We start from the raw sequence: 144,179 nt of genomic DNA, 5'->3' as shown, positions 1-144,179 counted from the left end.
AAACTGTTTATTGTTCTGTTATGGTGGTGGATGAAATGTTTAACTGCATTTGAAATGTTTACAATATTTGGATTACGGATGTAACTTAAATGTTCCAGAATTCTTGTTTTAAATTTTCCATTAGTGCATCCTATGTATTTAAGGTCACATGATGTGCATTCAATTATGTAAATAACTGAATCTGTATTACAGTTAATGTAATTGTTAATAGTGAAAGTATTGGTATTGTTTGAATTTGAAAAAACTTTTTTTGGTGTCGCATGTGAACAAACTTTGCAGGGGTTATTGCCACACTTAAAAAAACCTTTTGTTCCAACCATGAAATTTTGGTTTTATTAGAGCTGAATAGAGAAGGGGAGAGTGAAGTGCCTAGAGAGGGGGCTCTGCGTGTGACAATTCTGCAACCTTCCTTGAAGATGTCTTCCAGAATCCTATCTTCCATGAGCATAGGTAAGTGTTTATTGATAATTATTTTTATTTTATTGAATTGGCTACTTTGTTGCAGGACTAAAGTAGGTTTGTTAGATGTTGATGTTGAACTTTTGTTTTTTTGAGATAACAGAGTATCTCTGTTTTTCTTGCCAATTATTCTGTTTGCTCTATCTAAAGACCAGCGTGGATATCCCCTATTTTGTAGTCTATTATAGATGTGTTGTTCTTCCGTTTTGTAGTGTGTATCTGAACTACAATTTCGTTTTGCTCTACATAACTCTCCAACTGGGATTGAAATGATAGTTTGTTTGGAGTGATTGCTATCCGCATATAGTATTGCCCGCCGTTGGTTTTCTATAAGTTTTTGTTTGTATGTATGTTCCTTCGTTACCAGTCAATTCAAGATCCAAAAATATAATGCTAGTTTTGTCACAAGTGTATGTGAATCTAAGGTTAAATAGATTGGAATTGAGGAAATCTACAAAATCCGGGATGGCAGATATATCTCCCTCCCAGATGAACAGGAGGTCATCAATATATCTGCCATACCATTTTATGTTACTCCCGAAGGGGTTAGACGTGGAAAAGATTGATGATTCTTCCCACCACGCCATCACCAGGTTGGCCAAAGACGGGGAAAATGTAGCCCCCATTGAAACACCTTTTAGTTGTAGGTAAAAATTGGTGTCAAACTGGAAATAATTATGGGTCATTAAGAATGTGAGAACTTCCAGAATATAAGTCTGTAGTGAATCACTATAATTACTGTGATTAGTCAAGTGATGTTTCATAGCGATGTGAGCTATATTATGAGGTATGCTTGTATACAGGGATGTGACATCACATGTCAGCCATGTCTATTTATTTGACCATATCTTGCTCTGAAGGGTACATAGAACATCTCTGGTGTCTTTTAGGAACCCTGGAGTGTTTTGTGCAATCGGTTGTAAAAGGGAATCTAACCATTCTGAAGTTTTTTCTAGAAAGGACCCTATTCCAGACACTATGGGTCGCATTGGGGGGGGGGGAATAATGTTTTTATGAGTCTTGGGAAGAGCATGCAATATTGGTGTTATTGGGTGTTCTACAAACATATATTCCGCTTGTTTTTAGGTAAGGGGGCCACTCTCCAATCCCATATGTATTAAGTTTTTTATTTCTTTTTGGAAAATTGCTATTGGATTATGTTTCAATAATTTATATGTAAATTGATCAGATAGTAAATTTTCAATTTGTATTCTGTAGTCTTCCCTATTCATTATTGCAATGCTGCCTCCTTTGTCTGATTTTTTGATGATTAAATCTTTATTATCTTTAAGAGACTTAGCTGCTTTTTTGAGTTTGGTTGGAAAATTGGTTTTCATCTTTTCTTTAATCAAATACTCTGATAATTGTTGTAGATCCTTTTCAATAGCTTTTTGAAAGCGGTCCATTGTTTCGGTTCTTGATGAGATTGGATAAAATTTGGGATTGGTGGTCTTGAAATTGATTGATGTATGAACGTCTTTATCAGGTATTTCAGTGCTACCGACGCCCCTGCTGTGACTGTTATTCTAACAACTGATTTCGGGAATCAAAGTACTGCATATAAAACCACCAGTAATCAGCTGTTCTTGCCAGAGAACCAACACTTCCTGCAGCAGTCTATGCAGCTGAAATGTGCTATTACACAGCACCTATTCAAATTAATGGGCAACCCTGTAATACAGTAGCGTACATGGTCAAGATGGGTCCTTAAGCATGATAGCCGCTATTTGCAGAAACTTCCCCATCTGGCTAATAGAGAGGGATCTCAAGCTTGGTACCAAACTCTATGACATCTATAAGCCATAATAGTGCATATTGACATTTGTTGTCCTACTGGGATACTCCTTCAGTTGTACATACTAAAGTAGTTTTTATAGCTCATTATTATGAAATTATATTACTATTCATCTGTTTATCTGTTACTAAAAATCTATTTTATGAGATAGTATAACTGGATTGTGATCTCGCATATGTCTCATCAAAACTTAAATAGCTGTAATTGAAAACCAAGGATAAATGAATATATCAATAGAAAGATGATATGCTTTACAAAACAGAAGAAATAAATTAAAGAATACAAAAGTGATTGTGCCTTCTCTGTAGCCTTGTCCAAGTCAGGGCTTTCACCATGGAACTCTGCAAGGAAGTATTAGACAGAAGACTTTAAAGGAACAGTGTCATCACAAATTATTTTTTTATATGTTAAAGATGTTAGTGCTTTATTAAAAACGTTTATATTCATTTGTGTGTTTGTGCTTTACTTTTTCTTATTTTTACACTTTTTCTTCCCTATGGGGGCTGCCATTTTTTGTTCCATTTCTGTGTGTGTCGATTAACGACACATACAGACATGGAATACGGCAGCCACAGTCCCATAGGGACTGCGAACGGCTCCCGTCCCATTGACTGCAGTGTACGGCGTCTGTGTGGGAACTGCACATGCGCCGCTCCCACACAGTCCTATTCGAAATTGGCGCCGTCCGGCGCCATTTTCCTGTGGACCGGAAGTCGCGGCCGGACAGTAATATTACTACTTCCGGTCGCGGCTTCCGGATTTATGCACTTGCACCAGCGACAGCAAAAGGAGCGGACGGGCCGGAGGGAGCCGCGGCGGCAGGAGCAGGTAAGCGATTTCAATGTATGTTCGTGTTTTTGTGTGTTTACTACTGTATGTAAACCTACTACACTGTGGGTTAGCTCAAAAAATGGCGACACACAGTGTAGGAGGTTCAAACCCCTCGTTTATCCCGGCACTAGCCAGGATAAAGGAGGGGGGGATGCCGAGAGCTCACTAGAGCGAGGGCTTTTAACCCAATGTTGCAATGCTGCAATTTTGGGAACAGCTCCATCTAGTGACCAAAAATGGGTAGTATTATAAATTAGAAATAATTTATAATATTTCCTGGCTCGTGCAAAAAATAAAAATAAAATTTGAACAATGTTTAATCACCCACACACTAAATGTATTGGGTGATTTAGTGCTAATTTTTTTAAAAAAAACATGTTTTTCTGGCAACACATTCCCTTTAAGGAAACACGAAACACAGCACGTCAGTCTCCGTGAGTTATAGAAGGTGAAAATGAGACAGGCACTATAAGCTAAAGGTTGAGGATCATGGATAGCAGTCTGAATGGAGAGACAACCAAAGGGTCAAGATCAAGGATGTCGGATTGACAAGAAGCCAAAGGCCAGAAGTAACTGGAATGGATGGCCCATTACATACAAAAACATCCAATTGTTCTGGCAGTGTGAGACAGGATGGGCTACTCTAGGTAGGTACACAAATGTGTATAATCCACTGCAGGTGGGGGGGGGGGGGGCAGAGGTATTCTTTCCATCCAAGTCAATGTCTCCACCAATTATGAAGTAGTTTAATTTCTCACCGATGAAAGAGCTCACAGCAATAGACAGAGATTACCGAGATGCTTGCTTTACCACCTTTTCTTTTCTTTTTCTTTTTTCTTCTCCTTTTGCCTTTGTCCTCCTCTCAGCCTGATATTTCCTAGTCCCTCACTCAGGCCCTACCTCTTTGCAGGTTAGTTAGTTGCTATGTTTGTTTGTCCTAATGAATGTTTTTGCTCTTCCCTTTAACCCCTTCCCTCTTTAGCCACTTTTGACATTCCTGGCAGAGCCTCATTTTTCAAATCTGACATGTTTCCCTTTATGTGGTAATAACTTCGAAATGCTTTCACCTATCCAAGTGATTCTGAGATTGTTTTCTCGTGACACATTGGACTTTATGTTACTGGCAAAATTTGCTCAATACATTCAGTATTTAAATGTGGAAAAATCCCAAAATTTAGTGAAAAATTGCAAAAATTAGCATTTTTCTAAATTTAAATGTATCTGCTTGTAAGACAGGCAGTTATACCACAAATAATAGTTGCTAATTAACATCCCCACATGTCTACTTTAGATTGGCATCATTTTTTTGAACATCCTTTTATTTTTCGGACATTACGAGGCTTAGAACTTTAGCAGCAATTTCTCACATTTTCAAGAAAATTTCAAAAGGCTATTTTTACAGGGGCCAGTTGAGTTGTGAAGTGGCTTTTAGGACCTTATATATTAGAAACCTCCTAAAAGTCACCCCATTTTAAAAACGCCACCCCTCAAAGTATTCAAAACAGCATTTAGAACGTTTTTTAACCCTTTACACATTTCACAGGAATTAAACCAAACTAGAGGTGAAATTTAGAAAATTTCATTTTTTGTTGTTGCAGAAATTCATTTTTAATCCATTTTTTTTATAACACAAAGTTTTATAAGAGAAATGCAACTCAATATTTATTGCCCAGGTTCTGCAGTTTTAGGAAATATCCCACATGTGGCTCTAGTGTGCTTATGGACTGAAACACAGGCCTCAGAAGTAAAGGAGCACCTAGTGGATTTTGGACACTCCTTTCCATTAGAATATATTTTAGGCACCATGTCAGCTTTGAATCGCTCTTGTGGTACCAAAACAGTGGAACCCCCCAAAAGTGACCCCATTTGGGAAACTACACCCCTCGAGGAATTTATTTAGGAGTATAGTAAGCATTTTGACCGGACAGTTTTTTTGCAGAAATTTTTGGAATTAGGCCATCAAAATGAAAATCTACATTCTTTCAAATAAAATGTAGGTTTAGCTAATTTTTTTTTAATTTCCAAAAGGACTAAAGGAGAAAAAGCACCACAACATTTGTAGAGCAATTTCTCCCGAGTAAAACAATACCCCATATGTGGTCATAAATGGCTGTTTGAACACACGGCAGGGCTTAGAAGGAAAAGAGCGCCATTTGGCTTTTGGAGCTAAAATTTAGCAGGAATGGTTTTTGGAGGCCATGTCACATTTGCAAAGCCCTTGAGGGACCAAAACAGTGGAAACCCCACACAACTGGCCCCATTTTGGAAACTGCACCCGTTGAGGAAATTATCTAGGGGTGTAGTGAGCATTTTGACGCTGCAGGTTTTTTGCAGAAATTATTGGAAGTAGGCCATGGAAATGAAAATCTACATTCTTTCAAAGAAAATGTAGGTTTAGCTAATTTTTTCTCATTTCCACAAAGACTATAGGATAAAAAGCACAGCAATATTGTAAAGCAATTTCTCCCGAGTAAAATAGTACCCCACATGTGGTAATAAATAGCTGTTTGGACACACGGCAGGGCAGAGAAAGGAAATAGCGCCATTTGGCTTTTGGAGCTCAAATTTAGCAGGAATGGTTTGCGGAAGCCATGTCACATTTGCAGAGCCCCTGAGGGACCAAAACAGTGAAAACGCCCAAAAAGTGACCCCATTTTGGAAACTACACCCCTTGAAGAATTAATCTACGGGTGTAGTGATCATTTTGACCCCACAGGTGTTTCATAGAATTTATTAGAATTTGGCAGTGAAAATAAAAACAATCCTTTTTCTTCAATAAGATGTAGCTTTAGCGCAACATTTTTCACTTTCTCAACAAATAAAGGAAAAAAAGAACCCGAACATTTGTAAAGCAACTTCTCCCGAGTATGGCAATACCCCATATGTGGTCATAAAGTGCTGTTTGGGCACATGGCAGGGCTCAGATGAGAATAAGCGGCATTTGGCTTTTGGAGCACAGATTTTGCTGGATAGGTTTCTTGACTCCATGTCGCTTTTGCAAAGCCCCTAAGGTACCAGTATAGTGGAAACTACCCAAAAGGGACTCCATTTGTGATACTACACCCCTTGAGGAATTAATCTAGGGGTGTAGTGAGAGTTTTGACCCCACAGGTGTTTCATAGATTTTATTTTAATTGGGCAGTGAAAATAAAAAAAATTTTTTTCCAATAAGACGTAAATTTAGCGAAAATTTTTTACTTTTCTCAAAAAATAAAGCAGAAAAAGAACCACAACATTTGTTAAGCAATTTCTCCCGAGTACGGCAATACCCCATATGTGGTTATAAACTCATTTTTGGGCACACGGCAGGGCTCAGAAAGGAAGGAGAGCCATTTGGCTTTCGGAGTACAGATTTTGCTGGATTGGTTTCTGGTCGCTATGTAGCATTTGCAAAACCCCTGTGGGACCAAAACAGTGGAGACGCCTCAAAAGTGACCCCCATTTTGACCATCCGCTGCATCTGAGGGGTTAATGGCAGGGATCGGAGCTATCTCCGTAACATACAGCTGATATCCACCGCTGATCACGCCGGCTCATCTCCTTAGTCGGCGCCATCTTGCCGGCGGCTATGGAAGCCTTTCAGGCCCCGCCTCCGGGTGGGAGCTGGAAGTTTTCCGTGCTAGGCACACCAGGAGGCCAGTATTAGGCCTCCTGTTGCCATTGCAGCCACCGACACCCCGGCGATTTCATTGCTGGGGTGTCGATGAGCTGCAAACACCTTAAATGCAGCGATTGCTTTTGACGGCTGCATTTAAGGGGTTAATGGTGGGGATCGAAGCTAACTTCGGTTCTTGCTGTTACAGCAGGATGTCACCTGTCAGATACAGCTGACATCCGGGGATGATGGCACCGACTCAGCTTCTGAGCCGGTGCCATGCATTTGGCGTAAGTATACAACATTTTGCGGGAAGCACTGGCTTTCCATGTCGTATACTTATGACAAATGTCGGGAAGGGGTTACCGTTGCCTTTGGTTGTGCCTTACTATACATAGGGGGGAATTTATCAACTTTTTAATGCTAGGTTTCTGGCGAAAAAAAGTCACATACAGTTCAAAGTAAAAAAAAATTGGCCTGTTTCCGCCGCTCTTGACTCTTTAAAAAAAAAGTACACTGAGCTTAGTGGAAGGGGCGTGGCCACTCACGGCCTAACGCATTTACTATAATTTACATCTCCACTGGCGTAAATTATAATAAATTTGTTGGACCGCTGTGGCCTCACCTCTTTGCATAAAAGTGGTGAGGGCGGCGTAAAAAGTCCAAAAGTCACAATTTACACAGCAAATTATACATTTTGGGCCCTTTTGTGGATTCATGCAACATAATGTGGGGGAATTTATCAACCTTTCTGCACCAGAAGACTGGCATTGAAAGGTTGATAAATTCCCCCGCATTATGTTGCATGAATCTATTGGTGCAGTTTGATCTATGTTTATTAAAGGGAATGTGTTGCTAGCAAAAAATGAATTATTTTTTTTAGTTAAACAATTAGTGTGTAGGTGATTAAACATTGTTCTCATTTTTTTTATTTTTTTTCACGAGTGAGGAAATATTATAAATTAGATTCTAATTTATAATATTTCCCAGCACTGGTCACTAGATGGAGCAATTCCCAAAATTGCAGCATTGCATGTGGTAAAGCAACCACATTGCTTTATGCTGCAAAATTGGGAAAAAATCCCTCGCTCTAGTGAGTTCTCAGAATCCCCCCCCTCCTTTATCCTGGCTAGTGCCGGGAGAAACGAGGGGATTGAACGGTCAAACCTCCTACACTGTGTGTCGCCATTTTTTGAGCTAACACACAGTGTAGAAGGTTTACATACAGTAGTAAACACACTGAAACACGAACATACATAGAAATCACTATCTATTTGGAATAATGGCCACTGGAATAATTAAAATAGGTATTAATATCGACTTTTTTTATGAAAATGTTTGGGTTATGAATTTATTATTGGTATGGGACACCATTAGATATAAAAACATTATTACCAGGCGACAGAGGCTACAGTTCATTCTGCAGCAGCATCGGCGTTTGCAGGTAAGTCGATGTAGCCTCTGTCGCCTGGTGCCGATGTGTCCTCGCTCGTCCGACACGATGCAGGACCTGGGGCAGGAAGTGATGTCACAGCGTGATCTCTCGAGAACACGCTGTGTGTCTGTGCACTGCCAGAAGCTGGGTGTTAACGAAGAGAAGTGGATGATGCTGATTCGTCAGCATCATACACTTCTATTCACAACGCCCAGCTAGTAAAAGAAGTAAAAACGCCCAGATGTACATACACAATACACGCTCACTTGTACATAACTTTAAACACACCAAGTTGCACTTAAGAAAGCCTCATTTGCATAAATATAAAAATGGTCATAACTTGGCCAAAAATGCTCGTTTTTGAAAAAAACAAAACGTTACTCTTATCTACATTGCAGCGCCGATCTCCTGCAATAGGAGATAGGGGTTGCAAAATCTGGTGACAGAGCCTCTTTAAACTGCCAATCACAGGATGCCAAAAAATATATGAATATCTGAAGTTCAGCTGAATGTAGCTTATTGAGTCCAAAAGTCATGGTCATACGCAAAGGTGTCCATGGACAATAGAAGTGAATGGGTCTGTAATTGCGGACCATAATTACGGTCCGCAATTACAGACTATTTTTATGGTCGTGTGCATGGGGCCTAAGCCATCTAGAACGTTATTAAAGTGGTGGTCCAGGATTAGAAAAACGTGGCAGCTTTTTTCCAAGAACAGCGCCAGACCTGTCCATGGGTTGTGTCAAGTATTGCAGCCCAGCACCATTGAAGTAAATGGAGCTTTGCTGCAATACCACACACAACTTGTAAACGGTAGAGGCACTGTTTTTGGAAGAAAGTTACCCATGTTTTCTAATCCTGAAAAACCCCTTTACTATTTTGCAAAGTGTAGGTCCAATACTGCCCCTGAAGTACCCTACTAGTTTATGTACTAGAATATGTTTCATTAATGACTTCCCTCTGTATTCTTTATTTAACCACATAACCTCTTTTCACTTTTTTGTTCGACATAGCTGTAGAAGGCTTTGTTTTTTGAGGGACAAGTTTAACTTGTACTTGGTGCAATTTTGGGGTACATATACATTAATGTTTAATTTCTAGTAATTTTTTGGGGGGGAAAATATGCAGGAAAAAAAATTATGCTGCAGTTGTTTTGTTTTTGTTTACGGCATTCACCAATCATCATAAATAATGCTATACATTTAATGTACAAGTTCTTACAGTCGTGACAATATCAGATATGTTTTTATCATGTTTTGGGACTTATAGTTAATTAAACGAATTCATTGTGAAACATTTTAACTTGTCGAGTTTTTATTTTACAGATTTTTTTACATTATTCTTTTTATCACTTTTTTTTTTTTTATTCCATAGGGTGATATTTAATTTATATTTTTTTAATGATACTGTACCGGCATATATCTATATGTCAGTACATTAGCCTGTTTACTATTAGCTAAGTATGCCTTAGCAACAGGGAATATGGTCACACAGCCCGGGGTCCGTCAATGGATGCTGGGCTGTTAGTGTCACGATCTGTGGGTATGTGGACCCACTAGGCTGTACCGCCGTAGCGGGGTAGCAGCTGCCCAAACAACAGTGTACCAAGTCAATATAAAGTCCGAGCACAAGGGTACCTGTAATAGTCCAGACAGCAGCAACGGCTTAGGCACAGATGGGACCTTGGCGGCAGGTGATGCAAAACGTGGCAGAGGACACCAGATGTGGTGTAAGTCAGCAGGTGTAGTAGACGGCACAACACGACTCCAACACTAGAGAAGGCACAGGAACAAACACAGTACGGGATACAGGATACAGGTAGCAGGTCACAGGAGCACAGGGAACAGCATACGACTAAGGGACCATTTGCAAGACTAACAGAGGAATACAAACAACGCTGAGGCAAGGAGTAAAAGGACAGAGCCCTTCTTATAGTCCAGGGTGATCGTGGGCTAATTAGTGATGTTTTACATGTGCGGACACTGGCCCTTTAAGGCAAGGCGTGAGCGTGCGCTCGCACCTTACGGGACACAGCAGAGTGGAGCGGAAGTGGGCGCTGGCGTCTCCTAGGGAGGAGATGTGGACAAGCACTCACGAGTCCATGGCTGCAGCCGTCAAGGGGTGAGTAGTCCCGACGGTGGATGTTACATCAAAGTCTGAGGACAAGGGTACCTGTAATAATCCAGACAGTAGCAAGGCTAGGCTCAGATGGTTCCTCGATGGCAGGTGATGCAAAACGTGGCAGGAGGTACCAGGCGTAGCAGATAACACCAGACATGGTGTATGACCTCAGGAGTAGCAGACGGCACAACACGACTCCAACACTAGAGAAGGCACAGGAACAAATACAGCACGGGATACAGGATACAGGTAGCAGGGCACGGGAACCCTGGGAACAGGATATGCCTAAGGGACCATTTGCAAGACTAACATAGGAATACAAACAACGCTCAGGCAAGGAGTGAAGGGGCAGGGCCATGGCCCTTTAAGACAGGGAACGAGCCCGCGCTTGCAACCTAGTGGTGCAGGGCAGGATGGCCGCATGTGCTGGCATCTCCGGGGAGGGAGACGTCGGCAGGATGAGTGTGGTCTGCGGTCCGCGACCACAGCCGTTACAATTAGCCTGTATAGTGATCGGAGAGCACACTAGGTATGGTCGTCAATTGCATCACAGTGATCGATGTTTCATCCAAGGAGAGCACTGCAGCCTTTGATTAGCTGAAGCGCTAGTCACATGAGATGAAACTTCATCCCAGGAGGCCGGCCCTCTGATGTCATCTAGGCTGGCCTCATGGGATGACGTTTCATCCCATCCGACCGCCGATACAGCCTGTGATTGGCTGCAACTGTCACATGGGATGAAACGTCATCCCTGGAGGCCGGCCTGAAGGAAGAAACACAGTATAAGATTTTTTTTTCCTGAGTTGCGCTTTCTGCGGCGGAATCGCTGCAATTCCGCCGTAGTAAACGCAACAACTGCTACTTGTTGCAGGTTTTACCTCCCATTGAATTAATTGGGGAAAACCCACAACAAATAAGCAGCATTTCCACAAATACAATTGACATGCTGCGGAATAAAACTCTGCACCGCATGTCAATTTCTGAGTGTTTTTTCCGCTCACTATTTACGCAGCGTGTGGATGAGATTTGTTCTATCATATCCACTTTGCTTCTACTATATTATGCTGCTGGGAAACCTTAGGTTCTGGCATTCATGTGGATGTAACTATGACATGGACCACCTACCTAAACATTGTTGCAGACCAAATTCACCTCTTCATTGCAATGGTATTCCCGGCAGTGGCCTCTTTCAGCAGGATAATGAGCCCTGACACAATGCAAACATTGTTCAGGAATGGTTAGCGGAACATAACAAAGAGTTCAAGGTGTTGACTTGGCCTCCAAATCCCCCAGATCACAATCCGATCGAGCATCTTTGAAATGTGCTGGAAAAACAAGTCTGACCCATAAAGGCCCCATTTGGTATCTGGACTTAAAGGCTCTGCTGGTCGTCTTGGTGACAGTTACCACAGGACACCTTAAGAGGTCTTGTGGAGTCCATGCCTGAATGGGTCTGAGTTGTTTTGGCAGCACAAGGGGGATCTACACAATATTAGGAAGGTGGTTTTAATGTTATGGCTGAACAGTGTATATGGGAAGTTAGTTATTTTGCCTTTATGGATGTTTTCATATTTGCATTGATAATACACACTTATAAATAAGAAGACAATATCAGATATGAACATTCAAGTTGTAAATAAGAAATATTTTTGAGACATCAAAAAATCTTGAATGTTCAATTTTTGACTAGAATTTTCACCGGATCTCTGCATAAAGACTTTGCTACATGACACAAAATTGCAAATTATATAAATTTCAATATCTCAGAGGACAAAAAACTAATTTTTGTTCATCAAATTTAAAAACTTTGCTGTCATGAACTCTACACGTAATTCATGACCTTCTTTAGGTAGTTCTCCTTACAACACCTTAAACAATTTCCAGCTAGTCATTTTTGCAATTTTGTCAGCATAAATAAAATTTGGGAAAACTTACGTTCTAGACAGAAACTATGAATCCAATTAAGTTTGTAGATTTAAAAATCTTGGCAAAAATGAAGTCTTCTCATGCTAGTAGGCAATGTTGTGTAAGTCACGAATAGGCAACGAAGGCCATTGTTCCATGCACTTTAGGTATTAATTTAGCTAGATGATCCATTTATACTACATAAAGCTTTAAGTGCAGAGTGGTGTCTAGAACTTCCAGTAGGCACTCTTAGATATAGACTGATTTGTTCTTATAATATTCATATTTATCTAGAAAATATTATACAAAACCAATATAATAAAAAGCTTTTCCTTTCCGCAAAAGCTCCTCTTTGACAAACCAATTTCCTTACTCACTTAGAGACCTTTAAACTAAATGAAATCCTAATGATGTGGATGCCATGCATAATTAATTGCACTTCTACAATCTTCCACACAAAATCTATCCTCATTAGATTAAAGAGTTTTCCCCCCATGATGCAGCAGTTTATAATAAACATACCCTTCTTCTCTTGTACATGCTTTCTGTAAATTTCTCTTTCCCAAGCATTGCAAATTTTGTCAGGCAAGAATCAAAACAATGTAACCAAAATGTAAGAAAGTGAAAATAAATGAATATTTTAATAAAAGATGATTTTTGACCAGCAGAGTGGTACTTAATGGAGAGCCACAGTTGGTTTGGGGATTTTCCCTCACAATCAGCTATATTATGGCATTAGAGATAGATGAATGTAAGTTATAAAGTGTCCCAATAAAGTAATTGAAAAAAAATTAATGGATTGGTTGTTTTTAGGAAAAACGTAAACAGCAATCCCCTTCATTATAGGATTTGCTATCTTAATAATTGGGACAAATCCAGCAATAGAGCAGGGAAGTCACAGGTAAAACCTGCAGCAGCTTTCCTGTAAATAAGTCAGCAATCTCAGGCTGTTTTATTACATCTGTGCAAGCTACTTCATAGACAGTATTGAGACATCTATAAATAAATTGAAATTCTCTGCCCATGCCTTGTTCTATTATTGGGATCATTGCTGCTTACAAATTGAGTAATTCTCATATCAAAAGTAAATGGGGTATTCGCTGTTTATGCATTTTCATAAAGGTAAAGGAATACTTCCAGCCATTTAGAAGAACTGAAGAAGGGGAAACATTTATCTGGATATGAACATTTTGGTAACTCTAAATCATCATTTAAATATGTAATTCAAAGCTTACATACATAGACATACTTGTATACTAGTGTATGTATCTACTATAAATATGATACAAACATTGAATAAATATAGATTTCATAATTCTAGTGACCAACCTACATTATGAAGTGAGCATAATTTAAACCTGGCTGGGTGAGAGCCATAACTTTAAGAAACTGGAGTCTGTACCTCAGGAGGTGGTGCACCAGAGGTCAGGAGACATAAAGGAAGGCCTGTGCAGAACTGAGAAAAAGGGTAATCTGCCAAGAGGGAATGAGTCTCTGAGCAGAGAGAAGTCTGCCAAGCAAGGTCTGGCATTTGTGTCACACTGCAGATATGAACTACCAGTGATCTGTGGGCTGATCTGTAGTTTATCCGAAGTAGGGGTAGGCCTATAGTTGTAGCATCTGGCTGCCACTGAAATGGAGGTGGCTGAAGAGTACCGTTAGCCTAGAACGGTTAGCTCTGAGGAATCAGCTAGGGCTGCTTGAATAGTTAGCCTTGTATCGCAACCATCGGCCGGTCGAGAATTACTTGCACAAACATAGGGGAGGCTGTAGTTAGGTCTTGTTGGGAATTTATAAGGATCCCTGTCTAAGTGGGCTGCTAAGATAGCTGCATCAAGGTCTGGTTGCCCTGCAGGCCTGAGATGTGGCCTGGCAGTGCAGTCCTGAACTAGACTGGACTAAGTGCAGTAAACAGTTGGAGGGGTGGCATAGAGGGAGCCCTTGAGAGTTAAGGCCAAAGAGAGAAGGCTGCCCTACTGCCGGAGTGAGTGAGTGCATGAGGAGGGGACCTAATAAGTGGTCTGATTGTCCTGTTGTAAGACTGCCTACTTGACATAATTAGGAAGGAATGTTTGATAGACCGGACCTTTGAGATGCAGGGAACTGTAACAGAGAGACATGACCCTTGAAATGCAGGGAACTGTTACCAACCCTTGAGAGCGGAGCTTAAAAAAAAGAGGGATTGTCGCAAATTACACTGTGGATGTAGTCTAGGTGTGGCCTCTGTCAGGGCCGCCATCAGGAATTTCAGGGCCCCATACAGCTACATTTTCTGGGCCCCCCTACCGTGGCACCGCCTGTTAACGGTACTCCGTCCAGCATTATATCATGCTACCCAGGGCCGCCATCAGGGGGGTGTTAGGGGTACTGATGTGAGGGGCCCGGCCAAACCTAATTGAAAGGGGGGCCCGGCAACTGCCGCGACTTGCCTTTGGTAGAAAAAAAAACAGGCCCCTGCAATGGGGCCCGTTTTTTTCACCAAGAGAATGTCATGAGCTGCGGGGCCCCCCCTCTCGTCATGGGGGCCGTCAAACACCGCCTGTGCGACCGATCGCGCGCACCCGCAAACTCCCACGCGTGCGCACTCGCAAACTCCAGAACGTGTGCACTCGCGAGCGTCCGCGAGCGCGCACCGGCGACCGCACGCACCCGCGACCGCCCGCCCGCGCACCGGCGACCGACTGGAACCACGCACCGAATTTTGAGGCAGATTTTGACCTGCCCACACTATCTTGCCGCGTTTTTTGCCCACGGCGATTGAGGACAGCAGACAAAAAACGCAGCGAAAAATGCATTTTCTGCCTCCAAATGATTTCCATGGGAGGTCAGAGGCGGAACTGCGGAAAGAAAGGACGTGCTGCTTTTTCTTTTTTCCGCGACTGGCTCCTATTGATTTCAGATTAAATCAATGGGAGGCGGTTTTGGAAGTTGTTTGGTGCTGATTCTGACGCAGTGTCCGAGTCAATATCAAGGCCCAAAAACTCTGTGAACTGGGCCTTATTGTTAGGGCTTATTCAGACGAACGTGTAATACGTCCGTGCAACGCGCGTGATTTTCACGCGCCTCGCACGGACCTGTTACTCTATGGGGCCGTGCAGACTGTTAGTGATTTTCATGCAGCGTGTGTCCGCTGCGAAAAACTCACGACATGTCCGATATTTGTGCGTTGTTGGCGCATCACGCACCCATTGAAGTCAATGGGTGCGTGAAAATCATGCCCAGCACTTCCGCAGCAGTATAAACTATGAATGAAAACAGAAAAGCACCACGTGCTACAAACAGAGTGTCATAATGATGGCGGCTGCGCGAAAATCACGCAGCCACGCATCATACGCTGCCGCCACACAGAGTTGTTATGGACCTTTTGCATGCGCCACGTTTTTTGCGCGCGCAAAAAGCACACGCTTGTGTAAATCCGGCCTTAGGGTAGGAACACACTAGGCATGAACACTGCGGATTTTATGCAACACATTTTATTGCGGAAAATCCGCAGCGTATTACAGTCGCAGCAGAGTGGATGAGATTTGAACAAATCTCATCCACACGCTGCAAAAAAAATTGACCAGCAGTGTGGCTTTCTAAGCCGCAGCATGTCAATGTATTCTGTGGAATCGCTGCTCATCTGTTGCGGAAATGCTGCGGTTCTGCCGCAAAAATCACAAATGAGAAAAAAAAAGGTACTTTTTTAAATTGATAAAAAAGTTTAGACTTACCCCGGCCGTAGTCCTGGTGACGCGATCCTCTATTCTTAGCGCAGCCCGGCCGCCTGTCATGATGTTTCATCCCATGTGACTGCTGCAGCGGTCACATGGCCTACAGCGTCATCCCAGGAGGCGGGGCTACATTCAGAAGAGAGAGATGCGTCACCAGGACTACGGCCGGGGCAAGTCTAAACTTTTTTTTCCCTGCAGGATTCCCGCAGCGGACATGCCTCACGAAACCTGCGCCACTATTTCCCTGCGGCTACCGGGGCGGATAAGCTGTGTAGTTTTACTCAGCGTATCCGCCTAGTGTGTTCCTACCCTTATAATGTCGCTCCTGGAGCTGCTGCCTGTCTCTAAATAGGCAGTTGGTCCAGTAGAATTTGGAATTATTTTTTTTTGTGAACCAGCTTAAAAAAATACAAAAAACTTTTGTGTTAGGGCCTGTTCACATCACCGTTCGCTTCCGTTCCGGGGTTCCGTCTGAGGTTTCCGTCGGGTGAACCCCGCAATGGAAAGTGAAAGTGACAGCACAGCTTCCGTTTCCATCACCATTAGCGCAGTCGACTACGCTATTGATTCCGTCCGAAAACCAGCCGGAATGGTGACGAACGGAAGCCATTAGCGATGTTTCCGTCACCATTGAGATCAATGGTGACTGAAACGGAAGCTGTGCTGTCACTTTCCGTTGCAGGGTTCACCCGACGGAAACCTCAGACGGAACCCCGGAACGGAAGCGAACGGTGATGTGAACAGGCCCTAACACAAAAGTTTTGTATTTTTTTAAGCTGGTTCACAAAAAAAAATAATTCCAAATTCTACTGGACCAATTGCCTATTTAGAGACAGGCAGCAGCTCCAGGAGCGGCATCATAAGGGACACACTAGGCGGATATGCTGAGTAAAACGACACAGTAAAGAAAATGTAGGAGGGAACCTCCAGCTCACCTTAGGGCAAAAAATTTTCAATGCCTATTGCGCCAGGATCCTCGTGTCGGCACACGTCGGTAGAAACACAGCAAGGCGATGGGTGTGATCCAGCGCAGGAGAAGAATCATTCAAAATTCGGAATATATTAAAATGGAAACTGGTTCCGATTTTATTAGATATAAAGTAAAAAACAGGGTGAGCTTACTCCCACGGAGGAAAGGTGGATATATGGAGAGAAGATAGGTGTGTGAAGCCTGCGCGTTTCAGACGATCTCCTCGTCCTTAGTCATGGCTGAGAATAAATGATCTGACAGTTGGGGTTAGGGCTTATATCCGGTTTAATGCAGGTGTGTTAAATTGCGGTTCAAGAGACTTTGGATGGAACGCAAACATGTGACTGGTCCTACATCGAATCGCTTCATCCGTCTAACCCGGGCCCATGAAAATCACAGCGCGGAGACCCGCGATGTACTCTTGGTAAGTATGTATAAAACCTTACGGTATATTTATTAATGGCGATTGGCTGCATCAATGGTATTCCTAATGTCGGAATAAATGCAAACTTGTTTAGTGAAAACAAAATTGTTGGTATGTTTAATTTAAACCGGATATAACCTCTGGATGAAAAACGCCCCACTAGTCAGAAAAACGGTTTGGTGAAGAAAAATTGTGTGAATGCACTCTAAGTGCAGAATGTCTAAAAAAGATAAAAAGTGACTGACATTGACGTATATATCTACATGCAGTGAACTAATGTTTGTACACCAAGAAATGTAGTGTATAGAGACGACTTGACAATTGGAGATATTAGTGTGCTGCATGCGGTACTATGAAAATATGGAGTCAAAAGCACAATGGCTGTGACATCCTTGTACCAACAAACACTGACTAAATAGTATGGTAGGACGAATTTCATGGCATTTTTTATTATCCTTTGCCTATGGACATCAAATATAAAGTTTTTATAAAAATGTTGAATATGATTAAAAATATTTTTGTGGATATTGAGAGAAAAGTCTTTTACATATGAAAATGTAATTATAGTTGTATATTTGTCTATTTGAAGGTTTGATGTTCGAGGGTAAATTCTACTCTACTGTTAGCTTTATATTTCTTTAAATTAATGAAATATCCATGTTGCCGTTCTTGTATAAAACTGACGTGGAATAGGATATCCCTTCCAGTCATTAATTTTATCCGTATATAAAAAAAAAAAAAAGAGAAAAGCAAGAGACAACCTTTCATATGTTTCCCAAAGTATTTCAAGATTTTGATATGGTTTCAACAATTCGATAATTAAGGACTTCTGATTTCTAATATTATATTCAAACTTTAAGTGTATTGAGATTAGACCGAAAAAACATGTTAAAATGCTATATAGAATTTATCTAATAGTAAAACATGAGTTCTTTCCTCAAATTGAGTCCATGAGGATGTCTTGTTTTTAAACGAAAAATCCAAAAAGCTTCCCTGCCCAATGTTTTATGTTTCAAATTTCCTCCCCGTTTCGGTGGATGTACCTTTTCAATAGCATAGCATTTCAGTGAGTCAGTAGACCTATCATGATATTGGATGAAATGTTTGGCTGCATTGGATGTGTTCACGATATTAGGATTCCTAATATAACTTAGGTGTTCCAAGAATCTCTGTTTGAACTTATGATTGGTGCAGCCTATGTATTTCAAATTACATGAGATACATTCCAACACATAGATCACTGACTCACTGTTGCAATTAATGTAGTTCTTTATAGAAAAGCTGTGAGTATCTGTTGAATCAGAAAACGTTTTTTTGGGGGAAACATAGGAACAGGTTTTACAGGGATGTGTGCCACATTTGAAAAATCCCCTTTGTTCCAACCACGAACTTTTGTGTGTGTCTGGTCGTAACATTGATGGAGCTACAACATTACCTATAGTGGGAGCTTTGCGGGCAACTATTCTGCAACCTTCTTTTAGGATATTGTCCAAGATTTGGTCCTCCTTGAGGATAGGTAGATGTTTAAGGATGATTTTCTTTATCATTGAAAATTGATTGCTATATTGGAGGATAATAACTGGTTTATTTGTATCCGATGTTATATATCTCTTCGTATTAGTGAGCATGTCCTCTCTGCTTTTTTTAGATGTAATCGTGGAAGCTCTTTCGAGTGTCCAATTAGGGTATCCTCTCTTACGTAACCTTTGGGAGATTATATTTTGTTCTGCTGCAAAATTAGCCTCCGTATTGCAATTGCGTCTAGCCCTATACAATTCACCCACAGGAATAGAAGTAACTGTTTGTTTAGGGTGGTTGCTCTTCGCATGGAGAATAGTGTTACCCTCGAACATCAAACCTTCAAATAGACAAATATACAACTATAATTACATTTTCATATGTAAAAGACTTTTCTCTCAATATCCACTAAAATATTTTGAATCATATTCAACATTTTTATAAAAACTTTATATTTGATGTCCATAGGCAAAGGATAATAAAAAATGCCATGAAATTCGTCCCACCATACTATTTAGTCAGTGTTTGTTGGTACAAGGATGTCACAGCCATTGTGCTTTTGACTCCATATTTTCATAGTACCGCATGCAGCACACTAATATCTCCAATTGTCAAGTCGTCTCTATACACTACATTTCTTGGTGTACAAACATTAGTTCACTGCATGTAGATATATACGTCAATGTCAGTCACTTTTTATCTTTTTTAGACATTCTGCACTTAGAGTGCATTCACACAATTTTTCTTCACCAAACCGTTTTTCTGACTAGTGGGGCGTTTTTCATCCAAAGGTTATATCTGGTTTAAATTAAACATACCAACAATTTCGTTTTCACTAAACAAGTTTGCATTTATTCCGACATTAGGAATACCATTGACGCAGCCAATCGCCATTAATAAATATACCGTAAGGTTTTATACATACTTACCAAGAGTACATCGCGGGTCTCCGCGCTGTGATTTTCATGGGCCCGGGTTAGACGGATGAAGCGATTCGATGTAGGACCAGTCACATGTTTGCGTTCCATCCAAAGTCTCTTGAACCGCAATTTAACACACCTGCATTAAACCGGATATAAGCCCTAACCCCAACTGTCAGATCATTTATTCTCAGCCATGACTAAGGACGAGGAGATCGTCTGAAACGCGTAGGCTTCACACACCTATCTTCTCTCCATATATCCACCTTTCCTCCGTGGGAGTAAGCTCTCCCTGTTTTTTACTTTATATCTAATAAAATTGGAACCAGTTTCCATTTTAATATATTCCGAATTTTGAATGATTCTTCTCCTGCGCTGGATCACACCCATCGCCTTGCTGTAAAACTACACAGCTTATCCGCCCCGGTAGCTGCAGGGAATTCTGCCAGCAAAACCGCACCAAATAGTGGCGCAGGTTTCGTGAGGCATGTCCGCTGCGGGAATCCTGCAGGGAAAAAAAAGTTTCGACTTGCCCCGGCCGTAGTTTAGGTGACGCATCTCTCTCTTCTGAACGTAGCCCCGCTTCCTGGGATGACGCTGTAGACCATGTGACCGCTGCAGCAGTCACATGGGATGAAACGTCATGACAGGAGGTCGGGCTGCGCTAAGAATAGAGGATCGCGTCACCAGGACTACGGCCGGGGTAAGTCTAAACTTTTTTATCAATTTAAAAAAGTGCCTTTTTTTTTTCTCATTTGTGATTTTTGCGGCAGAACCGCAGCATTTCCGCAACAGATGAGCAGCGATTCCACAGAATAAATTGACATGCTGCGGCTTAAAAAGCCAAAAGCCACACTGCAGGTCAATTTTTTTTGCAGCGTGTGAATGAGATTTGTTCAAATCTCATCCACTCTGCTGCGACTGTAATACGCTGCGGATTTACCACAATAAAATGTGTTGAATAAAAGCTGCAGTGTTCATGCCTAGTGTGTTCCTACCCTAAGGCCGGATTTACACAAGCGTGTGCTTTTTGCGCGCGCAAAAAACGTGGCATTTTGCGCATGCAAAAGGTCCATAACAGCTCCGTGTGTCAGCAGCGTATGATGCGTGGCTGCGTGATTTTCGCGCAGCCGCCATCATTATGACACTCTGTTTGTATACAGAAAAGCACATGGTGCTTTTCTGTTTTCATTCATAGTTTATACTGCTGCGGAAGCGCTGGGCGTGATTTTCACGCACCCATTGACTTCAATGGGTGCGTGATGCGCGAACAATGCACAAATATTGGACATGTCGTGAGTTTTACGCAGCGGACACACGCTGCGTGAAAATCACTGACAGTCCGCAAGGCCCCATAGAGTAACATAGGTCCGTGCGAGGCGCGTGAAAATCACGCACATTGCACGGATGTATTACACGATCGTCTGAATAAGCCCTAACAATAAGGCCCAGTTCACAGAGTTTTTGGCCTTGATATTGACTCAGACACTGCGTCAAAATCAGCACCAAACAACTTCCAAAACCGCCTCCCATTGATTTAATCTGAAATCACTAGGAGCCAGTCGCGGAAAAAAGAAAAAGCAGCACGTCCTTTCTTGCCGCGGTTCCGCCTCTGACCTCCCATCGAAATCAATGGGAGGCAGAAAATGCATTTTTTGCTGCGTTTTTTGTCTGCTGTACTCAATTGCCGCGGGCAAAAAACGCAGCAAAAAAACGCGGCAAGATAGTGTGGGCAGGTCAAAATCTGCCTCAAAATTCTGTAAGGAATTTTGAGTCAGATTTTTTTCTGCCTGCAAAATACTCTGTGTGAACAGGGCCATACATAAACAGCACTTTCAGACACTTTACTCACTGTGTCTGAAGAGCTGCTGGCTCCCACTCCAGTCCTCTTCAGGCGATGTCTTCGGTCCAGACGTCCAGTCCTTCACCTCCAGCCAGGCTCCAGGTAAGTTGTGTCCATGTGTGTGTCCGCGACTGCGCGCGCTTCGCTCGCGGGTGCGCGCGCTGGCGATCGCGGGTGCGCGCTTCCGCGGGTGCGCGCTTCCGGGCTTTCGCGGGTGCGCGCGGTCTCGAGTGTGGGCTTTCGTGGGTGCGTGCTCGCGGACGCTCGCGAGTGCGCACGCGCGGGAGTTTCCTTGTGCGCGCGATCGGGGGCGAGCGGTTCGACGGCCCCCATGATGAGAGGGGGGCCCGCAGCTCACGACATTCTGTGGTGAAAAAAACTGGCCCCATTGCAGGGGCCCGTTTTTTTCTACCAATGGCAAGTCGCAGCAGTTGCTGGGCCCCCCTTTTAATTAGGTTTGGCCGGGCCCCTCACACCAGTACCCCTAATACGCCCCTGGCCTCTGTGAACCCACTTAAATGGTGTAACCCATAAGCAGAATGTGCCTCTTAAAGTGATAGTAACCTTTGTGTATCACCGTATTTACAATTGTGTTCAGTAAAGATGAACAGTTTGAATTTTACTTGATCTGCGGCTGTCATCTTTGAAAGAGAAACTACTCCAGGTTACAGGTTTAACTTGAAGAACCTGTGTCTTTTTTCAACCTAGTGTATGTAATGTAATATGTAAAGTCATACACCTGCACACACATATTTGTATAGTAGTGATGCAGTGTTCACTATAAGTATGACACAAATGTTAAATATATATGTATGTAGATCTCACAAAAGCTCTATATTACTTTTACTACAAATAGGTTAAAGACATTAATGTTATTAAGCGCAATCCATGTTCCATTTTAAGGCTTTTTTCCAAACTTTTCACAGACATTTGAGGTATATTTACTGGATGAAAAACTGATCAGATTTGGTAAGGATCCTAAATAACGTTTGTGGATATATGCAATGTGTGTACAGTGAATCTTAGACTCACCTGATGGAGTTGTGCAGGATGATGTGCACAACTCAACTTTGAAGCGTATCGGGTCACTATAAACACAGTATCAGCGTAGTTTGCAGGCTTCCGGAGTGGACTCTGGGTGCGTAGCTCCTAACTAGGAGAGCCTCCCATCGTCCGATAATCATTGGTAAAGTGAAGAAAAATAAACTCCTTTCTGGGGCACTCCTATGCTGGTATTCAGATACAGTTGCAGTCGACTTCCAAAGGATAGGTGTTTATTCAAACAAACATATAAAATAAAAAAACTGTGCTGGGTCAACAGCCCCACAGATTCCCAGCCAGTCTCCCACGTTGGTACTTACGAGACCTTAAGGGCCTGTTCACATCAGCGTTGGCTTTCCATTGAGGGGTTCCATCTGAGGTTTCCTTTGTGGAACCCCGCAACGGAAAGTCAAACGGAAACCACAGCTTCCATTTGCATCACCATTGAGATCAGTGGTTTCCGTTTGACTTTCCGTTGCGGGGTTCCACGACGGAAACCTTCGACGTAATCCCTGAACAGAAAGCGAACTGGCCCTAAGTTGTGTAACGTTAGCAATCTGACGAGAGCAGGCACATTCAGCTCAGGTCAATGACGTGGGAGACTGGCTGGGAATCCGTGGTGCTGTTCACCATGCACAGTGTTTTGATTTTATATGTTTGTTTGAATAAACACCTATCCTTTGGAAGTCGACTGCAAATTTATCTGAATACCAGCATAGGAGCGCCCCAGAAAGGAATTTATTATTCTTCACTTTACCAATGATCCTAAGAACAGGGATGCCCAGATTTTATATCTCCAACTGATTTTAATGGAGAGTGACTGTGCATACACAGTCATTTCTATGTTGGGAACAGACACCAGACACATTCCCTGTCTTTGCCACTATGCACTGGGGTGCAGTGTCTAGGGCGTCCAACAGGAATAGGGGCTGCACAGGAGCGTTTTTTTATTTCTAAAATATTTTTCTCTGTGACCTAACTGATTAACGGCCAGGTCACTCACAGGAGAGGGTGGTAGCACACACAGGATGGTCTCCAGTTGCCCGTAAGCCCCTCCTATGACCAGAGCCGTAAGGCCCTTAAACAATCTTGTACTTAATTATATCCGTGTCCTTAGGACACAGATACAATTGAAAGTGCTGGTAAGGCAAGGGAACCATCAATTCAGAAGGGACTAGGCCTGCATCACTGGAGGAGAGGATGGCACGGGAAGGGGACAGGTGAGGGTTTTTTTTGAAGCAGGGGACACAGTCACGTTATCTACAGGGGACACTGTTGCAATATCTACACAGGACAATGTGGCGCTATCTACATGGGCTGTGTGTGGCACTCTGTACATGGGCACTGTGTGGCACTATGTACATCGGCACAGTGGCATTATCTGCAGGGGCACAATGGCATTATCTACAGGGGCACAAGGGCATTATCTACATGAGCACTGTGGCACTATCTACAGGGGGCACTGTGGCTCTGTACATGGGCACTTGCACTATCTACAGGGGGCACAGTGGCTCTTTGTACATGGACGCTGTGGCACTATGGCATTATCTACAAGGGACACAGTGGCACTATCTACATGGGGCAGTTTGACTATCTACAGGGGACACTGAGTGTGGCACTATCTATGCTGTTTTTTATGCTACAATAAGTGGTCAGCAGATATCCACTAGCCTAGTCCTTTATATTGGAGCTTGTAATATAAAGGGCTCGGCTGGTCGATACATGCAGATCAGTACTCGTAGCATAAAAACCAGAGGGCATTTGCCACTGGGGGCGTGTGTTGTGTGCTAATTAGTGTGCGGACCTCTGTCTGACACCACTCAGTAGTCAGATGGGACTGCAGGGGTCATTCTTCCGTCCCCAGGGACGGGAGTTACGAAAAACAGACAAACGTGGCTTTTCTACGATATTTATTTAACTCCATTGAGGTAAATGGGAGATACCAACATAGAATAGCAGAGCGAGCTACCTGTAAGTTTGGGAGTTATAGGGGGGCATCAGCACTAAGATTAGGGCAGCATCAACTCTAAATACATATCTATTAACAAGATATGCCATAAAATTCTGAATTGGGAGAGGGACTGTCATACTGCTGAGACCTCCAACTATTTGTCAAAACTGAGGAGTCAGGTCCTGGGTGTATATATGAACTGTGCTTGGTTCTGGTGCTGTATCCATGTACTGATCTTGGTTATGGTGCCGTATTTATGTATTGAGCTTTGGGCTTGTCGTGGAAATCCATCGCTCAAAATATATTAGACTGAAATTTATACGAGTACAAACAGACTCTCAAGGCCAGACTCAATTAGTCAGTATCCTAATTAGGATATTTCACCGATATATATCGAGAGAGGAGAAGAAAAACACACAGACACTCTGATATGTTCAAAATGCTCCTCTGAAGGATTTATTATGAGACTCAAACTGTTAAACTGAAATTCAGAAGGGGTGTAGGCTTGAGGTAAACCAATCAGAGACAATGTAACAATATTTGTTATTCAGTAAAAAGCATACAATAAAATACATCCCAGATACATCATTATAATTCTTCACACATTACGTTTTTGCAGGTGTCTTATCTTTTTTGGACACAATAATCTCGTGGAGATGGGGGAGACCTTCCCTCACGCATACTTGCCACCCTCCCATCTCCCTCCCTGTCCATCTTCGCATGGGAACCAAGGTCAAAGATAAAACATACGAAATCAACATTACTTGTATTAAAGGAACAATGACTTTTCTATTCACTACAAAAGAACCAAGATGGGAACTCCAGACCAGATGGCTGCTGCACGAAACTAAATCATTTAAACATTATCATCACTTTCACATATTACATATCTTAGTAATTCGGCATCCTGCTTGATAATTCACAATGTAATTTCATACAGAGAATATAAGCAAATAAATCATCCTTCACAAACCCCCCTTTTTCTCATATTAAATTACAGAAATTATATATTATGATTATGAAACTCAAACAATATATCAATAGGGCCACAACTAATATGATGCCATCACCAATGTCCGGTTAGGGTATGGGGTCCCACCAGTGTATTGGCAAGTCATGTACATCATCGTCCTCTTCTTCTCCTGTCTTCTGATTAAAACACTTGATACTGCTGATGGATTCACTCAGGTCTTTGGTCCTTACTTTGAACTTTGCTGATGTCATCAGGACTTGGTTTGGTCCTTCTCATCTTTCAGACCCCGTCTCTTTTAGTTTACGTCACCGGGCTGTACACAACACCTCATGCTGTGAGCCTGGTGTGAGATCCCACGTAGGCGGATTAGTGGAGTGTTATTGTGACACCACAAACCCTCCGCTCAGCTGTCTTCTTCCTCCGGTGAGTTACTTGTCTGGGCGGCTGCTTGGAATTGGGACACTGCCGTCAGTTCATGACAAACGCGTTGTACTGGCTCCGGCTGCGCCTGCCGCACCTCAGTAATGGAGTTCATCGTATTAAAAATCTTTTAGTTCATGTTTACTGGCACTTGCTAGGGAACCCCAACCCTTGTCAATTGTTAAAATAACTACTAATCTGGTGATAACATCTACGTACTATAAAAGTTGTTCTAAGTACATACAATAACAATATCAGGCCCTTAAACTAAATCAAACAAACACCTTTTATATAAGAAAAACTTCTCTGTTCCAATGGACAGGGCACCTAGAAGATGTGTAATTATTGGGTACATTTCATTTGCACTTGGTGTCACGCTTTCCAGCAGGATTTGTACCTTGATCTGAGCTGATTGCCTGGAACATTTCCAGTTTACCAAAATATACACAGATTCCACATGTTTATCTGACAAATGTCGCAAACCAATTTTTCTTACTCTAATTTGTATTGCATCGGAAGGCCTCTCAAGGTCTCTTCTCTTCTTTGGAGGCGGTTATGATAAGGTTGGCACCGGTCTGCCAGGACTGTTCTGTAGGCAAATCAAACAGCTCTAACAGAATTTAGCAGCAACAGCTGTAAAGCCTGGGACATACCAATTAGATCTTACCAAATCGATCCTTGCAGTCTTGGGGCATATGTGAGGTCATACACCATCAATGCAAAAGCCATCAAGAGTGCCTTGGGTGTTACCGGTTCACCTTCCCTTATCCGTCCACATTCTGTTAGAATCTGGTTCTCACGCCTTCCGCTCCCAGTTGGACTCTTCCTGTGGAGAACAAACTTTTTCATTGTATAAACATTAATTGATCTTAATCAAATAATTAATTTGAAGAAAAACATTAACAAATAACATCTTTACATCAAACGTTCACATTGAGCAATAACTAGAAGTGATACATGCAAACTCATTTTTCTTCTTTATATATATATATATATATATATATACACACACACACACACAAACACTGCACAGAATTTTCCTTTCACAATAACAACGACAAAAAACAAATAACTAAAAATGTTTTCAAATGGGAATATTCCACTTCTGTACCTTTTATCTGACGCATGACTCTAATAGTCCAATGCTAAGGCTGGTCCAGAACTTTACATAAAACTTAACTTCAGTATTTAATATTCCCACAACACTTCTTAAATACAATTATTAAACAAACTAACTTTGGAATAACATCTGGAGAACTGCTGATATCTTATTGTACAAACATCAGGTCAATACTTGGGATAACACTGTTCCCCTGTCACTTACACACAACGTCTGCAGTGGGGAAAATACAGGGCGGGCTTCAGGCCCTACTGAGAACAGGTCTACACACACGAGCACATTGTCATACACTTCTACCATGGGTAGTTGTATGTTCTGCAGTCGCTGTGACGGGTAATCTGGCCGGGCTGCACTTTTCACAGGTACCTTTGCTGTTTTACCTATGTCATGCCGTGCGCACATCATGCCGGCTGCTACAAACCTAGTGGTGGAATTATTGTATCCAGGGACAAGCCAATTTACTGATACCTGGCTGCACATACCCTTGTTATCAGGTCTGTTTTCTCTTGCTCTCTCAATTGGCTTACCCGATGATCCAATAAAGTTCCTACTACCAATGGGTCCATAATTGTGGGCGATGCCAAAAGCGTACCTAGAGTCAGTGTAAATGTCGGCCGTCTTACCTTCTGCCAGGTTATAAGCCTCAGCGAGCACCTCCATCTCTGCTCCTTGAGATAAACAAGAAGGTGAGAGTGGTTTCTGGGTAATTTACCTTGTGCCTCGTATCCTGTTCTACACATGCTGTATATGATAAAGTATGTCTACATTACAAATTTACATTGGAAACCCATGTCACATATAGATAGAACATTTCAAAAGGGTGGAGTTTTATTGTTCCACATTCATCTGATGATCCAGAACACTTGTAAATCCCACCCACCAGGTCCTGTAAATACCTGATTAATACAAAAACAAACAAAATATGTTACTGAAATCTGGCATAAAATAAACAATATTCAAACATTTTTTTTGTTTTGCCTTCTCCCCATCTAAATCTGTAAAGACTCATCTGTGAGTGACGTCACCACTGCCTCCTGTGTAAATTGGCTGGAGGGGGATGGTCTCTTACACAATACCTCATATTGGGTGGAGACTACAGCACAGCTTACCCAGTGTCATATTCACAGTTCTGGAAAAATCTGGAACCATCTACACAGAAAAACCTCAAAATGTAGGTTACTGTCATACACATTTAATCTGGGTTACTCCTTGAAGCTCATACACATTTTGTAGATCTCCTAGAACCAAATTCATTAATTCAAAAGAAAATAAAACACAAAACAAAACTACCTGATCAGTCCCTTCAACATTCCCTCCTATTTGGACTCTGCGAAAGTAATGTAGCAGGGTTCAAAACTACATATCAACATAATAAAATTAGGCACTCTATCGGGGTGGCACTAATTTAACCCCCTGTAATACACAACAGCCTGGAACAAAAAAGATTACTTTCTCCTGACAAAAATACATTTTATCTTTAAAATGGCCTGCAACCATTTACCTGTAAAACATCTCACATTTTCAAAAATAACATTTAGGCAGCACCAAAGCACGTGCCTCATGTGTGAAAACCAAAAAAAAACAAGACAAATGTAATTAGTTATTCAATAACACAGAAAATAATATATCTGGTAATATTAATTACTGCAAACCAGTAAGCTGTACATAAAAATAAGGAACAGTGGGGGCACATACATTTTCAAAACCCAGTGTCTCACAATATCTGTATTTTAATTCATTTGAATCAACATCAAAACATTCCAACATTAAATCTTATCACATTATAACACATTAATCTGCAGTATAGCTTTTATCTTTTTACAAACAGATCCAGCCGGCTGTAATATTTTTCTCGCTTGGTGTAGTTACAGACGACTGCGCGTGCGCGAATATAAGACACGTTACATTAAAAAAAATGAAAAAAAAAGTGGAACTGATTTTAACCCCATACACAAAACACTAACATTTTTAGACATTACTGCTGTTAAAAATAGGAAACATACAATATAGTTCTGCTTTTATTGTGGCCATTAGTTTCAAACTTCAGACATGTTACATTACACACATCACACAGATGTCTCATCACATCACACATGTTACATTGCACACATCACACAGATGGCTCATCCCATTACATATGTATCACACATCACACAGATGTCACATCACACCTGTTCACATTACACTCCCCCCGTTCTGACCCACGTTAGTCACTGCAATGTACCCGGCTGCTCAGTTTTCTTCACTCTTCCAATGAAAATTTACACCTGTATTTAAATTGTTCTTTCTCACATCATCTTACTTGTAACCACCTGTAATCACCTGCTTTGTCCTTTTAACTTATGCCTTGTCCTGGCCACTCCACTCCCTTTCTCAACTTTCCACAAACCATTGTCTTTATCACATGCAAACATCCATCTTACCGCTGCCAGCCTCTTCAACAATTTTTTTACAGTGTGTTATTTTGCCTTCACATACTTTACAATTAAAGCCCCAGCTCCTTTTGCTCATTCTAATGTTGGCCGGGACCAGTGCCCCAAAGCATCTTTGTCCAACTTCCTCCTGACCCCATGGTCGGAGAGCAGTAGGGTGATTTCCGGTAAATCCCCCACCTCCAGGCAAACAGGCCACGCCACGTTTGCCGACAGATATCTCAGACCAGTCTATCTCCTAGACTGTCTTACCAATATGATATCAAAAGTCGTTCCTCTAGACATTCTAGCAGTAGGATCATCTGATCCCTCACTGGATTGAACATCAAGAACAGACAAAATGCTGCCAATCAACAATTACAAGAGCAAATTCTTCAACACAATCGACATTCATGAACCTCCATTGATTCAAGCAGGAGTTGGTAACACTTCACTTATGCAGAACACTTGCTGCCGGGGGGGGTGTCTTTCGGTTCATACAGCCCGTGGTGTAGCATATATGCCAAACTCTTTCCTCTAGCACTTTGCAATGGTTTCACATGCAAATTATATTTGGTAACATATATATATTATCCTCCCCGCTCAGTCGTTCACTTTGTGGGTTGTAGTTTAGGGGGCTGTTATGTATGTTGGTGATAATTTCTTTACGGGCTATGGGTCTGATCCAATACCAATGTTCTTCACTGTAATTACTACTACGAGACAGGTGGCACCTGGGATAAGTGTCAGGGTCATTCAATGAATACAGGATGTTATATTACAACGGTGTTCAATCCAGCGGTCTGATGTTATACTACTACAGACTTAATTACTTGGATGTTATTTTACATCAAAGTGTATATGCCGGATTATCATGTGCTAGAAATCAGTCTGTACTGATTCCCAGCTTATGCCAGTCTGGCAATGCATACAACTGGTTTATGGACCCTTACACACAATATCACTGTCTGGCAATGAGCCAGGAAAATATAAATGATTTTCTAATACAGTATTCAAAGTTTTCCCTGTTGCACTGGGTAATGGTATTGAGTGCAAATTCAATATAGTCACAATTGCTTCTCCTTGCACTGGATTGTACATTATCAGGAGTAACCATTGAAGCCCCTGTGGTACTACATGATATTACTCACAACTATCCAACTGTCCTCTCACCTACAGTCAGTACCTCCCAACTATAATCCCAGACAAACGGGTAACAGAACAACTATTAATCCTCAACAATTTTACACAACTAAATAACAAATGACACTACAACAAAGCAGCAAGCAGAAGTTTTGTTTTTTCCTCACAGTCCAGACTACAATCTTTGCATTTCAAATACTTCACATGTGAGTTACGACTTCTCTCCGCCATGCGCTACGTCACTGCATTCCAAAGGCGGAGGTTTTACACTTCTCCCAATTTTCCCTGGTTAACAATGTAATTGCTGGCAAAAATTCTCTCATGTCTTTCATATCAACAGTTTAAGATCACGTACACACCTGCAATCCTTCATCACACAAAAAGCTTCAACATACCTTTTTGGATCCATCTTTCAACCCGTTCTGACTAAGGAGCCTCGTCCAGAAAGAAGTGACGTCTGACAGCTAGATTCCAAGGCTTACGCAATACATGTGTGAATGGTGTAAGAATAAGCTCCTTACCTACCGCGGTTTTTTGTAATTCACAGATGCAAAGCCAGACCTCTCCAGTGACAGCTTATCAGACGTGCAATCTTCCCGGGTTTCGGCACCATTACTGTCGTGGAAATCCATTGCTCAAAATATATTAGACTGAAATTTATACGAGTACAAACAGACTATCAAGGCCAGACTCCATTAGTCAGTATCCTAATTAGGATATTTCACCGATATATATCGAGAGAGGAGAAGAAAAACACACAGACACTCTGATATGTTCAAAATGCTCCTCTGAAGGATTCATTATCAGACTCAAACTGTTAAACTGAAATTTAGAAGGGGTGTAGGCTTGAGGTAAACCAATCAGGGACAATGTAACAATATTTGTTATTCAGTAAAAAGCATACAATAAAATACATCCCAGATACATCATTATAATTCTTCACACATTACGTTTTTGCAGGTGTCTTATCTCTTTTGGACACAATATTCTCGTGGAGATGGGGGAGACCTTCCCTCACGCATACTTGCCACCCTCCCATCTCCCTCCCTGTCCATCTTCGCATGGGAACCAAGGTAAAAGATAAAACATACGAAATCAACATTACTTGTATTAAAGGAACAATGACTTTTCTATTCACTACAAAAGAACCAAGATGGGAACTCCAGACAAGATGGCTGCTGCACGAAACTAAATCATTTAAACATTATCATCACTTTCACATATCTTAGTAATTCGGCATCCTGCTTGATAATTCACAATAAATAAATCATCCTTCACAGGCTGGTGGAGTATTTATGTTATGAACTTTGTTCTGGTGCTGTAGTTATGTACTGAGCTTTGTTGTGGTGCTGTATATATATAGAGCTTTGTTCTGGTACTGTATATATGTACTGAGCTTTGTTCTGGTCCTGCATATATGTACTGAGCTTTGTTCTGGTGCTGTATCTATGTACTGAGCTTTGTTCTGGTGCTTTATCTATGTACTGAATTTGGTTCTGATGTTTGTATATATGTATTGAGCTTGGTTCTGGCGTTGTATATATGTAGTGAGCTTGCTTCTGGTGTTGTGTATATATATAGTGATAGTGAGCTTGCTTCTGGTGCTGTATTTATGTACTGATCTTGGTTCCAGTGCTGTTTATATGAACTGAGCTTGGTTCTGGTGTTTGCATATATGTATCAAACTTGGTTATGGTGCTGTATATATACATTATGTACTGAGCTTTGTTCTGGTGCTGTATTTATGTACTGAGCTTTGTGCTGTGGAGTACTTATGTTATGAACTTGGTTCTGGTGCTGTATTTATATACTGAGCTTTGTTGTGGTGCTGTATATATGTACTGAGCTTTGTTCTGGTGCTGTATACACTACCGTTCAAAAGTTTGGGGTCACCCAGACAATTTTGTGTTTTCCATGAAAACTCACACTTATATTTATCAAATGAGTTGCAAAATGAAAAGAAAATATAGTCGAATCCAAAAATCAGGCAGCACTCCAAGGTATAAGCAAAGTAGAAAAAGGTGCTTTATTGGTCCATATACACACACACGACGTTTCAGCTCAACACAGGAGCCTTTTTCAAGTGAGAAAATATAGTCAAGACATTGACAAGGTTAGAAATAATGATTTTTATTTGAAATAATCATTTTCTCCTTCAAACTTTGCTTTCGTCAAAGAATGCTCCATTTGCAGAAATTACAGCATTGCAGACCTTTGGCATTCTAGCTGTTAATTTTCTGAGGTAATCGGGAGAAATTTTACCCCATGCTTCCAGAAGCCCCTCCCACAAGTTGGATTGGCTTAATGGGCACTTCTTGCGTACCATACGGTCAAGCTGCTCCCACAACAGCTCTATTGGGTTGAGATCTGGTGACTGCGCTGGCCACTCCATTACAGATAGAATACCAGCTGCCTGCTTCTTCCCTAAATAGTTCTTGCATAATTTGGAGGTGTGCTTTGGGTCATTGTCCTGTTGTAGGATGAAATTGGCTCCAATCAAGCGCTGTCCACAGGGTATGGCATGGCGTTGCAAAATGGAGTGGTAGCCTTCCTTATTCAAAATCCCTTTTGCCTTGTACAAATCTCCCAATTTACCAGCACCAAAGCAACCCCAGACCATCACATTACCTCCACCATGCTTGACAGATGGCGTCAGGCACTCTTCCAGCATCTTTTCAGTTGTTCTGCATCTCACAAATGTTCTACTGTGCGATTCAAACACCTCAAACTTCGATTCATCTGTCCATAACACTTTTTTCCAATCTTCCTCTGTCCAATGTCTGTGTGCTTTTGCCCATATTAATCTTTTCCTTTTATTAGCCAGTATCAGATATGGCTTTTTCTTTGCCACTCTGCACTGAAGGCCAGCATCCCGGAGTCGCCTCTTCACTGTAGACGTTGACACTGGCGTTTTGCGGGTACTATTTAATGAAGCTGCCAGTTGAGGAACTGTGAGGCGTCTATTTCTCAAACTAGAGACTATAATGTACTTGTCTTGTTGCTCAGTTGTGCAGCGGGGCCTCCTACTTCTCTTTCTACTCTGGTTAGAGCCTGTTTGTGCTGTCCTCTGAAGGGAGTAGTACACACCGTTGTAGGAAATCTCAGTTTCTTGGCAATTTCTCACATGGAATAGCCTTCATTTCTAAGAACAAGAATAGACTGTCGAGTTTCGCATGAAAGCTCTCTTTTTCTATCCATTTTGAGAGTTTAATCGAACTCACAAATCTAATGCTCCAGATTCTCAACTAGCTCAAAGGAAGGTCAGTTTTATAGCTCCTCTAAACAGCAAAACTGTTTACAGCGGTGCTAACATAATTGCACAAGGGTTTTCAAGTGTTTTCTAATCATCCATTAGCCTTCTAACACAGTTAGCAAACACAATGTACCATTAGAACACTGGAGTGATGGTTGCTGGAAATGGGCCTCTATACACCTATGTAGATATTGCATTAAAAACCAGACGTTTGCAGCTAGAATAGTCACTTAGCACATTAACAATGTATAGAGTGTATTTCTGATTAATTTAATGTTATCTTTATTGAAAAAAACGGTGCTTTTCTTTCAAAAATAAAGAAATTTCTAAGTGACCCTAAACTTTTGAATGGTAGTGTATATGTAGTGAGCTTGCTTCTGGTGCTGTATTTACAGTTAGGTCCAGAATTATTTGGGCAGTGACACAAGTTTTGGCATTTTAGCTGTTTACCAAAACATATTGAATATGCAGTTATATAATCAATATGGGCTTAAAGTGCAGACTCATCTTTAATTTGAGGGTATTCACATCCAAATTTTAGGAAGGGTTTAGGAATTATAGCTCTTTAATATGTAGCTGCCTCTTTTTCAAGGGACCAAAAGTAATTGGACAATTATCTCAAAAGCTATTTAATGGGCTGCATGGGCTATTCCCTCGTGAATCCATCATCAATTAAGCAGGTAAAAGGTCTGGAGTTGATTCCAGGTGTGGCATTTGCATTTGGAAGCTGTTGCTTTGAATCCACAACATGAGGTCAAAGGAGCTCTCAATGCAAGTGAAACAGACCATCATTAGGCTGAAAAAAATTAAAATCCATCAGAGAGATAGCACAAATATTAGGAGTAGCCAAATCAACAGTTTGGTACATTCTTCAAAAAAAAGAGCGCACTGGTGATCTTGTGAACTCCAAAAGGCCTGGACGTCCATGGAAGACAACAGTGGTGGATGATCACAGAATCCTTTCCATGGTGAAGAAAAACCCCTTCACAACATCTACCCAAGTGAAGAACACTCTCCTGGAAGTAGGTGTATCAGTATCTACCATAAATAGAAGACTTCATGAGAGCAAATACAGAACCAGAACGATTAATCAGCCTCAAAAATAGAAAGGCCAGATTAGACTTTGCCAAACAACATGTAAATAAGCCAGCTTTGTTCTGGAACAACATTCTTTGGACAGATGAAATTAAGATCAACCTGTACCAGAATGATGGGAGGAAGAAAGTATGCAGAAGACTTGGAACAGCTCATGATCCAAAGCACACCACATGCTCTGTAAAACATGGTGGAGGCAATGTGATGGCATGGGCATGCATGGCTGCCAAAGGCACGGGGGTCACTAGTTTTTGTTGATGATGTGACTGTGGACAGTGATGTCAGGAGCAGAGCTGGAGTCTCAGGAAGAGTGCTACTAGTGCTCTGCCCGGGACTCCGGCTCTGGGGTTGCCCCTGACATCACTTTACATATATAAGTACAGTGATGTCAGGGACAACCCCAAAGCCGGAGTCCCAGGCAAAGCTCTGGAGTTGCCCCTGACATCACATTCCGGTCCAGGAGGATCGGTCAATGTCTATAGACAGTGACGTCAGGGGCTCCTCCAGCAGAGGAATCCTGGCCTAAGCATCGGCAAAGCTCTGGCTGTAGATTCCAGTCCTAGAGGGAACCCCAATGGAGCTATCTAGAGGGAGGTGTGTGTGGCACTATCTATAGGGTGTGTGTGTGTGTGTGTGTGTGTGTGTGTGTGTGTGGCATTATTTACAGAGGGAACTGTGGCATTATGTACAGAGTGCACTGTGGCATTATTTACAGAGGGCCCTGTGGCATTATTTACAGAGGGCACTGTGGCATTATCTAGGGGGGTGTGGCAGTATCTACACAGGACACTGTGGCACCATCTACAGAGGGCACTATGACATTATCTACAGGGGGTGTGTGTGGCACTATCTACAGAGGGCACTGTGGCATTACCTACTGGGGGTGTGTGGCACTATCTATAGAGGGCAATGTGGCACTATCTACAGAGATCACTGTGGCACTATCTACCGAGGGCACTGTGGCACTATCTACAGAGGGCATTGTGGCATTTTGTACAGAGGGCACTGTGGCATTATCTACAGGGGGATGTGGCAGTATCTACAGAGGGCACTGTGGCAGTATCTAGAGGGCATTGTGGCAATATCTACAGAGGGCACTCTGGCATTATCTACAGAGGGAACTATGGCACTATCAAAAAAGGGGCTGCCCAATCTTGACATTCTTGGGTCTGCCAAACGCTGCCAACTGAGCAGCCGGACTGAATTTAGCAACATTTAAACTGGAAAACTGGATTGTAAAAATAAGCACGTGGAGTAAACGCGCAACTTTCTGTTAAGTTTAAACCTAGCACTATTATTATAGTAATGTAATATTTTCATAGTAATGTAATGTAGTATTATTATTATTATAGTAATGTAGTATTGTTATAGTAATTTAGTATTAATATAGTAAAGTGGTATTATTATAGTAATGTAGTGTTGTTATAGTAATGTCGTTTTATAGTAACTTAGTATTATTATAGTACTGCAGTATTATTATAGTCTGGGCTGGCGTCAGCACCCGGCAAACCTGGGCAAGTGCTGGGGCCCAGTGCTCTTGGGGTGGCCCACTACCCTTGGGGGGGCCAACTCGGCCGCTGGGTGCTGACGCTGCCGTTGTCCCAGCATCACTGTCCATATATGGACAGTGATGCCTGGAGGAAAGAAGGCGTCCCAGGCAGAGCGCTAGAAGCGGCTCTGCTCCAGAACTCAGTCTCTGGGGAAGCCCCTTACATCACTGTCCATATATGGACAGTGTTGTCAGGAGCAGAGAAGAGAAGTGTCTCAAGAAGAGTGCTAGTAGCGCCATGCCCGGGACTTTGGCTCTGGGGTTGTCCCTGACATCACTAGCCGTATATGGACAATGATGTCAGGGGCTTACCCAGAGCCGGAGTAGCACTCTGCCCGGGACTTCAGCTCTGCTCTGGACATCACTATCCATTTATAAACACTGATGTCAGGAGGAGAGGAGGAGTCCCAGGCAGAGAGTGCTATGAGTGCACTGCCCGGGAGTACAGCTCTGGGGTTGCCCCTGATAACACTGTCCATATATGGAAAGTGACATCAGGGGCTTCTCCTGAAGCAGAATCCCCAGCCAGAGTGTCGGCAATGCTCTGGCTGGGGATGCCACTCCTAGAGGGAACCCCAAAGGTGTAACCTACAGGGAGGGTGGCTGTGTGGCACTACCAGGGAGGGTGCTGTGTGTCACTACCTGGGAGGAGGGGGCTGTGTAGCACTACCTGGGAGGAGGGGGCTGTGTGGCACTACCCGGGAGGGCGACTGTGTGGCACTACCTGGGATGGGCGGCTGTGTGGCACTACCAGGGAAGGTGCTGTGTAGCACTACCAGGGAGGGTGGTTGTGCGGCACTACCAGGAAGGTTGGCTGTGTGGTACTACCTGGGGGGGCTATGTGGCACTACGTGGGAGGAGGAAGCTGTGTGGCACTAACTGGGAGGGGAGCTGTGTGGCCCTACCTAGGAGGGGGGCCATGTGGCACTATCTACAGAGGGTACTAAATTTATGTGAGTACAAACTGGGGGCCTGACTCCTATATGGGGGCATAAATAGGGCCTAACGTCTATATGGTGGCACAATGTGAAGTTTTCTGCCATTTTACTGCCGCCGTTGAGTTCCCCCGCAAAGGAGTCACTAAGTCTGTGTCGTACAAGGGTCCACAAAAACCTGGAGCCGGCCCTGATTATAGTAATGTAGTATTGTTATAGTAGTTCAAATAACTAATTGATTAACAATACTTTTGTATTGTATCAAATTTGAAAATAATGCGGCCCATCAACTTGACATTTTTTCTATGTACGGCCCATTTACCCGGCTGAGTTTGAGACTTATCTATGTAATCTCTCCAACATCAACATCTCATATCATGACCCACTGTGTAAACGTAGAAATGATCCAAAAATGTTAAGACGACAATGTAAAGTCCATAGGAAAACACTTAATCAAAGTAGTATTTATTGTCAGATTGAAGGACTTAATATCAGCCGTAGCGAACAAGGCCCTATAACCGAATCTTACTAACTTTACCAAGTCCTGGTCAAAAAAGGGGAATTCAACCGAAGATGAACTTCTATCTACATCATCATTTACAGATTCCTTCTCCAGCTACGACAGATGATAAATTATTCTGCATTTATTTATTAGGTAATAGACCCAAAGGGAAAAAAAGAAAATTATAAAATCGACTAGCAACCATCCTGCAACTCTTAACAATTAGGGTATGTTCACACGACCTATTTTCAGACGTAATGGAGGCGTTTTACGCCTCGAATTACGCCTGAAAAGACGGCTCAAATACGTCGGCAAACATCTGCCCATTGCTTGCAATGGATCTTACGATGTTCTGTGCAGATGAGCTGTAATTGTACGCGTCGCTGTCAAAAGACGGCACGTAAAATTACGCCCGCGTCAAAGAAGTGCAGGACACTTCTTGGGACGTAATTGGAGCCGTTTTTCATTGACTCCATTGAAAAACAGCTCCAATTACGTCCGTAATGGACGGCGCGAAAAACGCGTGCACTTGTAAAAACGTCTGAAATTAAGGAGCTGTTTCCGCCTGAAAACAGCTCCGTAATTTCAGACGTATTTTGCGTTGCCATGTGAACATACCCTTACACTGATATCCCTCTTCCTATCATGTTTGTGGCCTATGTTTATCGTGTACGCGTGGAAAGTTCCCGACGTACCTCCTAAACGTGTTGATCGGACTCCAAAAGCCAGACGGAGACCAAAAGAGTGCCCTTTTGGCCTCCGTTGGGCTGGTATACGTCATTATAGCTTTTTATTAAAGAACAGAATAGCATAGTAGACTACTCTATTCCATCTTGAGGGATCGCGCAAACATGGGAGCCTATGACTGATGGATGCCACCAGGGGCGTAGCTAGGGGGGGGGCAGGCGGGGCATGTGCCCCGGGCGAAAGGGAAAGGGGGGGCGCCGAAGAGCAGCTGATCGCTGCTGTCGGACACCTGCAGCAGCTTAAGAAGAGCCAGGAAATTAGGGCGTTCTGACTGGGGTCTGTGACAGCCATGGAGTGGACCAGTCCAGTCACCTGACCTGTCACCTGACCTCACGTCAGTGACATGAGGTCAGAGGACTCAGGTCAGGGGACAGGTCCACTCCCGTGCTGCAGCCTCCCTGCATCTGCCTGTGCTCTGTGAGAAGCAGAGAGGAAGCTCCGCCCACACACAGCCCGTCCTGACCTGTCAGCAAGGAGACATGGTGAGTGTCTGTGTGTGTCTGTGAGGGTGTGTGGGTGTGTGTCTCTGTGTCTCTGTCTGTCTGTGTCTCTGCATGTGTTTGTCTCTTATATCTACTACATTATCTGTACTGTGTAGCAGAGCTGAGATTGTAATTTAGCACAATGTGTTATCTGTGGTTTTACATAGGACTGCAGGGGACACAACTACATTATCAGTACTCAGAGAGTTATCAGTGTGCTATCCAGTGGCGTAACTACCGCTGTAGCAGCCGTAGCGGCTGCTACAGGGCCCGCGGCATGAGGGAGCCCGTGTCGCCCGCCGGCACGGGCCCCCTCCATGGCCGGAGGCTCCGCTAGCAGCCGCTATGGCTGCTACAGCGGGACGCCACTGAACACTGCTACGGCAGAGCAGGGAGGTATCTCCCCGCTCTGCCATTAAACAAAAGACATGTATCCCCCTATCCACAGGATAGGGGATACATGTGTGATCGCTGGCATTGATAGGGAGAACGGGGGACTGAAAGTCCCCTGAAGTTCTCCATCACAAACCTCGGACTTCCGGGGTCTGTGTCGGCTTCTCCGTAGAAATAAATGGAGCGCCGGTCCTGCTTGTGTGCATGCGTGACCAGCGCTCCTTTCATTTTTATTGAGCTGCGCAGACGCCGGAAGTCAGAGGTTAGTCATGGAGAACTTCGGGGGACTTTCAGTCCCCCGTTCTCCCTATCAATGCCAGCGATCACACATGTATCCCCTATCCTGTGGATAGGGGATACATGTCTTTTAGTAGGACACACTGTAGGTCGGATTTTTTTGGGAGGGGGGACGCTGTATGGTGTTCCCTACAGGGGGGGGCTGTATGGCGTTCCCTACAGGGGGGGCTGTATGGCGTTCCCGACAGGGGGGGCTGTATGGCGTTCCCTATGGGGGGGCTGTATGGCGTTCCCTACAGGGGGGGGCTGTATGGCGTTCTCTACAGGGGGGCTGTATGGCGTTCTCTACAAGGAGGGCTGTATGGCGTTAGCGCCATACAGCCCCCTCTGTAGATAACGCCATACAGCCCCCCCTGTAGATAATGCCATACAGCCCCCCTGTAGATAATGCCATACAGCCCCCCCTGTAGGGAACGCCATACAGCCACCCCTGTAGGGAACGCCATACTGCCCCCCTGTAGGGAACGCCATACAGCCCCCCCTGTAGAGAACGCCATACAGCCGCCTTGTAGAGAACGCCATACAGCCCCCCCTGTAGGGAACGCCATACAGCCCCCCCTGTAGATAACGCCATACAGCCCCCCTGTAGATAACGCCATACAGCCCCCCTGTAGATAACGCCATACAGCCCCCCTGTAGATAACGCCATACAGCCCCCCTGTAGATAACGCCATACAGCCCCCCCCTGTAGATAACGCCATACAGCCCCCCTGTAGATAACGCCATACAGCCCCCTCTGTAGAGAACGCCATACAGCCCCCCTGTAGATAACGCCATACAGCCCCCTTTGTAGATAACGCCATACAGCCCCCTCTGTAGATAACGCCATACAGCCCCCTTTGTAGATATCTACAGGGGGGGGGGTGTAAAAAAGGCACTATCTACAAAGGTACAAGGGGGGGGGGGGTTGTGTGACACCCAGGGGAGGGGAGCCCCAGTCAAAAATTTGCTATGGGGCCCAGTCTTTCCTAGTTACGCCCCTGGTGCTATCTGTAGTGTTACATAGGACCGCAGGTAACATCTACTACATTATCTGTACTGTGTAGCAGAGCGGAGATTGTAATTTGGCACAATGTGTTATCTGTGGTGTTACATAGGACTGCAGGGGACACAACTACATTATCAGTACTCAGAGAATTAACACTGTGTTATCTGTGGTGTTACATAGGACTGCAGGTAACATCTACTATATTATCTGTGCTGTGTACATATGTGCCTGCGTGGGTATATATGGGTCTGTTTGTGAATGTGTTTGTGCTTGTATATTTATGCCTTTTATGTATTTGTATATGTTCCTGTCTGTGTATTTACGTGTGTGTGTGTGTGTGTGTGTGTGTGTGTGTGTGTGTGTGTGTGTGTGTGTGTGTGTTTGTGTACGTCTATATATTTACCTGTATGTGTGTATGTATATTTGCCTGTATGTCTAAATATCTGTCTTTTTGTATGTACAGTATATATGTTCCAGCGTGTCCATATATGTGGTTACGTTTTGGTTTGTGTAGGGGGCGGCAATAGAGAGTCCCGCACAGGGCGCCATCCAAGCGAAGGCCGGCCCTGGCTGTCACCAACCCTAGTCAGAAGGAACTCCGCCGCTGCCCGCGCCGCATGACCTCCTCGGCTTCTCCGGTAAGTCACACCAGGCAGAGCGGAGAGTGGTAGCGGTCGGCTACCGCTCACCGGTCTGTTCACAGTGTGGCGCTAAGTACAAGGGGTGGGAGTGTGCCGCTATCTACTAGGGGGGAAGTGGGCTGTGTGTGGCACGATCTACAAGGGGGGCTTTGTGTGGCCTCTTTAATTTATTTTCTTTTAATTTATTTTTATGTTAATTACATTATAGAACTATATCACATGTAAAATGTAGAAATGCTTTTATACTCGCGTTACATTAAAAAAATTGTGAAAAAAAATTACACCTCATTGATTGTTAGGGAAAGAAAACATGGCGAGGGGGAAGGAGATTTTGGGAAATAAGTTGGGGGGGGGGCGCCAAACTGAATCTTTGCCCCGAGTGCAGGAGAACCTAGCTACGCCTCTGGATGCCACTGTAAGAGATCAGTCACAGGTATACATTAAACTTATACGTCAGGAAGCTTTCAATATCACTGTCCATATATGGGACATCAGAAGCTTCCCCAGAAAAAAACATTACCAGTACTTCATCTATGTAAGAGACCCCCGGCGCAATTATACCATTAGACCCATCAGTCAAATGCTCCTATGGGCCTTATCATTCTGTGGATTCAAATTTCCATCCACATCAATGTCCACATATTCACTTAGGATATTGACATTGGTTCGGATTCACACAACAGGGGCAATGTATCAAAACTGGTGCAAAGGAAAAGTGGGTGGTTGCCCATAGCAACCAATCAGATTCCACCTCTCATTTTTCAGAGGAATTTTAGAAAATGAAAGCAGCGACCTGATTGGTTTCCATGGGCAATGACCAGTTTTTATACATCTCCCCGTAATGCGTCAGATGTAAAAAAAAAAAAAAAAAAAATCTATAGCAGACAAAAGCAGCATAATTGCTCATAGCAACTACAAACAGATGATGTTTTCACTTTATATCCACTGGAATTTGTTTGGTTGTTACAGCCGCTGATCCACTTCTTATAATAGTTTTATAAATGAGACGACTGTTCCTATAACTGCATCAGGATGCGAGAAAATGTTAATGGGACGAGAATTCCAGTTGCTGACAACTTGTCACACTAAAGCATCTTTCACATAGAACTTGTGGGAGTATTCCTTTAAACACTTAACGCAAGTTCACATACATATACCCCTTAAATTCTGTAGTAAATAGCGACCGCGGCAGAACGTCCTTTTATTTTTCTAGAACGTCACAAGGCTTAGAGCTTTAGCAGAAATTTCTCACATTTTCAAGAAAATTTCAAAACGCTAATTTTACAGTGTCCAGTTCTGTTGTGAAATGGCTTTGAGGGGCCCGTACAATACAAACCCCCATAAATCACCCCATTTTAAAAACTCCTTAGAAAAATGGCTTAGAAGGGAAGGAGCATTATTTGGCTTTCGGAGCTCAAATTTTGCTGGAATGGTTTGCAGTGCCATGTCCCATTAGCAAAGCCCCTGCGGGACCAAATCTGTGGAAACCCCCCAAAAGTTACCCCATTTTGGAAACTATACCCCTGAAGGAATTTATCGAGAGGTATAGTGTGCATTTTGACCCCACAAGTTTTTTGCTGAATTTAAGTGTATTTAGACTATGAAATTGAAAAGCTAAAAAAAATTCTGATAAAATGTGAACATTTAACATTTTTGCAAGAAATAAAGGAGAAAACACACCCCAACATTTAAAAAACTTTTTGTCCCGATTACGGCAATACCCCATAACTGGTAATAAAATGCTGTTTCGACACACTGCAGGGCTCAGAAGGGAAGGAGCACCATTTGGCTTTTGGAGTTCAAGCTTTGCTGCAATGGTTTTCGGGTGCCATGTTGCATTTGCAAAGCCCCTGCGGGACCAAAACAGTGGAAAACCCCAAAAAGTAACACCATTTGGAAAACTAAACCCCATCAAGGAATTTATCGAGGGGTATAGTGAGCATTTTGACGCCATCGTTTTTTTGCTGACTTTAGTGGAATTTGGCAGTGAAAATCAAAAGCTAAGTAGTTTTAGCTCAGATTTTTCCCAACATTTGTAAAGCAACCTCTTTTGAGCACAGCAATACCACATATGTAGTAATAAACTTCTGTTTGGACCCACGGCATGACTTAGAAGGGAAGGAGCACCATTTGGCTTTTGGAGCGCAAGCATTGCTGCAATGGTTTTCGGGTGCCATGTTGCATTTGCAAAGCCCCTAAGGGACCAAAACAGGTGAAAATTCCCAAAGTGACACCATTTGGGAAACTACACCCCTCAAGGAATTTATCGAGGGGTATAGTGAGCATTTTTACCCCATAGGTTTCTTGCAGAATTTAAATGGAATTAGACCATGAAATTGAAAAGCAAATTTTTTCCGATAAAACGTGGCCATTTTCAATTTTTACAAGGAATAAAGGAGAAAAAGCACCCCAACATTTGAAAAGCAATTTCTCACAATTACAGCAGTATGCTATAAGTGGTCATAAACTGCTGTTTGGACACACGGCAGGGCTCAAAATAGAAGGAGCACCATTTGGAGCTCAAACTTAGCTGTAATAGTTTTCAGGTGCCATGTCACATTTGCAAAGTCCCTGCGGGGCCAAAACAGTAGGTGCCCCCCAAAAGTGACCCCATTTGGGAAACTACACCACTTAAGGAATCGATCTAGATGTATAGTGAGCATTTTGACCCCACTGGTCTTTTGCAGAATTTATTGGAATTAGGCCGCAAAAATGATTATCAACATTTTTTTCCCTAAAAAGTAGCATTTTTTCATTTTCACAAAGCAATTTCTCCCAAGTACGGCAATACCCCACATGTGGTCATAAACTGCTTTTTGGACACACAGCAGGGCTCAGAAAGGCAGGAGTGCTATTTGGCATGCAGAATTTGTTGGATTGTTTTTTTTGGGCACCATGTCGCATTTGCAAAACCCTAAAGTAACAGAGTACAGTGGAAGCCCTCAAGAAGTGACCCCATTTTGGAAACTAAACCCCTCAAACCATTTATCATTTGCCTGGACATATGACAGGGCTCAGAAGTGAAGAGCACCATGCGCATGTGCGGTCAATTTTGGTTATTTTCAGAGTATTGACTCACAATTGCAGGGCTCGGAGGTCAAATAGTAAAACAAACCCCTTAGACGTGACCCTTATTTTGGAAACTACACCCCTTAAGGCATTTTAAGGGGTATAGTGAGCATTTTGCCCCACGGGTGTTTTTTCATTAGCATTTAATGCGCAGCGGATGGTGCAAAGTGAAAATTGCCATTTTCCGCTGATAAGCCATTTTAGTGCACAATATGTTGTGCTCAGTTTGTGCCACCAAACACACACACCTCGTAAACTGTTAAGCAGGTTCTCCCGGGTATGGCGATCCCATATATGTGGACATAAACTGCTGCTTGGGCACACTTTAGGGTTCAGAAGGGAGGGAGGGAGCGCCATTTGGCTTTTGGAGTGCATATTTTGCTTGGTGGTAGTTCTATTTGGGGTTTTACTGGTATTTCAGGTTATAATGTGGGGGCATACGTAAGCTGTGCGGAGTACATCAGGGCATAATAAGAGGGTACAATAATGGGGTAAATAAATAATATTTCACAGATGTGTGGCCAGTGTCACACTGATAAATGGTGCCCGTTCTTATCTGCTTTTGGAACACTGCACATTTTGCATTGACATATTCTGAGAGCCAGAACTTATTTTTTCGCCAACGGAGCTGTGTGAGGGCTTATTTCTTGCGGGACAATCTGTGGTTTTTATTGGTACCATTTTGAGGGAACATGCAATTTTTTAAATCACTTTCTATACAAAAATTTGACAAGCAAGGTGACCAAGAACCAGCAATAAATGTTTCTTTGCAGTGTTCACCGTGGGAGATATATTACAATTTTACTTTATTCTGCGAGTCAATACGATTACGGCAATACCATATGTATATAGTTTTTTTTATGTTTTGCAGCGTTTACACAATAAAATCACTTTTTTATATTTTTTATTTTTTGTGTCACCATATTCTGAGAGCCATAACTTTTTTATTTTTCAGTCAAAAAAGATGTGAAAGGGCTTATTTTTTGCTGGACGATTTGTAGTTTTTATTGCTACTGTATTGGGGTACATACGACTTTTTAATCACTTTTTATTCTATGTTTTGGAAGGGGTAGTGACCAAAAAATGTAGATTTTGGCATTGTTTTTTTTTTTTTACGGTGTTCACCGTGCAGGAAAAATATCATTATAGTTTTATAGTTTGGGTGTGTACTTTTTTAATGTTCTAATTTTTTTCCTATAATAAAGGACTTAGGCTACATTCACACGTCAGTGAAAAACTTCTGCCACACGGCAGTTTTCAGAACAATGAAGTTCTATGGGTGTTTTCACACGAACCCATGAATTGGAGCCGTAAAAAAAAAAAACGGACATGTCCTATTTTTGGTAGTTTTCACGGCCAGGCGGCTCATATAGAAGTCAATGGATCCATTTTTACTGGCCGTTTTTCAGGAATCAATCCTTTTAACAGTTGGTAAACATTGATCCTGGCCGAGGACTCCCCGCACACAGCGCTACTTTGAACGCTGAGCCCGGGGAAACCCCTGACAGCACTGTCCAGTCCATATACTGTATGGACAGTGAAGTCAGGGTTTTCAACTATGGAGTTCCCAGGCACAGCATCGCAAGATCTCTGGCCGGGGGCTCCTGTCTTGGGAAACCCCTTGATGTCACTGTTCATATATGGACAGTGGTGTCAGAACTCCCTCTGACCCCCCTGTAGATAGCACCAACCCCCCCCCAATAGTTAGAACCCCTGCCTGTCAATAGCAACCCTCTCTGGAAAAGAGCGCCGCTGTAGCTCCGGCCAGAGACTCCGCTCCTGGAGAATCCCCCAGATCCACTATCTATATATGGGCAATGACGTCAAAGGGTTACTCCTGGAGTGGAATCCCCGGCCAGAGGGCTGCCGACGGCAGGGGATTCCGCTCTTAGAGAAAACCTCTGATGTCACTGTCCATATATGGACACAGACATGAGGTGCTCCATCTATGAGAGGAATCCCCTGCCAGATGCATTCCGCACCTACAGGGAGTTACAGTGGTGATATCAACAGGGTTCTGCTATCTACAAGGGGGGGCTATATACATGGGGGTAGTGCTATCTACAGGGGCTGTGGCACTATCTACATGGAACTGTGGCACTATATGGGAGGTGTGGCACTATCTACAGGGGACACTGGCACTATCTACATACGCACTTTGGCACTATGTGGGCTCGCACTTTGTATGTAGGCACTATGTCACTTTATATGTGGGCACTGTGGTACTATGTGGGCACTGTCTACAATGGGCACTGTGGCACTATGTGGGCACTGGCACTTTATATGTGGGCACTATGTCACTTTATATGTGGGCACTGTGGTGCTATGTGGGCACTATCTATAGTGGGCACTGTGGCACTTTATGTGTGGGAACTACGGCACTTCACTGTGGCACTATCTACATGGGCATTATCTATGTGGGCACTGTGGTACTATGTAGGCATTATCTAAAGGGACATTGCTGCACGATCTACATGGGCACGGTGGTATTTTCAGGGGGTTGGGACAAAAAAAAATCCTGACACATTTTTTATTTTAACGGCCATTAAAAACTGACAGACGGACTGGAAACGGATGACAATTTGGAGACACACTGACAGTTGATCAGTTTTTAATGGCCATTTCTTTTTGTTTTACTGTTGTGTGGATGTAGCCTTATTGTAGGAAAAAAGGCAGTTTTTGCTTTTTCAACTTGTAACTTTTATACAACATTTTTATAAACTTTTTTTTTTTTGGTACCACTAGTGGACTTGAAGGACTGAACCTCTGATCTTTATTCTAATGCATTGCACAACCCATGTAGTGCAATGCATTAGAACTGTCTGTCATTCACTGACAGCAGGCCTATTACGCTCCACCTCTGGGTGGTACCTATTGGGTTTCCGTAGACGGCAGACTAGGAGGCCATTGTTAGGCCTCCGGTTGCCATAGCAACCATCGGCAGCCATAGCAACCATCGGCAGCCATAGCAACCATTTGCAGCACAACGATGCTGATGGTTTACAACACTAAGATACTGCGATCGCTTTTGTTTAAAGGTTAATGGCAGGGAGCGGAGCTAGCTACGTTCCCTGCTGTTATAGCAGGGTGTCAGCTGTAATGCACAGCTGACACCCACGCCTAATGGCGCAGGCTCAGCTTCTGAGCCTGTGCCATCTTTTTGCGATCAGAGGTCTTTCAGGCTCGGCCTCCTGGCGGGCCTATCAGGCCTCCGTACTTACAGATAGTCAAAGCAGCCATCGGAACCCCGCGACTGTATTGCGGGGTTCCGATATGCTAGTAACCCCATAGATGCAGCGCTCGCTTTTGAGCGCTGCATCTTAGGGGTTAATGGGCTAAATCGGAGGCTAACTCCGGCCCTGGCCTTGCAGCAGTGATAGCGTTAAGCTATCACTGCTTTAAAACTGTGCCTGCAGACGAGTCTGCAGACACAGTACCCTGTTAACGCGATAAGGTAATAGTACGGCAGTTCGCGTTAACAGGCCAACACCGTGATGTAATAGTACATCACAGGGCATTAAGGGGTTAAGGACCCTGCACTGCAAGGCATAATGCAAGGCATAATGCTGACCAATCTGAACTGTGACATCATATGTAACGTCATCAGATAATGTACAAGAGGCCATTGTAACCTCACTTCATGTCATAACAAAACTGGAGTACAGGGGGCAAATGCTCAGTCCAGGAGAGCAGACTCAGATACAGGATATGTATCCACCATGAGGATCTTATAGAGAATGGTGGGCGCTTCCGGTGTTTGTGACATCACCAGACTACACCGCATACCAAATTATTCTGCAAATGTTATTTTTCGCTGATTTTCCTAAATAGTCGATGCAAATGACAGTCAGTATAATCTTCAAGCCATCAACCGTTGGAGTATAATGCGAATTTTATTGAATCCTAATTATCCTAATGATAACAGATTTTTTTTTTTTTAGAAGTAAAAAACTGAAAATGCACGGTTTCAAATTATTATGCACAACAGAGATCAAAACATTTTAAAGGTTGTAAAGGGAACTAAAATGGTAATTTGTTGAATTTGCAGCATCAGGAGGACATATTTACAGAAATCAAACGCTCTTTCAATAAAAAAACAAAACTTAAGAGGCCAAGTTACAGGTTAACATAGGACCCCTTCTTTGATATCACCTTCACAATTCTTGCATCCATTGAATTTGTGAGTATTTGGACAGTTTCTGCTTGAATATCTTTGCAGGATGTCAGAATAGCCTCCCAGAGCTTCTGTTTTGATGTGAACTGCCTCCCACCCTCAAAGATATTTTGCTTGAGGATGCTCCAAAGGTTCTCATTAGGGTTGAGGTCAGTGGAACATGGGGGCCACACCATGAGTTTCTCTCCTTTTATGCCCATAGCAGCCAATGACACAGAGGTATTCTTTGCAGCATGAGATGGTGCATTGTCATGCACGAAGATAATTTTGCTACGGAAGGCACGGTTCTTCTTTTTGTACCACGGAAGAAAGTGGTCAGTCATAAACTTTACGTACTTTGCAGAGGTCATTTTCACACCGTCAGGGACCCTAAAGGGGCCTACCAGCTCTCTCCCCAGCCCAAAACATGACTCCGCCACCTCCTTGCTGACGTCGCAGCCTTGTTGGGACATGGTGGCCATTCACCAACCATCCACTACTCCATCCATCTGGACCATCCAGGGTTGCACGGCACTCTTCAGTAAACAACAGTGTTTGACAATTAGTCTTCATGTATTTCTGAGCCCATTGCAACCGTTTCTGCTTGTGAGCATTGTTTAGGGGTGGCCGAATAATAGCTTTATGCACACTTGCAAACCTCTGGAGGATCCTACACCTTGAGGTTCGCCGGACTCCAGATGCACCAGCGGCTTCAAATACCGGTTTGCTGCTTTGCAATGGCATTTTAGCAGCTGCTCTCCTAATCCTATTAATTTGTATGGCAGAAACCTGCCTCATTATGCCTTTATCTGAAAGAACACGTCTGTGCTCTGAATCAGCCACAAATCTTTTCACAGTACGATGATCACGCTTAAGTTTTCTTGAAATATCCAATGTCTTCATACCTTGTCCAAGGTATTGCACTATTTCACGCTTTTCGGCAGCAGAGAGATTCTTTTTCTTTCCCATATTGCTTGAAACCTGTGGCCTGCTTAATAATGTGGAACGTCCTTCTTAAAGTAGTTTTCCTTTGATTGGGCACACCTGGCAAATTAATTATCACAGGTGTCCGAGATTGATTACAATGATCCATAGAGCCCTAAGACACAACACCATCCATGAGTTTAATTGAAAAACTAATAATTAAATGTTTATGACACTTAAATCCAATGTGCATAATAAATTGGAACACAGTGTATTTCCAGTATCCGGATTCCGAGAACTTCATGGACTAGACGCATGGCTGAAGCAAGAACAAAATGGGCACATGGAGCTGTGGCTTGTACACACAGTAAGGCCTCATGCACACGACCGTAAAAACTCCCGTTATTACGAGTCGTAATTACGACCCGTAATAACGGGCTCATAGACTTCTATTGGCGACGGGTGCCTTCCCGTTTTCTCACGGGAAGGTGCCCATGCCGTTGAAAAAGATAGAACATGTCCTATTTCAGGCCGTAATAACGGCACGGACAGTCCATAGAAGTCTATGGAGCTCTCGTAATGACGGGTGGCTACATGTGTGCACCCGTCATTACGGCAGCGTTGCTAAGCGACGTCAGTAAATAGTCACTGTCCAGGGAGCTGAAAGAGTTAACTGATCGGCAGTAACTCTTTCAGCACCCTGGACAGTGACTACCGATCAGTATAAACCTGTAAAAAATAAAAATAAAAGACTTTCATACTTACCGACAACTTCCTGCTTCCTCCAGTCCGGTCTCCCGCCCGTTGCCTTGGTGACGCGTCCCTCTCGACATCCGGCCCGACGTCCTGGATGACGTTTCAGGCCATGTGACCGCTGCAGCCAATCACAGGTCAATCACAGGCTGCAGCGGTCACATGGACTGCCGCGTCATCCAGGGATGTCGGGCTGGATGTGAAGAGAGGGACGCGTCACCAAGACAACGGCCGGGTAAGTATGAATTTCTTTAACTTTTATTACAGAAAAGGCTGTCCCTTCTCTCTATCCTGCACTGATAGAGAGAAGGGGCTGCCGATTAGTGCAGTGCTATTTTGCCGCCAAAAACGTGCCCGTAAATACCTGTGGAATACGGGTGACACCGGACCCATATTTACGGGCACGGGTTCGTAAATACTGGTGCAAAACGGGTGGAATACGTGTGACACCGGACCCGTATTTACGCCAGTATTTACGGGTGGGAAAAAATACGGTCGTGTGCATGAGGCCTAAGAGGATGTTCTCTGATTTACTTTTAGGTTCTGGAGCCAATAAGAAAACAGTAATGTAGAGAAAAATATGTCCCCATTGTACCAGCAATTTCTAACAAACATGGAAGGTCTGCACACACTATATTCAATCATTTAATTAAAAAAATTGGGGTATGGGGGTTATTACACATTATGGCCCACATTAAGTTTCTGCAAGTTTTTTTACATAAAAAATGGTGCAAATATTGTCATAATTATTTAATTGAGATGAGGACCAGAAATGGGAGATTGATCATAATTGTGTGCAACGGGTTAATTACATTTAAAATGTGGCCCAGTTGGCGGAGAAAAAACTCAAAGAGGGAGGACATCAATCGTGTGTCCAAAAGGTAGGTTGTGTCAAAAATGACTTCCAGTGCAAAAGTCCCAATCCCTGCCCTCCTGGGGTTGGCTAGTTGGTTTATGTCACATAAATGACCTGTTGGGGTATGTTGACACGGGTTATTTTCTGCCGTTTTTCTGGCTATAAACGTACGAAAAATCGGAAGAACACCTCTAAACATCTGCTCATTGATCGCAATGGGAAAAACGCTGTTCTGTTCCGACGGGCCGTTTTTTTTGCGTGGCCGTTTTTAAAAACGGCCGCGCAGAAAAACGGCCGCGAAGAAGTGCATGGCGCTTCTTGAGACGTCTTTGGAGCCGTTTTTCATAGACTCTATAGAAAAACAGCTCTAAAAACGGCCGTGAAACACGCGACATTAAAAAAGGCCTGAAGTTCAGGAGCTGTTTTCCCGTGAAAACAGCTCCGTATTTTCTTTTTTTTTTATAAAAGTTTTTATTGAACATACCACATATATACAGCAAAAGAATGGCATTGCCCACTCTTTGAAAAAGGGAACAGTATTACAGAGTATGTCATTTAGGTTTTATCACATTTTAACTTGCGGTTCATACAAACTTTACTTAAGCGTTTACATTTCAGACTTTCTTGACTACACTTTCCATTAAACCTTTCAAAATGCTGAAACATTTAACATACCAACTGTGGCAGACAATATGTAAATCCCTCTATTCTGATATATCTTTCCCCTCTTCTCTCTTGCCAGTGAACTATTTTCTCATTTCCATTTAGGCTCTCCGCTCTACAGTCTTCAGCCTTCCTAATTGCCCTTTAATCTCTTCTGTGAGATACCATTTTGTGTACTGAAATCCCGTTACTACCTCCCCAATTTCTGAATCAGATAACTGCAGAAGAAAAGGTCTCCATTTTTTGAAGAACCCTGACGTCCTTTTCTCTTTAGCTGTAATTGCTTCATTTCTATCTGATTGGAGGCAGACTTTCAATTGTTGGATCAGTTGATCTATTGTGGGTACGCTGGCTTCCAGCCACATCCTTAAGAGACACCTTTTGGCCACCACCAATATCACATGTGCCAATGGCGGCACATATGAAAGAGCTCCCTCTTCCCCTGCCTCCAGTGAAGCCACCGAATGAAAAAGAAGCAGCATGGGTGTCTTCGTTAGGGTACCTTCCCAGAGTTTTCGGATATAATCAAGTACTACATCCCAGAACTCTTGTGTATTAGGGCACACCCAGATGCCGTGATATAAATCAGTGTGTTGCTGTTTACATTTGGGACATGCATGTATTCTATTCGGATTGTTAGCGTTTGCTGGTATATTAAAAGCGTATATAGCCGCATGCATCAGTTTGAACTGGGTCTCCCTCCACACTTCATTGATGATATGCTTTCTCACCACCTTCCATCCTTCCAATATGTGTGTGTTAATGTTTGGTATCTTAAGAATGCGTCTCCAGTATGCAAACAGGTCTTTCGAGTTGAGTCTCACATATAAATCTTTAATTGTTTTATACAGATCTGATAATGTGTTCCTAGTCTGTCTTTCCCCCACCATCTCATCAAATCGATTATTGATCACTTCTCCTTCCAGATTCCCCACTCTGGTAATACAAAACGACTTGACCTGCAGATACTGGAGATAGTGTGTTGGTAGTATACTGAACTCCTCTATTCCTCTATTCCTCAGTTCAAGTAACGTTTTTAGTCTGGGCTCTGAGGCATGCAAGATATGACCCACTGTTGCAATGCCCTGCTGTTTCCACTTATTAAACAGGCTACTGGACTGCCCCGCCGTCCAGTAGACGCTGATGCTGCTGCAGAATCAACTGTAGCCTCTGGTGCCGATGTGGCCGTCACGATGCAGGACCTGTGAGTGACGTCACAGATCTGCACTGTCAGAAGCTGGGCGTTCTGAAGAGAAGAGGATGTTACTTCTCTTCAGAGCGCCCAGCTAGTGAAAGTATTAAAAACGCCCCGATGTACGCACATAATACACGCCCACTTGGACTTTTACTTTTAAACACACCCACTTGGACTTTTGCAAGCCTCATTTGCATAACTACAAAAATGGTCATAACTTGGCCAAAAATGCTCGTTTTTTAAAAATAAAAACGTTACTGTAATCTACATTGCAGCGCCTATCTGCTGCAATAGCAGATAGGGGTTGCAAAATCTGGTGACAGAGCCTCTTTAATCCTAGCAACTCACTTTTGTTTGGATTAATTTTTAGTCCCGCAAACTTCCCGTACTCCCGAAATAATTCAAAAATGTTTTGTAGGTGCTGGGCTGGATTCCTGAGAAACAGCAAGATGTCATCTGCGAACACTGCAGTTTTTACTTCAACTCTTAGCATTTGTATGCCCTCAAACTTTTTCCCATGCTCCAAAGTATGAATTAAAGGTTCCAGTGCTAAGTCGAACAATAACGTTGACAAGGGGCAGCCCTGCCTCGTTCCTTTATGTAGTTTGAACCCTGGCGACCTGACTCCCGGTGTGCATACCGCTGCAGTGGGATTGTTATACAGAGTGTTAAGGTATGTTCTAAATCCCCCCTCGATGCCAAATTTATCCATGACCATGTTCAACCAACGCCATTCCACATTATCGAACGCCTTTTCAGCATCTAGTTGTATTAGTGCTGCCTTTTGAAATAATGATGGCCGGGCCTTAATCTCATCCATCACTCCCAGGACTTTCCTTGTATTAGTAACAGCCGCTCTGCCCTTGATGAAGCCAACCTGTGATGGTCCTATCAGAAGCGGCATCAGTAGTGCAAGCCTGGCTGCCATAATCTTAGATATTAGTTTGATGTCTTGGTTTATGAGTGAAATAGGCCTATACGCGCTTGGCTGCAATATATCTTTCCCTGCTTTCGGGATCACCTTTATATATGCCGTGTTGGCTGCGTGTGGAATATTTGCACCATTCAGCAACGAATTGAAGTAATCTAACAGTGTCGGGGCTATCTGTTCCTGCAGTATTTTGTAAAATTCTGCCGGGTAACCGTCAGGTCCCGGTGCCTTCCCATTTGATAAAGCCGCAATAGCCGATTGCAACTCTTCCATCTCTATTGGGGCATTTAGGTTTTCCCGCTGCTCCGCTGATAATGCAGGTAAGTTTATTTGTGTTAAAAACTGCGTCCCTGCTATATCATCTGTCGTGTTAGTAGGTTCGTATAGCCTTTGATAAAAGGAATGAAAAATTTAGTTTATCTTTCTAGGATCAGCGTGAGTGACACCTCTGCAATCTGTCAAACGTGTAATGTGCGTGTGTGGTCGGAATCCTCTGGACAATCCCGCGAGCATTCTCCCTGCTTTGTTGCCGAATCGGAACAGCTTAGCCTCATAGATAGATCTACCCAATCTCTCCTTTTTTTCTAACCATGATTCAAAATGCTGTTTGGCCTCTACCCACTTCTTCTGATTTTCTGGAGTCACATCTGCCAGGAAATTAGAATAGGCCCCCCCGTAAAATGTCGCTACATTCTCTGTATTTTTGAAATGTTTGCTTTTTCTTCTATGTCATATAAGATATCAGTCTCCCCCTTAGCACCGCCTTGGCCGTTTCCCAGTACAACACCTGGTCAGTTCTATGTGCTGCGTTATCAGTGTCATATTCTAGCCACCATCCTTTTAGCATTGTTTGGAAATCTTCTTCCCCTGCTAGTGTTGATGGAAACCTCCATTGAAAATCCCCCCCTTTAGTTTGAGTGTCCATCAGTACTAACCTCACCGGTGCATGATCCGATATTACCATATTGGTGATGTCAATTTGGTGTATTCTCTGTAGTAAACTCGAACTCAAAAAAATATAATCTAACCTAGACCACGATTGATGGGTCGGTGAGAAGTAAGTAAAATCCCTATCATCCGGATGTGCGTATCGCCATCCATCACTCAACTGTGTGTCATCTGAGAGATCTGGTAAAATATCATCAGTGGGTAAGTTCGTAGTTGGGAACTTTCGTTTTCTATCTTCCGCTACATGCATGACTGAGTTAAAGTCACCTCCTACTATCTTCTGAGCACAGGTGTCTGCCAGGATTGTGGCCTTTAGATTTTGAAAGTATATGCGATTACTGGAGTTTGGTGCATACACATTATATATACTCAATTCGCCCATTTGCGTATCTAACAATACATGTAGTAGTCTTCCTTCAGTGTCTAAGGATTTCGAGCGTAATGTGGCTGCAAAGTTTTTGTGAACTAGCATTATTACCCCATTTTTCCTGCCTTTTGCTGGGGACCCATGAACTTCTCCCACCCAAAATTTCCGCATACGAAAAAAATCTTTCTCCTCCAGGTGTGTCTCCTGGAGAAGGGCCAGATCCGCTTTTAGTTTGCTGAGATGTCTCAGGACCAAGGATGGTTTATGTGGGGACTGGAGTCCCTTAACGTTCCATGTCACTATTCTCATAAAACAACAGAATGTATTGTGTTACAATAGTCGGTTTCATCCTAATTGTAAAATCTGTACTGTGGTATGTTTCACCGTCTAGTTCCCTGGTAGAGAGATGTAAATGTTCATTTAAGCCTTCATATGATATGTGTATATGTCTGCCTTTAACCCAACAACCCCAACTATGGTAAACTCCCTTCCCTTTCCCCGGTTTCCCCCGGGGCCCTCCCCTTTCTCCCACCTTTACATTTATGACTTCTCTTTTTTCTGACATGTGTCCGTCTCAAACCTGCCGTCAGATGTGTTTATCGTATAACAAGCTTAAATTATAACAATAACAGGATACCTTTTGAAATACATTCACTTCTAACTTAAACTGGCATTTGAAAGTATAGTGGCACACACTTATAACTTATGTCCTCCTCATCTTGCCAGGATCTGTCTACTCAACAGGAACAATTAGTAACAGTCCCGTGACATACTCACTGCACGTTCTACGCTCTTGGCCCAAGATAATCTTGCCACCTCTGGATCTCTACCCATGTCTCGGGGTTTGATGCAGTCTCTTTTCTTTGGGAGACGATCCACTTGTATGGGCTACATGCTGCTGTGAGTTTCCCGCTGAGGTTTCTTCTGTACGTGCTGGAGGAGTAGATTCCTTTAGTAGATCTCTGAATATCGCTTCCGCTTCTTGATGTTCCGTGTAGGTCTGCAGTGTGCCACTTGGTGTGGTGACTTTCAGTATTGCAGGATATTGAAGCTGGAACTTTATTCCTTTGTTATGGAATGCCGTACAGATCTTGCTGAACAGCTTACGTTTTTTTGACACTTCTGCCGAGTAATCTCCGAACAACATCACATTGGCGCCATTTAATTTTGTCGGTCCCCTACGGGTTTTGTACGAACGCAATAGCGCTTCTTTATCCGAATAGTCCAGATATCGCACAATCACTTGCCTTGCTCTTTTTTGCGAGTTCTATGCTTGTTGTGAGTTTTGCCTGTCTGGGCCCACCCTGTGCGCCCTTTCCACTTTACATGGCCCTTCCATGTTCAGTAGTTTCGGTATCTCATATTCGCAGATGCGTCTCAGCTGTAAAACAGGCACCGATTCCGGGATACCAACAATTCTGATGTTGTTCCGACGTGACCTATTTTCAAGATCGTCAATTTTAGATAGCATCCGCTGTTTTTCTGTCAGAAGCTCCTGTAACTTTTCATGCGTGTCAGCCGCATCATCTTCCAGCATGGATATTCGTTGTTCCGCTTCATCCAGTCGAGTTCCATGTTGGGTAATGTCGTTTTGCATCGATTGTAACGAGGCAGATATTGTAGCTGCTAAAGTGTCCTTTATGTCTGGTGTTATTCGCTTAGCTACCTCACTGGCTAATTTTTTATAATTGATCATTGCCGCTCCTGGTGTCGACTCCTCTCCTTCCCCTTCAGACTCTACCTCCTCATGGTCTGATGCTGACCTGTTAACCGATTGTTTCTCCTTTCTTGTAATCGGCGGCATGTTTTGCTCTCTGTCGTGGGGTGCGTGTTCTTCAGCTATTATCTTAGCTTTTCTTGTCTCCACGCCGTCTATCTCGGGGCGGGGCCTGTGGGGAGCAATGGCGTTGTCGTTCTTTCCACCAGCTATCACTGGGTTTGGCGCCAAAAATAATCTCCGGTCCGGTTTCTGGTCCGGGATGACCTTAAAATCTCGTGCTACCCCCTCTGGGTTTTTTGCTTTCTCTCCCGGTTTTTATAAAGGTCGTCACCGTTCCCCTTTCCCAGACGCATGTCGCGCTGCAATGTCCGACTCCAAAAGTGCCGTGTAAGTCAGCGGTACTATATTTATCAGCTCACCGCTGTCTTCTCTGCTACCCTGTCAGTTAGGTACCTCTTTCGATGTCTGTTTGTTGTAATATGTTAGGCATGAATGTCGCTTTTTTGCTACGGCAGGTCCGGAGAGCTCTTTTCTCCCTCCTTACATGTCAGCGCCGGAACCGGAAGTCGCTCCGTATTTTCTGACGTTTTTTGTTAAGCGTGTGAACATACCCTTATAATGCAGCCGGCCGACTCCTGTGACATATCTTTCTCTTTCTCCAGCAGAGATGACTATAGTCATGCTGTGATCTCCAGAGTCCAATGATTGGAGTGGCCTGATGATACTGGTACATCGTGGATAACAAGAGGGATTGGACAACGTCATGTCCGTCAATGATGTGTTTTTAGTTGCATGTATAGCTCTGATCGCCTTTTCTCTGGGTCAACAAGGAATTTTTTCCCTAGTGCACAAATTGGCCAAAAAGTGTACAGGGCTTTTGCCTTCTTCTGGATTAATAGCTTAGATTAGGAATTATATTTATTGTATGAAAAAAATCATGATTAACAATAAAGAAAAATAAGAAAGCACAACTAAAAAGGTAAAAAAGACATAAAAAATGAAAACAGAGAAATTCTTCTGTCAGTCCTAGATCAGCTACTTCCCCCTCCTCCGTCTCCTGTGTCAGGCTGTATACATACACTGGAAAATGGAAGCGATCAGGACGCACTTGAAGAAGAGAACCCCAGCAGTCAGCTGTGGAAGAACCTAGCAGCAAGCGTTTGATTTCACTGCAGTGCTACTGCAAGGGAAATAAAGAACTGTGCAGTTGAAATCCATAAGCTGTATGTGTAATATAAGGAATCCTCAAAGTTACGCAATTTTCCTCTATACTTTGGGTTTCAATTTCTCCTAATTTTTATGACCATACATGATCTGAACAGCATTATGAGATTTGTCATTATTGAATTTGCTGGTCAGTAAAGTGTCACACCTTACAAGATATCTGCTCCAATGGGAATTATGTTCCCTATAGAACATCATTCCTAAATTTGCAGATGTCATTAGTGCTTTGTTGCATGTGTAGTTTCTTAAAAACCTACCATTGTATCAGGAGCACCAATGAAAAATGTAAAGGCTATTCTAAATCTGTTGCAAGTGAAAGGACACTGGTCTATAAATGAGAACTGACTGTTTTAGTTACATATTTCACATAACTTCTTAAAGTGGTTGTCCAATATTAGAAGAAGAGATCTGTTTTATTTTTTCGAAATTGCATCACTTTTTTCTATGGTCTATATCTGGTATTGCAGCTTATCCCAACCAAGTGAATGGAGGTGATCTGCAATACCAGACACGTCCTATGGATAAGAAGGGCGCTGTTTCTGGGGGAAAAAAAAAAACGATGCAGACTTTCTTCTAACCCTGGACAATTCCTTTAACAATGCACTTATGGTGTTGGTAACTATTACTTATATTCACACCTTTAAAAGGGTTGTACAAGATTAAAAACCATGGCTGCTATTTTCCAATAACAGCGCCACCATTGTCTTTGGGCTGCGTTTGGTACCACATGCAGCTCAGCTGATTCAACCTGAAATACCAAACAAAGCCTATGAACAAGAATAGTGCTGTTACTGGAAAAAAAAAAAAAAAAAGCCATGTTTTATTATCTCATACAACTTTTTTAATATGATGGTCCAATTCCAAGCATTCTAGTGTACAAGTTTTCTTATGTTTCCTCCACTAGATAGCAATAACGCTCTGCAGCAGAATATAATATACTGAATTGCGTCATCTCTGCCTGGCGCAGAAGAAAGAAATATTACATTTGTGAGATTTAGAGATTCTTTTGCCTTCAGGTTGATCCCGAATGTCTCTCTAGTAATTACTATTTGTTGCGCTTTTCATGAGACGTTTTAATCAACCATCCGCCGCTGCATCAGATCCCTAACTGAGAACCTGAGTGCCTAGGTAGATAGATTGCTTTAACCACAAATAAAAGACATTTCAGTATACAGAAGAGATACAAAACATGTTTTGGGAGTGTTGAGGGATATAAAATGGCTACATTTGTATACCTGACTTATATGTGAAAAGTGGCGGATTAAGTAGACCAATGAACCCCCCCCCCCCTTCCCCACAGTCTCTATAGTGTTACCATTCCCCTTGTCAATGAGCTGTGTCCCTACATTTGGTCTACAATCATCGCTGACAGTATCACTCTGTGTGGGGACACATTCTCCTGACAAGGTGAATGGTAACACTCAGCTGTTTAGTAGTCCTGAGCTACACGGAGGCCTTTAGTGGAATACAAGGATTTCCTATAACAGACAAGTCAGGAGAGATGACAGCTCCTCTATAAACCCAGTGACTCAAAGGAAAATCTTCTCAGATTGTAGACGTTCTCTATCCTTTTCTTCTCCATCCAAACCACCATGGCGACTTCTCCTGACGAGACATCTTTGTCCCCTCATATCTGCAGCCATCCCCAGACTCAAAACAAATAAATTCAGATCACACACTAGACCCCTAAACAAATACAGATCTTATACCAAACCCCCTAAATCAATGCAAACCCTAGATCAGACCCCTAATTACAGACCCAAGACCCCATAAGTACAGACCCCCAGATCCCCTAAACTAATGCAGACCCAAGCCCAGACCCCCTAAACTAATACAGAGCCAAGGCCAGACCACAGACTTTTAAAAACCTTAGATCAGACCCCTAAACTAATAAAGACTAGACCAGACCCCTAAATAGACCCCAAACCTCCTAAACTAATACAGAACTCCTACAAGACCCCTTAAAATAATAGATGCTCAACTAATACAGAGCCCAGGTCAGACACATTAAACTTAAACAGACCCCAGACTAGACCCCCTAAACTAACAGACCCCAGACCCCCTAAACTAATACAGACCTTAGACCAGGCTGCCTAAATATAGACCCTAGACCCCTTTAACTAATACAGACCCCAGACAAGACCCACTAAATCCAGACACCAGACCCCCTAAACTAATACAGACCCCAGACTAGATTCCAAACATGCAGGAGTGGGATTCGAATTCTTAACAACTGGTTCTCATTTGTCGACAAAGCTATTCATGCCAGGGGAATGGGGGTGTTGCGCCACGGAAAAATATTACGACTCTAATAATCAAATGATTATCCTATTACAATATTATAGATGGAGTATATATATTACAGTGAACTCTAAAAAAATATTTGTGTGTGTAGCAGTAATATCCTAGAAACTTTCCAAGCTTGTGCGGCTCCCTGTCCAAAATGATTAACTGGATTGCTACACTATGTATATATAATTACATACCTATACGCAGTGCCTACACTTATTATATTCAAGTCACTTTTTACATACACACGTATATGTGGACATTAAAGGGTTTTTTCCATGAGGGACATTTATGAAATATCCACGGGATATTACATAAATGTCAGATAGATGCAGGTCCTACCTCTGGGACCCGCACCTATCTCTAGAACAGGGCCCTCTATACCCCGTTCTAGCTTTTCTGCTCTCACTGCCTCCTGGCCACTTCCTAGTTATATGGTCGGGAGTTCCGAAAATAGCGTACCTCGCCGAGCTACGCTGTTTCCGTAAGTCCTGCAGTAGTTAATGGGGGTCACGGAAGCAGCGTAGCATGTGTGCTACGCTGTTTCCATAACTACCATTGGGTTCTATGGGACTTCCGGAGACAGCGTAGCTCAGCAGAAAACAGTAGGGCATACACAGCATGCCAAGACAAATCTATTGGCTAATACACAGATACAGTGCTAGAACCAAGCTCAGTACATATATACAGCACCAGAATCAAGCTCAGTACATATATATACAGCGCCAGAACATAGCTCAGTACCAGTGGCGGATTAAGTAGACCAAAGGCCCTGGGCTGTTCCCCCAAGCTTGGGCCCCCCTCTCAACCACCACCCTGCCACGTCGTGTCTATATTAAAAACCACCTTTCTGTGGGAGTATTGACAAATGTGTGTTACGAATCACTTGTCAAAGGGCTTTGTCCCTACATACTAGCAGTCTCTAACCATTGCTTACAGTATCCCACTGTGTAGGGATACATCCTCTTGACAAAGGGAATGGTAACACACATTTGTCTATTCGTCCTGGGTACACAAAAACTTTTTATAGAATACAAGGATTTCCTATAACAGACATATCAGGAAAGGGGACACATCCTCTATAAATCCTGTGACTTACAAGTGATGTCTTATCTGATGGGAGGCTCGCTTTTCTTCTCTTCTCAATCTGACACAGGCCACTATGGCGACTTCTCCTGATGAGTAATCTTTGCCCCTCGATTCTGCAGCTATTTTCAGCATCTATAGCAACACAAAAATTCAGAAACTAAACACCCTAAATTGTTTTATAGCCCAGACCAAACCCCTAAGCAAGTTAAGACCTCAGGAGCATACATTAACTCAGACCAATAAATTCAGTCCCCAAGGGGTAACTAAACATTTAAAAAACTTTTGGCATGTCATAGTTATATGTCAGAAGTTTTGATCGGCGGGGGTCCGAGCACTGAGACCCCCATCAATTGCTAAAACAAAGTAGCAGAGCACTGTTCCACTTCATTTCTGATCGTCTTTCCTCAGAGCGGTGTGCGGACTCATAGGCTTTCTATTGTGCCCGTACACCGCTTGCTCGGTTATCAGAGGAAAGACAAATCAGAAACAAAGTGGCACAGCACTCACCTGAACGCTTTTGCCACTTTGTTTTAGCGATCGGTGGGGTTCTCAGTGCTCGGATCCCCACCAATGAGAACTTTTGACATGTCACTATGACATGTACATTTTTTTAAAAAAAAGTTTAGTTATCCTTTAAGCAGTCAGACACCCCTCCCCTTGCAGTAAAATAACTCATGAGGGCCAGAGCGTCTGACCGACTGCTGAGTGCTCTATGGGTGGGTCTGAGCGTCCTTATGGCTCTGGCAGGAAGGAGTTATCCCCCCCATAGAGTCCTCAGTCAGATGCTCTGTTTCCTCCCTCTGCAGTATAATAACTACTGAGGGCTCTATGGGAGTGGGGGATTATACTGCAAGGAGGGTTCTGAGCATCTGACTGACTGCAGAGGGCTCGATGGGTGGGAAATAATTTCCCCGCCCATAGAGCCCTCAGCAATCAGTTAGACTTTTTGAGATGTCCTTTTTTGTTTTTGTACATCACACAAACTATATACAATTCACACTATAAAACCAGACACACACACACACAATATAGAATTACATTGTACACGCTATAAACACAAAACACTATATGAATTCACACTCACACCACATTCTATATATTCAAACCACACACACTATATACACACGAACACTTACATTATATACACACACACACACTATATGCATTATACACACACACTTACATTATACACACTATACACAAAGCAGTTACTATATAGACTTACACTATATACACACTATAAACACACCACACACTATATAGACTTACATTATACACACACACACACACACACACACAATACTATATACATAAATAGGAAGAAGGAAAAAACGGCTGGCACTGCTGAACCAGAATCACCTGTATGAACGGAGTATATCAAATGGTTTTCTTATCTTTGCTGATTGTAGCAGCCAAGTTGCCCGGAGGTGCTCATCGATCAGCACAGCACAATATAGCTTGAATAAAACGAGATAGAAGATATCGAGGCACTCACCGGATAATCAACAAACTTCTTTATTCCTGGATCTCGGTCAGGATGTGGAATTAGCCTTCGGCCGTTTCACGTGCGTACACGCTTCCTCAAGGCCATTATACACACACTTACATTATACACACTATACACAAAGCAGTTACTATATAGACTTACACTATATACACACTATAAACACACCACACACTATATAGACTTACATTATACACACACACAATACTATATACACACACGCTTACATTATGCACACTATAAACTCTATACACACAGCACACACTATATAGACTTACATTATGTTAGCTATATACACACACCACACACTATATAGACTTACACTATGTGGTGTGTGTGTGTGTGTGTGTGTGTGTATAGTGTATACTGTAAGTCTATGTTCACTATATACACACCACACTTACCAGAGCCTCTTCCTGTGGGTGCCTGTGTACACCCTACAGGACCTTAATCCTGTGACTGTGATGCAGGGGCGTCACTAGCATCAGGCCTTTGGGGCCCAAGCCCTGAATCTTTGGCCCAATGCCCCGGCGACTGCCACATTTGGGTTGCAGTGGTCACAATTGCAACTGGGTCACAGCAGTCGTAATTGCGACCGGCCCGCGGCCACCCGCACCGCATCTGTAAAAGTTACTATAGTAACTGGGGCCTATGTAATCAAATACACGGGCCCCTGTTACTATAGTAACGACACATACTTACCCATATTCCTTACTGAGTGCAGAAGTTCTGACGTCTTTTCGCGTCATGACGCTGTGCGCCGCGGATGACGTCACGACGTTAGATGGTGTTGGAACATCCGCTGCACCCGGAGCCGAAGAGGAGGCAAGTGTAACATTACAGTCTGGTGTGGTCCTGTATCTAAGCCTGCCTTGTGGTAAGCTTAGATACAGGGTCTAACAGACCATGTCAGACATGGACCCTGTACATAAACCTACCACATGGTATTTATAGATACACGGCCCATGTCTGATGGGCCCTGTTTATAAGCTTACCACATAGTAAGCTTAGAAACAGGGCCCCAGCATACAGTAATCTTATACAGTATAAGAAAATAGTGATATGTCAGAAGTTTTGATTGGTGGGGGTCCGAGCACGGAGACCCCACCAATCGCTAAAACAAAGTAGCTGAAGCGCTCGTGTGAACACTCAGCCTCTTTGTTTCTGTTCGGGTTTTTACGAAAATCAATGTATCGGAGGACAGACTCAATAGAAAGACTATGAGCCCATTCTCTGATACATTGATTTCCGGAAAAAGCCGAACAGAAATGAAGCGGCTAAGTAATCACACAAGCGCTTCAGCTGCTTAGTTTTAGGCGGTCTCAGTGGTCGACTCACACCAATCAAAACTTGTGACATGTCACTATGACTAACGTTTAGCTACACTTTAAAAGATCCCTAAGACACTGCATTATGCCTAGTGCAGTGCATGGGAGGGGCAGTGAATGATCGAGAGATTCACAGGGCACCAAAGAATACCAGTTATGCAACACCCCCTCAGGCCTGTGTAAAGCATAACACAGTAACAGTTTGTGCCTCCTAGTGGTGCGAGCTTCACAGTGCCTTCCATAACAGTGCTAACCCCACAATGCAGCTGGGGACCGCACAGAATGGCTTCCTGGGCCGAGAGATGTGCACCCCTGATTTATTCTATTTATAAAGGAGACTTACTGTATTATAAGACATGAAATATTATAACAACATAATAAAATAGTGACGCATGCATCTGGATGACTTCTCAGTATGGTAGACAGATTAAAAGGTGATTTCTAGGATGTAACATTAATGACCTATCCTTAGAACAGGACATTCACGTCAAATTGGAGGGGAAAAAGTCTGCGAAACGCACATTATAATGCTGAACAAGAGCTGCGGTCCGTTTCTGCAGTATTTAACACAGCACTGTCCTCATCCATTTGGCAGTGTCTGGTACTGCAGAACATTCACTTGAAAAGGAATAAGCTTTGATACCAGATAAACACATGGACATTGCTGTGTTAAGTACTGCAGTGAAAGTGGCCACAGCACCATAGCAAGTGCCGAAGGCTTTGTTCTTCTGATCAATCAGGGTCCTGGAGGTTGCTCAAAAAGCACTCTGATCCCTGTTACAAGAACTCTAAATCCTGGAGAAGTGAGTAAACTAGTAGAAAAGGATGTCTGTATCCCTGGTGTTCTAGCGTAGTACTCTAGTCGCCCTGTATCTGCATGTATCATTGGTGAGAGGGTAAGCCAGGAGGGACAGGGGGAGTGCTACACTTAACCCCCTTCCTACTGCAGCTACTTTTGACCTTCCTGACAGAGCCTTATTTTTCAAATCTGACATCTCACTTTATGTGGTAATAACTTTGTTTTCTCGTGACAAATTGTACTTTAAGTTAGTGGTAAGATTTGGACGATTCATTCAATATTTAATTTTGAAAAGCACCAAAATTTTGTGAAAAATTGCAAAAATTAGCATTTCTATCAATTTAAATGTATCTTCTAGTAAAAAAGATAGTAAGACCACATAAAATTAGTTTCCCATATATCTACTTTAGGTTTGCAGAATTTTTTTGAACAGCCTTTTATTTTTCTAGGACATTACTAGGCTTAGAACTTTAGCTTTCGGTGAACAGATTTTGCTGGATTGGTTTCTTGGCAACATGTCGCATTTGCAAAGCCCCTAAGGTACCAGTACAGTGGAAACTACCCAAAATTGACTCCATTTTGGATACTATACCCCTTGAAGAATCCACATAGGGGTGTAGTGAGCATTTTGACCCCACAGGTGTTTCAGAGATTTTATTAGAATTGGACAGTGAAAAAAAAAAAAAAATTTCTTCAGTAAGACGTAGCTTTAGCTCAAAATTCTTAATTTTCTCAACAAATAAAGGAGAAAAAGCACTGCAACATTTGTAAAGCAATTTCTCCTGAGTACAGCAATACCCCATATGTGGTCATAAACTGCTGTTTGGGCACACAGTAGGGCTCAAAACTGAAGGAGCGCCATTTGGCTTTTGGAGTGCATATTTTGCTGGATTGGTTCCTGGGCGCTATGTCGCATTTGCAAAGCCCCTGTTGGACCAAAACAGTGCAAACCCCATTTTGTAAACTGCGCCCCTTAAGGTATTCACCTAGGGGTGTAATGAGCATGTTTACCCCGCAGGTATTTTCCAGAAATTAGTGTGCACTCAATGTTGCAGAGTGAACATATTCTAATATGTGGTGCCCAGCTTGTACAACCACGAAAATACATTTCTCTAAGGGTATGTTCACACGGCTTATTTTCGGCTGTAAACGGCCGAAAAATCGGAAGTGGAACGCCTCCAAACATCTTCCCATTGATTTCAATGGGAAGAATGGCGTTCTGTTTCGACGGGCCGTTTTTTTACACGGCCGTTTCATGAAACAGCCGTGTGAAAAAATACACCTGCGAAAAAGTGCATGCCACTTCTTGAGCAGTTTTTGAAAAATGTGAGTTGCTCAAAAAACGTCTGAAAATCAGACGCGGTTTTCCATTAAAAACAGCTCCGTATTGTAGTGAGCATTTCACCCCACAGGTCTTTCCCATAAATGAATGCCCTGCGGATGGTGCAAAGTAAAAATTAACATTTTTCCCTAGATATGTCATTTTAGTGGCAAATCTGTCATGCCCAGCTTGTGCCACTGGAGACACACCCCTCAAAAGTTGTTAAAAGGGTCCATACGGGTATGGCAATGCCATATACAGTGCCCACCAAAAGTTCGGGAACACCCTCATAAGTTTTGGACGATTTTGAGATAGGAATTTTTTTTCGCTGAGATATTTAAACGTCAAAGTTAACTTCATTATCAGCTACCGTCAGTGTTAGCATTACCCAAAAAGTACCGTGCGGAGGTCTCACAGTAGGATTTACATCTCATCGGAGTGCTAGATTAAATCTGAGTCCCCTTGACTCTCACTTTTGTGTGTGTGTACACAGCCCGAGATAAGGACCCCAGGGTTCGTCATTACCCCGGTATTGAATGACTCCAAAGTGTGTGTGTGTGTGTGTGTGTGTGTGTTCCGGCCAACCAAAGCAAGACGGAGGACATGTATTATGTGTATTAGTACAAACATAACAATTACTGTATTCAAATAAACGTTCGAATGGATGTCCTTCAACAACTTGACAGTGTCCTAAGCGAACGTAAAACATGTTGATGACGTTATTTATAACATCTGGTGTGATTGAATTCGAAATGTTCACTATTCTTTCCCGCAGCTCGTCTAAGTTTGCCATCCTAGTCTCAGACTTTACTTTTTAAATACCCCCAGTAAAAAAAAGTCTAATTGGTGATCTCAGTGGCCATTCTATCGGGCCTCTTCTACCAATCCATTGATCAGGAAAATTATCGTTTAGAAGATTTCAAGCTCGCAGAGAAAAATGAGCCGGAGCTCCACCCTGCTGATACCAAACATTGCAGAAAGCTTCTCCAGCAGTATTTTGAATAGCCGGTATCACTTGGTTTCTTAGCAAATTGCAGTAATTTTCTGCATTTATGTTTCCTTCAATGAAAAACGGTCCTACAATATGATTGAGCAATATTCCGGCCCAAACGCTAACCTTCTGAGGACACTGTGTAGGACTGTTTCTCATCCAATGTGGATTTTCATCTGCCCAATACCACATGTTCTGTCGATTTACAGAACAGTTTAGATCAAACGTAGCTTCATCCGAAAAACAGGTCCAGTTGAAAATCTAATGATTATCATCAAATCGTGGCATCATTGTATCGCAAAATTCCACTCTTCGGTCATAATCATCTTCGAATAGCTCCTGAACTTGACTTATTTTATTTTGATTATATTGATGCCTCTTCAAAATTCGACGGACTGATGTGACGCTGATGTCATCCTGTTGTGCTCCACTTGAGACAGATTTATGAGGATTATCATGTACAGGGAGCAGAACATCTAAAGGTTTTTCATCATTACTAGCATGTTTGGGTCTTCCGGATCTTGGTGCATCTTTAACTGAACTGGTTATTTCGAAACGATGAATAGTTCTTTTAACAGTTGAAAATGAAATTGGATCACGGATAGGATAAGTGGCATTGAATAAAGCCGTTATTTCTCGATAGGATCTTATTTATTCTTCGCCATACCCTCTCATCATCAATAAAGTGATCCTTTCCGTTTCGGTCAAATGCATTTTTGTGATATGACAATAGAAATGTACAAAAATGAAAATTACTCTCCGAATTAGCTCTCTCTGAAATTCACAAGCAACTACCGAAATGTGTACACATGAAATCATGTTACAATCGTAGACATGGTCCATTTTATATCGCCGAGGCCGATTGTAATAATACGTAATTTAAAGTCAGCTTGATGCGACATTCCCAAACTCACACACACATTTAGGATTTTACACGCACGGTACATTTTGGGCAATGCCAACACCAGTGGTAGCCGACAATGAAGGTGATAAATTTAAAGTTAAATATCTCAGCGAAAAAAAAATCCTATCTAAAAATCGATTGCACCATTTTCGTATTGAAAAGAGCTTTCAAATGAGCCCCTACTCGATCCCCTGTGCCATTTAACATTTTGCTGCCCTTGTCCAGCCCACCGCCGCCAAGTTGGTGGGGGTGGTTTATTTTGGCGTTAACTGGTAGATTTTATGACCCCATTAAATCCCACCAAATTTCAACCCTCTACCTCGAGCCGTTCAAAAGTTATGAGGGTGTTCCAGAACTTTTGGTGGGCACTGTATGTGGAAGTAAACAGCTGCTTGGGTACAGTGTAGGGCTCAGAAGGGAGGGAGCACCATTTGGCGCACCGATTTTGCTTGGTAGTAGTTTTGCTTGAGTATTGCTGGTGTTTTCAATTATAACGTGGGGTTACATGTAAGCTGGGCAGAGTACATCAGAGGCATAGTCAGTTGCTGTGACTCCCTGAATGCAGGGTTATTGAGGCTGAGACTGCAGGAAATAGGAGGTAAACTGAATGACTAACTTGTAGTACACCAATACAGCAGCTTTTCGTGCCAGCTGTATGTCCTCCATGTTGTGATTCCATGAATGCAGGGTTAATGTGGCTGAAGGACTGATGCAAACAGAAGCGGTGTCCAACTACTAACTAATAATGCTCCAATACATCAGTCTTCTTTGCCAACTACATATTTTTCATGCTGTGAATCCCTGAAAACAGGGTGAATGTGGCTGTACGACTGACGAAAATAAAAGCTTAAAGAGGCTCTGACACCAGATTTTGCAGCCCCTATCTGCTATTGCAGCAGATAGGCGCTGCAATGTAGATTACAGTAACGTTTTTATTTTTAAAAAACGAGCATTTTTGGCCAAGTTATGACCATTTTTGTAGTTATGCAAATGAGGCTTGCAAAAGTCCAAGTGGGTGTGTTTAAAAGTAAAAGTCCAAGTGGGCGTGTATTATGTGCGTACATCGGGGCGTTTTTAATACTTTCACTAGCTGGGCGCTCTGAAGAGAAGTATCATCCACTTCTCTTCAGAACGCCCAGCTTCTGGCAGTGCAGACACAGCCGTGTTCTCGAGAGATCACGCTGTGACGTCACTCACAGGTCCTGCATCGTGTCAGACGAGCGAGGACACCGGCACCAGAGGCTACAGTTGATTCTGCAGCAGCATCAGCGTTTGCAGGTAAGTAGCTACATCGAGTGATCTTTTTTCCAGCATTTTTTTCTTCTAATGTTGATGATTATGGTAACAGTTAGGGTATGTTCACACGGCCTATTTACGGACGTAATTCGGGCGTTTTTGCCCCGAATTACGTCTGAAAATAGCGCCTCAATAGCGCTGACAAACATCTGCCCATTGAAAGCAATGGGCAGACGTTTGTCTGTTCACACGAGGCGTATATTTACGCGCCGCTGTCAAATGACGGCGCGTAAATAGACGCCCGCGTAGAAGAAGTGACCTGTCACTTCTTTGGCCGTAATTGGAGCCGCTATTCATTGACTCCAATGAATAGCAGCGCTAATTACGGCCGTAATTGACGCGGCGTTCAAGCGCCTGCACATGCCGGTACGGCTGAAATTACGGGGATGTTTTCAGGCTGAAACATCCCCGTAATTTCAGCCGTTACGGACCCCCGCCGTGTGAACATACCCTCAATGAAAACCCCAAATTTTGTGTCTCAGAAATGATTTTTAATACTGAAATGTTGGCCTACTGAAAACTATGTACAGAATATGCACTCAATACTTGGTCAGGGCTCCTTTTGCATGAATTACTGCATCAATGCGGCGTGGCATGGAGGCAATGAGCCTGTGGCACTGCTGAGGTGTTGTGGAAAACCAGGTTGCTTGGATAGCGGCCTTCAGCTTGTCTGAATTGTTGGGTCTGGTGTCTCATCTTCCGCTGGACAATATCGAATAGACTGAGCGCTCACACAAGCGCTTCAGCTGCTTCGCTCTAGCGCTCTACTTCTAAACACACCCACCATTGGGGTAACCATGAATACGAGCATATCCCATGGACTAGGGACCTCATTCATTTATATGTGAACTTTAAGTCACCATTTTTGTTGACTTTATTAGTACTAGTGGATACCCTATGCCAGTGATTGATTTTTGCCACAGGGCCTATAGAACCAATAATTGGTTGATAACCAGTCATTTTTTTAGGTTGTTTTTTTTTTTTTTTTACAGCATTCACCGCATGAAATAAATAACATAATATTTTTATAGTTCAGGCCGTTACAGTCGCAGCGATACTAAATAATGTATGGTTTGTTTTTTTCAATAAAGGACTTGGTAAGAGAAAAAGGGCGATTGTGTTTTATTTTATTACTTGAAAAACTTTTATTATATTTTGTACAACTTTTTTATCACGTTTTTAGTTCCACTAGGGAACTTGAAGGTCCAACGGTCTGATTTATTTTCTAATACATTGCACTATGTAGTGCAATGTATTAGATCTGTCAGTCGTTCACTGACAGCAAGCCGTAATCGGCTTCCGTAATGGTAGAGAAAGAGGCCATTGTTAGGCCTCCTGTTGTCATAGTAGCAGTCGGCAGCCCTGCGAACGCATGGAAGGGCTGCCGATTTCCTGCCAACCACTAAGATGCAGAGATCGCTGCATCGAAGGGGTTAATGTCAGGGATCGGAGCTAGCTCAGGTTCCTTGGGTTACAGGAGTGTGTCAACATACAGCTTACATCCACCGCTGATGACGCTGCCTCAGCTTCTGTGCCGGCGCCATCTTGCCGTCGGCAATGGAAGCTTTTTCGGCCCCGGGCAGGGCCTGGAAGTCTTCCGTACTAGGCAGACCGGGAAGCCGGTATTAGGCCTCCGGTTGCCATTGCCGGGTTGGCGATGAGCTGCAAACACTTTAAATGCAGCGATCGCTTTTGACCTCTGCATTTAAGGGGTTAATGGCGGGGATCGGTGCTAAATTCACTTCCCGCCATTACAGCAGGGTGTCGGCTGTAACATACAGCAGACACCCGGGGATGATAGCATGGGCACGGCTTCTGAGCTCGTGTCATCTATTTGCCATAAGTATACGACTAATTGCGGGAAGCACTAGTATACTTACAACAAATATCAGGAAGGGGTTAAGAATACAGCAAACTCATAACTAGGACTGTTCTATTTTTTGTTAGCTATTAGTCAAGCAGCACAATAAGCAGGGCAGCATAGTATGGGGACAGATCTGCTTTAACCTCTCACCTTCAGTAGGCCACTAGGGATACAGACATCCTTTTCTGCCCTAGACCACAGGGATACAGACATCCTTTTCTGCCCTAGACCACAGGGATACAGACATCCTTTTCTGCCCTAGACCACAGGGATACAGACATCCTTTTCTGCCCTAGACCACAGGGATACAGACATCCTTTTGCAGACATTATAAAAGGAGTTATCTTACCATGACAACCCTTCTTGAAATTAAGCCAGACTGGCAGACAGCTAATCTTAATTTGTCAAGCTTGTAAAACCCCCAGCGATTAGTTGTCATCAGCGTGGGTAATTACAGCCTGCCAAACATTTCTCTTGCAGCAGCAGATTGCTCCTTATCTACAGAACACCAACATGGGTGCTGTTTTTAACCCCCTCGACTCTAGATCAGGAATGCAGACATTCACCCCTTGACCAACATGAACCTTACAATAAACCCCTTTACTACCCTAGATGTGGGTATTGAACATTTCACTACTCTATTTACACGTTGATGGCCTATTCTAAGAATAGGTCAAAGTAAAATCTTCAATTGTGTGTGCTGACTCCACCGGTCTTAAAAGGGCCAGCGTGTGCCAACTACCCAGCTTTCTCAGGGTATAAAAGGTAACTCCCCTGTCCACCATTGCCTGACCAATTAGGTTCATCTTCGTTTATTAGTGATACTCTGCATTATACTTTGTCGGATTTCTTGTCATTGACCTCAGCTTGTACCTTTGACTATTCTTGGCTACCCTCACAAAACTCTGCCACCTGCCCTGAACATCCATTCTACTAAACTGTGAGTGCCCCTCTGCGGTATGCCTTGACCTTCTGTTTTACTAAACCATGAGTGCACCTCTGCCTCCTTCCCTGTCTTTTGTTATACCTGACATTGCATACCGTCTAAGGTTTCTGTACCATACCGGTTTACGACAGCCGAGGGAGACTACTCTGGGAGTAGGGATTTAAGTTTTCCCAGCAGAGAAGTCCAGATTCCTGTAAAGGGTGAATACTTGAGAGTTTAGTCCCCCCATCAAATACCTTGGTAACATAGTTGGTTCAAACCATCCTCTGTAGGCCCCGTGACAGTCTGACAATCTACAGGCCCCATGACACTTAATAGCATTTCAATGCAGCTGCCAGTGGGAGAAGAACACAGAAATTGATAAATAAGAATCTACTCTAAACAGATACAGATGAAGCTATATCTTTGTCAAAAGTTAGTGTTAAAAAAAAATAAAAAAATTTATTGCAGGCCTTTTTACTGATTTTTATTACACTTTTGTGCATATGCTTTGTTGATTTGAACCTAACTTAAGAAAACTGTAGACACTCAGGAGAAAGCTTCCTGAACAATTTTAATCCAGATACAAAATATTCAAACAAGGGGAAAAAAAAAGGTTGTATAATCTGCAGAGGAAAATAGAATATAAATTAGTTGGAAAAAAATTTTTTATATGCCTTTTAAATACTTGCATTTTTGATGTCACTAAAAACAGGATTTCTTAAAAGACTAATACAATTCTACAATTTACCAAGATTGACTGTTTCCTGTAGACAGTTTCACATGTTTTACTACTATTCATGAATCCCACACTTCTTCCACTTCTCCAGATGGCCATACATCATGTTATATTAACCTCAGGTATGACAAGCTGTTTTTCCGACAATTTAGTATGAAGACGATCTCCTTGCAATTCTGCAAACCTGTTCCTTTGCCAAAGGAAGAATTAAAACCCATGGGATTTAAGGCGCAGGATATTCAGTGACATATCTTGCCATGTATGGCAGGCTTCATTTTCACTTTGTGGCTACATACTTGCAAAGTAACAAGCTTTAGTCCCTAAATATGCAGTCTTATCTTAAAGAGGCTCTGTTACCAGATTATAAGTGCCCTGTATCATACATAACGCTGATTGGTGACTGATTGGTCAGCGTCATACACTTCTCTCCACAATGCCCACTTGGTCAAAAAGTAAAAACACGTCCAGTTGGGCATTAAGAAACTAATTAGCATAAATCTAAAATTGCTCATAACTTGCTAAAAAAATGATCGTTTTTCAAAATAAAAACCACTGTTATCTACATTAGAGCGCCGATCAGATTATGTAGGAGATAGGGCCAGTAGCGGATCCCCATATGGGCGTTTCGGGCGGTCGCCCGGGGCCCAAGGCTTGCAGGGGGCCCATAGCTTCCCACACCGCACACAAGTGAACCAAAACTCTCCAGGGCTGCTGCTGCCGGCCGCATTCTAGTGATCATCGGTCCCACAAGAGGCGGGGGGAATGTGCAGGGGGAGTCAATTGCGGCCAGGGAACAGGGGCACAGCACATCAGCTGTAGAGAGCAGACTGTCAGAGATTGTGATGGGCAGGTGCTGGAGTCTCCCTGACAGTCTGCTCCTCTGTGCTGCTGTGCACTCTCCCTCCTGTCTAAACCTCCAGCAGCTGCCTGATAACGGCAAAACTGAAACTAGAGGGTGAAGGACCTGTGGTGACGTCACAGTCACATGATTAAGGTCCCGGAGGCTGCCAGAGACAAGCACCGCAGAGGAAGAGACTGTGGTAAGTGTGTGTGTGTGTGTGTGTGTGTGTGTGTGTGTGTGTGTGTGTGTGTGTGTGTGTGTGTGTGTGTGTTAATGTAAGTCTATATAGTGTGTGCTGTGTATATAGTGTGTGCTGTGTATATAGTGTCTATAATGTAAGTCTATGTAGTGTGTGTGTGTGTCATAATGTAAGTCTATATAGTGTGTGCTGTGTATATAGTGTGTGCTGTGTTTATAGTGTCTATAATGTAAGTCTATGTAGTGTGTGTGTGTTTATGTGTGTGTGTCATAATGTAAGTCTATATAGTGTGTGCTGTGTATATAGTGTGTGCTGTGTATATAGTGTATATAGTGTGTGCTGTGTATATAGTGTGTGCTGTGTATATAGTGTGTGCTGTGTATATAGTGTGTGCTGTGTATATAGTGTGTGCTGTGTATATAGTGTGTGCTGTGTATATAGTGTGTGCTGTGTATATAGTGTATATAGTGTGTGCTGTGTATATAGTGTGTGCTGTGTATATAGTGTGTGCTGTGTATATAGTGTGTGCTGTGTATATAGTGTGTGCTGTGTATATAGTGTATATAGTGTGTGCTGTGTATATAGTGTGTGCTGTGTTTATAGTGTCTATAATGTAAGTCTATATAGTGTGTGTGTGGTTTGAATATATAGTGTTTGGTGTTAGTGTGAATTGTATATAGGGTGTTTAATCTCACATTTTTTGTGTGCAAAATAATTTCCCACCCATAGAGCCCTCTGCAGTAAGTCAGATGCTCAGAACCCCCCCCTGCAGTATAATCTCCCCCATAGAGCCCTCAGTAGTTATTATACTGCAGGGGGGGGAGGGGGGGGGCAGAGCGTTTGATTGACTGTTCAGGGTTCTATAGGGGAATAACTCCTTCCCCCCCAGAGCCATAAGGGCGGATTTACACGAACGTGTAATACGTCCGTGCAACGCGAGTGCTTTTCACGCGCGTCGCACAGACCTATGCAAGTATATGGGGCAGTGCAGACTGTCAGTGATTTTTGCGCAGCGTGAGTCCGCTGCGTAAAACTGACGACATGTCCTATATTTCTGCGTTTTTTGTGCATCACGCACCCATTGAAGTCAATGGGTGCGTGAAAATCACGCATGCCACACGGGGGCACCTCCGTGGGACGTGCGTGATTTGCTCAACAGCTGTATAACTATGATTGCAAACAGAAAAGCACCAGGTGCTACAAACATACAAACAGAGTGTCATAATGATGGCGGCTGCGCGAAAGGCACGCAGCCGCGCATCATACACTGATGACACACGGAGCTGTTAAGTGCCTTTTGCGCGCGCAAAACGCCGCATTTTTTGCGTGCGCAAAACGCACACACTCGTGTAAATCCGCCCTAAGTGTCAGACACTTAGACCCTCCCATAGGGCACTCAGAGGTCAGTCAGATGCACTGGGGAGGGGTGTCTGACTGCTTAAAGGGTAACGAACGAAACTTTTTACAAAAAATTACATGTTATAGTGACATGTCAAATGTTCTAATCGGTGGGGGTCCGGGCACTGAGACCCCACCAATCGCTGAAACAAAGTAGCAGAAGCGCTCAGGTGAGTGAGGAGCCACTTTGTTTCTGATCGTCTTTCCTCTGATAGCCGAGCATGGGGTCTATGGGCACAACAGAAAGTCTATGAGTCCGTACACCGCGCAGAGAAAAGACAGTCAGAAATTAAGTGGAACAGCGCTCACCCGGGCACTCCTGCTGCTTTGTTTTAGTGATCGGTGGTGGTCTCAATGCTGGGACCCCCATCAATCAAAACTTCTGACATATCACTCTCACTATGACACGCCAAATGTTTTTTAAAAGTTTAGTTACCTCTTGGGGACTGAATTTATTGGTTTGAGTTAATGTATGGGCCTGGGTCTTAATTTGCTTAGGGGTCTGGGGTATAAGATAATTTATGGTGTTTATTTCTGAATTTTTATGTTGCTATAGATGCTGAAAATGGCTACAGAATCAAGGGGAAAAGATTTCTCATCAGGAAACTCTGCAGTCATCAGGAGAAGTCGCCATAACGGTCTGTGTCAGATGGAGAAGAAAAGAGAACGACTCATCAGTGAAGACATCTCCTGTGAGTCATTGCATTTATAGATCTGTCACCTCTCCTGACATGTCAGTTATCGGAAATCCTTGTATTCCACATAAAGTCTTTGTGTACCCAGGACTAATAGACAAATGCGTGTTACCATTCCCCTTGTCAGGAGGATGTGTCCCTACACAGTGTGATACTGTCAGCGATGGTTGGAGACTGTCAGTGTGTAGGGACACAGCCCTTTGACAAGGGGAATCGTAGCACTCATTTGTCAATGCTCACACAGAAAGGTGGTGTTTAATATAGACATGACGTGGCAGGGCGGTGGTGGAGAAGGGGGCCCAAGCTTGTGGAACAGCCCAGGGCCCATGGTTTACTTAATCCGCCACTGGATAGGGCACTTATAATCTGGTAACGGCGCCTCTTTAAATTGCATAATTAGTACATTTCATCTTCTCCATTAGTCAGTCAAAGAAAGAAGCAGTAATGTAAACCACCTCCTCAAAACTGTACTGACACCAAATCAGCACAGTTCTCTCTATGAAGTAGGCAGGTGGCATCATTCACCTGTGTCTGCCTGCCCATTCCAGTCTGCAGCTCTGGGGAGGTGGAGAGTCGGATGAGGGAGAACCAGTGCTTTATTAGGCAAGTACAGTATTTGATTTTTCTTATTTTAACCCCTTAATGACCAAGCCAGATTTGTGAAATCTGGTATGTCTGACTTTATCAGAGAATAACTCTGTGAAAGTTTTGAATATCCAAGTAATTCTGACATTGTTTTTTCGTCACATGTTGTACTTTATTTTAGTGGTAAAAGTAGACTGATACAACTTGCGGAAATGAATAAAAAAAATAGAAAAATTGAAGAAATTTTGTAAAAATTACCATTTTCCCCTATTTTTAACTGCAATATGTCACATATGTATACACATACTGTACAATTTTTTTAATTAAATGTATATTTCTATCTCTTTACTCTATTTTCAGCAATTTAGAGGACTTACAAATTGAATAATAATTTTATACATTTTGAAGTACATTTTGTTTTCCTGCACCAAGCCAGGTTTTCAGAGGCTCATAGGTCTGAGTGATGGAAACCCCCACAAATGACCCCATTTAGAAAACTAGACCCCTTAAGGTATTTACCTAGGGGTATAGTAAGTATTTTGACCCCACAGTTTTTTGCTAAATGTAATACATAGCAGGTGAAAAAAAAAAAAATCACTTTTTTCATAAAAGTATCAGTTTGAAGACCAATTTCTTTGTAAAGCGACCATGAGAATGAAGAAACACACCACAAAATCTATCACCCTGTTTCTCCTGTTTTCAAAAATACTCACATTGTGGCCCTAATGCGCTGCCTGGACACACGGCAGGGCCCAAAAGGAAGGGAGCACCCGGAGGCTTTCAGGACTCTTAGGCCCCACTGTACATTTGGAGAGGCTTTGAGCTGCCAGAACGATAGAAACTCCCCATAAACGACCCCATTTCGAAAACTAGACCCCTTAAGGTATTTATCTAGGGGTATAGTTAGCATTTTGACCACACAGGTTTTTCGCTAAATATATTGGAATTAGTCTGTTAAAATTAAAATGTACTTTTTTTCTGAAACAACATAGACATTTTTATTATTTACAAGGAATAACGACGAAAATGCACCCCAACATTTGTAAAGCAATGTCTCCCGATTACGACAATACCCCATGTGTGGTAATAAACTGCTGTTTGGACCCACAGCAGGGCTCAGAAGGGAAGGAGCGCCATTTGGATTTATGATTTTGCTGGAATGGTTTTCGGTGCCATGTCGCATTTGCAATGCACTGGAAGGACCAAAGCAGTGGAAACCCACCAAAAGTGACCCCATTTTGGAAAAACCTTCAAGGAATTTTTCTAGGGGTATAGTGAGCATTTACACCCCACGGGTCTTTTGCAGAGTTTATTAGAATTAGGGCAGATTCAGACGAACGTTGCGTTTTTGTGCGCGCAAAAACCACTTGACAGCTGCGTGTGTCATCCGTGTATGATGCGCGGCTGCGTGATTTTCGCGCAGCCGCCATCATAGAGATGAGGCTAGTCGACGCCCGTCACTGTCCAAGGTGCTGAAAGAGCTAACTGATCGGCAGTAACTCTTTCAGCACCCTCGACAGTGAATGCCGAACACAATATCGAGAAACCTGTTAAAAAAAAAAAGAAAACGTTCGGACTTACCGAGAACTTCCCTCCCGGCCGTTGCCTTGGTGACGCGTCCTTGGTGACGCGCCTCTCTTGACATCGGCCCCCACCTCCCTGGATGACGCGGCAGTCCATGTGACCACTGTAGCCTGTGCTTGGCCTGTGATTGGCTGGAGCTGTCACTTGGACTGAATTGTCATCCCGGGAGGTCAGACTGTAGGAAGAAGCCGGGAGTTATCGGTAAGTCAGAACTTCGTTTTTTTTTTACACGTTCATGTATATTGGGATCAGAAGTCACTGTCCATGGTGCTGAAACAGTTTAAGTCTTTCAGCACCCTGGACAGTGACTATCTCCTGACGTCACGTACCGGAAATTTTTTTGCCGGGTTCGGCCAAAACGAGTTCGGCCGAACCCGGTGAAGTTCGGTTTGGTTGTCCGGGTTCGCTCATCTCAAAAGACACTCCGTTTGGATGTTTGGAAACAGAAAAGCACGTGGTGCTTTTCAGTTTACATTCATCCTTTTGACAGCTGGTGCGATGTTTGTCGGTTCGCACGGAAGTGCTTACGTGCGACCTGCGTGGTTTTCACGCACCCATTGACTTCAATGGGTGCGTGATGCGCGAAATACGCGGAGATATTGAGCATGTCGCACTTTTTGCGCAGCTGACAAACGCTGCGCAAAAAGCACGGACTGTCGGTACTGCCCCATTGACTTCTATAGGGCTGTGCGTGGCGCGCGAAAAAAACGCGGCCTGCACGCGCGAAAATTAATATCACATTTTTTTCCACTAAAATGTTGCATTTTCTCATTTTCACAAGGGATAAAGGAGGAAAAAAACAACCATTTTTTATAAAGCAATTTCTCCCGAGTACGGAAATACCCCATATGTGATCATACGTTTTTTTCATTAGAAATGAATTAACCCTTTCAGGACTGATCCATTTTTTGCTTTCATATTTTAGATTTTCACTCCCCGCTTTCCAAGAGCCATAACTTTTTTATTTTTCCATCAATAGAGTGGTGTGAGGGCTTATTTCTTGCGGGAGGAGCTGCAGTTTTTATTGGTACGATTTTTTTGTATTTAATTTTTTTTTTTTTAGAGGGAAGGTGACAAAAAATAAATAAAAATATCGATTTTGGCGGTTTCAATTATTCTTTTTTTTTTTTTAAGGTGTGCACTGTGCAAATTAAATAATGGTATATTGTAATAGTTCGGACTTTTACGGACGTAGCGATACCAATTTTGTTCATTTTTTTACATTACTTTACAAGAAAAATGCGAAAAGGTGTTTTGTTTTTTTAACTTTAAAAAAAAAAAAAAATTCTCACTACTAATAACTATAATTCTTCTACACATTTTATTAATCAATCCCCTTAGGGGACTTGATCCAGCGATCATTGGATCACTGGTACAATATACTGCAATACTAATGTATTGCAGTATATTGTTATTCTTACAGGCTTCTGTAACAGAGCGATCGCTGTACCTGTCCGTTAGTACCAAGGGGGCCTGCTGTAATACACAGCAGACACCCGCAGCGTATGGAGCGGGCTCAGCACGTGAGCCGGCTCCATACATCAACCGCCGCACCATGACGGGCAATTAAGTCATAGTGCGCAAAGGGGTTAATGCGCAGCGGATGGTTCAATGTGAAAATTGCAATTTTCCACTGATACGCCATTTTAGTGCATAATATGTTGTGCCCAGTTTGTGCCACAGAAGACAAATACCTCATAAAACGTTAAGCGGGTTCTCTCGGGTATGGCGACGCCATATCTGTGGGTGCAAACTGCTGCTTGGGCACGCTGCAGGGCTCAGAAGGGAGGGACGCCATTTTGCTTTTGGAGCGCAGATTTTGCTTGGTAGTTTTTCTGTTTTGGGTTTCGCTGGTATTTCAGTTTATAATGTGGGGGGCATGTGCAATCTGTGCGGAGTACATCAGGGCATAATAAGAGGCTATAATAATGGGGTAAAGAAATAATAATTCATAGATATGTGGCCGGTGTCGTACTGATAAATGGCGCCCGATCTTATCCACTTTTGGACACTCTGCACATTTTGCATCACCATATTCTGGGAGCCAGAACTTTTTTATTTTTTCACCACCGGAGCCCTGTGAGGGCTTATTTGTTGCGGGACAATCTGTAGTTTTCATTTATACCATTTTGGAGTGCATGCGATTTTTTTTGATCACTTTTTATTCAATTTTTTTGCAATCCTGAGCAAAAAACAGGAATTCTGACACCGTTTTTTAGGTTTTCTTTTTGCGGCGCTCACCGTACGCTATAAATGACATTTTTACTTTATTCTGCGGGTTGGTACGATTACGGCGATACCATATGTATATAGGTTTGGTCCTTTTTTTTAGCGTTTGTACAATAAAATGATTTATATTAAAAAAAAAAAATTCTGTGTCACCATATTCTGAGAGACATAATTTTTTTATTTTTTAGTCAAAAAAGCTGTGTAAGGGCTTGTTTTTTGCGGGACGGATAGAAGTTTTTATTGGTACTATTTTCGGGTACATGCGACTTGATCACTTTTTATTCTTTATTTAGGGAGCGGTGGTGACCAAAAAAATTGTGATTCTGTCGTAGTTTTTTTATAGATTTTTTTTTGGGGTGTTCATCGTGCGGGAAACATAACATTACAGTTTTATAGTTGGGGTCGTTACGAACGCGGTGATACCATATATGTGTACTTTTTTTAACGTGTTAATTTTTTTTCTATAATAAAAGTCTTGTTATAGGGAAAAAAAGCATTTTGTGTTTATATCACTTATAACTTTTATTTTTACACTTTTTTTTTAAAACATTTTTATTACTTTTTTCACTTGTCCCACTAGGGGACACTTAGACTTGCAGCTTTGATCGCTGCTAGAACACATTACACTACACACGTAGTGTAATGTACTCCAACTGTCATTGTGACGTAACTGTCACACTGACAGGAAGCCTCGGAGGACCGGCAGGAGGTTGCTCCTCCGAGGCATCCGTACATGGCAACCCGGAGGTCATTATCTGACCTCCGATTGCCGTGACAAGCATCGGTAGCCCCCACGATCACTTCATGGGGGCTGCCGATGTGCTTCAAACCACTTAAATGCGGCGACGGCAATCCGTCGCCGCACTTAAGGGGTTAACTGCCGAAAGCAGCGGCGATGGTCCGCTGTCCGGCGAGACTGATATGTCAGCTGTCTAGGACAGCTGTCAGCGCGCGTCTGTCACTCTGTGTTTACACAGAGTGACAGTTTGAAATGCTGACGAAAATTAACATCCTGGTGCGGGAACTAGCAGCCGACCAGGACGTTCATTTTCGTCCTTGGTCGTGAAAGGGTTAAAATGGGTAGCAGTATATTTATTATTATTATTTACTCAGCACCATGGTGTGTGGAGACCAATGAGAATGCTTTTGCCCCCTCCACTGGATATAATCCTTTGAGTACGAGACAACCACATTGTATTCTTACATCATCTGCAGCTGCACCATAATGAAGAAATCATTGAGATCTGGAGTAGGATTGGGCATATTTACTAATACTGGTATACTGCACAGCAGTATGCCATTATATACAGCACTACAGAATATGTTGGCATTATAGAAGCAAAATAAATAAATAATATCAGTAAAGTGTGTGCCATATACCCCAACATAGTGTATGTCTATTGAGGAATATGGTAATGCTACTGAACTACAGCAAGCTGTACCTGCACTTATGTAAATCAGAGTGTGACTAGAAAACCATGTCCTCATTTTTTTTTAGCACCTACAAAAAATACTGTACCTTTAAAGTGTACCTCCAACGATACAGAATCACCCGATCTCACTAGAAATCTCCTGCCGGGAAAATAAGGAATAGCATTGTAGATGGGAAAATCAAGCGGTCCTGTATCTGAGGAAATCACATGACGCCATGTAGAGTGGCTCATTTTGTATCTATATGCACAAAATACAAAACAATTTGTTCATACAATTAGAGTTTATGAAACTGATAATTGTAGAATAAAATACTGAATTTCAAGATGCTATTACATATTCCGTATCAACTATAAAATAGTCAAAATATTACATTATACTCTGACTTATATCAAGCAGATACCAAATAAAAAATAGTGACAACCTATTTTACATGTCTGGAAAAACCATCACGGATAATGATATAACATTAAATGTACATACAGTATTTGCTTGACTAAGAGACGCAGTTTAAGAATTATGTACCGGCAATAATAATGTTTTTATGTTAAACAAGACTCTTGTGAAACTCTTAATATATATGGTGTCTGAATGTCCTCAACCCCAGCTGTTATGAAAACTTGAATGGTAGAAAATTATTAATACAAATTTAGCATCAGAAAGGACAAACATAAAACTATCCAGCCGTACAGAAAGTGACATTCTTGAGAGGTGGGGAAAGAGTGACATTAAAGAGAATCGGTCACTAGTTTATTAAAGCCCTATCTCCTAACTAATCGAATAGGCGCTTTGATGCTGATAACTATGTAATTTTTTTTTCAAAAACATTATTATTTGCAAAGTCAGAAACACTGGTGTTGACAACCATTTGTCAAGTATAGGCTCATAACTTTTAAAATAATAAACCTTTTGGCATACAATTTGCACGGCGCCTATTAGATTAGCAAGGTGATTGGGCATTACTAAACTAGTGACAGATCCTCTTTAACTGTGATGGCAGTGTCCAGTCCACATACCGTAATACTTTTATATGCTTAGCCTATAAACTACAGACAACTCTGCTTCTCAAGTGCAAGTCATCTGGTGACCAGCTCATCGCCATGAGACCAGTTGCTGTGACTATGTGCATCCATGCCATGAATGGGCCAGGCCCTTTGAAGATTATATAATAAAGCATATGGACAGGGCTTGTCCGGTTGGTACAACCCATTTAATTTCAATACTTTTAATCATACAACATATGTATGTAGAATTACAGCTTTGTGCAAACTAACATAGCCAGATTATGTCTGTCCTGAAATTTTGTTGGAGATTTTGCTAAATTTGTAGAGGCATAAAAAGCCTTCGAGAAAAATGTGCACTTGCAAGGTTTGTTTATATTGTTTCATGCACTTACACTCACAGTTCCAAATTGATCGCTTTAGCTACTTATAATAGCTGTGCCACAATGCGGAATAGTGGCCTCAAATGAAAATTAACATGACTTTAAAGACAATTTCACAGATTTAATAAAAATAAAAAGGAAAGACACATGGTTGTTTTCTCTTAATGATTAAAAGAGGATTTATATTAAAAAAAAAATAATAATAAAAAAAAAAAAGGGTGTGATTGTGCTTAAAATACTAAGTATAGCCAGTCTTAATGGTTCAGGGACACTGACATTTTTAGGATAAAAGAAAAACTGAAAGCCAGATTGAGACAGCACAATTGTTTTGAAATAATTTCCCCTCCCGAATTTACATCTGGATATAAGTTAGTATAAGATCTAGTTAACAACTTGTGGGCGGCCCTCAGGTATGAGGGACGTGAAGAATGCGATTATGAATGACCAAGCTGATGCCACGAGTCCAGGGTGTGCAACTGCTAGAGCATCATCCTCCCTATCTTCTGGTCTATCCTCTTGAATGCCTTCATCCATACGACGCTCCTTCAGTAGAAAACAAACAAAGGTTAGAACGCATTTTAGATTAATGCAGCAGCTCTATGCAAGCAAAACACTGTATTCCAAAAAATTCATATCTTCAGAATAAAGGGTATTCCGCTCATAATTTACCATTAGTAGCTTTAAAGAATAATCTTAAAGGGGGTTTTCCCATCTTAGACATTTACAGCACATCCACAGGCTATACCATAAATGTGATAGATGGGATCTGCACCTATAATCGAAAACGGAGGTCTCTCAAACCCAGTTTCATCTGGTGTGATGGCTGCAGAATCCAGGCATGAAACCTGTGTGCGGCTCTCTTCATTCTGTTCAATGGGAGTCACGGAAATAGCCGTGGCCACGCTCGACCTTCTCTCCACTAGTCCCAGCCTGAATTCTACAGCCAGCTGTCGCCGCACCAGTAGAAAGGGGGTCGGGAGAACCCCCGTTCGATATAGGTACAATCTCAGAGCTGGGGATATGCCAAAAATGTCTAAGATGGGAAAACCCCTTTAATAGACTATCAGCAGCAAGTGATATGAACGGACAGTACGGTCAGTAGCCCCATGGAACAACTTGCAGAGATGCCTCAAGAAACATAGATGACAATCATGAGTATATACAGTACAAAAGCAAATACAGTAAGAAAGTGAAACAGTAACTTAGATTTACAGAAAAACTTTTTTTTCACTAGAATATCGTGCTACCAACTAATCGAAAAGAAATTAAAAGCCAGAGATACCGTGGTAGAGATATTACATAAGCATTTTGGTGTTCAAACACTTTTTCAGATGTAAAAAATTTTTACATCTGAAGAATTTGAACTCCGAAACTTGTTAATTTATTATGTCGTAAAGTATTACATTTATTATCTGTACCACGGAATTTTCGAATAGCAATATTTTCTGACTAGCTGGTAGTGCAATTTTACAGTTAAAAACGGTTTCCATACATATTCTATATAATACCCAAAAAGTATTCTTCAAAACCTTCGTGGCATCACACTGTTGGTTGCAGACCCATATTGGAAACCGTTCTAGATTTTATGATCTATTGCTAACCTCAAGCAGTAATAGAAACTGCCTATAAAACGCTTAAATGAACATTATCTAATATTATACCGGATAAAGATCAACCTTGTAATTTACGTACTGTTAAAATTTAGTCTCATCTATGCAAATTCTGTGTGAAGTTACCGCCACTAGGTGCCTTCCTTCCTGTAATCTGCTGTCCACCCCCTGTTGTCAAGAAAAATCCATCCCTAGTTACAGACGGACTGCAGAAAGTGGGGGTGTGTCTTCACTGCTTGCCAATACAAGTCTATGGAGGGGGGGACAGGAGGAAGGATCAGAGAAAGTGAGTCAGCAACAGACTCACTGCAAGTCTATGGAGGGGGAGGGGGAGCAGGAGGAGGAAGCATGTGTGTGATAGAGATAGGAGAGCAGGATTCTCCTCGTCTCTGTTTGCAGTGTATAGAAGACATGATAGCAGTTCGGCTCCACCCACTAGCTCAGAGACAACTGAGAATTAGAGAGGGAGAGTCTGCAGAGGAGAAAACTGCTAAAAAAAAAAATGCAGATTACAAGCCATAACAGCCACAAATAGTTATTCCTCATGTACACACGTATAACAGCTTATTCTGAAAAGTAACCTGAAAAGTTAGGTATGCTTTAAGAAACAGGTGTCAACATTTTCAAAATAATAACCTGTGGCTAGATTACAATTGTTATCTAAGATGCTACTAGAATTACCAGTTTTCTTTGCACTACTATTTTAAAAGTAAATATAGTGGACAGAAAGTTTTCCTACTTATGCATGGCTGTAAATATTAACCCCTTCCCGAAATTTGTCGTAAGTATACGACATGGAAAGCCAGTGCTTCCCGCAAAAGGTCGTATACTTACGCCAAATGCATGGCACCGGCTCAGAAGCTGAGTCGGTGCCATCATCCCCGGATGTCAGCTGTATCTGACAGGTGACATTCTGCTGTAATGGCGGGGACCGAAGTTAGCTTCGATCCCCACCATTAACCCCTTAAATGCAGCCGTCAAAAGCAATCGCTGCATTTAAGGTGTTTGCAGCTCATCGACATCCCAGCAATGAAATTGCTGGGGTGTCGGTGGCTGCAATGGCAACCGGAGGCCTAATACTGGCCTCCCGATGTGCCTAGCACAGAAAACTTCCAGCTGCCACCCGGAGGCGGGGCCTGAAAGGCTTCCGTAGCCACCGGCAAGATGGCGCCGGCTCAGGAGATGAGCCAGCGTGATCAGCGGTGGATATCAGCTGTATGTTACAGCTGACATCGACCTGTAACGGCAGGAACCGGATATAGCTCCGATCCCTGCCATTAACCCTTCAGATGCAGCGGATGGTCAAAACGGGGGGTCACATTTGGGGGGGGGGGGGGTCTCCACTGTTTTGGTCCCACAGGGGTTTTGCAAATGCTACATAGCGACCAGAAACCAATCCAGCAAAATCTGTACTCTGAAAGCCAAATGGCTCTCCTTCCCTTCTGAGCCCTGCCGTGTGCCCAAAAATGTTATAACCACATATGGGTATTGCCATACTCGGGAGAAATTGCTTAACAAATGTTGGGGTTCTTTTTCTGCTTTATTTTTTGAGAAAATTGAAAATTTTGCGCTAAAGTTACATCTTATTGGGAAAAAAAATGTAATTTTTATTTTCACTGCCCAATTTAAATAAAATCTATAAAACAGCTGTGGGGGTCAAAATGCTCACTACATCCCTAGATGAATTCCTCAAGGGGTGTAGTATCACAAATGGAGCCCCTTTTGGGTAGTTTCCACTGTACTGGCACCTTAGGGGTTTGGCAAAAGCGACATGGTGGCAAGAAACCAATGGAGCAAAATCGGCGCTCCACAAGCCAAATGCCGCTCCTTCTCTTCTGATCCTTGCCATGTGCCCAAACCGCAGTTTATTACCACATATGGGGTATTTCCGTACTCCAGAGAAGTTACTTTACAAATGTTGGGTTTCTTTTTTCCCTTTATTTGTTGAGAAAATGAAAAATTTTGAGCTAAAGCTACATCTTATCGAAGAAAAAGGATTGTTTTTATTTTCACTGCCCAATTCTAATAAATTCTATGAAACACATGTGGGGTCAAAATGATCACTACACCCCTAGATGAATTCCTCAAGGGGTGTCGTTTCCTAAATGGAGTCACTTTTGGGCGTTTTCATTGTTTTGTCCCCTCAGGGGCTCTGTAAATGTGACATGGCATCCGCAAACCATTCCTGCTAAATTAGAGCTCCAAAAGCCAAATGGCGCTCTTTCCCTTCTAAGCCTTGCCGTACGTCCAAACAGCCGTTTATTACAACATATGGGGTATTGTTTTACTTGGGAGAAATTGCTTTACAAATTTTGCGGTGCTTATTCTCCTTTAGTCCTTGTGGAAATGAGAAAAAATTAGCTAACCCTACATTTTCTTTGAAAGAATGTAGATTTCCATTTTCACGGCCTATTTCCAATAATTTCTGCAATAAACCTGTAGGGTCAAAATGCTCACTATACCCCTAAATAAGTTTCTTAAGGGGTGTAGTTTCCCAAATGGGGTCAGTTTTCGGGGACTTCCACTGTTTTGGCACCGCAAGAGCCCTTCAACCCGACATGGCCGGTGCTTCAGTCCATTAGCACACTAGGGCCACATAAATATTGAGCTGCGTTTCTCTGGTAAAACTTTGGGTTACAAAAAAAATGGATTAAAAATGAATTTCTGCAACAACAAAAAATTTAATTAGTAAATTTCACCTCTACTTTGGTTTAATTCCTGTGAAACATCTAAAGGGTTAAGAAACTTTCTAAATGCTGTTTTGAATACTTTGAGGGGTGAAGTTTTTAAAATGGGGTGACTTTTTTGAGGTTTCTTATATATAAGGCCCTAAAAGCCGCTTCACAACTGAACTGGTCCCAGTAAAAATAGCCTTTTTAAATTTTCTTGAAAGTGTGAGAAATTGCTGCTAAAGTTCTAAGCCTTGTAATGTCCTAGAAAAATAAAAGGATGTTCAAAAAATGATGCAAATATAAAGTAAACATATGGGGCATGTTAATTAGCGACTATTTTGTGTAGTATAATTGCCCATCTTACAAGCAGATACATTTAAATTGAGAAAAATGCTAATTTATTGCTATTCTAATTCGCTAAATTTTGGTGTTTTTCACATTTAAATACTGAATGTATCGAGCAAATTTTGCCAGTAACATAAAGTCTAATGTGTCGCGAGAAAACAATCTCAGAATCGCTTGGATAGGTAAAAGCATTCCGAAGTTATTACCACATGAAGTGACATGTCAGATTTGAAAAATGAGGCTCTGTCAGGAAGGTCAAAAGTGGCTAAAGAGGGAAGGGGTTAAACTAGCAAAGCAGCTACATACCATCTCCAAAAGATCATTGTTGTTTACTGGATCGGGATTCACATCTCCTGCATCTTCTCTAGCTTGTGCCTGACCCTCCTCTTGCCTGAGTGGAAACCAGCCAGCCTGGTGCCTGTGCATTAATAATGAGGATGTAAATTTTATACTCCGCATGCAAAATTACGTTTTAAGACTTGATGCAACTATAAGTCCATTTACAACACATTCGTTTTACAAAGGAAGAAGAAAATAAGAACTACATCTATTGATACAATCTTATGGACATCTACAAGGTTATGTAAACAATTGAACCTGCAAACACAGTCCTTAGTTTCCACATGAAAGTCCGCACATTTGTCAGAAGAAAGAACATGTCGAGTTGTGTTCAATGTTTGAAGTGAATTGTAATTTGGATTTGGATTTGTAGCTGCAATGTTTCTATCCTAACTGGCTTTAACAAAGGCATCTTTGAGTGGATACTACTGTGAACGATAACTTGGTTCCACAAGATGAGGCACATGTAAAAAGTGTCTTTGAATCAACAACTTTGTCATTAAAATAGGATATGCAGCAAGTTTTAAAAATTTGGAACATAAGTATGTAAAAATGATGTAAGTACTAGATTGTGGGGCATGCTCTAAAAATGTGCACAAATTTACAAATGTACGTCAGCTCTGATCATGCTTTTTTGTTTTGTTTTTTTGAAATATTACATGTACCTAAGGAGTTTTTCTCACTCTAAACCTGCAAAAACAAAATCACAATATCATAGTGGCCTCAGGCCAGTAACTAAGCACCAATTACATGGCACTGGAGATATTAAAAAAACGGTTTCTCTATTACTTCTGGCAGGTCTTCCTTTTAATAATGCTATTCAAACAGGACAGAACACTCAGGAGTGCCGTGTAGTGGATTCAATTGTACCTTCTACTACAGCTGTATTGGGGCAACATACCCAGTGTCATGAGAAAGCAGCAATATGCAGTATTGCAGCAACATTGACTGGCATAGTGCCACGGATTGGCTCTACTCCTGAAGCGCTGTCCCCATTTGGGCGGATGGTTTGATGGCAAAGCAAGGATTCACTGATTTAACCCTTTATTCTCATCTTTTAAAGGCCCTTATTTAAAAAGCCAGTGTCATGACATTTGTCATATTGAACGGTTTTGTTTAATAGTATCAATAATATTCAATGCCATTTTATGGGTGTCCTAATTTTTATAAAACATAATAAATACATGTATTGGTAGGACCATACACATCTATCTATGGAGATTAGATCTATACTTACATGTACACAAGTATCATAGCTCCCATAACCATGACAAAGCGGCTAAAGGAAGAATAGAAGTACACTATACTGAGGAGTATAGCTGCTCGGGAAACAGTGTAAATCCAGTCAAGCCAATCACGATTAATATCTTCTTCATTCATTACAGGACCTCCTTGAGCATTCATTTGGACATTTTGATTCGCCTCTGGTGCAATATTTGGAGCTGCTCTTGGAGGGTTGGGAGGGGCTCGATCAGAGTTTATGGTAGGGGTGGCTGGTGGCTGTGCCACTGCATTATCAGGTGTGCCTTGGCTGGAAGCAGCTGCGTGACTGCATGATCAAGGGAGAGAAAACATGTTAAGCTAATCTACAAGAATACTTTATGACTATAAAAGTAATATGCTGTAAATCCTAGAAAGATAACTAGGGAAAACAAAACATTCTATACGAATATAATATGACTGGGGTTGGGCAAGGAAATCGTTCCATAGCTATAAATGTTAGATACTTTTCTTTTCCTTAGACCACCTCTTGGTTGACTTTCTTCTTGCGAGTTTTTTCCACCCAAATTTTGGCGCAATGTGTTGCAAGTGACCTTTGCAGCCAATAAGAAGGCTCACTGAAGATTTGTATTTCTGGCATAATGCCAGGAATACAATACATGTGCATGTAAACAGTCACCGGGAGTGCCGCCGGAGAATCAGTGCTAGATCTGGGGGGGGGAAGAAAAGGTGAGTACTTGCAGCCATTACCAAAATACTTTCGGAACCCAAACAACCCTTTTAAATTTCTTTGCCTAATATTGAAGGACTTTAGGGTCTAGTGAATGGAAATAGATGCAGTGGGCAGAGACTGATGTCAAATATAGCCTGACCTTTATGAACTGTAAGACAGAAGTAAATATGTGAATGGCTCTCCTTCATATCCATGGATATGCTTATTATGCGATTAAATATAAAAATAGGAAGACATGAACTTACTACTGCATGTAGTACTGCCGTGCATATATTTGTTGCCACCACATCACCTGTAAGGGGGTGAAGGCTGAATAAAAAGGAAATCCTGCTGGTGCTGCTTGTGCAGGGATATTTCCTACAGATCTGAAGGTAAAACATAACCGCCAATTTCAGATTTAAGTAAAAAATACAAAAGTTCTACAGAGATAATGAAAAATGCATTCACATGATTACATTGGACTTACGCTTGTCTGTCGTATGGAAAGGAGTGGTTGTGCACGGCATTTGTATATATATGAGGATTATGGCGATGTCTCAAGTTTCCCTCAGCTCTAGAGTTTAATGGTGTGGACAGCATATCCCGCCTCATAGATCCAGGGAGAGATGATCCTGAGTGTTCTGAATTCTGGAATAAAGGATATTTAAATTAATAAACTACTAGTTGGCTGTAAAGGGAAGTGGTCAGCCCTGGTCATGAGCAATGGCTTCACAACAAAGCAAGACAATTAGATATTGTCCTGCTTTATTTGGAAGCGATGGAGACAGGAGATACTGCTTTGATCTCCTGTCTCCATTTTAAACTTCTCACGCGCGCTCTCGCGGTAATTCCCGCGCAGGCACTTATGAGTCAGCCAGTTATGAGTTATCACCGTGCCGACCGACGTTAGCCGGGGGCGAGCGCCACTCGACCCCATTCAAGAGCGTACCGACAGGGTTTAAATAGCCCTGTGTCGGTACGCTAAGGAGAGCAGCTTACCTCCCTCACCACTCCATCGACGAGGAGCAGCTGAGTCCTGCCTCCAACACGACCAACGGAGCTCACCTCTCCAGTGGAACGACCTGCTCCTGTCTCATATATGGACAGTGGTGTCAGGGGATTCCCCGGGAAAAAAGTCCCGGGCAGAGTCCCAGAGAGGAGCCTATACTAGCTGTAGTATAGGCTCTGCTCCAGGACACTGGAATCCCCTGACATCACTGTCCATATATGGACAGTAATGTCAGGGGCATCCCCAAAGCCGGAGTCCCGGGCAGAGTGCTAGTATAGGCTCTGCTCCGGGACTCTGTGGAATCCCCTAACCCCAGCACCGGAGTCCTTGTCAGAGCGCTACTAGCAACTAGCTTCTGACATAATTCCTTCTGGTCCGCTTCTAGGAGGGAAAAAAATGACACGCAGGCACTGTGAGCGCGCAGGAGTGGGCATGCGTGGTAAATACTGCTAGTGTAGAAACCATGCATGCTCAGAGACTAGCAGTGTTTACCACGCATGCCCACTCCTGCGCTATCACAGCCCCTGCGGGTCATTTTAACTCCCCTAGCAGCAGACCGGAAACTATCATTAGATAGGGAGTATCCAGTCCACCACTTACCTCAGTGTACAGTGACGTCAGGAATGACGTACCCATACATTGAGCCGGCCGGAAAATGGAACTCAGGTCATGGATGGGCTAGCGCCGGAAGGATTTTGTTACTGTAGAAGCATCACGTGACAGGCTCTGAAATCAGTTGTTAGAAGATGAAATCAAAACTTAAGTATATTACAAATTACATTATTTTTAGATGTGCAGTGAAATAGTAATTAGTTAATTGGTTCCTGAAAACCCCTTTAAAGTATTAGCAGTGTACTAATTCACTGCTCGCTGTAGCAGTAGTACACCGATTACATAGAGAACAGATGTGCCGGTCACATGGCAACGAGTCATGTCGTCATGAAGGAAGACTGCCACTAGAATTCCGGTCCCCCGCAAGCACTGTAAAAATCTATTTTAAACCTCAATCATCTCGATGGGGGACCGCAATGTATATTAGCAAGTGCACTCACATACTGCAGTGAGTAGACCGCTCCACATAACCACCTTTAACATAGTTACTAAGTTTAAAGAACAATGGTATTCTCATCTTAAGGGGAAAACAATCATTCTTGATTTTCAGAATAAATGTATGGATCAATTACCCATCTCCAGCAAACTAGTACACATAACTTGCAAAATATTTAAAAAAAAACATTCAGACCCATTTTAAATAATTCAACCATCACAACCGTGGCAGAGGGTTCCTTAGTGTGACTAGTAGTAGTACTTGTTTAAAAAATAATCTTTTCCTTCATCAGTAAACTTGTATGTTTGCACTAACTTCTTAGCTCCTGTAATATTGTTGGCTAGCTCAATGTTGGCTCTGTTACATTGTCAGCCAATAGATGACTATCACTGCAAGCTGCTTAGGTTTCTTCAATAATCTTCTCCCAAGCGTTTGTTGTATTTGACTGGGTAATATATTGGAGTCATTTTATTTATCCTCCGTCAGTCTCTAATCTCCCCTTAATCTCTAAACTCCTGGAATGCTTGGTCTACGCTCGCTTTATCCGCTAGCTCTCTAACTTTTCTTGACCCAATCTGGTTTCCGTACTTTTCTTGTTTCAAATATTTTATTTTTCTAACATATATAAAGAATTATAAACATATTCATTTTATATCTTCAGTTTCCTCCATTAACCCCTTATCCCTGCACTGGGTAAAAAGAAAGAGGGGGGGGGGGGGAAAGGGGGTGTAATATCTTGTTTCTTTCTATCTTCCCTAGTTTTATATTGATACATCTCATTTCCTTATCCAGAGGTTCCATGTGACCAGGAATCCTTTATTATCTGTAACGTCCGCAGCCACGAACCGTCGTTCCGACTTACCCCTCGATGGCCGCAGCCTTGGACTTGTGAGTGCTGACTTATATCTCCTTCCTAGGGGATGCCAGCACTCACTTCCGCTCCGCTGTGCCCCGTAGGGTACGCGCGCTCCCGCCCGGCCTCAAAGGGCCAGCACATGTAAAAAGTTATCAATTAGCCCATGATTACCCTGGCTCTGCCCTTTCACTCCTTGCCTGAGCGTTGTTGTGTATACCCATGTTAGTCTTAGCAAATGGTCCCTCAGTGTTATCCTGTTGCCATTGTTCACGTGCCCGGCTACCTGTATCCTGTGCTGTATTTGTTGCAGTCGTGTTGCTGTTTTACACCACGTTTGGAGTCATCTTCCACGCCTGATATCATTCGCCACGTGTGGAGTCATCTGCCTTATCTGTGCCCAAGCCTCTGCTACTGTCTGGACTATCAAAGGTACTCTTGTACTAGGACTTTGTCTAGACTGTTTGGCCAGCTGCTACTCCGCTACGGCGGTGCAATCTGGTGGGTTCACACACCCACGGATCGTGACATTTTCTCTTTTAAACTCCTGAAATTTTTCATACTACATACTATAGTTGACATATTTCATCCATTCTGAAGAAGTTGGCTATCGAGCTTCTTAACTAGTTAGTGACCGCCAGTACGCCTTTTCACGACGGCCACTAATGGGCTTTATTCTGATGCAGTAGCCTTTTCACGGTGCTGCAGCAGAATAAACAGCAGGGAGCCGTTAAATGTCCCTGCTCTCAGCTACCAGAGGTAGCTGAGGGCTGGGGGCATCCCTGCTCAAACAGGTGAGATCGATATTTATCGATCTCACACATTTAACCCCTCAGATGCGGGTCTCAATAGCGAGCGCCACATCTGAGTGGTTTTGGAGAGAGGGAGGGAGCTCCCTCTCATCCCACTGACACCCGGCAATAAGATCGCCGAGTGTATGTGTCTCCGATGGCAGCCGGGGGCCTAATAAAAGCCCCCAGGTCTGCCTGTACTAAATGCCTGCTAGCTCATGCCAGAGGACAGGCAGTAATACACTGCAATACAGAAGTATTGCAGTGTATTATAAAAGCGATCGGATTATCGCATATTAAAGTCCCCTAGTAGGACTAGTAAAAAAAGTGAAAAAAAAAATGAAAAATCCATTTTTTTGACCCTTACAAAATGCTTTACAATTACAAAAAACAAAATAAAATAAAAAAAATTCCACATATTTTGTATCGCCGCGTCCGTAGCAACCCCGACTATATAGCTATAACATTATTTAACCTGCACGGTGAACGACGTAAAAAATAAAATAAAATATTCTGCGAATCCGGACTTTAAAAAAAATGTGATAAAAAGTGCTCAAAAAGTCGCATCTACTCCAAAATGGTACCAATAAAAACTACAAGTCGTCCCGCAAAAAAAAAAATCCTCATACAACTGCATCGGCGGAACAATAAAAAAAAGTTATGGCTCTTCAAATGTGGACACACAGACAAATAATTTTGAAAAAAATAAGTGTTTTTACTGTGTAAAAGTAGTAAAACCTAAAATCTATACAAATTTGGTATCGTTGCAATCGTAACAACCCGTTAAATAAAGTTATTGTGTTATTAATACCACACGGTAAACGGCGTAGATTTAGGATGCAAAAAAGTGGCAAAATGTCAGGGTTTTTTCTGCCCCCCCCCCCCCCAAATTTTTTTAATAAAAGTTCATTAATAAATAATATGTACCCCAAAATGGTGCTATTAAAAATACATCTTGTCCCGCAAAAAACAAGACCTTATACAGCTATGTCGACGCAAAAACAAAAAAAAGTTATAGCTCTTCGAATGCGACGATGGAAAAATTATAAAAATTGCTTGGTCATTAGGGCCCAGGATGCAAGCAGGGGGAAGGGGTTAAAATTATTTTCCTAGCAAAGTGAAACAATTTTATTATACCATGACTATGTTCTTTAGCTACATTAACCTTATTATTACCGAGGTATTGTATGTATTGCTTGTTATTATTCCTTCCCAGAAATGACGAAAACGTGTATAAGATTTCTTTTCCACTTTACATTTGGGAAAATCGAGCATCTGAGTTTTTGAAAAATTTTGCTATCCTTTCTGGAGTATAATGAAGTCACTGAGTTATAAATAATGGAGATATCCAATAAAGTGGATTGTTTGGGATTTTAAATAGATTGGCACATATTCTATTACATTGCTCCTCCCTAAAAGGACCTACCTCTACACCCTATTTTTGGACAACTGCCTCTATGGGCTTAATTTATAATTATCTTATAAAACCTTGATATTATACCTTTTATCCTCATGTCCTAAGACAATATTCCGATTATAGGGCGTCTCCATATATCTTCAACTCTTAACAATTTCCTCTTTAATGGTCTTTGTTACAGATAGCGGAAATACCCATTTGTTTCTATAATCATAATCTTTTTGTAGTTATGTGAAGAATTTAAAAGTACCCTCCCTATAGAGCGGACTAAATTTATACATTCCTTTGTTTGACCAATAGAGAGGCATTTGAGAAAAAGGAGTTTTTAAAATAATTTCCCTAAATCAGTGAAATATCCAAGATTTGTTTTGCGTTACACTTCTGTTTTTCTCTTCACCACACTTGATGTAGCATTTTAAGACTAAGGGACTTTAAAGGGGTTTTCCCATCTTGGACATGTATGGCATATCCACAGGATATGCCATAAAAGTCCAAAAGACGCGGGCCCCATCTATCTCTGGCATGGGGCCCCCTAAACCCCGTTCTATCTTACTTAGCTCTTGACGTCTCCCGGCCACAGCCTGGTTCGGTGGTCAGTAGTTACGGAAACAGCTGAGCTCTCTGAGCTGTAACTCCCATAGAAGCGAATGGGAGCTCCGGAGACAGCGTAGCTCACCATGCTACGCTGTTTCCATAGCACCTATTCACTTCTACGGGAGTTACGTAAACAGCATAGCTCAGCGAGCACTCGGCTGTTTCTGTAATTCCCGACCAACTAACCAGGAAGTGGCCGGGAGACAGTGGAGCCAAGTAAGGTAGAACGGGGTTTAGGGGTTCCCGTTCTTGAGATAGGTGTGGGTCCCAGATCTATCGGACTTTTATGGCATATCCTGTGGATATGCCATAAACGTCCAAGATGGGAAAACCCCTTTGGTATCTTTCCATCATTTCCCATAATTATATTTTACCAACTTTAGTTTTTTTTTCATTTATTTTTTAAATAAAGGATTTTTTTCCAACATCGCAAAGGATTTCAGCTATGTAGCTAAATAGTATGTCTCCATATGTGGTATGGTCAGATCTGCCGATTTTATTGTTTTTTGTAGACTAGCAAGTTTTTACCTTGTTTCCCCCTCCAAAAAAAGGCATTCAATTGCTTAAAATATTTTTTGGGGGTATCCGAATTGAAGAATTAGAGATGGCAAATAATAAAGGGAGGCACAATTACCATTTTTTATCATGCCAACCCTGTCAGACATATTTATTCTTAGTTTTTTCCTAGTTTTAATCTTACCCCTAAACTTATGTATCAGTAGCACTATATTATTTTTGATGTCTTCTTTATGGGATGAGAACTAAATACGTAAATATTTTAAGTTCTGACCCTGGGGGGCCCACCTTTAGCTTGTTAAACTGAACTTCAGTGTCCAGGCACGTAGGAAAGGATTTATTCCACTTTTGGTTTCCGCATTTTACACTATACTAAAACTGCCCTTACTATTGTCTCAAATGAACTCCTGACAGTTAAATCTAACAGCAACTACTCTCTGATTCTTCTGGCTCTCTCTGCAAAACTGTAGACAATCAACTCCTACTCAGTATGCTCCACTGTGGGTCTAAGGGATACTGCTGTCTTGGTTTTCTCTTCCTGCCTCTCTGACTGCTTATTCAAACTATCAGTAGATGCGGCTTCAAGTACCATCCCTACGCTGATGACACCCAATTATATACTACTTCCTGTGACATAGCCCCTTGCTCTACTACAAAACAATAGGAAATGTCTGCCAGCTGTCTCGAACTAAAACTTTTAAAAACTTAGCTTTGTGTGTTTCCACCATCTACTAACCCACCTAAACCTGTGGTAATACCATAACTCCTAGGCAGCATGCACGTAGCATGTCAATTTCGGTTGTGGATTGTTTGCAGATTATCTCCATTGAGTTCAGAGGGGAAATCCAAATTTGTAACAAAACCCAATTGTTGCAGATTTTGCTGTGGATTACCCGCGAATCCACAGCAGAACTCGCAGGTGCGGACAACTGTATGTAAAAAAATAAAATAAAAAAAGAACGAAAAGCAATATAGTACATATCCCAATCTCCTGCCACCCCTGTGGTAATGCTAGCTCTGTATCCTGGACTCCAGCGATGACGAGACCTGTAGATATGTGACAGATGCAGCAAATCACAAGCTGCAGCGGTCACATATGTCGACATGTCATCGCTGGAGGCTACAGAGACAGATAAGGAACCAGGTTAGTGTTACCATGGGAGCGACAGAAGATTGGGAAGGCGAGTTCACAGATTGTTTTGAAGTGCGCATGAAATTTCCTTGCAGCTTGCCCTGGATATGCATTTGCTGCCGAAAATCTGGAACATCCTAAAATGTAGAAGTCAGACTCCTATCAGTCCAACTGCTAGACCAATGCCCCTATCCTGTGCCAGTCACTGCACTGGTTGCCCAATCACTAAGTTTCAATATTTTTTATTAAATTATGGAACATATTTAGACATAACAGTAACAAAAAATACCAAAAGTAATTGGGTGTACTAAGTCCCAAAACATGAAACCGGTCGAAAAGATAGTCCACCGATCACAGAACCAATTCCCAAATGAGAGGGAGCTCACATAGTTAATTGCCAATTGCCACCTGAACAGTTGAGGAAATTATTCTCATGTCGGCAGAATAGGGTACCCAGGGGGCACAAATCAAACAATTCAACTTTATCTTGGAGGATACTAATGAGTTTCTCATTAACCATGATCCAGGACAACATAAGCTTCAAGAGACTCTGTCACCACATTATAAGTGCCCTGTCTCCTACATAAGGAGATGGGCGCTGTAATGTAGGTGACAGTAATGCTTTTTATTTAAAAAAAACGATCTATTTTCACAACGTTAGGAGCGATTTTGGTTTATGCTAATGAGTTTCTTAATGCCTAAGTGGGCGTATTTTTACTTTCGACCAAGTGGGCGTTGTACAGAGGAGTGTATGACGCTGACCAATCGGCATCATGCACTCCTCTCCATTCATTTAGACAGCAGAATCGCGTTCTTACTAGAACATGATCTGCAGCCACATACACAGTGTCCAGTGTCCTGATAATGAATACACATGACCATCCAGCCTGGACGTCATGTGTATTCAAAATCCTAACACTTCTGAATCTTTTTTGTGAGATTCCAGCAACGGATACGAAATCTCGTTTACCTCCGTAATCTCACGAGATTTCGATTCCGTTGCTGGAATCTCACAGAAAAGATTCAGAAGTGTCAGGATTCTGAATACACATGACGTCCAGGCTGGATGGTCATGTGTATTCATTATCAGGGCACTGGATTAACGTTAATCAAGCAGAATCGCTGTGTATGTGGCTGCAGATCATGTTCTAGTAAGAACGCGATTCTGCTGTCTAAATGAATGGAGAGGAGTGCATGATGCCGATTGGTCAGCGTCATACACTCCTTTGTACAACGCCCACTTGGTCGAAAGTAAAAATACGCCCACTTGGGCATTAAGAAACTCATTAGCATAAACCAAAATCGCTCCTAACGTTGTGAAAATAGATCGTTTTTTTAAATAAAAAGCATTACTGTCACCTACATTATAGCGCCCATCTCCTTATGTGGAGATAGGACACTTATAATGTGGTGACAGAGCCTCTTCCACATGATCTAGGCTGATCATAGGAGTCTTACATGGCCCCACTATCGTGATTCTAGCAGAAAAAACATGAGTGAGATAAGCTTTAGAGTGTGTTTAGAAATATCTGGAGAGAGTTATTTAATAACTTTTTCTATGGGGATTTATGGAGGGAAGTGTGTCACAGACTAAAAAAGGTTGTAAAAGCCTTTCCAAAAATGGCATACTTTGGGGGCAGGTCCACCATATATGCAGTTGCAAACGCTCACCTTCACAGCCCCTGAAAGAAATTAGAGGAGAATCCAGGGAACATCCGTTTCAACCTGAACTGTTAAATGCCATCGATGAGAAGTGTGTAGCCGGATTCCGTCAGGGAAGTGTAAGAGCTTAGCAGTACAGGTCAGCCATATCAGTCTCTGAAAGAAAGAGAACCCCATAGATCCTCCTCCCATCGTCGCATATAAAATAATTCTTGTGAGGAAATTAATAAGTTAAACCGTAGATATAGTACCTATACCACCTAGGTTATTGCAACATATATGTTCAGAGTTTTAAAGATTTCCACATTTTTGTTTCAGGGAGGTTAAAAAGTGAACAATTTGTTTAAATTGAAGAAATTCAAAAGATGGCATGGCATAGGTCAAGAAGATATTGCAATTTAATGCCTGTGCAAATCGAGAAAATCTGCAACGCGCAAGAGAACCTTGTTTGTCCACCACAGGAACTCCCTTACCCTCAAGCCAGGAGGAAAGTCCGGATTGTCAAAAAGAGAAGCAAGGAAGGTTTAAAGAGAACAAAGATAGTACGGTTTTGATAGGTGATCCCAAAGTGCCAGAGAGTAAAAAACAAAAACAAAGGGCATAGAATGGTAGGTCGAGAAAAAGGGTTAGACCACAGAAGCAATTTTAAGGGCTTTTCCCAGAATCATAAATTATCACCTATCCACAGGATAGGTGATAATTTTCTGATCGCTGGGACCCCGACAAATCATGGGAACAAGGTTCCCGAACTGCAGCGGGGAGGACATTGAATCGAGTAGCGGTCGAGCATGCGCGCTCAGACTCAATTCAAAGTTTATGGGAATGATGGAAACAGTCGAGTACATCGCACAGCCGCAGCTCCATTGAAGCTCCTCCATACTGCCGGGGTAGGGGGCAGTGAGGAGGATATGGGGTTTTAGGACTCTCTTCTCACAATCGGTGGGGCCCCAGTGACCAGAAAATTATCACCTATCCTGTACATGATACAGGTGATAAATTAGGATTCTGGAAAACCCCTTTAATGTTAAAACCCAGAACAGCTCTCTGACTTTCTTGGAGACCTAACTTGGAAGCAAATGATTCGCACAGAGAGAACTTAGTTTCCCTGAAGGTCTGAGGGCAAATAGAATAGACTGGGGGATTCTCTTTTACCATACTCTGCCAAACAAATTTAAGAAGGTATTAGAATAGGGATCGTGTGAAAAAGGTACAGAATATGTATTAAAATGTAATCTTTATGGCTTGTATCCTGCCTTGCCCAGATATTTGATGAGTTCCATAATTGAAGATCTTCCACAAACTTTTTCGCATTAGCGGCAGGATAATTGACCCTACAGGCTTAATCTATACGAGGGTGGAAATAGATCCCCAAATACGGAAGAGCCGAAAACGTACACTTGAAATCGAAGTTATGTTTAAGTAATTTTACCACCGGGTGGGATATTAACATTGACGGTTTCAAATGTTTTGCCATTTTCTTGAGGCCAGATAGACGGCCAAAACCAGAAATATTTTAACGATATTAGGAAGAGAGGTATTAATGGACGTGATGAACAATAAATCAACCACAAAGAACGAGCAATTGTGTTTACCTGTACCACTAACTATTCATCGAAAGTCAGGGTCTTTACAAAGTATCTCAGCCAAGGACTCCATCACCAGCATAAAACAGGCAGGGTGAGGTGTTAGTGGTATATTTTGAAGCCTTCCACCGCAGGACTTGATATTTTCTATACTCTACAAGAATTTGTAATCAGATCACTGGAATAGGACTAGAGTTTTGTTTAAATTGTAACCTTTACTCGTAACATATTTAAAAAAAAAAGTGTGCAAAACAAAATGACACACCAGGACAAGACTGTTTACAAAAAAATCTTCCTTATCATAAAGGAGATGTAATGCTCCATGCAATAAATGTCAATTTTATATTGCATTTCTTTGCGGATTGTAAAAGATGCTCCAAATTATTTCAATGCATGTGAGTGGTCTATTTCCCAGAAGGATAAATGTTAATCTCTGTGGGGTAATGACCCCTCCTACCCGTTCCGTAGAATGTTTAAAGTCCTGTTCCGTTCCTATGGCTGGGGACTGGGAAACCTCACTTGTTTCTTTCTTGTAATTAGGCAATCAATCCTTGCCTTCTCCCTAAAACAGGCAGGGGACAGAGGACACTCAATATTGTACCACGAGGAACCTGAAAGGGGTCAGAAACAAATCCTCGAATACAAACCTTGGACTGAAGATCTGTATAAAGGATTTGAAGGGTTGTGAGAAATGTGGAACCGAATCCCAAGCATCTCAAAAGAAGGCGCAAATATGTCCACGAGACTAATCAAATGCCTGATGTAAATATATGCTCAATAAAAATACCCAGCGTAGAAGGGGGCCCTCATCCCATAGAGATAGCTTTAAAAATACACCACAAAAATTATGTTGCCTGACAGCCTGCCAGGTATAAACCTCACCTTGTCACGGTGAACGTATTTCAGCAAGAAGGTGTTCAGTTGGCTGGCCAAAATATTGGTATAGGTCTTTAGGCCATTATTGATTAATGAACGAGTTTGTAATTCTCCGACAGAGTGATAATTGTGAGGCTTAGGAATCACGTTAACGTAAGCCAAGTTTAAAAAGGGGCCCAAGTGACCCACCTAGTGAAGAGCATTTAAGAAAAGATACTAAGAAAGGGGCTAGAAAAGTAGCATACTTTATAAAATAGGCACCAGGTAATCCATCAAGTCCCAGGCTTAAAGGGGTTTTCCCATGAAGTGTTTTTTTTTTCTTTTTTATAAAAACGTCTGTGTGATTGGTGTTTCAAAATACTTTATTAAAAATTATTTTTTTCAGATACAGCGGCTTTGTGTTCTGTATACAGAGCAGCTGTATCTTGCACTGAATCCTGTATCTGTCAAGTCCGCAGGACTGGCAAGTTCAGTGAAAGCGGGTCTTGCGTGTCACACAAAATCGAGCTGCTATCAATCCTATCTAAATTTATAACTTACATGTGATTGATTACAGGTGGATCCAGCATGTCAGACATGCAGGATCCGCTTTCACTGAACTCGTCAGTCTTGCAGGCCAGACGGATACAGGATTCAGCGCAAGATATAGCTGCTCTGTATACAGGATTCAAAGCAGCTGTATCTAAGAAAAAAAAAATATTTAATAAAAAGCATTTAAAAAAAATATATATATATATATATATATATATATATATATATATATATTTTAAAAGGGTTAATAGCCTTTAAGAAGATTTAGTGGTCTTAATAGCCTTATGTACCACTTCTAATGGAATATCTGCTTCCATCTCGATGTTCAAAAGATAAGCCAGAGATAGAGTGTCAGCAAGAGATATAGAGAAAGAAGCAGAAGGAACATAAAAGGTGGGAATAAAGGTAAAAAATTCCTTTAGAATACGCTTAGTATCCTGCGTAAGGTCACCTTCCAATGTACGTAAGCTGGGAATCACCAATGGGCCTGTTCTGGGGGAAGCTTATAAGCTAGGAGGGTATTGGGTATGTTTCTCAAAATATAGAATCTACATTTAGTCCAACGGGATTTAGTCTATTATAGGCTGTGGGACTTTTCTCCTGTGAGATCCAATTTAAAATGGTTAAACCTCAAATGATGGCCTTGTGAGCGTCCCAGGAAACAATTAGCCAGGTATAGGACCGGGGGTTTCTCACGGAAATAAATTGCTCACTCATCAAGCCTATTCACTTTAGAATACAGTTTAAAATTATCACCCCCAGAGCTCTTCACAGTGCTGCACCTTTTTACATCTCCTCCCTCATCTCTGCCCACTCTACCCATGCTCTAAATCAGGGGTGGGGAACATCAGCCCTGCGGGCCGTATAAGGCCCACAAAATAATTCGCTCTGGCTCTCCGTCACGCAATGACCTCACTCAGACTGCCGCGTCATTCAGTACTTGACTCTGTCCGCCCTCCTCCTGCTTCTAAATGTGAGTGACGTCACGAACATTTAGGAGCAGGAGGAGGGCGAACGGAGCCAAGTAGTGTCATTCACTACTGGTGAATGAGGCGACGGCGGTCTGAGTGAGGTTGATTCATGCCGGCCCAGTCCAGTCACGTGACCTGGAGGTCAGATGACTGGACTTGTCCACTCCCGGGCCGGCACGGCACACACCGACCCACTCAGACCACCGCCTTATTTACTAGTAGTGAATGACACAACTTGGCTCCGTCTGCCCTCCTCCTGGTTCTAAATTGTTGACATTTAGCGGAGGCCTCATGTAGAGTAAGGACCTAAATGTATTTGCCAGAAGCCGCGGCCTACTCAGACACGCCTCACCAAAGAGAAACACCAGTTCTCTAGAATGCGATACCCCAGGTTAAGTCTCAACATCAAATTTTAAGCATATCCTGAAAACAATTTTTTTTTTTAGGCAAGCCTACCACATTCCACAACCCAACTCCTGTCCTAATCACACCATTATTCCTCAGTACCTGACCTCCTGGATGGTGACCCGCTCATGCAGGTTTAAGTGCACTACCATATTTAGTGTGAATGATGGCTGGACCATTTTATAAAACAAGGACTTTTCACATTTTGTGTCACCCATATTTCCTCATAGATTGTAAGCTGTTGGGAGCAGGGTCCTCACTCCTCATTTTAATTGTTAATTAGTTTGTTACTATGTATTGTAACTGCCGTCGCCATATACTCACTGCTTCATGGCGTTTTATGACTCCTAACCAGCGCCGATTCTCTGCCGCTCTTCCGTCTGGTCACAGGCTTCATTGTCGCTGCCCTCTTCCTGCATCCAGAGAACTTCTAGTGCGCACGCCGACCCTTCCTCCATTAAAGTGCCAGTGCGTGCCAAATCTCCAACCAGCTTTCCAGGGTATAAAAAAAAGGTACCTCCCCCTATCAATCCTTTCCTAAGCAATTTGTTTCCTTCTAGATTGCTAGAGATCCCCTACATTATCGTTTGTTTGGATTTTCTGTGTTTGACCTCTGCCTGTACTTTGACTCTTCTTGCAAGCTGCCTGCCATGACCTCTTGCTTGTTGCCCGTGATGACCCTCTGCAGTCTGCCTTGAACTATGCTGTACCAGACCCTGTACATAGTCAGCTGTTTCAATATCTCTCCTGTCCCAGTTGGCCGTTGCAAAGGGAGACTACTCTTAGGGTAGTGACTTGGAGATTCCAAGCAGCGAAGTCCTGTATAGGGTTTAAAGGGTGAATACTTGGGGATCCCGTAGACTCCGCTCCTCGAATTAGCCCCAAGCCAAATCCCTTTGCAACATAGCGGGCCCACACCATCCTGTGTAGGTGCCGAGACAGACTCATTATCCACGGGCCCCGTGACATGTAATGTCTGATTAGGTTAGTGCATGTAAAGTCTGAAATGTTAAGAGGGTTGTCAAATTTTTATTTATTTGTAGAATAGTAAAATCATACATTTTCCTAATATACATGTATTAGAAATTCTGCTCACATAACCTTTCTAATATAACAGTACAGTAGGCCCCTTTCTTTTCACAGTAGAACAGTATAACCTGTGTAATGTATCCACAGGCTAACTGAGTATGACTAAACATGGTCCGTCACGTGATCCCCCCCTAGCAAACAGGTAGCAACAGGGTTACATTACATACAGTGGAGGAAATAAGTATTTGATCCCTTGTGAATTTTGTAAGTTTGCCCACTGTCAAAGTCATGAACAGTCTAGAATTTTTAGGCTAGGTTAATTTTACCAGTGAGAGATAGATTATATAAAAAAAAAAAAAAGAAAATCACATTGTCAAAATTAGATATATTTATTTGCATTGTGCACAGAGAAATAAGTATTTGATCCCCTACCAACCATTAAGAGTTCAGCCTCCTCCAGACCAGTTACACGCTCAAAATCAACTTGGTGCCTGCATTAAAGACAGCTCTTACATGGTCACCTGTATAAAAGACTCCTGTCCACAGACTCAATTAATCAGTCTGACTCTAACCTCTACAACATGGGCAAGACCAAAGAGCTTTCTAAGGATGTCAGGGACAAGATCATAGACCTGCACAAGGCTGGAATGGGCTACAAAACCATAAGTAAGATGCTGGATGAGAAGGAGACAACTGTTGGTGCAATAGTAAGAAAATGGAAGACATACAAAATGATTGTGAATCGACATCGATCTGGGGCGCCATGCAAAATCTCACCTCGTGGGGTATCCTTGATCCTGAGGAAGGTGAGAGCTCAGCCGAAAACTACACGGGGGGAACTTGTTAATGATCTCAAGGCAGCTGGGACCAGTCACCAAGAAAACCATTGGTAACACATTACGCTGTAATGGATTAAAATCCTGCAGTGCCCGCAAGGTCCCCCTGCTCAAGAAGGCACATGTACAGGCCCGTCTGAAGTTTGCAAATGAACATCTGGATGATTCTGAGAGTGATTGGGAGAAGGTGCTGTGGTCAAATGAGACTAAAATTTAGCTCTTTGGCATTAACTCAACTCGCCATTTTTGGAGGAAGAGAAATGCTGCCTATGACCCAAACAACACCGTCCCCACTGTCAAGCATGGAGGTGGAAACATTATGTTTTGGGGGTGTTTCTCTGCTAAGGGCACAGGACTACTTCACCGCATCAATGGGAGAATGGATGGAGCCATGTACCGTCAAATCCTGAGTGACAACCTCCTTCCCTCCACCAGGACATTAAAAATGGCTCGTGGCTGGGTCTTCCAGCACGACAATTACCCGAAACATACAGCCAAGACAACAAAGTAGTGGCTCAAAAAGAAGCACATTAAGGTCATGGAGTGGCCTAGCCAGTCTCCAGACCTTAATCCCATTGAAAACTTATGGAGGGAGCTGAAGATTCGAGTTGCCAAGCGACAGCCTCGAAATCTTAATGATTTACAGATGATCTGCAAAGAGGAGTGGGCCAAAATTCCATCTAACATGTGTGCAAACCTCATCATCAACTACTAAAAATGTCTGACTGCTGTGCGTGCCAACAAGGGTTTTGCCACCAAGTATTAAGTCTTTTTTGCCAAAGGGATCAAATACTTATTTCTCTGTGCACAATGCAAATAAATATATATAATTTTGACAATGATTTTTTTTTTAATTTTTTTTTAATATAATCTATCTCTCACTGGTAAAATTAACCTAGCCTAAAAATTCTAGACTGTTCATGTCTTTGACAGTGGGCAAACATACAAAATCAGCAAGGGATCAAATACTTATTTCCTTCACTGTATATGTGTTGGGGCCACAGAAAAGACATATCTATGGGCTAAGTGAATAGGACTAATGGTGGTTAAATGATGAACACCTATTCACGTTGCGTGTGTTTACGCTCTCTAGATGATTTATAAAATGGTTGCCTATCCCTAGGGGATGTTGTCATGTTGTTCATGCGCACGCACGCACACAATAATGTAAGAGTAGCTCTTCAATAACTTCTGCTCCTCAATAACCGACTATTCACCTGGACAGTGTTACGTGAATGCCAGGGGTCCCATGATGTATAAGTGGTGGGTCATGTGACTAACAGTCCACTCAATTATCCTATGGATGCATTACTATGGACTAATCTGTGGGTTATACCATTTATTTATTTTTTAGACTGAATTATACGGATATAAGAAGGGTATGTGAGTAGAATTAATAACACACGTATATTAGAAAACTTTTTTATTTTCTAAACAAACTGATGCAAAAAATAAAAAGTGGACAACCTCTAAGTGCTGCGGAATATGTTTGTGCTATATTAATAAAGATTATTTATCAAGTAGTCAAGCAAAATATCAGGCAATATGCACAGCAGCTATAAAGTAAAGTGTCACAACTTTAAGGAATATATATATACATACACACTCTTTAAAGAAGCACTCCCATTTTTATTGCTTTGTCCATTTTTAATTGGCATCTTGTACCTGAATATGCTATTTATTTGCTCACCGAGCATCTAATTTTCAAAACACAGACTCCATTCAGTTCCCCCATGCGGTCACGTGATCTGTAATCTGGCTGGCCGATCACACAGCGTCTTATGTGTGGACCGGAAGCCAGTTTCTCTATGCAAGTCTATGAGTCTCATAGAAGGCACACATAAGACGCTGTGTGAATCGGCCAGCCAGATTAGAGATCACGTGACCGCATAGGGGAGCCGAACAGAGCCTGTGTTTATTTATAGCATACACATGATGCCCATTACAAACTGGCAAAGCAATACAAATTTTCATGGGAGTGCTTCTTTAATAGGCCATCATCATAATGGCTCCTTTACAGTGCAGGACCAGGAGGAATCCATGCACACTACAAACAATCATAACATGTTTTGTAAACCTATCCATCAACTTACCGATCTACTGCTGGTGTTTTCAGTTGCAGTGCGCGCTCTGTTGGTGCTTGGTTTTGGGGAATTTGGTGGGGTCCTGGAGGTACATACTAAATGAACCATGTGATATTCATCTTGCTGGGAAAAAAACAAAAACTACAATCTAAATCTGCATAATAATACTAGCAAAACATCTAAGACCAGACTAGTCTAGGTGTATTGAGCAGGTTGGTAGCTCATTACCGCAATGGAGTCTTAAAGAGAACCTTTCACTAGCCCAAACATGTGCAGCTGAGTGCATCATGTTATAAGCACTGCTGCACAGACAAGAGCTGGGGAGTGGGGAGCGGGCACAGCTGCAACACCGCTGCTACGGAACAGAAGAGAAGAATTCACAATCTTCTCCTCCTCCTCTCCTGTTCTGTGGCGGTGGAGCTCGTCATACAGTGAGGACAAGACTGTGTGATCTCGCGAGAGAGATCACAGAGCACAAGTTGCTCTGACACTGTCCGTAGCTGATTGGAGTGTCAGAGCACTAAGTATCACGCCCCCCTGTCCTTTTCATGAAAAGAAACATCCCACTGACAGTACAGAGGGTAATTTAAATATCGGGCGCCAAATATAACGGCACCAATATCTCAAAAACGGAGGCGGCTAGACTGGTGGTTTAACATGCCCCAGGGTCTGTGCAGCAGTGCCTATATCAACAACATATGTCTCTCAGGAACAATCAGTGATAGGGCTAGGTGACCAGCAGTGTGAATCTTGACCTCCCAATATTGAAATAGAAACTCCACTATACATTAGAAACACATCGAAAAAAGGAGTCCTATACTATCTTAATTTCAAATGCCAAAGGCATAGAACAGGTATAAACTTTATTAAACAATACAAAATATAAAGTGTTAAAATCGAGGCCTCAAAACGGACAACTGTATATAAGTTGCACATAGGACAAAAGAGCACATAGGTGTCAAAAAAGTAGGCTCAAAACGACGGCTATAAAGCCCATATCTGAAGTAGCCATACAGATGATATTATATATCAGACAAGAAAATATATGCAGAGTTACATCAAACAGTAAAATCCAGCATGGACAAAGTATATATCGTGTTAATGTCTGTGGAGGAAGAGGTAAATCGTAACTTCGCTATATAATTTTCTTACACTCACATCTAAAGGGCGCCAGTGTATGTACACGGCGTCTCTGAGTATCAAAAGGGGCTAGTCAGTCAAGTACTGTAATATAAATTTTGTAAATGGTAAAGGAATGTGAGTAGAAAGAGTAACTAACCCATATCGCTCAAAAAGTCCAGTAGCTCCAAGGTGAGGAGAAACGCACGTTGGGGTTTCTCCTCACCTTGGAGCTACTGGACTTTCCTTGGTATGGTCCGGACATATAAAAGGATTAATGGAAATTAAGTGAAAAGTGCTAGGTGAATTTTCGGTACATATTTTACCCTATAAACTAACAATATTAGACTATATTAGGGATGGATTGCCCTTGAGCTGGCACATAGCTCAGTAAATAATGTATGTGTGTTTAAAATTTGTTGATATCCTTTGTGAAATCCACTTGATGTTCTAAAAACATTCAATTTGTATAATAGTAGATGTTCTCTTTAGAGCTTGTTCAGACAAGCATGTCTGTTTTGTATGAGCAAACCATGATCAGATTTCGAAGGTCTGTTACGTCCGTCTGCATTACGTGTGTCATTTGTTTTTAGTCTGCTGCTCTACTATCTTGTTACGCTTTTTTTTGCTTCTCCCAGCAAAAGATCTGTCAAAACGGATCATACAGGGATTGTGTCCGTGTAATGTTGTTTTTTTTTTTTTGAGTCCCAATTAACTTGAGTGGGCGAGTATAGGACGCAAAACGGGTGAAAGTATGAATAATGCTATTTATTTTTTTTGCCACGCGGGACATCAGTGACACACGCAGGTTACAACACAAATTTCGTTGCAGATTTGCTTTGAAAAAGTCAGTAGCATGTGGCCTAATATGGAAATAAAGCGTAATTCTTGTACAATGATATACTAATAACTTTCTAACATGCGAAGGGGCAGATTTACTAATACTGGTGATTCATACGCCAGTCTTAGAATGAAGCCTGCAGGAGTAAGATGCAACATTAAGAGCGGCACGCCTTTTAATTAAACGGTCTCATCTTGTGCTGTCTAAGTGAAATCTACATCTAAAAGCTGGCGTAGATTTCTGCTATAATTTAGCCATATTTCTAGTGTAAATTCTAGTGAATTTGTTGGGTGGTGAAAGCCACGCTTCCTCAGTGAAGCCTCACCCACTTTTTTAAAAGTGACAAGAGCAGCGTAAAATGGCAAGTCACAAATTATTGTGCCAATATTATCATGCACCATAATTGCAAAATTTTAGCACAAATATCCATTCAGAAATTCCCCCATGGTGTTTCAATTGCATGTAACAGCCAGACTCCAAAGCTCTCTCCCCCATGTTCAAAGGTTTATGAGAACAGAACTTCCCTTAATTCTGCAGCCAGTGCTGCAGATAGTGTCTGGGGATCTTCTTAAACCAGACTGTCAAATCTGGAATGGACAACAGAAATGTCAGTCCAATCCACAAAGGGTGCGTTCACATATATCAGTTATATCCTCATCAGTTGTTTTTTTTTGTCTCTCAAGTGATTACAACTGATGCAAAAATGTATTAGTTGCCATCAGGCTTTTTCACGATTTTTACTACAAAACCATGAGTTTTCTTCAATTGTCGTTAGTGGTCGTCCGTTTTTACCATCAGTTTTTACCACAATGGTCCACCAAAAAGGTGGTCTAGGCTCTGAAAATGTGCCAATTTTATAAGAGTGGTGGATAGTTTGTGATAGATTGGATACATGATTGATTAGATACTTGTTGTGTTCCATGTCAGAGCTCTCCTTCTCTGCTCCGGCCTTGGCGCTACACTGAAGTCTCACACACACGCTGTAATGTCACGTGTGTCATATTCAGCGCAGAGCCAAGAGAGAAAGCGCCCAGAAGGCAGCTGCTATCCACTGACCTCAGATCAAATCTACGAAGCAGCCATGGGAGCCTGAAAAGACGCCAAACACTAGCCATAACTTGCGGGAGTAGATCATTTTTGGCACCTTTACAGCTACCCAATACCACTCTGCATCTCCTACCTACCCCACACCACGCAGGGAAGTTCTGTTCTCATAAACATTTGAACATGGGGGAGAGAGCTTTGGAGTCTGGCTGTTACATGCAATTGAAACACCATGGGGGAATTTCTGAATGGATATTTGTGCTAAAATGTTGCAATTATGGTGCATGATAATATTGGCACAATAATTTGTGACTTGCCATTTTATGCTGCTCTTGTCACTTTTAAAAAAGTGGGTGAGGCTTCACTGAGGAAGCGTGGCTTTCACCACCCAACAAATTCACTAGAATTTACACTAGAAATATGGCTAAATTATAGCAGAAATCTACGCCAGCTTGTAGATGTAGATTTCACTTAGACAGCACAAGATGAGACCGTTTAATTAAAAGGCGTGCCGCTCTTAATAAATGTTGCATCTTACTCCTGCAGGCTTCATTCTAAGACTGGCGTATGAATCACCAGTATTAGTAAATCTGCCCCTTAGCATGTTAGAAAGTTATTAGCATATCATTGTACAAGAATTACGCTTTATTTCCATATTAGGCCACATGCTACTGACTTTTTCAAAGCAAATCTGCAACGAAATTTGTGTTGTAACCTGCGTGTGTCACTGATGTCCCGCGTGGCAAAAAAAATAAATAGCATTATTCATACTTTCACCCGTTTTGCGTCCTATACTCGCCCACTCAAGTTAATTGGGACTCAAAAAAAAAAAACATTACACGGACACAATCCCTGTATGATCCGTTTTGACAGATCTTTTGCTGGGAGAAGCAAAAAAAAGCGTAACAAGATAGAGCAGCAGACTAAAAACGAATGACACACGTAATGCAGACGGACGTAACAGACCTTCACACAGATGAAAATCTGATCATGGTTTGCTCATACAAAACAGACATGCTTGTCTGAACAAGCTCTAAAGAGAACATCTACTATTATACAAATTGAATGTTTTTAGAACATCAAGTGGATTTCACAAAGGATATCAACAAGTTTTAAAAACACATACATTATTTACTGAGCTATGTGCCAGCTCAAGGGCAATCCATCCCTAATATAGTCTAATATTGTTAGTTTATAGGGTAAAATATGTACCGAAAATTCACCTAGCACTTTTCACTTAATTTCCATTAATCCTTTTATATGTCTGGACCATACCAAGGAAATCACACAGCAGGACTAAGGCCTTATTCACATAAGCGTATTTCACGTCCATGTGCTGTCCGTTTAAATAACGGACAGCACGCTGACCAATGCAATTCAATGGGGATATTCATATAACCATGTTTCCTCACAGGGCGTGTTCACGTTGTATGTTTTTCCTGGGTTCGTGAAAAAAAAAAAAAACACGGACGACATTCGTGTGCGTTCCGTTTTTCCCGCATCAGTCGCTAATGAAATGCAGAGGGAAAAAAAAAAAAGTGAAACCAGGAAGTGCTGCAGAAGAGAAACACTGAGGAGGAAAAACGGATGACACACGGAGATCACACTGACGCAACACGGACAGTCATATGCATGTAAAACAGCCCGTTTTTTGGGGATGCAAATCAGACATGCTCATGTGAATAAGGCCTAAGAAGGAAGTCTTACATTCCTCAGTGATCTAACGATGAGCCCCATCCTGTACGGCCCCTTTTAGTCAAATTTACATAAACACTACCACTTAGTGGCCTGATTTGCTGGACTGTCTCACAAAATTTGGGAATGTTGGCAAATACATAAGTGATCTTGTTTATTGCAAGAAAAGTTTGTTTTCTTGCTCAGTGACTTGTGGAGAGAGATAGTATAATGGATGTCACGTTTTAAATGCACTGGGTCATACGCCTTGCAAGTGATACACATTATATTCTGAATACTTACTTTCCTGAGAACATCTTTCAAACAGAAGTGATCAAGTAGGAGTTTGCCAGAATATACAAGCCTTTGATCCTTGGTTAGCTATAAGGAAAATCATAAATCCCGCAAATCAGACAGCATGTAGTAACATCAAGACTGGTTCTATACAAACAAAAAACGCACTATTCACATTGGTATTAATTAAAACATATTGAAGTAAAAACGTGGTGTGAGACGATTGATAAAATTATTACATATAGAAAAGTGAAAGGGTTCATCTCCAGAACAGGTAGGGTATTATTAAAGGTTAGACAATGCAATAATAGGGCCTCACACAGGGTCTCAATTCTTTTTACATCAATTATACCGTACACCAGCCTTTCTTAATAAAATAGGATTACTGAATTTGAATAAGCGCCAACAGGTGAAGAACATGCAGAGCAGGTACATTTAATTTGGAAACGTCCTAAACTCTATCTTTTTTATGATTTCTGACCAATATCAAACGATAAACTTGGCGTGGAGAAATCTTTTTTCAGAGGGTGTTATGTGTCTTCCTTTTTTCATCTATTAGAGACATAAGATCCTTTTCCTACCAGGAGTTCTTTGAATGTGGAGAGAGACGATAAGGAGCTTGGTGGAACTACAAGGATAAGAATTACAATCCACACCCTCATTGGATTGCGGATTGTCCACTGCATTTTTCTGGGAGAGAGAGTGTCCATACTGAATGATATTGGACTGTTACCAGTGCCGTCTGAGCGGTAAATTTAACTGTAATTTTGGGAACTGCTCCCTCTAGTGCCCAGCACATGGAAATGTTATAAATTAGAATCTAATTTATAATATTTCCTGACTTGTGAAAAAAATTAAAACAATTTGTAAATCGCTCAAATAATAATTGTTTAACTAAAAAAAAAAAAAAAAAAAATTTCTAGCGACACATTCCCTTTAAAGGGAATGGGGCAAAACATCTAATCTATGCTTTCCAGCAGTTATCACTAGTCCAAGCATTCACATTTGTTAGGTGCTATGTTTGGAAACCTACATTACTCACCGGTTTGCTGGGGTAAACCTTAGAGAGATGAGTTTTAAGTTTCTCCACTGTCCATTCTAGAAAGCAGTTAATAGTTTGATCATCATATTTCTGATTGGGAGCTTTAATCACCAACGTCACAGGGTTATCCATCATGGCTTGTTCCATGGCAATTTAAAACAAACTTTCCAGTCCAGTCCTTTCAGAACACCCCGGTACTTCAAAGAGCTAGTGACATCGTAAAATCACACAGTGCCGTCACATTACTGTAGTTTCTTATAGACTTCACAAGTTATGGCAAAAGGAATGTAGAGAACGAATAAAAAGACACCTGGGCAGTGTAATACTGCCCATTAAGAGACCTTTAAAAGCGGTTAGTCCTTTAGTCCTTGGAGACCTACAAAAAAAAAAAAAATATCAAAAATTTATCTTGAATTGTAGTTTTTGGGCTGAAATTCATACAGTTAAAATAAACAAAACAAATAGCACAGCCATGCACATGCTAAATGTGGAAAACACTTAGGAACAGAATATACAGTTGGAATAAGGGGCAATTGAAAGGATTCTCATCATGTGGAGCCCCTTGTAAATTTTCTCCCTGGTGGCTTATCTTGAACAAGCACTCATTCACCCACTCATTGGCCCCTGGAAAATGGCATAAGAACCATACCACTATTACTTGGCTATTAGGTCAGGGCTATATAGGAAGCACTTGACAATGCAGTCCAAATTGTCAAGCTAGACTTTGCAAGCACATAATCACTGCCACTTGGATTTGACACATAGATGCCTGACCTTATCTCCATCGATCATCTTTGAGCCAGGCTTAGGCCAAATTCACACGACAGGGATTCCCGGCCGTCACACGGCCGCAGTAGGAACACTAGACCCCAAATCAGGCCATTCACACGGCCGTTTTTTTGACGGGCCGGTAAACCGGGCCGTCAAAAAAATGGAGCATGCCCTATTTTCGTCCATTCTCCCGGCAGCACGGCTCCCATAGAAGTCTATGGGGCCGTGTAAAGAACGACTGTCACTCAGATGTGATCCATTTGTGTCAGTCAGGGCTCCATTGCGACGGCGGAAAGCTCCGACATTCCCTCGGAACGGAGCCCTGACAGACACAAACGGAAACAATAGGAAACCATAGTAGACTACGCTATTGATTTCCATCAAAACGGACCATTGGCACTGGATCTGTCACCCGACGGAAAGGAGCCCTAGCGCAGATGTGAACAAAGCCTAACATAATGGAAGCAAATGGATGCAATTAAAAACCCCATTGATTTCAATGGGATTTTTAACGGATCCGTATTTTAATATAAAAACGTATCAGAGTAACGGATTATACAATGCAAGTGTGAGCGTAGCCTTAGGATCATTAGTCTTGGAACAAAAAAATAAAACTTAAGCTCCTTACCTCACGGTTATACACACACACATACACACACACCTTCCCCGGAGACAGCGCTCTAGGTAGCGCTCTGCGCGAGGGTTCGAGCGTCGGATAAGTCACTACCTTCCATTGGAGGTATACATCAGGATTTCTCCCGACGTATACCTCTGACGGAAGTAAAAAGCGAGATGTGAACGAGGCCTAAGCTGTTAAGTAAATGCCTTGCCCATAACTGTAAGGGTATGTGCACACGGCTTATTTATTTTTTTCCAAGGGAAAACCGCTCCCGATTTTGTTTTTTAAGCAAGCTTGCGTTTTTCACAGCCGTTTTTGGAGCCGTTTTTTTATATAGTGTCAATGAAAAACGGCTCCTAAAACGGCTCAAGAAGTGACATGCAGTTCTTTTTACGGGGCGTTTTTTTACACGGTGGTGTTTCAAAACAGCCGCGTAAATAAATGCCCCGTCAGAACAGAACCTAGTTTTTCCCATTTAAATCAATGGGCAGATGTTTGGAGGTGTTCTGCTTTTAATTTTTCAGTCGTTTTTCGGACGATAATAAGCCGTGTGAACATACCGTTAGTCTGAAGAATGTTCCAATATTCCAACATCAAATATATTCTGCAGACGCATAACTTGGAGATCCTGGGTTTCAATACAAAATCTGTAATAAGGCAGACCCCATCTAACGTGACATTTATAGTCCTAGTGTCTCCATATGGGGCAGAGAGGCCGTGGAGTCCATTTAGGCACCAGGGCCAAAATGCAACTTCAACCTCAGAACCCATTATAATCATACGTTTGATTTTGCTCTGACTACAGCACATTGAAAATCAATCTGCTTTTACCAAAAAATGTATCTGCAACATAATGAAAGTGGAAAAACCCTTTACACCTCTTGCACTTGAAAAACGGTCCGCGTGTCGGACGGATTTACTGGCCTAACCACGGTACAGGTGAACGAGACTCCTGGAATCAGTCGCTTTATGATGCTAGGAGTCCCTGCCGTCCCACGGAACTGCAGTTCCGTGCTGTATATTTTTTTTTAAACCTTTTTATTGAATTTTTTTTCAAACAATTACGTTTGTGGGGGAAACAGAAGGAAAGAAGGGGAGGGGGAAAAATGTAATACCATCAATAGTCCAGAGGATCATTGAAATTTCCATTAAACACCAATTAATCACCAAAAGTTGACCTAAGTGGTCGAGCATAATAAATAGATGAGAGGGGGGGGGGCGGGGAAAGGGGAGAAAGAGAGGAAAAAAAGAAATGAAAACAAAATAACTCATTTTTATCTCGCTGTGCTTATAAAGGAAACAATGCAGATGCAACACTCACATGCATATTAAATTGTAAGCAATTCCCCACCCCATTGCATTAAAAAAAAAAAAAAGAAAGAGAAACATAAAAATCGGGGATGGAGACGCCCGTAGGACCAGCCCATCACACACATCCACCCCCAACACAACCCATTGTAGCTATACGGGAACAGGGGAGAAATAAGGACATGAAGATGGAGCATGGCTCTCGCCCACACCAGAGAACTACCAGGATCCCGACCATAACTTACACGGGTGCATTCCCCAGGAGCACCTGTTCGTGGAACCAGACCGTTGGTTCAAAGCATTTCCATATTTGTTGTTTTTTTTGTTTTTTTTCTGGGAGTAATGCAATGAATGTTTCCCATGTTTCAAAAAATTGTTGGACCCATGTTTCCTTATGGAGAGAGGCCTCCACCCAGTCCATTTTCTAGAAAAATTTGAAAGGTGGGGGCTGATTAGCAAGTCATGTTTGCAATGTGGCTTTTGTCCCCGCCACCGCCACATAATGCAACAGTTTATGTGCCCCGGGGGGAACACCTGTGAACTTCAGTATCAATGTACCCAAACACCGCCCACAATATCGTATCAGGGACAAAATTAGTGAGTTGAGTAGTAGTGAATGTGCATATGCGAGACCAAAATGTACGAATGTGCGGACACGACCACAAACAATGGTAGAAATTGGCTGTCGGAGCCTGACATTTGAAGCAACACGATGGTGTAGATACCAATTTTATACCCCACACTTGGAGTCAAATAAGACCTTTGGGCAATCTTAAGTCGCATTTCCAGAAAGCCGGCAGAGGGAAGAAGTTTGTGTGCCTGCTCTAGAGCCGCCACTATCGTGGCAGGAGTTAGAGTCTGATCGGCACCCTGCCATTTAGTTAGAGGAGTCCGGGATTGTGAGTAATCAAGGGGGAACATGAAGAAATTGGTAATTTTTAGATATTTGGCCCTTCGGGGAGTTGGGACTGGAGAATTTTAGGCGCAAATAAGGATTCCATTCAGGGTCTGGCAGTTGCGGTAAAACCTTTTTTATATAACGGTCAACTTGAAGAAAACTAAAAATGATCGATGGGTAACTCGGGATATTTAGAGCGGAGTTCCGAAAGTGTAAGAGCCCGAGGTTCGTCCTGATGTACAAGCTTTTTTAAGGAGGTGATTCTGAACGTGTGCCACCTGTGGAAAATTGCCCGGGGATTACCATCCTGAAAATTATTATTACAGATTAGTGGCAAGTGGAGAGATAGAGGAGAAAGCTGGTGATGGCGCCGGATTTTCTGCCATGCTTAGCAAGTTGCAAAAAGTAGTGGGTTAGCACTAGTCTCCACAGATAAACCCTCATATGCGAGGTGCAGTAGTCCAGACAAAGGCAGTCCATAAAATAATCTGGAATCCAGATTGTACGAGGTATAATGAGAGGTGCTCCCAAGCCAGTTCGAGACATAACGGAACAAGGCCGCCAGGTTGTACTGCCTAATGTCTGGGAAATTAATGCCCCCATTGGCTCTTGGTTGTTGTAAAATCTGGTAGGCTATGCGGGATCCCCCCCCCACACACACAAATGTCCTGTATAAATAGTTATTAATGCGTTTTTCATCTTTAGGGGTGAGATATATTGGGAGGGTATGGAAAATATATAGAAGACGAGGGAACTCCGTCATCTTAAGTAGATTGGCCTTCCCTAGGTATGAAAGGGTGAAGTGTTTCTAATTTGAGAGAGTCTTCTCCAAGTCCTCTATATAACGTGCTATATTAAGTCTGTAGAGTTTAGCAGGGTGTCTGGAGATTTGGATTCCTAAATATTTGATCCCCTGAGTGTTCCATTTAAATGGAAAGGCGGCCCCCCAAAGGGGTCTAGAAGGCCCTCGCAACAACAGTGCCTCCGTCTTGTCCCTATTCAAATAGTATCCCGATAATCTGCCCACCTGGTCTAGTTCTTCAAGAAGGGGAATTCGTGTCCGCTAAGGGTCCGCAACTACCAACAGGATGTCATCCGCAAAAGCGGCTACTTTTAGTTCTAGATCCCATATAATAAGGCCCTGAAAAGTTGAGGTTTTGGAAAGGTGACGCAGTAAAGGATCTATGGGAAGATTAAACAGAAGGGGGGAAAGGGGGCATCCCTGCTTGGTACCTCTAAAAATATCTATAGGGGTAGAATTATGCCCATCGACCGCCACACAGGTCGTCGCCCCCACACGAAGGGACTGGATGAAGTTGGTAATAATAGAACCCACCCCCATACGGACCAACACCTCGTCCAAGAACGGCCATGCCACCATATCAAACGCTTTCTCGGCGTCGAGACTCATTAACATAGTCACCGGTTGCGCAGAGTCTTGCAATATATAAGCAGAATTTACGCAAATACAGTTGACATGTGGTGCGGAATAGAATACCGCACATCTCACTTTGAGCGTTGTTTCCGCTCAGTATTTACACAACGTGTGGTTGAGCTTTGTTTTCTCTCACCCACTTTGCAGCTACTGTATTTGCTGCGTATTTTCCCACAACGGATTCTGTGGTGTAAAATATATACACACACAAATATATATTTATTAGGGCTGCGCAATTAATCAAATTAATTCTATTAAATAAAAAATAAATGTAAAAAAAAAGTGCTTTTCAAAAGTTTTACATAGTGTTTAAATGGCTGTCTTCCTCGATATTTTTTTCATCCTTCACCTCCAGGTGCCTTTGCTGCAGTCTCATCATCGCTATAGTCACCTCGCTACCCCTGATGTAGCTCACCCACTCTCCAGGTGCCTATCCACCCACCATGTGCCATGCAGCCCTGGTAACGCCTCCCTACCTGCTAGACATCTCCTTGCCAACATAGTGCCTTGAGGCCCCTGATGGCACATCTCCACGCCCCAGGTGCCTCACTGTACCCGACAGTGCCCCTCTAGCCAACAGGATCTTCCCCACTCACAATGCGACTCACTGTCACTAGCAGCACCTTCCCACCACCAAGACTTGTCTTGATTATTTTTGTTCATATGTGTGTATATATGCGTCCAAATAAATAAAAAAAAAAAAAAATATATATATATATATATATATATATATATATATATATATATATACACACATATACACACACGGAAATATATATCATAGTTATATAGTTAGTACGGTTGAAAAAAGATGCATGTCCATCAAGTTCAACCAAGGGATGGGAAGGGGGAAGTAAAAAATGTCTGCACATAGAAGCGAATATTTTTTTGTTCTAGGAAATTATCTAAGCCTTTTTTAAAGCCATCTACTGTCCCTGCTGTGACCAGCTCCTGCGGTAGTCTATTCCATAAACTCACCGTTCTCACAGTAAAGAAGGCTTGTCGTCTCTGCAGGTTGAACATTTTTTCCCCAGACGGAGGGAGTGCCCCCTTGTTTATTGAGGGGGTTTTACATGGAACAGGATTTCACCATATTTTTTGTATGTGCCATTCATATATTTATATAAGTTAATCATGTCCCCCCCCTTAGTCGTCTTTTTTCAAGGCTAAATAGGTTTAGTTCTTTTAATCTTTCCTCATAACTTAGATTCCCCATGCCCCTTCTTTGTATTTATTCCAACTCCAGGGCATCCTTTCTATGAACTGGAGCCCAGAACTGGACTGCATATTCTAGATGAGGCCTCACTAATGCTTTGTAAAGTGGTAATATTACATCCCTGTCCCGCGAGTCCATGCCCCTTTTAATACACGACAATAGCTTACTGGCCTTTGAAGCAGCGGATCGACATTGCATGCGGTTATTTCGTTTATGATTAACAAGTACACCCAGATCCTTCTCAACAAGTGACTCCCCTAGTGTAGCTCCCCCTAGGACATATGATGCATGCAGGTTGTTCGTACCCAGGTGTATAACTTTACATTTATCTACATTAAACTTAATCTGCCGAGTGGACGCTCAAACACTCTGTTTAGATCCGCTTGCAATTCACGAACATCTTCCATAGTCTGAACTATATTACATAGCTTGGTGTCTTCTGCAAAAATAGAAATAGTGCTATTAATCCCATCCTCTAGATCATTAATAAATAAGTTGAATAATAGTGGTCCCAGCACTGAACCCTGGGGTACACCACTTATAACCGGTGACCATTCAGAGTAGGAATCAGTGACCACAACTCTGGATATGGTCCTTGAGCCAATTCTCAATCCAATTACAAACTATACTTTCTAAACCTATAGTCCTTAATTTACCCATTAGACGTCTATGGGGGGACAGTGTCAAATGCCTTTGCAATTTCCCAAAACCCTAAATCCACAGCGGCCCCTCTGTCTAGGCTTACAGCTTCTGTCCTTCGTAAAACCGTGCTGGCTGTCACTTCTAATACTATTTATTGTCAAATAATTCTGTATATAGTCCCTCAATAGCCCGTCAAATATTTTCCCCACAATTGATGTTAAGCTTACTGGTCTATAATTACCCGGCAAAGACCTAGAGCCCTTTTTGAAAATAGGCACCACATTTGCCCTGCGGCAGTCCCTTGGCACTATACCAGTCACGAGAGAATCTCTAAATATATGGGTGTGTGTGTAAATATAAATGTGTGTGTGCGTGTAATAATATATATATATATATATATATATATATATATATATATATATGTATATGAAAATCCCACAGCACTCTGTGATAGTGGGAAAAAAAAATGGTGATTTATTAAGCCAGCACAAGCTGCAACGTTTCCGTCCTGCTATAGGACCTTTATCAAACACGGAGTGCTGTGGGATTTTCTTCAATATTGATCTATATCCCCTGGATTGGGATCACCTGCTTGCACCTGAGACCATTTTGGAATTGCATTGCGAGTGCTGATATATATATATATATCACACACACACACTCACACACACACACACACACACACACTACCGTTCAAAAGTTTGGGGTCACCCAGACAATTTTGTGTTTTCCATGAAAACTCACACTTATATTTATCAAATGAGTTGCAAAATGACTAGAAAATAGTCAAGACATTGACAAGGTTAGAAATAATGATTTTTATTTGAAATAATAATTTTCTCCTTCAAACTTTGCTTTCGTCAAAGAATGCTCCATTTGCAGCAATTACAGCATTGCAGACCTTTGGCATTCTAGCTGTTAATTTGCTGAAGTAATCGGGAGAAATTTCACCCCATGCTTCCAAAAGCCCCTCCCACAAGTTGGACTGGCTTGATGGGCACTTCTTGCGTACCATACGGTCAAGCTGCTCCCAAAACAGCTCTATGGGGTTGAGATCTGGTAACTGTGCTGGCCACTCCATTCCAGATAGAATACTAGCTGCCTGCTTCTTCCCTAAATAGTTCTTGCATAATTTGGAGGTGTGCTTTGGGTCATTGTCCTGTTGTAGAATGAAATTGGCTCCAATCAAGCGCTGTCCACAGGGTATGGCATGGCGTTGCAAAATGGAGTGATAGCCTTCCTTATTCAAAATCCCTTTTACCTTGTACAAATCTCTTACTTTACCAGCACCAAATCACATTACCTCCACCATGCTTGACAGATGGCGTCAGGCACTCTTCCAGCGTCTTTTCAGTTGTTCTGCGTCTCACAAATGTTCTTCTGTGTGATTCAAACACCTCAAACTTCGATTCGTCTGTCCATAACACTTTTTTCCAATCTTCCTCTGTCCAATGTCTGTGTGCTTTTTCCCATATTAATCTTTTCCTTTTATTAGCCAGTCTCAGATATGGCTTTTTCTTTGCCACTCTGCCCTGAAGGCCAGCATCCCGGAGTCGCCTCTTCACTGTAGACGTTGACACTGGCGTTTTGCGGGTACTATTTAATGAAGCTGCCAGTTGAGGACCTGTGAGGCGTCTATTTCTCAAACTAGAGACTCTAATGTACTTGTCTTTTGTTGCTCAGTTGTGCAGCGGGGCCTCCCACTTCTCCTTCTACTCTGGTTAGAGCCTGTTTGTGCTGTCCTCTGAAGGGAGTAGTACACACCGTTGTAGGAAATTTTCAGTTTCTTGGCAATTTCTCACATGGAATAGCCTTCATTTCTAAGAACAAGAATAGACTGTCGAGTTTCACATGAAAGCTCTTTTTCTAGCCATTTTGAGAGTTTATTCGAACCCACAAATGTAATGCTCCAGATTCTCAGCTAGCTCAAAGGAAAGTCAGTTTTATAGCTCCTCTAAACAGCAAAAAAACTGTTTACAGCGGTGCTAACATAATTGCACAAGGGTTTTCAAATCATCCATTAGCCTTCTAACACAGTTAGCAAACACAATGTACCATTAGAACACTGGAGTGATGGTTGCTGGAAATGGGCCTCTCTACACCTATGTAGATATTGCATTAAAAAACAGACGTTTGCAGCTAGAATAGTCATTTAGCACATTAACAATGTATAGAGTATTTCTGATTCATTTAATGTTATCTTCATTGAAAAAAACTGTGCTTTTCTTTCAAAACTAAGGAAATTTCTGATTGACCCTAAACTTTTGAACGGTAGTATACACACACACACACACATACACACACAGTGGATATAAAAATTCTACAGATCCGTTAAAATGCCAGGTTTCTGTCACATAAAAAGTCAGGACAAGATGAATCATTTCAGAACTTTTTCCACCTTTAATTTGACCCATGATCTGTACAAATCCATTGAAAAACAAACTGAAATCATTTAGGAGGAGAAAAATAAAAATAAACAAAAATAATATCGTTGCATAAATACACAGCATACACTTAGCCCCTTCCCTCTTTAGCCACTTTTGACCTTCCGGACAGAGCCTCATTTTTCAAATCTGACATGTTTCACTTTATGTGGTAATAACTTCGGTATGCTTTCACCTATCCAAGCGATTGTGATTGTTTTCTTGTGACACATTGGACTTTGTTACTGGAAAAATTAGCTTGATACATTCAGTATTTAAATGTAAAAAAATACCAAAATTTAGTGAAAATTTGCAAAAATTAGCATTTTTTCTAAATTTAAATGTAGTTAAACCACACATAGTAGTCGCTAATTAACATCCCCCACATGTCTACTTTAGATTGGCATTGTTTTTTGAACATCCTTTTTTTTCTAGGACGTTACGAGGCTTATAACTTTAGCAGCAATTTCTCACATTTTCAAGAAAATTTCAAAAGGCTATTTTTACAGGGGCCACTTCAGTTGTGAAGTGGCTTTTAGGGCCTTATAGATTTGAAACCTCCAAAAAGTCAACCCATTTTAAAAACATCACCCCTCAAAGTATTCAAAACAGTATTTAGAAAGTTTCTTAACCCTTTAGACGTGTCACAGGAATTAAACCAAACTAGGTGAAATTTACAAATTTCATTTTTTGTTGTTGCAGAAATTTTTAATCCATTGTTTTACCAGAGAAACGTAACTCAATATTTATTGCCCAGGTTCTGCAGTTTTAGGAAATATCCCACATGTGGCTCTAGTGTGCTTATGGACTGAAATACAGGCCTCAGAAGTAAATGAGCACCTAGTGGATTTTGGACACTCCTTTCTATTAGAATATATTTTAGGCACCATGTCACCATACCCAAAAGTGACCCCCATTTCGGAAACTACACCCCTAGAGGAATTTATTTAGGGGTATAGTAAGCATTTTGACAGGACAGTTTTTTTGCAGACATTTTTGGAAGTAGGCCATGAAAAGCTACATTCTTTCAAATAAAATATAGGTTTAGCTAATTTTTTTTAATTTTCAAAAGGACTAAAGGAGAAAAAGTACCACAACATTTGTAGAGCAATTTCTCTCGAGTAAAACAATACCCCACATGTGGTCATAAACGGCTGTTTGGACACACGGCAGGGCTTAGAAGGGAAAGAGCGCCATTTGGCTTTTGGAGCTCAAATTTAGCAGGAATGGTTTGCAGAGGCCATGTGACATTTGCAGAGCCCATAAAGTGACCCCATTTTGGAAACTAGACCCCTTGAAGAATTAATCTACGGGTGTAGTGATCATTTTGACCCCACAGGTGTTTCATAGAATTTATTAGACTTGGGCAGTGAAAATAAAAACAATCCTTTTTCTTCAATAAGATGTAGCTTTAGCTCAACATTTTTCACTTTCTCAACAAATAAAGGGAAAAAAGAACACCAACATTTGTAAAGCAACTTCTCCCTCCTACGGCAATACCCCATATGTGGTCATAAACTGCTGTTTGGGCACACGGCACGGATCAGAAGAGAAGGAGCACTGGATTAGTTTCTTGACACCATGTCGCTTTTGCAAAGCCTACCAGTACAGTGGAAACTACCCAAACGGTACTGCATTTGATACTACACCCCTTGAGGAATTAATCTAGGGGTGTAGTCAGCATTTTGACCCCACAGCTGCTTCATAGATTTTATTTGAATTGGGCAGTAAAAATAAATGGTTTTTCCCTTATGACGTTGCTTTAGTGCAAAATTTTTTCATTTTCTCAAAAAATAAAGCAGAAAAAGAAACCCAACGTTTGTTAAGCAATTTCTCCCGAGTATGGCAATACCCGATATGTGGCTATAAACGAATTTTTGGGCACACGGCAGGGCTCAGAAGGGAAGGACTGCCGTTTGGCTTTCGGACTACAGATTTTGCTGGATTGGTTTCTGGTCGCTATATAGCATTTGCAAAACCCCTGTGGGACCAAAACAGTGGAAACCCCCCAAAAGTGACCCCATTTTGGAAACTACACCCCTCAAGGTATTCACCTAGGTGTGTAGTGAGCATGTTAACCCCGCAGGTGTTTTGCATAAAATTAGTGTGCACTCGATATTGCAGAGTAAAAATGGGATTTTTCAATAGATATGCCAATATGTGGTGCCCAGCTTGTGCCACCATAACACGACAGCTCTCTAATTATTATGCTGTGTTTCCCGGTTTTAGAATCACCCTACATGGGGCCCTAATCTTTTGCCTGGACATTTGACAGGGCTCAGGAGTGAAAGAGTACCCTGCGAAATTGAGGCCTAATTTGGCGATTTACACAGAAATGGTTCACAATTGCAGAGGCTCAGATAGGAAATAATAAAAGAAACCCACCAGAAGTTACCCTATTTTAGAAACTACACCTCTCAAGGCATTTATTAAGGGGTGTAGTGAACATTTTCACCCCACAGGTATTTTCCATAAATAAATGTGCTGAATGTGGTGCAAAGTAAAAATTAACATTTTTCCCCAGAATTGCAAAATCAGTGGCAAGTGTGTCGTGTCCAGCTTATGCCACTGGAGACACACACCCCATTAATTGTTAAAAGGGTTCTCCCGGGTATGGCGATGCCATATATGTGGAAGTAAACTGCTGTTTGGGCACACTGTGGGGCTCAGATGGGTGGGAGCGCAATTTGGCTTGGTGGTAGTTTTGCTTGGAGTTTTACTGCCGTTTCAGTTTATAATGTGGGGCGTATGTAAGCTGGGCAGAGTACACCAGGGGCAGAGTACACCAGGGGCATAGTCAGGGGGTATAATAACGGGGTAAACAATAAAATAATCCATAGATGTGTGTTACGCTGTGAAGCAATCATTTCTGCACAGGCCGATGTCGCACTGATAAACGGTGTCTTTACTTATGCCCCTTTTGGTCCACACTCCGCACCTTTCCAGTTAGGGGAATTTTGCTAGGAAGTGTTATCCTGGTATAATACGGGCACCCTCGCTTCAAGCAGATATGTTTGGGGGCCCCCCCTTTCAGGTTCCCTAATTTTAGGGCCCCGATAAATTGCCTCTTGAAACAGACAAAATGTTCCCCTCTGATCTGCACTACATATTTTTTATTTCCTGACTTATGGAAGCCTTAACGAATTTAATTTTTTCATAGACGTAGTGGTATGGGGGCTGTTTTTTTGCGGGACGAGCTTTAGTTATTATTACATGAGACTTTTTATCCTATTTTTTGAGAGGCAAGGTGACCCAAAAACTGCAATTCTGGCATAGTTTTTTTTATACAGCGTTCACCATGCGTTATAAATTACATGTTAACTTTATTCTGCGGGTCCGTACGATTCCGGCGATACCTAATTTATAGCACCTTTTTATGCTTTACAACTTTTTGCACAATAAAAATTACTTTTGTAAAAAGAATATATTTTTTCTGTCGCCATGTTGTGAGAACCACAACTTTTACATTTTTGCGTCGACGGAGCTGTATGAGGGCTTGTTTTTTGCGAGACGAGCTATAGTTTTTATAGGCACCATTTTTGGATACATGCGAGTTTTTGATCACTTATTTCAAATTTTTGTAGGGCAAAGTGACCAAAAAACTGAAATTCTGGCAATATTTTTAAGTTTATTTAACGCTGTTCACCGTGTCGAATAAATAACAATATTTTTATATAGCGGCGATACCAAATATGTATGGTTTATTTTTTTTTCAATAATAAAAGGACTTGATAAGGGAAAAAGTTTTTACAACTTTTTTTTTTACACTTTACTTTAGTCCCACTAGGGGACTTGAAGGTCCAACTGTCAGATTTTTTTTTTCTAATACATTGCACTACCTACGTGTTAATGGCAGGGATTGGAGCTAGCTCCGGTTCCTGCCGTTACAGGTGGATGTCAGCGGTAACATACAGCCGATATCCACCGCTGATGACGCCGGCTCATTTCCTGAGCCAGTGCCATCTTGCCGGCAGCTACGGAAGCCTTTCAGGCCTCGCCTCCGGGCGGGGGCTGGAAGTTATCCGTGCTAGGCACACCGGGAGGCCAGTATTAGGCCTCCGGTTGCCATTGCAGCCACCGACACCACGGCGATTTCATTGCTATGGTGTCGATGAGCTGCAAACACCTTAAATGTAGCCATCGCTTTTGACGGCTGCATTTATAAGGTTAATGGCAGGGATCGAAGATATCTTCGGTACCCGCCGTTACAGCAGTATTCCGGAGATGATGGCACCGGCTCAGCTTCTGAGTCGGTGCCATGCATTTGTCGTAAGTATACGACATTTTGCGGGAAGCAGTGGCTTTCCATGTCGTATACTTACAAGTGTCGGGAAGGGGTTAAACGAATACTTTGTTGAATTACCCTTTGACATTATGACAGCATTCAATCTTTTTGGGTAGAAGTCTATCAGCATGGCACATCTTGAGTGTCACATTGCGATGGCATCTCCAGTGTACAGCCCTCTTCAGGTAACCCCACAGATTTTCAATGGGATTCAGGTCTGGGCCATTCCAAAACTTTGATCTTCTGGTAAAGCCATTCGTTTGTGGATTTGGAGGTATGCTATGGGTCGTTGTCGTGCTGAAAGGTGAAATTCCTCTTCAGCTTTCTGGCAGCGGCCTGCAGGTTTTGTGCCAATATTGACTGATATTTGGGACGGTTTAGAATTCCCTCCACCTTGACTAAAGCCCCAGCTGCAGAAAAACAGCCTCAAAGCAGAACGCTGCCTCCACCATGCGTCACTGTGGGTATGGTGTTCTTTTGGTAATGTGCAGTGTTGGCTTTGCACCAAACATACCTTTTGGAATTACGGCCAAAAAGTTCAACCTTGGCCTCATCAGACAATAACACGTTTTCCAACATGCTTTTAGCAGTCTTGATGTAAGACTTTGCACAACATAGCCGGGCTTGGATGTTTTTCTTTGTTAGAAAAGGCTTCCGTCTTGCCACCCTACCCCACAGCCCAGACAGATGAAGAAAACGGGAGATTGTTGTCACATGCACTACACAACCAGTACCTGTCAGAAAGTCCTGCAGCTCATTTAATGGTGCTGTAGGCATCTCTTTAAATAAAAGCAGCTTTCTGCTGACTACTATTTAACATGAGTTTAAATGTGATTGGCTAATTCTGAAAACAACCACATCCCTAATTATAAGAGGGTGTTCATACTTACGCAACCACATTATTTTAGTTTGTTTGTTTTTTTATTTCCCCCCTCTGAATAATTTCAGTTTTTTTTTTTTTAATAGAATTGTACAGATTATGGGACACATTGAATGTGGAAAAAGTTCTGACATTATTCATCTTTTACCGACTTTGTTACATGAAAGTGTGTGTGTGTGTGTGTGTGTGTGTGTGTGTTGCCCACCAAAAGTTCCGGAACACCCTCATACATTTTGAACAGCTCAAGGTAGAGGGTTGAAATTTGGTGGGATTCAATGGGGTCATAAAATCTACCAAAAATAACACCCCCATCTCCTTGGGGGCAGCAAAATCTTAAATAGCATGGGGGGGGGGTCGAGTGGGGGCTCCTTTGAAAGCTCTTCTCAATACAAAAACAATGCTGCAAACGATTTTGAGATAGGATTTTTTTCGCTGAGATATTTAACAGAGACATCATCTTTATTATCGGCTACCGTCGGTGTTCGCATTACCCAAAATGTACCGCGCGCAGGTCGCACGGTCGGATTTACATCTCATTGGGGTGCTAGATTAATGTGGGTCCCCCTTGCCTCTCACGTACGTGTGTGTGTGTGTGTGTGTGTGTGTATATGTGTGTGTGTGTGTGTGTGTGTGGGGGGGGGGGTGGTCCGGCTAACCAAAGCAAGACCGAGGACATGTATTGTTTATTCGTACAAACATAACAATTACTGTATTAACACCTTCCCGACAGCCCACTGTCTTTTGACGTCAGGCGGTGCGGGTGCTTAGTCTACAGAGACGTCTTTTGGCGTCGCTGCAGATGAAGCTGATGAGCGCTCGTGTGAGCGCTCATCCTCTTAGCAGGAGCTGTTACTAACAGCTCCTGATCTTAGAGCAGCCTCCTGAACACATCTGGGGCCGGCAAACATGCGGACCCCAGCTGTTTAACCCTTTGATTACCGCGGTCCGTGACCGCGGCATGATCAAAGGGAATTCCCCTCTTTGATCGCATCACCGGGATTCCAGTGATGCGATCAAACAATGGGGAATCCCTCTGCAGTCAGTCCTGGGGACCTACAAAGGACCCCAGGGCTGTCTGTTCCGTGTGCCTGCTGTTCGGGCACACTATGTGCTGCCCGATCAGCAGCCTGTGTCATAGTGACACAGTAATGTATTAGCGTACAGAAGTATGCTAATACATTACAAGTAAAAAATAAAGTTACAAATAAAAAAAGTTATCCCTTGATGGGATAAAAATAAAAAAGTAACAAAACAAATAAAATAAAAAAAGTCCTAAACAGAGTCTTTATTTTGCATTAAATACATTTTATTGCCCCTACACTAAATAAAAACAAAAAAAACTACGCATATTAGGTATCTACACGACCGTAATAACCTGAAGAATTAATCTAATGGGTTATTTAGCGTGAAACGTGAACGGGATAAAAAACAAATAAAAAACTATTCAGAGAATCGCTTTTTCCTATATTCACGCCGTAAAAAAAAATTTTTTTACCCCTAAACTGTGGGAAAAAAAATACTATTTCTCTCGCATAAAACAAGGCCTCATACAGCCACGTCAATGAAAAAATAAAAACGTTATGGCTGCTGAAACGCAGAGAGGCAAAAACAGAAAAATTGAGCTGGTCATTAAGGTCTTTTCAGGCCCGGTCATTAAGGGGTTAAATCAAACGTTCAAACTGATGTCCTTCAACAACTTGACAGTGTCCTAAGCGAACAACATTATTTATAACATCTGGTGTGATTGAAATGTTCAATTTCCCACAGCTCGTCAATGTTTGTGATCCTAGCCTCATAGGACTTTACTTTTTAAATACCCCCAGTAAAAAAAAGTCTAATAAGGTCAGATTTGGAGATCTCGGTGGCCATTCTATCGGGCCTCTTCTACCAATCCAATGATCAGGAAAATTATCGTTCAGAAGATTGAGCTCGCAGAGAAAAACGAGCCGGAGCTCCATCCTGCGGATACCAAACATTGCGGAAAGCTTCTCCAGCAATATTTTGAATAGCCGGTACCACTTGGTTTCTTAGTAAATTGCAGTAATTTTCTGCATTTATGTTTCCTTCAATGAAAAACGGTCCTACAATATGATTGAGCAATATTTCAGCCCAAATGTTAACCTTCCGAGGATATTGGGTATGACTGTTTCTCATCCAATGTGGATTTTCATCTGCCCAATATCTCATGTTCTGTCGATTTACAGAACCGTTTAGTTCAAACGTAGCTTCATCCGAAAAACAGGTCCAGTTGAAAATCTGATGATTATCATTAAATCGTGTCATTATTGTATCGCAAAATTCCACTCTTCTGTCAATCATCTTCGGATAGCTCCCAAACTAGACGTATTTTAAAAGGCCTCATTCCCACTTCTGTTTTTTCCTTCAGGGTGCTAGCCATTTTTTTGACGGGGCCATGCACACTTCAGGTTTTTTTGACGGCCCTGTTGTTCCGTTCCAACAATAGAGCATGTTCTACTTTGGTCCGAGATTCCCTGACTGTGGGGCCCATACAAGTCAATGAGTCCGTCAAAAAAAAATCTGTGTGCCGTCCGTGTGTGACGGAGCCGTTGCCTAGCAATGGCCGGGCAGGCAGAAGTACACGTAGAGATAGATATTGCACTGCACTAATCGGCAGCCCCTTCTCTCTATCCAGCACTGATCGCCAGCCTCTTCTCTCTATCAAGCTCTGTTCGGCAGCCTCTTCTCTCTATCAAGCTCTGTTCGGCAGCCTCTTCTCTCTATCAGTGCTGGATAGAGAGAAGGGGCAGCCTTTTCAGGCAAAGTTTCCGCAGCGGAATTCAGCGATGGAAACAAAAAGTTCACACGTACCACGGCCGTTGTCTTGGTGACGAGTCCCTCTTCTGACTCAGTCCGACCTCCATGGATGACGCGGCAGTCCATGTGACCGCTGCAGCCTGTGATTGGCTGCAGCGGTCACATAGGATGAAACGTTATCCCAGGAGGCCGGACTGGAGGAAGAAGCGGGGAGTTCTGGGTAAGTATAAACTTTTTTTTTTTCTGAGCAGTGATACAATCATGGACACACGGATCCGTGAAAACGGTGATGGAAGTGTGCATGAGGCCTAAGGATGATAATGATGCCACTTCAAAATTCGACGGACTGATGTGGTGCTGATATCATTTTGTTGTGCTCCACTCGAGACAGATGTATGAGGATTATCATGTACAGTGAGCAGAACATCTAAAGCTTTTTCATCATTACTACCATGTTTGGGTCTTCCGGATCTTGGTGCGTCTTTAATTGAACTGGTTATTTCGAAACGATGAACAGTTCTTTTAACAGTTGACAATGAAATTGGATCCTGGATAGGATGAGTGGCATTGTATAAAGCCGCTACTTCTGGATAGGATCTTATTTATTCTCACCATAGCCTCTCATAATCAATAAAGTGATATGACAATAGAAATGTACAAAAATGAAAATTACTTTCCGAATTAGCACTCTGAAATTCACAAGCGACTACCGAAATGTGTACACATGAAATCATGTTACAATCGTAGACAAGGTCAATTTTGTATCGCCGAGGCTGATTGCAATAACACGTAATTTAAAAAGTCAGCTTGTGATGTGACATTCCCAAGTTCACACACGCACATTTAGGATTTTACCCGCGCGGTACATCTTGGGTAATGCAAATACCGGCGGTAGCCGAAAATGAAGATGATAACTTTAACCTCTTAAGGACGCAGCCTAGTTTGCGCCTTAAGGCTCAGAGCCCATTTTTTAAATCTGACATATTTCACTTTATGCGGTAATAACTGAGGAATGATTAAACCTATCCAAGCGATTCCGAGATTGTTTTCTCGTGAGACATTGGGCTTTATGTTAGTGGTAAAATTTGGTCGATATATTCAGTGTTTATTTGTGAAAAATTACAAAATTTAGAGAAAAGTTAGAAAAAAAAATAGCATTTTTCGGAATTTAAATGCATCTGCTTGCAAGGCAGATGGTTATACCACACAAAATAGTTACTAATTAACATTTCCCATATGTCTACTTTAGACTGGCATAGGTTTTTAGAACATTCTTTTATTTTTCTTGGCCGCTACAAGGCTTACAACATGAGCAGCAATTTCTCATATTTTTAAGAAAATTTTAAAAGCCTTTTTTTTAAGGTACCTGTTCAGTTCTGAAGTGGCTTTGAAAACTAGACCCCTCAAAGTATTCAAAACCGCATTTAGAGAGTTTTTTTTAACCTTTAGGCATTTTACAGGAATTAAAGCCAAGTGGAGGTAAAATTTGCTGAATTTAAATTTTATTCCATTTTTTTCTAGAACACAGGTTTTACCAGAGAAACACTTCTAAAAACGACAGAATCTGGAGAATACATATTTAGTAATGTCCCACAATTGGCTCCACTGTGCTCGTGGACTAAAACACAAGCCCCAGAAGCAAAGAAGCACCTAGTGCATTTTGCGGCCTCTTTTTTAGTAGAATATATTTTAGGCAGCATGCCAGGTTTGAAGAGGTGTTGAGGTGCCAAAACAGTAGGAATACCCCAAAAGTGACCCCATTTTGGAAACTACACCCCTCAAGGAATTGATTTATGGTTGTTGTTACCATTTTGACCGCACAGTTTTTCCACAGCACGTATTTTAATTGGGCTGCGAAATTTAAAAAGTTCATTTTTTCCAATAAGATGTCATTTTTTATCAAAAGGTCTTATTTTCACAGGAAACAAAATACCCCATTTTGTTGCCCAATTTGTCCTGGGTGCGGCAATACCCCATTTGTGGTGATAAACTGCCGTTTGGGCCCACGGGAGGGATCAGAAGGAAAGGAGCGCTATGTGTTTGTTGGAGTTCAGATTTTGCTGGATTGGTTTTCGGGTGCCATGTCGCATTTGCAAAGCCCCAGAGATATCAAAGCAATGGAAACCCACCAGAAGTGACCCCATTTTAAAAACTACACCCCTTAAGACATTCATCTAGAGGTGTAGTGAGCATTTTGACCCCACAGGTACTGTGTAAAAGATAATGCGCAGCAGATGGTACAGAGTGAGATTTGCAATTATATATATATATATGCCATGTCAGTGTCCGATATATTGTGCCCAGAATGTGCCACCGGAGATATACACCCCATAAACTGTAATATGGGTTCTCCCGGGAACGGCAATACCCTACATGTGGCTGTTATCTGCTGCCTATAGACACGGCAGGGCTCAGAAGGGAAAGATGAGGGGGATAAGCTGTGCGGAGTGCACCAGGGTAAACTAAAAATCAAGGGATGTATGATAAATTCTAAAACAATCTTTCATACAGAGCCCTAGTTTTTTGGGACACGTGTCACATTGATATATTGTGTCCTCCCTTATCCCCCTCTTATAGCAGACATTACACCTCTTTTGACTTTTTCCCTTCTTGCCAGTTTGGGGAACTTCTCCTGGAAAGTGTTGCCCTGGTGCGATGCGTGTGGCCCGCTTCCAGAAGTACTGGGTGCTCCCTCTTCTTGGACCCTAAAGATTAGGTTTTTGATAACCACCTCTTGAAATTCCAGGAAAGTTCACCTCTGGCATGCACATCGATGTAGCATTGTACAATGCCATCTGTATGATGTCCATGGCCAGCTTCTTATACCACCCCTCCCATGTACCTATTGTAGTCCAGGATGCAGTCTGGTTTGGGGGTCTCTGTACTGGTACATGGGTACTGGTGTGGCTATGTATTTTTGTCAATACAAGGACATCTCTCTTGTCCTTGTACTTGACATACAATATGTTTCTGCTGGATTGTGCCCTGTCCTCACCCCTTCTGAGTGTTTGCCCAAGCAGTGTTTTAGGGAGGCCTCTCAGATTTTTTTCTAGCAGTACTTCTGGAAGCGAGGCAGTTGAAGAGTGGGACGCAGGTATAAAAATTATCCAGGTAGAGGTGGTAACCCTGGTCCAGCAGTGGGTGCACCAAATCCCACACAATTTTTGCATTAACTCCCAGTAAGGGGGGGCATTCTGGGGGCTGAATAAAGCGGTCCTTCCCTTCATATATTCTAAATTTGTACGTATACCCTGATACACTCTCACACAGCTTATACATCTGCACGTCATACCTTGCCCTCTTACTCGGCAGGTACTGGCGGAATTGGAGCCTCCCTTTAAAATATACCAAGGACTCGTCAATAGAAATACACTTCTCGGGGTGTATGCTTGGGCAAACCGGGCACTGAAATGGTCTAATAGGGGTCTCAGTTTATAGAAACGGTCACAACTGGGGTCATCTCGGGGTGGGCACTGCTTATTATCAGTATAATGTAAGAAGCGAAGTATTGCCTCACAACGCATCCTGGACATGGCTATACTGTACATTGGGGTGTGGTATAAGATGTCCATGCTCCAGTAGGTTCTAATGGATGGCTTTTTCTGAAGCCCCGTGTTCAAGTGAAGTCCCCAGAACTTACCCAACTCTGCTGCGTCTACAGGGGTCCACCTGTGGGATTGGGCATAAAATGATGTGGGGTTCTTAGTAATATACTGTTGGGAATACAAATTTGTCTGGGAGACTATAAGCTCTATAAAGTCAGTGAAGAAGAACTTGAAAAACTCCATTTCACTGAGCCCTGCCGTATAAAATTTTATCCCCGAGTTGCCAGTGTACTCTGGGATTTGGGGCTCATAAATGTCTGGTGTGGGGGTCCAAATGGGGTCACTTCGCTCGGGGGTTTCAACTGTAGTGGTGGTCCTGGGGCGTCTCCTAGGGGGTTCCTCTTCTTTATCACTTGATGAGGAGGTGGATAAATAAAACAGAGTCTCACCATCCGACGAGTCTGTGTTGGAGGCAAGAAATGAATATGCCTCTTCGGCACTAAATGTCCGTGTTTGTTTGCTTCCCTAACTAGGAGCGATAGGCTGCTACCTAAACCAGCCCAAAAAAATTGGTGTTTTTATAGTACGTGTGGGCTTCCCTGAGACTAAACCTAACTAGGGCGAGGGTTACTAACACTAAACCTAACTAGATTTTATTTGAACTTCCCTGAGACTAAGGCCGGATGTACACGAGCGTGTGCATTTTGCACGCACAAAAAACGCGGCGTTTTGCGCGCGCAAAAGTCACTTAACAGCTCCGTGTGTCATCGCCATATGATGCGAAAATCACGCAGCCGCCATCATTATGACACTATGTTTGTAAACAGAAAACCACGTGGTGCTTTTCTGTTTTCATTCATACTTTTTACTGCTGTTGCGCGAATCACGCTCGTCACACGGAAGTGCTTCCGTGTGCTGTGCGTGATTTTCACGCACCCATTGACTTCAATGGGTGCGTGATGCGCGAACAACGCACAAATATAGGACATGTCGTGTGTTTCACGCAGCGGACATACGCTGCGTGAAAATCACGGACCGTCTGCACGGCCCCATAGACTAACATAGGTCTGTGCGAGGCACTTGAAAATCACGCGCGTTGCATGGACGTATTACACGTTCGTCTAAATAAGCCCTAAATCTAACTACGGCGACTATTTCCTGACACTAAACCGAACTAGATTATTCCAAGCTTCCCTGACGCTAAACCTAACTACGGTGATAGACTCCTGTGATATATATACACACACACACTGGTGGACATTAATAAAGTAACAATAAGGCCTCGTGCACACTTCCAACACCGTTTTCACGGCCGTTTTTGACGGAACCGTGTGCCCGTTTTAGCGGCCGTGTGCACTCCGTGTTTCCGTTCATGGTACTGTCCAGGGTGCTGAAAGAGTTAATGGGCTGCACTGATCGGCGGTATCTCTTTCAGCACCCTGGACAGTACCATGCTCGGCGCTCGGAAAATACAATTTTAATGAAAAAAAAATAAAAAAATAAGTTCATACTTACTTTCCTCCGGTCCGGCCTCCAGCGATGACATTTCATCCATGTCACTGCTGCAGCCAATAACAGGCTGTAGTGGCGGTCACGCACGTCAGGATGATGTCAGAAGGGCGGCCTGCAGGGATGATGCTTCATGACACGTGACCGCCTCTGCAGCCAATCACAGGTTGCCGCGTCAGAAAGGAAGGTCGGACTGGAGGAAGAAGAGGGACTTGTCACCACGGCAACGACCGGGTACGTATGAACTGCTTTTTATTTTATTTTTAATCAGCAGCCTCTTTTCCCTATCAGTGATTGATAGACAAGTGGTTGCCGATTAGCGTAGGATTTCTGTAATGTATTTCTGCCCACCTGGCCGTTGCTAGGCAACGGCTCCGTCACACACGGACGCCTTCCGTGTGCCTTCAGTTTTTTTGACGGCTCCATTGACTTGCATGGGCCTCACGGTCACGGAATCTCGGACCAAAGTAGGACATGCTCTACTTTGGATCGGAACGGAGCAACGGGACCGTCAACAAAAACTGAAGTGTGCATGGCCCCATTGAAATGAATGGGTCAGGGTGCTAGCTGTCAGAAAAACGGCTAGCACATTGAAGAAAAACACTGAAGTGGGCATGAGGTCTTAAAAAGTAAAAAAAAACAGGAATGCCATCGTAGCCTAAGATAACCTAACACCATATTTCATCATGAGAAAAGTGGCGAAAAACGTTAGTAAACCAGTAGGTTTTTTTTAACCCCCTTCCCGACATTTGTCGTATTGGGAGTATGGAACGGGCTCACGATGCGGGTGTCGGCTGTATGTTATTCACAGTAACGAGCAGGATCGCGCTCGAGCACAATCCCGCTTGTTTAACCTGTTAAATGCCGCGGTGGTTGCTATGGCTGCCTGTGGGCCTAATGAAGGCCCCCAGGTCCACCATCTTTGCGCTCCCATTCAGCCCTGCCTCCGGTAGGGCTTAATAGAAGCCTGTCAGAAAGACGATATACTGCAATACACTGGTATTGCAGTATATCGTGCAAGCGATCCAACGATCGCTGCTTGAAGTCCCCTAGGGGGGACTAATAAAAAAAGTAAACATTAGTAAAATAAAGTTGGGGGGGGGGGGTTTTTATGTAAAAAAAAAAATTTGAAAAATTTAAAGTTCAAAAAACCCCTCTTTTCCCATTTTCCCCCTAGAGAATAGTAAAAAAAAAATAAACATAATTGGTATCCCCGCATCCGTAAAAGTCTTAACTATTACAATATATCATTTTAACCGGCACGGTGTACGCCGTAAAAAAAAAAATTGTAAACGCCAGAATCGCTATTTTTTGGTCACCTCATCTCCCTCAAAAAAAATTGAATAAAGTTATCAAAACGTCGCATGAACCCCAAAGTGGTATTATTAAAAACTACAGCTTATCCCGCAAAAATCAAGCCCTCATACCACTTAAAGCGACAGAAAAATAAAAGTTCTCAGAATTTTTTTTAGAAAAAAAACTTTATATATTTGGTATTGCCGTAATCGTATTGACCCGCAGAATAAAGTGAACATGTTTTAATTGCACAGTGAATTCTGTAAAAACAAAGCGCAAAAAAACAGTGGAGGAATTTTTTTTCCCCGTTTCCTCGTACATTATATGGCACAATAAATGGGGCTACGAAAAACTACAACTCGTCCCGCAAAAAACAAGCCCTCATAGGACTATAATCGATGGAAAAATAAAAAAAATAAGTTTTTGGAAGGTGGGGAGGAAAAAACTAAAATTTAAATCTGAATGTTGTTCGACGGGAAGGGGTTAATGTTGAGAAGAAAAGGTCAGAATTGCATAGATAAATCTCCCCTTCGCATGACACATTTCACTCTATCCAACCAATAAAAAGCGTTCAGTCCAATAATCCGTGAATTTACGGCTACTGATGGAAAAATTTATTAGATCTGCCTAAAAATCCTCAGCCGCAAGGCGTTCGTTCGCATGTGGAGTTTAACAATAATCGTCAGACTTTCTCCATGATGAAGGATTTCGCTCTATTCCTATGGGAACATCATTCCAACCTCCCTTCGTGTATGAGGGTTAAAGGTGAAAGCTTCAATGTCATTATTCAGTACAAGACACCTTGGGTTTTGATGGCAATAGGATACAGAGCTAGGCTGGTGAAGCTGTGGCATGGGTATGCATGTGAATTGTTATTGTCCTCCACTGCTGCAGTCTGCCTGTAATATGCGTGGTGGGGTGACTGCAGGAACGCTGCTGCATGTACCATTACCTCAAAGCTTCTCTTGTTGTTGTCTCCTGACTCCGTCTCCCCAGACACCTCCTCCCGTTCCTTGTGTCAGCTGAGAGTCCCTGCCCCGGACACTGCTGCACAAACAGGGAGGGGCTGTGGACGGCCGTTTAGCGGAATTACGTCACTACACTCCACCCGCCATAGCAGAAAGGAAGACTCCTCAACAGCACGGCGGCATAAGTGATTGGCCTCGCTGCAGTGTATCACATAGGCTACGAGCTGCTGTGGTGTTATATAGAAAATAAACACTAGAGGGCAGCAGCGCATCGTTGTCTGATCTATAATCACGGGAGAACTGGGGTGGATACCCCGGCACAGGTAGACGTAGTCTTTGGCTATAGTTTTGTTTTTTTTTGTGGTGCAGAACATATGAGCCGTGAGACTTTTTATATAATTATTATATACAATCACCAAGTATCATTTACTGAGATAAAGGGCTGCAATAATTTGCAAAGCTATTAAAAAGATTCTCCATTGGAGACTAGTAATAAACATTTTCTTCACACACTTCGTTTTAGGTCTAGTTCACACGCAGTATTTGCAGGCAGAAAAAAAATATCGAAATAATTTTGGGGCAGATTTTAAACTGCCAGCGTTGTTTTAATGCTTTTTATTTTTTTGGTGGCGTTTTTTGTTAGCGTTCTTTGCCCCCAATGCAATGACCGTGGGCAAAAAATGCTGCAAAAAAACTGTCAAACGATCACTGCGGGTTTTTTCTGTCTCATTGATTTCAATGGGAGGTCAGAAGCAAAAAACTGTAAATAGGATCTGTCACCAGTTTACTAATTCCCTATTTCCTAACTAATCTAATACGCGCTTTGATCCTGTTAACTACAATGTGATTATTTTTTTTCAACGCCTTTTATTTTAAGTTACTGTACGACGCTGTCCAATCAGAGTCATACAGGTCTCCTATTCGCAGCCCAGCGTGATTTCCGCTTCAATCGCGAGTGCTGTTATGGATGAGAGTCGTCCGTCATTGCTGGAGGCGATGTAGGGACCCTTTTCTTGGAGTACCGCTGAGTCGCTGTGGTGAAGGACCTGCGGCCAGAAGTGACAACACAGTGTGATCTCACGATTGAAGCTGAGATCACGCTGGGCTATGAATAGGAGACCTGTATGATTCTGATTGGACAGCGTCGTACAGTTGTCTTTACACCGCCCAGAGTGAAAATAAAATGTAACCTATTTGGCTATTACAGCCAAATTAGCATATGTATAAAAATAAACATAACTTTTAAAATGTATAAACTTTTTTAAAACAAATTACACTGTAGTTATCAGCATCAAAGCCCCTATCAGATTAGTTAGGACATAGGGAATTCATAAACTGGTGACAGAGTCTCTTTAAAGAAAATACATTCTGCTTCTTTTTCCGCGAGCGGCCAAAAGCTGTCTGGGATAAAAAACAAAAACATATGGGGATTTCTCCGTTTTTGGCACTGATTACGACACGGTTTCTGCATCAAAATCAGCGCCAAAGAACTCAGTGTGAACTGACCTTTAGATGGCACCCTGTGCAAAATTTACTTTTGCTGCCCCCCACCTGTCAGATGAAAAATGAGAAGCATACTCAGCTGTTCCACAACTACATACAGGGCCGCCATCAGGGGGGTATTAGGGGTACTGGTGTGAGGGGCCCGGTCAAACCTAATTGAAAGGGGGGCCCGGCAACTGCCGCGACTTGCCTTTGGTAGAAAAAAACGGGCCCCAGAATGTTGTGAGCTGCGGGCCCCTCTCTCGTCATGGGGGCCGTCGAACCGCCCGCGCGACCACTCGCGCGCACAAGGAAACGCCCGCGCGTGGGCACTCGCGAGCGTCCACGAGCACGCACCCACGAACGCCCGCACTCGAGACCGCCCGCGCGCGCGCGCGCACCCGCGAAAGCCCAGGCGTTCCCAGACGCGACAGCCCGGGCGCTCGCAACCGCGACTGCACGCGCGCACCCGCGATCGCTAGCGCGCGCACCCGCTAGCAAAGCGCGCGCAGCAGCGGACACACATGGACACAACTTACCTGGAGCCTGGCTGGAGGTGAAGGACTGGACGTCTGGACCGAAGACATCGCCTGGAAGACATCGCCTGAAGAGGACTGGAGTGGGAGCCAGCAGCTCTTCTGACACAGTGAGTAAAGTATCTCAAAGTGCTGTTTATGTATGGCCCTGTTCACACAAAGAGTATTTTGCAGGGTAAAAAAAAATCTGCCTCAAAATTCCTTAAAGAATTTTGAGGCAGATTTTGACCTTCTCACACTATCTTGCTGCGTTTTTTGCCCGCGGCGATTGAGGACAGCAGACAAAAAAACGCAGCGAAAAATGCATTTTCTGCCTCCCATTGATTTCGATGGCAGGTCAGAGGCGGAACAGCGGAAAGAAAGGACGTGCTGCTTTTTCTTTTTTCCGCGACTGGCTCCCATTGATTTCAGATTAAATCAATGGGAGGCGGTTTTGGAAGTTGTTTGGTGCTGATTCTGACGCAGTGTCCGAGTCAATATCAAGGCCCAAAAACTCTGTGAACTGGGCCTTATTGTTAGGGCTTATTGAGACGAACGTGTAACACATCCGTGCAACGCGCGTGATTTTCACGCGCCTCGCACGGACCTATGTTACTCTATGGGGCCGTGCATACTGTCCGTGAGTTTCATGCAGCGTGTGTCCGCTGCGTAAAACTCACGACATGTCCGATATTTGTGCATTGTTCGCGCATCACGCACCCATTGAAGTCAATGGGTGCGTAAAAATCACGGCTAGCACTTCCGCAGCAGTATAAACTATGAATGAAAACAGAAAAGCACCACGTGCTACAAACATACAAACAGAGTGTCATAATGATGGCGGCTGCGCGAAAATCACGCAGCCACGCATCATACGCTGCTGCCACACGGAGCGGTTATGGACCTTTTGCATGCGCAAAACACCACGTTTTTGCGCGCGCAAAAAGCACACGCTCGTGTAAATCCGGCCTTAGGGTAGGAACACACTAGGCATGAACACTGCAGATTTTATGCAACACATTTTATTGCGGAAAATCCGCAGTGTATTACAGTCGCAGCAGAGTGGATGAGATTTGAACAAATCTCATCCACACGCTGCAAAAAAAAAAATTTGACCTGCAGTGTGGCTTTTTAATCCGCAGCATGTCAATTTATTCTGTGGAATCGCTGTTCCTCTGTTGCGGAAATGCTGCGGTTCTGCCGCAAAAAAAATAAATCACAAAATAAAAAAAGGCAAAAGTTTAGACTACCCTCGGCCGTAGTCCTGGTGACGCGATCCTCTATTCTTAGCGCAGCCCGGCCGCCTGTCATGACGTTTCATCCCATGTGACTGCTGCAGCGGTCACATGGTCTACAGCGTCATCCCAGGAGGCGGGGCTACGTTCAGAAGATAGAGACGCGTCACCTAAACTACGGCCGGGGCAAGTCTAAACTTTTTTTTTCCCTGCAGGATTCCCGCAGCTGACATGCCTCACGAAACCTGCGCCACTATTTGGTGCGGGTTTGCTGGCGGAATTCCCTGCGGCTACCGGGGCGGATAAGCTGTGGAGTTTTACTCAGCATATCCGCCTAGTGTGTCCCTTATGATGTCGCTCCTGGAGCTGCTGCCGGTCCCTAAATAGGCAGTTGGTCCAGTAGAATTTGGAATTATTTTTATTTGTGAACCAGCTTAAAAAAATACAAAACTTTTGTGTTAGGGCCTGTTCACATGACCGTTCGCTTCCACTCCGGGGTTCCGTCTGAGGTTTCCGTCGGGTGAACCCCGCAACGGAAAGTGAAAGCGACAGCATAGCTTCCTTTTCAGTCACCATTGATCTCAATGGTGACGGAAACATCGCTAATGGTTTCCGTTCGTCACCATTCCAGCTGGTTTCCGTTTTTTCCGACGGAATCAATAGCGTAGTCGACTAATAGAGGATCGCGTCACCTAAACTACGGCCGGGGGAAGTCTAAACTTTTTTATCAATTTAAAAAAGTACCTTTTTTTTTTTCTCATTTGTGATTTTTGCGGCAGAACTGCAGCATTACCGCAACAGAGGAGCGGCGATTCCACGGAATAAATTGACATGCTGCGGATTAAAAAGCCACACTGCAGGTCAATTTTCTTTGCAGCGTGTGGATGAGATTTGTTAAAATCTCATCCACTGTGCTGCGACTGTAATACACTGCGGATTTTCCACAATAAAATGTGTTGCATAAAATCTGCAGTGTTCATGCCTAGTGTGTTCCTACCCTAAGGCCGGATTTACACGAGCGTGTGCTTTTTGCGCGCGCAAAAAACGTGGCGTTTTGTGCATGCAAAAGGTCCATAACAGCTCCGTGTGGCAGCAGCGTATGATGCGTGGCTGCGTGATTTTCGCGCAGCCGCCATCATTATGACACTCTGTTTGTATGTTTGTAGCACGTGGTGCTTTTCTGTTTTCATTCATAGTTTATACTGCTGCGGAAGTGCTGGCCGTGATTTTCACGCACCCATTGACTTCAATGGGTGCGTGATGCGCGAACAATGCACAAATATAGGACATGTCGTGAGATTTACACAGCGGACACACGCTGCATGAAACTCACGGACAGTCTGCACGGCCCTATAGAGTAACATAGGTCCGTGCGAGGCGCGTGAAAATCACGCACGTTGCACGGACATATTACACGTTTGTCTGAATAAGCCCTAACAATAAGGCCCAGTTCACAGAGTTTTTGGGCCTTGATATTGACTCAGAGACTGCGTCAGAATCAGCACCAAACAACTTCCAAAACCGCCCCCCATTGATTTAATCTGAAATCAATAGGAGCCAGAAAAAAGAAATAGTAGCACATCCTTTCTTTCCGCTGTTCCGCCTCCGACCACCCATCGAAATCATTTGGAGGCAGAAAATTCATTTTTCGCTGCATTTTTTGTCTGCTGTCCTCAATCGCCGTGGGCAAAAAACGCGGCAAGATAGTGTGGGCAGGTCAAAATCTGCCTCAAAATTCGGTGCGTGGTTCCAGGCGGGTGCGCGCTCGCGGACGCTTGCGCTGTTGGTTGTGGGTGCGTGCGGTCGCCGGTGCGCACTCGCGGATGCTCGCGAGTGCGCACGCGTGGGAGTTTGCGGGTGTGGGCGGGTAGTGTTTGACGGCCCCCATGACGAGAGGGGGGGCCCCACAGCTCACGACATTCTTTTGGTGAAAAAAACGGGCCCCATTGCAGGGGCCTGTTTTTTTTTCTACCAAAGGCAAGTCACGGCAGTTGCTGGGCCCCCCTTTCAATTAGGTTTGGTCGGGCCCCTCACATCAGTACCCCTAATACCCCCCTGATGGCGGCCCTGAGTAGCATGATATAGTGCTGGACAGAGTACCGTTAACAGGCGGTGCCACGGTAGGGGGGCCCAGAAAATGTAGCTGTATGGGGCCCTGAAATTCCTGATGGCGGCCCTGTTCGGGATTATGTAAACTGTAGAACCATGGGGGTTGTGTATTTGATCACCTGTCCACGCCTACTGAATTATGTGGGTAAGGGCCTGTTCACATCAGCGTTGACTTTCCGTTCCAGGGTTCCGTCTGAGGTTTCTGTCTGGTGAACCCCTCAACTGAAAGTCAAACTGAAACCACAGCTTCCGTTTCAGTCACCATTGTTATCAATGGTGAAATTCCCTTGTTACTCCAGTGTTTTTGGGTACGATTCACTGTAACACCAATGGTTAAACCGCAACTGGAT

General features: G+C 42.6%; 1 protein-coding gene across 2 annotated transcripts; it reads right to left on the bottom strand.

Moving 5' to 3' along the window:
* Nucleotides 1–73,160: 73,160 nt before the first annotated feature.
* On the bottom strand, nucleotides 73,161–138,661 carry HERPUD2 (HERPUD family member 2). 2 transcript variants are annotated; one of them, XR_012847720.1, is made up of 10 exons: nucleotides 138,473–138,661; nucleotides 113,919–114,294; nucleotides 112,886–112,963; nucleotides 107,914–108,027; nucleotides 91,055–91,215; nucleotides 90,834–90,953; nucleotides 89,872–90,183; nucleotides 88,602–88,713; nucleotides 82,373–84,211; nucleotides 73,161–73,209 (listed from the first exon to the last, which is right to left on the bottom strand). XR_012847720.1 is itself a non-coding variant. In XM_075827033.1 (9 exons), the coding sequence occupies exons 2-9, from the start codon at nucleotides 114,063–114,065 to the stop codon at nucleotides 84,050–84,052; spliced, it is 1,206 nt and encodes a 401-aa protein (XP_075683148.1). In that variant the 5' UTR covers nucleotides 114,066–114,294; nucleotides 138,473–138,661; the 3' UTR covers nucleotides 76,132–84,049. The 2 variants fall into 2 exon arrangements, 1 of the variants encoding a protein (XP_075683148.1); XM_075827033.1 differs by lacking the exon at nucleotides 73,161–73,209 and having other exon boundaries at nucleotides 76,132–84,211.
* Nucleotides 138,662–144,179: the final 5,518 nt, after the last annotated feature.

This window comes from Rhinoderma darwinii, chromosome 5 (genome assembly GCF_050947455.1).
Source record: "Rhinoderma darwinii isolate aRhiDar2 chromosome 5, aRhiDar2.hap1, whole genome shotgun sequence".
NCBI lineage: Eukaryota > Metazoa > Chordata > Amphibia > Anura > Rhinodermatidae > Rhinoderma > Rhinoderma darwinii.
The sequence above is the reverse complement of the archived record's forward strand: the minus strand, read 5'-3'. Positions and strand labels throughout refer to the sequence as shown.

Excerpts from the sequence above, each read along its gene's own strand:
- HERPUD2 (XM_075827033.1), bottom strand. The coding sequence starts at position 114,065 with ATGGAACAAGCCATGATGGATAACCCTGTGACGTTGGTGATTAAAGCT. Across the intron at positions 90,954-91,054 it reads TTTCCATACGACAGACAAGC|ATCTGTAGGAAATATCCCTG; the intron begins GTAAGTCCAATG and ends TTTTACCTTCAG. Across the intron at positions 90,184-90,833 it reads CGGCAGTACTACATGCAGTA|TCACGCAGCTGCTTCCAGCC; the intron begins GTAAGTTCATGT and ends TTGATCATGCAG.